Raw genomic sequence first — 143517 nt, forward strand, 5'->3', positions numbered from 1 at the left:
TATCTCCAAAACATGTACAGTACGTCCCTCTGATGTACTCATTCCTGATCCTGTGCATCCTTATTCACTCCCAAGAGAAGCTCAACATTTTCCTCTCTGCTACCTCGACCTCTGCCTTCTGTCTTTTCCTCAGTGACAATGTCTCCAAATCATAAAACACCTCTGATCTCACCACTATCTTGCACACCGTTCCTTTCATTCTTGCTGACACTATTTTATCACATATCACTCCTGGCACTTTTTGTCCACCTACACACATTTTTTCAACTCTTTTTTTGTACTCTCCGCTCTGAACTGTTGAACCTAAGGACTTAAAATCCTCCCCCTTCTTTATCTTACCTTACTGTTCCACTTTTGTCCCTCACATTCACACACATACTCTGTTTTGCTGCAGCAAACCTTCATCCCTCTTTTTTCCAGTGCTTAACTCTCAAAATGTTCCTCCACCTGCTCCCTGCTCTCACTACAGATCACTATGTCATCTGCAAACATCATAGTCCATGGAGATTCCTGTCTGACTTCATCTGTCAGCCTGTCCCTCACCATAGCAAACAGGAAGGGGCTCATGGCTGAGGCTTGGTGCAGTCCCACCTCCACCTTGAACCACTCTGTCACACCTACTACACACCTCACCACCATCTTGCAGCTCTCATACATGTCCTGCAACACTCTAATACACTTATCTACCAATCCAGACTTCTCCATATACCCCAATTAATTTCACGAGTAATTTCATTACCTATTTTCTTTATTGTTTAAATATGGGGGTGGTGTAGATATATCAGAAAGACATGTGTGAAATATCATACACCATGCCTTAGGGGGTCAAAATATACAAATTAAAATTAAAACTAGGACAGCAAGGCCAGATTAAAATGGCTGCAAAGAAAAACTTGACGTACTAGAAATCAGCGTTTTTCATGAAACCGTTTTGAAATGCTTTTTCCACACATGCTGTGCACATTGATTTAATGTATATTCAAGCAGCATTTGGTTTGAAAGTTCCTATTCTCATTAATTAAGATAAGATAAGATGAATCTTTATTGTCTCCCTTAGGAGAAATTTGTCTTGGACACGAGAGGCTTTTATTTTTCTTCGTCCACATTAATTAGCATGTGCAGGTGAATGTCCTCTAGGAGCCTCTAGCTTCTTTGACAAAGTGGTGTTCAGGTTATGACCCCTTGGTGATCCCCACAACTGTCCTGGTAGCAACACAGTGATTACCACAAAATTGGTTTGTGATGAATTAAATAATTCAAAATGACAGTTTGTGTTCCAAATTTATATAAGGAGCAAAAATTAAATTGATACTATACACTCCAATCACAATGGGGCACTGAAGCTTCACAAAGTGAGTTGGTCTACTCTCACATAAAAAAGCTATAGGGTCAATCCAATGCCAAATGGATCGAAAATCAAAACCCCAAATCTGAGACAAAGAATCTGTAACCAAGAAAGCAAACTTTCTAATTGAGACTGCAAATCTTCTTCTCAGTTACTCTTTTCTTTGCAATTTACTGTGGATTGGTGGGACATAGTTGAGATCAATACATTTAGCATGGAATTAACGCCATAATAACTTGACTTCTTCCACCATCAAAAATGTTTAGCAAAACAAAAATCAGTAGTGGTTAAATTGCCAGTCTCAAAGAAAAGTTCTGCATGTAACTTAGGGCCAAATCCACAAAAGGATTGCGCGGCTTTTGCGGCCGCTAAACTGGTGCAAATGACACAAAAAGAGAGCGTCTAATTCCCAAAGCACCCGCAAAGGGGGAATTGCATCACAAACTGCGCTGCCAAGCAAATAGTGGCATTGTGCGCCTGTGCCATTTGCATGCATGTAAATTAGGTAATATTCATACATTCGGCGCAAAATTGCCCCCTCTCTATGCAAATAAGCCTCATTGCAAAAACCGTCTAATTCACAAAGGCCAGGGCTATTTGCCACACGCAAAAATAGTGGAGCAAATACCGTCTATTGGAAGCGTGTATTAACTGCATGCAAACTCACTCCTCACTCCCCATCTCTCTGTTTCTCTCTCTCTTCAATATCATTCAAGCCTGTGTGATACTGAATGATATTAAGGGTGAAATCTACAGTCAGACATGACTGTACATACTCAGATCAAGTGGGGTTGTGGACTTATCTCGGATTTAAAAATAAAAATAACAGGACGGAGCTCAGGATTCATCCATACAGTAGGGGCTGCTTTATTACAAACAATTCCACCATATAAACATATAAATCTAGAATGTGTGTGTTTAACAGCTGACCTGTAGGTGTGTGTAGCAAAACACAGAACATGAATTACCGTCAGATCCTTATCTGGGACCTCATCTATAAAGCTTTGCTTGCGCACAAAAAGGGCCTGAAAGATGCGGCGACGCGCACTGTAAGGTGCCCGTCGCCGCGTAGCCTTAGCCGTATGCTCTGAGTCGATTTAACGCGGAACCATAAATCAGCCTTGAACAGCACTGAGGGAGGAGGGAGGAGGGGGAGCGGGGCTCTTCGCACAGTGTCTTGAGGATTTGTAATACAGGCTGAGCGTACGTTAGTTCTTAAACTGTAAAAAAAAAAACGGGGGGAGAGAGACAAAAGCATGAGTTTGAAAAGTGAGGGGGGACATGTCCCCCCTGTTCCCAGTAGAAATTGCGCCCTTGCGCCTCACAGCGTTTTATTTTCACTCGCTTTATTTTTTATTTCTGCAGTTTTCATTATGGACCAATGTGTGTGCTGAAATATGGAGAACACTGGAAACAGCTCCGCTCGACTCAGACAAGTGCAAATTGCACTCAGCTCCAAAACGTTATGGGCGTGTTTGCGCCGGTATATCATTAGAGCAAAATCTTTTGTGAATAGGACCTTAAAGCAGGGCAAATTGCGGGCGCAAATGCGGGGCAATTCACAGCGCTATTTGCGGGCGCAAACTATTCTTTGTGGATTTGGCCCTTAATTTCTTTGCTGTCCCTGAGCTGCCTCTAACGGGGAAAAGCACTGGCAGTATCTCCTCTGGTTTTAACTGTTTTCATCTGCTCTGTTTTTTGCTTATGAATGAGGCTTTTTCCTGGTTGTGGTGGTGGTAAAGTTCTCTTTCGAGAGCTTAGGCCATGTTTCTGTTCACCTATCCTAAAATGGTACTGTACCTTGGGGGCGGTACCTACATGACTGACAACAAGTTCAAGTCAAGTGCAACTTCAACATGTCTTCATGTTGTACTTTGGCCTCTATTTTGCTCACTACTGTCACACATGGCAGAAACTACAGTAGTATAACGAGTCTGGACGGACCTAAGGTAGTTGTTTAGTGCGCTTACTCAGTAAATACTTCAGGAGACAAATACACAGTCATATTTTTTATGACATGAATGCACTTCTCATTCTGTTGCTGTTTCTACGTTATTTTGTGATATTTCAACATACAAACTTACACGTTGCTTTTTTAAAGCCAATATAAACTTAAAATCACAGTATAAACTTGAGTTATTTGTTTGTATTTTGCCAAATAAAAGACTATATCATTAAAAGTAGGTTCTTTGACACACATATGAACTATTGCCTTTTACAGCACTTGGGGGACGACCTTTTTGTTGTAAACCTGATAACAGGAGAACAACGTTCACTTTTGTTTGAGCCTTGACAGAAAAACAGACGAACCACGGCTTACATCAACCTTATGTTACTAACCCTAACATAATAATTTTATCTCCTGCAGGTGAGTCTCATAACATCATAATCCTGCATACACACAACCTACGACATGTCTGTATAAAACTGTAGTCATTTTATCGATCTGGACCTTTATCAATCTTTAAGGGAGGTTTCCGACATTTCAGAGACGGTTGCTTTCACTTTCTGTACGCGTCTAGTGCATTATTATCATCTTTCACATTTATATTGGGTCATATTTTTTCTTTTAACAATCAAATGCGGTAGAGTGTTTGCTGTAGTTTCATGTTTAGGTTGAATAATGATGATAAATCTGTGTTGTGCCCGCCCATGTGCCCATGTGAACTCTGACCTTATAAATGATTATGAATTCATGATTGGGTGAACATTTTCAGACCAGTAAAGGCCGAAAGACATGGTGTCTTTTTATGACCCCCGGTTTATGACCCCCTGCCGCATGCCGCATGGCCTCAACAAAGGGAGCAGTGGAGGGGCGGACCGGACTTACAGTAAAACCTCCTCCAAAACCTTTAAATACCAGGAGCCCCCAAAAGACGCTCTCTTCCGATCAACCTCTCTTCCTGAGCAGCTGGATCATCTGGCTCCGGGCCAAGATCCCATCTCCTTTCTCCCCCCCGGCTGGGGGGGAGGCGAAAGGCCCGCAACGGACCGGGCCTGCGGGGCCCGCCCGTTGAAGCCGCGGTCCGCGGAGCCGCTCCCATTAAACTCTTGGTCTCAACTTTTCATCCGGAGCTCCGACTCCCACTTTACGTGTCCCCGGTCCCTGGGAGCTGAAAAGGGGGGAAGAGCCGCTTCGAAGCTCGGGCCCTGGTCCAGGGTGAGACCCGTTCCTCTTTCCTAACCTCTCTCTCTGCTCTTGAGTTTCACCTGAAAGGACCTGTGGCCAGCCTGCCCAGCGCAGAACCGAGACGCATACCGCCGCCCCGTCCGGGGCCACGCGCTCATCAGCCCGACGGTAACCCGCACGTCCCAGAAGTGGACCGGCCCCGCGCGCACCCGAGACGACGTGAGAGCCTCCGGACCGGGGGGGGGGGGGGCGCCGGCTGCTTCACGCTGCACCACCGTCCTCTTTTGATTCCAGAGTCAGGAGGAGAAGCGGGAGAGGCACGAGACCTCTTAGATTGGGGACTCTGACCAAAGACCCGGCAGGAACCCCTGATCGGCACCCGGAGACCCGAGTAGGCGTGAGGTTTTGAGACCTGGGTGTATTAGTTTAACTGGGAGTGTTTCAGAGCTAAATCTGTGTTCCGAACTGAGATTACTGCATACATCATCGTCATTGTTATCATTATCGTGTTGATTATTTGGTAGTCGTTGTTTTCTGCCGTAGTTACGTTTGAAACGCCCGCGTTTGCCATCCGGTCCGACTGCACGTGGCGAGGGCGCGTCCATCGTTAAATACCACAGAGTCCTGCCGTCTTTAAACACCGCAGCCATCTTTGTGCAGCCACAATGTTTTAAACCGTAGATGTTCGTTGATATCATGTTTATTATTGCATTTGATTTCTTTTACATCCCATGCATTTAACTTTCATTTCATTTTTATTGATTGTTGTTTTTCTTAATTAATGGTTTTATAATGATGTAGTGTGCCATCAGGATTTATTTGGGTATTTAATTACATCTGCTTTGATACCCGTATGTAAATAAATTCTGATTGATTTTTAATGAGTGGTTTCTGTTGTTTCATGCAAGTTTCGGTCACAAACTGATTGTTTGAGCAGAGCCAGTGCTCAAATCTCACTCCTTCAATTATATTATACTATACTTAAACCTTAATCATCTGAGACCGATTTTCTGCTGTTAAGTTATCATTTCCCTGCTTAAGGAACAGGGTGGTGCCCCGAGGATCTTTTTATCATTTTTGATCATTCAATTTGATAAATAGTCGACTTTATTCATTATTAATAATTATTAATACAATTATTAATAACCCTTCGATAACTAGACAGCCAAGCTAACCCGCTGTGGCACAACATCTGTGATAAAAAAAATGTATATTACGGAGAAAGATATTGTGTCCTGAAATTCTGCCATAACCCGTCCATCTGCAGGTGAGTTTGGAACGTCTACTCTCCATCATGTCAGTGGTCAAATCCAGTTTGGCCAAGTATCAGGAGGACAAGCTGCTGCCTCTCCTCGGTCAGGTCAGACTCCACCTGCTCTACAAAGCCAGCGTCCACGGCTTCACTGCTGCTGCCTTTCACGGCCGTTGCGACAAACAGGGTCCCACCGTCATCGCAGCTTACAACGCTGCTGGGTTTGTCTTTGGGGCTTACACCTCCAGAGACTACACCCAGGGCGGAGAGGAAGTGAATGACAACATGGCTTTCCTCTACAGCATCAAAGCTGGAGCAGAAACACTGATAGTGAAAGGTATTTCTGGACAAAATAATTTCATAGACGGAGCCACTGGTCCAAATTTTGGTGGTTTGTTGTTCTTGCATGGAGATAAACCTGCCTTGCAGTCCAATCCAGGCACAGGTTTTAACTTTCAGGGTGCAGAGATGTATGGAGATGACCTGAACCTGACTGAGCTGGAGGTGTATCGTGCTGAAGGTGAGTGACATTGAGCACTTTCTTTCAGAAAACTAACAGGCCTATTGTATTTCATGATGTTATATGTTCAAAAGTAACATCCACTTTTCAGAAGTATGTTTTTAAAGATTATATATTTCTCTTTCAGCCTTGGAAACGCTCCTGGTCAACCCCTGGAGGAAAATGCAGTGGACGGCCGAGTATGTAGAAATACCCATTTTGTACTTTTAGTTAAAGGCAGGGTAAATAATTTGTTGCTGTGTAAAGAATGTCTAATGCAGAACATTTTTAGTGGCATGTGGTGAATTTTTCACCATCTGCTAGCTGTCCATCTCGTGAATACACCTAAAAAAATAAACATCAATGTCTTCCTACACAAATGGCCTTAAAAACCCTCACCTACCATGATTTGAAATGGTTATTTATGTTCCAAACTATAATTCATTAATAAATAAAATACTGCTGTTTAATTGAATATATGCTTAGTAGAGCTGATAACATTGATAGACATTGTGACATTAGTAACAAATCAAATTCATTCTGCGTAGATTTAAATGTAAAAGACCTGAAAATGTGGTGATTTGTGTGTTTTCTAGGAGACGGCAGGAACTGAAGCAATCTATAATAGACTATATGCCTGACATCAAAACAGTGCATCAAGCCCGTGTGTTGATGGTGGGTCCTGTCGGAGCTGGCAAGTCAAGCTTCTTTAACTCCATCAACTCAGCGTTTCGGGGAAACATGACTTCCCAGGCTATCGCTGGCACCGGAGGGACGAGTGTGACCACTCAGGTACCAGCAAAGCATCTAACTGTCTGCGGTCATCTATTAGATTATGATAAATACATTTTATTCATTTAAAACTTGGAAGTTCAATTAAGTGGAGCATGATTTCCTCCAGACCCAAACAATAAACAAGAGAGTTATAGAGCCAGTTATCCTGTGAAAACATAACACTGGTAGGTGTGTGTGCATCTCGAAAACGTACTAGTGTCACGATCCATAGTGATAAATGATGACCTATCTGACAGTTGTTTGGAGTAGAGCAGCTTCCATGTGACATCCTGGTAACTGGTGTATGTGAATAATGAAATAAGCCCTGTCCATTAGCATGACCTTTGTAACATCTAAACCCAACCACATATACTCATTCTTTAGGATGGTTGTCAGCGGAAAACTTCTGCAATGTCGTCTCCTGAAATTGTTCAAAAGTGAACAACTTGATGCAATAAGAGGCTGCAAATGACTCCTATGATGTTGTGAGAGCATCACAGGACACTGTACTCGTATAGACATCACATAACAACATTTGTAACAGCAAAAACGTATTAAAGGGACATAGGGTGTTCAGCACCTCCCCTATTGAACTATGAATTGTAAGCTTTTTTTTCGTTGAAGCAACTGGTTTTGTGGGGTGCCATGAGGAATTTCAAGACTCAGCCCTCTCTACTATGCAAATGTGCATAACTGAGATCTGTCCTAAAGGTTCGTGGCACCATCCAGACATAAATCTGGAGACAAATTACACTCAATTCAATTCAATTCAACTTTATTTATATAGCATCTATTACAACAGAAGTTGTCTCTAGGCGCTTTCCAGAGACATAGAACATGAACCCCCCAATTATTACAATTATTAGCAATTATTACATAAATATAACATAAACAACAGCAGGTAAAAACTCCCCTAGTGGGAAAAAAACCTTAAGCCAAACAGTGAGAAGGAAAAACTCCCCTTTAGGAGCGGAGAAACCTTGAGCAGGAGGACCTGGATCATAAGGGGGGACCCTCCTGCTGGAGGCCTGCTGGGCAGAGCAGGAAAAGAAAGAAGAGACAGAGAGAATGAAGAACAGAGAAAGGAGAGACACAGACACAATGGCTAACTGGTGCAGTACAGAGATGACTATACAAGCAGATGTAGACAGCAGACACTGAGGTGGTGGAAAAATTTGATATTTCATGGTTTGCATTAATGGGCGTGGCCTAGTGGCTCAACAGCACCTCCTAGAAAACTTTGCGCCTCAAGCCCCACGATACGGTTTGACGTACATGCACGAAAATCGGTACACACCTGTATCATGTCGCAACTTAAAGAAAGGTCTCTTGGCGCCAAACCGAACAGGAAGTCGACCATTTTGAATTAATCGTGTCATTTTGGCGGAATTTATGCCATTCCTTCAGCCGTTTCAGAGCCTGAACCGTAACGTGCACCCAGGTGTGTTATACATCAAAATGTCCGTCTCCATCCTGTGACGACGCCTATTACTTTTCTCTTTCAAAAGCGTTACCGTGGCTACGCTAGACACCAAAAAGCGCGCCCCCCCCTTCATCTGATTGGTCCGTTTTTGATAGTTCCTACTTTCTTCCATAACTTTTGAATGGTTTGATATAAAGACTCGTGGGTGGTGTCATCTGACTCGGTATTGAGTACTTCACCTTCATTGGCATTAATTAGCCCACCCCTTCTTCTGATTGGTCGATATCTGATAGTTCCTACTTTCTGCTATAACTTTTGAATGGTTTGATATAGAGAGTCATAGCTGGTGTCATCCGCTAAATGTCCAGGCCTGAAGAATCTACATGCAAGTCATACAAGCGCTTCCACTGCAGCACGCCTGAACGTGCACAAGGGTGCGAGGGCCTGTTCATTGCTGCTTGCACCTTTAATGTTCTGTTTGTAATCATAATGAATCACTTGTTTGAACAAATAAAAAAAAAAACTAGACACAAAATTCCCTGGAAATTTTGAAGTGCCACGGGACTACTGCCGGATGATTGCGATTTTGATGACATTTCCTATATCAAACTATTCAAAAGTTATTGCAGAAAATAGGAACTATGACATATCGACCAATCAGAAGAAGGGGCGGGGCTTATTTGCACCAATGAAGGTCAAGGACTCAATACTGAGTCCAATGACACCACCCATGAATCTCTATGTCAAACCATTCAAAAGTTATTTGAATATCACATATCGGCCAATCAGAAGAAGGGGCGGGGCTAATTTGTATATATAATATACAAATGTATAAATTTATATATATAATAATGTATAATGTATATATATATATATATATATATATATATATATATATATATATATATATATAGATATATAGATATATAGATATATATCCCATGAACCGGTTCCCAGCAGGACTGGTGATCATCTAAGGTCAAAAGGTCAGGGTTCAGATTTCTCCATTTTCCAGGTTAAAGTATATGAAGTCTGTACTGACTCAGTCATGTGACCAGTTCTGGCTCAGGCAATGACTCAGCAGCTGAGCTCTGGTTGCTAGGGGCAACAAGAACCTCGACATGAGGAAGGTTCCGGGTTGGCTGTGAGAAAACCCCAGATTTTGCCTTGTGACAAGTTCTCAAATAACTCCAGAATTTTTCGAGCAACGGTGTGCGAGTGGTGAGGCCCCAAAGTCCCAATGCGTTCCGGATGGCGCCAAAAGCGCACGTTTTTGCACGTTGCGCAAAAACGTGCACGCCAATCGCTAATAAAAGTCATACCACTCAATTCCCGCTTAAAGGAGCTTGGGGCCGGATTGTGGCAAGATTTATGAAAAAAATCCGTATACATTTTAAGTTTTCTAGTAATAATGTCAGATGAAGCGTTCCAAACCCAAAAGAATGAGCCCTCTAATGTATCTCTCCTTTGCCTTGAACAGGCTGTGTGCTGCAAAATGTGCTGCAATTCGGTCCCGAATTTCCCGCGCTGTCCTGCGGATGTGCCCGTTCTCCCGTGCCGGCTTCACTGTTGGCTGCAGTACCCCCGACGGCCGTCGTGGTGAAGGGTGGCGCTAGAGAGTCTCATTTCTTAAAAGGAGCCTCAAGCTCCTTTAAGGCGCACGTTTCTACGTTTTTACTTTTCGCGTTTTCTCAAAGCTGCGGGACTAGTTACGCGCCGAAGTTTATACGGAAGAATATGGAATAAATAAATAATAAGCCTGAGCAATAAGTGCTGCGCACGAGGCACTCCTCCTCCATTGCGAAGCTATGGAGGAGGAGTGCCACGTGGCGCAGCGGTGGCACTAATAAACTGCATTTTCTAAGCTCTGGCAAGAGACAAAAATGTAATTCCAATTAAATAATAGTGTGGATAGGGTTCCTACAGACAAACCAAAGTAATTTAAACTATACGCTACACAACATTTCTCTTTTTATGCAGGAATCTGTCTGTTTAAGCAAGAGGAGGAGAGTTCATGGCCCCTCCTTTCAGAAAATGGATCAGATAAATATTAGAAGTGGGAATGCAGCTCTCCTCCTTTTCGAGCGCTTCAACAGTAGTATGGAGACATTTCGTAATCGATATGTAACCAGGATATCAGCAAGCATATGGCAGACATCCATACAGACAGGTGGAAGCAGCAGTGGGATGATCAGAGGGGGGGACTGCAGGTCAGCACGAGCTCCCAAAGCTCCGGCCTGGATCATGTCAGTGCCCCCCTGCAGCATAGGCTTATAGCAGCATATCTACCATGAAGACTAACTATTATAGTCTTGTTCTATAGCTGCAGCTATGACTACTGACTCTAACACACTCAAACACTTTATTATTTTAAGAGTCTGCACCCAGTGATTTGTCTATGAGGCAACGCCAGAAATCATCCAACTGACAAAAATAACACTTTTCTAATGCAGTACGCATGCACACACACAGAAAGGAAAAAGGTTTTTTTTATAATTTGTCTTGCTTTAATACTATATACACCTTTTTCCTACTCATTCATATTTAATGTCCTGTTTGCAGTTCCGTACCTACACCATCAAGGCAGGGAAAGGAGGTGAAACCATCCCTCTGGTCCTCTGTGACACAATGGGGCTGGAGGAAAATGCAGGTTTGGACACTGATGACTTGGTCACCATCTTAAATGGTCACATCATGGATCGCTACCAGGTATCCTCCTTACACACCTAAATACCTACAGATCAACTTCATTAAACTGAACTATCTCTGTCGGCTGCTGAGTGATTCATGAACATTTAAACTGTCTTTCAGTTCAGTACAAATGCGCCTCTTGTGGAAGGCGCTCCCGGCTATAAAAAGCAGGCGACACTGAACGACGTGATCCACTGTGTGGCTTATGTGATTGATACCGACAAGGTGTCTATTCTGAGCGAAAAAATGATGGACAAGCTGGTTCTCATCCGGAAGAAGGCCAATCAGCTGGGTTAGCAGTACACACACACACATATATGTATATATATATATATATATAGAGAGAGAGAGAGAGAGAGAGAGAGAGAGAGAGAGAGAGAGAGAGAGAGAGAGAGAGAGAGAGAGAGAGAGAGAGAGAGAGAGAGAAAGAGAGAGCTACATTAAGTGACTCCATTTAAAGCCAAACAAATCTTTTTAATCCTCTTTATTTGACAATTCTGTTTACACCCCTGACAGGAATCCCTCAGATTGTGTTGCTGACTAAAGTGGATGAAGCCTGTTCACATGTGGCAGGAGACTTGAAGAATCTGTATCGCAGCGTTTATGTGCAGCAGAAAGTAATGTTTTTGTTATTTTATTTAATCCATTTACTGTATTGTGTTAGAGCTTGTTTGGCCTCAAATCTAAAGCTATTTATTCGTCTCACTTCCCCTAAGGCCCGCCAGCTGAGCGGGTCCCTGGGCATCCCTTTGAACAACATGGTTCCGGTGAAAAATTACTGCGAGGACCTGGAGCTGGAGCTGGAAACCGACATACTGCTGTTCATGGCTGTGGAGAAAATGCTCAACTACGCAGACAACTTTTTTGAGAACCAAGTTTCTCATGATAAAGGCAGGAAGGATGTGCCAGACCTCTACAGAGGACAAAGCTTTGATTAGCTTTGTCCAGTTTTGTCAGAACCCCGTAAAACTAAAGTTATTCAAAACTAAGAACATTCATACTTTACAAACCATGTATGAATCTTCTCTTCAGATACACAGTTGTGCAAAAGTTCAGGCTCTTTCTGCAGTTTCATTTATGACTAACCCTTTCATGCAGGAATGATTCAAATCTGTTAAAAACAACTTAGTTCAAAGAGCAGAGTTCATACTGTCATAATCATACTTCTGAGCAAGTTCTTTAAGTCTAAGTTAATTGGATATTAAATGTACTCCGCCTCGGGAAAGGTTTACAGAAATTTGGCCAATCAGAAAACATTTATGACTAAGTCTCATTCTCAAGGAAGTCCTATCCCTGTGGGTTTTTAAGAATTACTCTACAGTATGGCAAACTAAAATATTTTTGATTTTTACACAATTGAAATTACTCATGATTCTGACAAAAATAAAAGTATTGCGATCTTCGAGTATTTACATCAACATACCAGCTGATAGTTTTTACTAACAGAATCATGATTCTGTTAATAAAACAAATAATCAAAGATTAAAAATGACTCGTAAGAACCCCAATAAAGTCCCAAATTGGTAAAAATTACTTTAAAAGTAACTTTTAGGTGCCAAATGCCACCCTAAATAGATACCTCTTCAGTTTTAACTTGAATTAAGGCAGGCTGCTGAGAGTACGATTCAGGAGCCAAATACGCCGTCATCATTTTTATGACATGACAGCACTTCTCATTCTCTTGCTGTGTCTAGGATATTTTGTGATATTTTGTGACACGTACACATTTGCTCCTTTAAGCCCAATAAACTATAAATTGATTTACAGTCCTGTGCAAAGGTCAGTTCTTCCTCTTAATCCTATGTTGTTATTTTTTAATGGAAATGAATAAATAAGCCAAGCTTTACGTGTCAAACATACTGCCACTTGTTTGTAAGCAGAGGAGTTGACTTGATTGTGAATAATCTTTGCCAGAGTGAAAAAGCTAATATACAGACTGTTAGTCGTATCGCTTTTTGATTGATTGATTTTTGATTGAATTGTTTATTTCGAACACATAAGGAAAAAAAATAGAAGATTTTAAAACAAATTCAAAACATACAGAAAAAAAACAGCAACAACAACAAAAACGTAATACAAACAGGGGGAAAAAAAACCAGTGTCCGAAAATGAGCAGGTAGAAGTAAAACTTATTTAACCCTGCCCCTTTGTTACCTCTATCATAAATTAAACATAAATATTAATAATAAATAGCTGCAATTACCTAATAGGCTACTGATTTTCCCATTGGTTGTGCCTTTGCATCTAACCAGCTAACAAACACCATATTGCCTTAACATAACTCCTCCTCAACCAAATAACTTCCCAGAACTTCCTTTTTGTACCGTTTTTTAAATTGATTTATATTTGTACATTGCTTCAACCCATCACCCAACCCATTCCATAAATCCACTCCAACAACTGAGATACACATGCTTTTCCTTTTAGAATCAACACATTGTTTTTTGAAATTATATATTATAATTATATTTTTCAAGACTAATGTACAGCAACGGTGAGTTGTATCTTCCGTTACTGGTGTTGTGGTACACACAACACAACAAACTATCCAAACATCTTTTTTTCTAGAGGTCAGTACAGCTGCTGATAATCTATCAAGGTCTGATAATTAGCAACACCTTGCTGCAACTTATTCTTGTAAATCAAGTGCAGGCAGTAAGGGGGTACTTTTGCTCAGAACACAGTTTATGAGTGTTGTTTGCATTTTGCCAAATAAAAAACGAGATCATTTTCAGTATGATCTTTCACACACATATGAACTATTGTCTTTTACAGCACCTAAGGGGAGGAGCTTTTTGTTGTAAACTAGAGGAGAACAACTTTCACTTTTGTTTTAGTCTCGAAAGAGAAACCCGCGTGGAAAGTTTATATCAGCCCATATCAGCTGAGTTTAATAATCTTCTCTCCTGCAGGTGAGTCCCATGACGTCATAATCCTGAATAGACACACGTGTTTGTAGTATAAAACTGTAATAATTGTATCGAACTGTATCTGTATCTATCTTTGAAGCGATGATTCCGGACATTTCAGAGACGGTTGCTTTCACTTTCTGGAATGCATTAATATCATCTTTCACATTTATATATAGGCTCATATTTTTCTTTTAACAATCAAATACAGAATGGTGTTTGCTGTAGTTTCATGTTTAGAGTAACAACTCTGTTGAGCCGTGCATTCCTGAATTTCTCAGTTGTGAAGATTTTATGAGCTTCTTTAACAGTAAAATCATCCAAATTAGAGAATAAATCAATCAAGCTTCGGTCAGTCTGCAGCAGCTGCGGCTACAAAGCGTAGCTACCGGGGAGAATGTGTATGAATGAATAATGGTCTCTGTAAAGCGCTCTGGGTGCCTTAAAGGGCGCTATATAAATCCAAGCCATTATTATTATTATAAGATAAGATTGATCCCCAGAGGGGAAATTCGGGTGCTACAGCAGCTCAAAGTCGGACAACATGAACTCAGACTAAATAAACAATAAAGATAAATTATAAGTATGAAAAATAAAAAATAAAAAAATACAGTAAAAAAGAAACTGAAACTGAACACGTGTACTGTAAACTGAATAAATGTACTATAAACATACAGTAGTAAGTACAGTATAATAAAAAAGTGTTATACTAATAGTATACAGCAGTGGTCCTCCCAAATTTTAAACTGAACCTTTTTTCAGTTATGTACCCCGTGAAATATTTTTTCAGCCAAGTACCACCTAACCAGCGCAAAGCAATTTTGGTTTAAAAAAAAAGACCTAACACAGAGCACTGTGCCATCAGTAACTGATTTATTAATCATAAAAATATTGCTGCTACGCTTCAACCACGACTCCATCGTTGGTCCAAGTGATTGACAGGTGAAGCCAGGTGGCATTTGACAGGTTAGGTGGAAACATCCTGGTGTGGGGGATACTCTGCGGTTTTAGGATAATAAGTTGAATAGCCTACTCCTGAAGATAGAATTAATTTTATGAATTTAGACTTATATTTTCCTCAATTATTTATGAAATATGTATTTTTAAAGGATTTTTGCATGGATGCTACTTTTTAAATATATGTATATTTTAAAATCTCACGTACCCCTGTAGTGTCTTCACGTACCCCCAGGGGTACGCGTACCCCCATTTGAGAACCACTGGTATACAGGAATAGTGTGCAGTTGCAGTCTTATTATAAATAGAATCGAGTCCAAGTCCAGCAGAGACAATGAAAAACGGTGGGGTGGGGGAGAGTAATGTGTCAGGGGGGCGTCAGGGGGGGACAGTCTGTGGTCCCCCCTGCTGTCGTGCAGTCTGATGGCAGCAGGTACAAACGAGCGCCTGAAACACTCCGTTTTGCACCTGGGTGGGACGATCCGGTGACTGAACGAGCCGCCCGTCTGCCACAGCTCATCATCATGGAGAGGGTGAGAGGGGTTGTCCAGGATGGCTTTGATTTTGTCCCCGCCGGCCCTGATGCCACCACCCCATCTTCAGTTGCACACGCTGAAGGGTCTGAGACGCCTCAGAAAGAACAGTCTGCTTTGTCCCTTCCTCAAGAGGGCGGCAGTGTTATGTGTCCAGTCCAGTTTTTTGTTGATGTGGACCCCAAGGTACTTGTATGAGTCCACCCTCTCCACTTCCTCTACCTGGATGGTAACAGGGACAGGAGGACTCCTCTTCCTCTGGTAGTCCACCGCCTGCCATCCGCTTCATCCCGTTCCACACCTCCTTTGGACTGTTCTGGCCCATCTTGGCCTCCATCTTCTCCCTGTAGTTGACCTTGGCCTCTCTCAGTTTCTTTTTCAACTCTTTCTGGACAGCCCAAAGTTCCTCCCGGTCCTTTGCCATGAAAGCCCTCTCCTTTCTGTTAAGAGGGCTTTTGATTTCTTTATTGATCCAAGGTTTATTGTTGCTGAAGCAACAGATCCTTTTGGTTGGGACCATGGTTTCCTCACAGAAGCAGATGAAGTCTGTGATGCAATGAGAGAGCCCCTCGATGTCAGAACAGTTCCCAGTCTGTAGCCAGGTGTGTTAGTTTTCTGGGATTACATAATATAATCATTTAAACTGCAAATAGTATGTGGGGATTTATTAATCATTTTGGTATTAAGGATTAGAGCATTCTGGGATTTTTTTTTTTGTCTTTAAAGGTATTGTGACATCATTTTTAACATGCTTTTAACACTATTAAAAGTCTTGGCCAACATCCCTCAAATGTGTCTAAAAGAGTGTAACAAGAAAAACTTCACTCCAGTACTCCATTCCTGGCTTTTTATGACAGTGTTTTTTTGCGCCGTGAAAAACGCTTCCTTTTCCCCCTTTCCTGTCAATCATTGCCCCGCTCCTCCTCCAAACCTCCTCCAACCCAACTGCTAGACGCTTCTGCCGTCTCCACACACATGCGCGCACACCGAACCACAAACACCCACACACACAGCCCAGACAGGGCGACTACAGCCCGGGGATGAAGTCCGTGACCAGAGGACCGTAGCTCCCTGCAAGCCATACGCTCACAGCGGCGTCGGAGAGTTAAGCCAGGAGCGACAGGCAAAGCATGCACGGAAAAGCAGCAGGGCGAAGCAGTCCACAGCAAACAATCATAAAAATAAAGGCATGCAAGCAGCAGTGTCCCCTACTCCCCTTATCTTAAGTCCAGTCAGTGGCCGCGGGTCTTTTTAGCAGTTTTCCTCCGGTGATTAGAACAAAAGAGGCTCTAAACAGCTCCGTGTTAAGCCTGATTTATGGTTCCGCGTTAAATCGACGCAGAGCCTACGCCGTAGGGTTCAGCGTATGGTGCGCGTCGCCGCGTAACACTACGCCGTAGGCTCTGCGTCGGTGTAACGCGGAACCATAAATCAGCCTTTATGGTGCGCTGGAGAGGAGAGGAGGCCGGGAGCTGGGTGGAGGGGGCGGTGATTTAGCGGGTCTATACGTAACGGCCCGCCACCAAACCACATGCGCCGTTTTTGCATAGTTATGCGGAAAATCCCAGAAAGCACACAATACACTGAATGTTAAAAGTTCGTTGCTTTTTGGGTGTAATTGATGTCAAGACACCCAACAAAACACAAAAAATCAAGAAAAATTTGTTTTTCATGTCACAATACCTTTAATGTTTTGCTTACCCTAAATTAAACATGGCTGTAAAAGATAAATCAACGCTCTTACTTTGTATTATTAGTTTAACATAAAGTTAAACGATGTATTAATAATGGTATACAGGACTGTCTCAGAAAATTAGAATATTGTGATAAAGTTCTTTATTTTCTGTAATGCAATTAAAAAAAAAAAATGTTATATATTCTGGATTCATTACAAATCAACTGAAATATTGCAAGCCTTTTATTATTTTAATATTGCTGATTATGGCTTACAGTTTAAGATTAAGATTCCCAGAATATTAAAATGTTTTGATATAGGATATTTGAGTTTTCTTAAACTGTAAGCCATGATCAGCAATATTAAAATAATAAATGTTTGCAATATTTCAGTTGATTTGTAATGAATCCAGAATGTATGACATTTTTGCATTACAGAAAATAAAGGACTTTATAACAATATTCTAATTTTCTGAGACAGTCCTGTACACTCTTCACTTTTTATTTTGATACCCTCTCTAGAAACAGGGCTATAAATCTGAGACAAAACATGTGATATTACGGAAAACAATTTTTTTTTCTGTGTCCTGAAATTCTGCCATAACCCGTCCATCTGCAGGTGAGTTTGGAACGTCTACCCTCCATCATGTCAGTGGTCAAATCCAGTTTGTCCAAGTATCAGGAGGACAAGCTGCTGCCTCTCCTCGGTCACGTCAGACTCCACCTGCTCTACAAAGCCAGCGTCCACGGCTTCACTGCTGCTGCCTTTCATGGCCGCTGCGACAGACAGGGTCCCACCGTCATCGTGGCCTACAACGCTGCTGGGTTTGCCTTTGGGGCTTACACCTCCAGAGACTACACCCAGGGCGGAGAGGCCGTGCATGACAACATGGCTTTCCTCTACAGCATCAGAGCTGGAGCAGATAAAACACTGATAGTGAAAGGTATTTCTGGACAAAATAATTTCACAGACGGAGCCACTGGTCCAAATTTTGGTGGTTTGTTGTTCTTGCATGAAGATAAACCTGCCTTGCAGTCCAATCCAGGCACAGGTTTTAACTTTCAGGGTGCAGAGATGCATGGAGGTGACCTGAACCTGACTGAGCTGGAGGTGTATCGTGTTGAAGGTGAGTGACATTGAGCACTTTCTTTCAGAAAACTAACAGGCCTATTGTATTTCATGATGTTATACGTTCAAAAGTAACATCCACTTCTCAGAAGTATGTTTTTAAAGATTATATATTTCTCTTCCAGCCTTGGAAGCGCTCCTGGTCAACCCCTGGAGGAAAATGCAGTGGACGGCCGAGTATGTAGAAATCCCCATTATGTACTTTTAGTTAAAGGTATAGTCCCTGTTGTTGGAGAGCTAGCAAGATTTGAAAGTGGCACCTCCTATAAGCCCCGCCCCCTCCCCCCCCCTCCCGTCAGCGCTCCGTCCAAAGCCACGCCCCCACAAACTTTGGGGAATGCGCATTTGCAGGAGTCGAGTTTTCCAGGATATTTCGGACAGCACATTTTCAACAAAACTACCCCATGTCTCATTCACCTGTAAGCGAGGCCGGTTTTAGGGGGGGGGCAGGGGTGGGCTGTGCCCACCCAAACGTGCGTTCTGCCCACCCAATCAAAGTTATGGGGATCCCTTATTTTTTTATAATTTTATTTTTTTATAAATATAAAAAAATATCACAGAATATCTGTACCATTTCTGATTGGGTGGGCACTGCGCATCATTTTTAGACACAACAATGAACGCATACCGCAAAAGTTGTGTCTCGGCGGAGGGACCCGACGTCCCAGCAAAATGAGCACAACAGAGAAGTGTTCAGAACAGCACACAGAGCACACACTGAAGGCTGATTTATGGTTACACCAACACAGAGCCTACGGGATAGGGTACGCCGTAAGGCTGATTTATGGTTTCGCGTTACACCAACGCAGAATGGTGCGCGTCGCCGCGTACCCTACGCCGTAGGCTACGGTGAACCCTACGGCGTAGCCGTGGCAACAGAGCCTGCGCGGCACTGCAGCGCACCGCCAGCCGCACCAGCGCTCTACGCCCTCGCCGGGATGGAGACGCCTCCATCCCCACATGGCAGACCCCCAGTAGCGGACAACCTGCGCCGCAGAATCGCACTTTGGCTTTCTTTTTTTAGCCTTTTTAGCAGGGCGAGCCGTTACATTCGACGTGACCGCCCGGCCGCGAGCTGGCGGTGAAGCCGGGGCCATCCGATGTCAGGCCGCGGTTGCCATTCGGTCTGGAGGAGCGGGGGGGGGGGTTACACTGGGACACTCTGAGCCGAGGAAGACCCGTGGGAAGTGGACACGGGGCTGGAGGCAGCTGGAAGCAGAGAGACGTGACGAGTGTGCGCATGGGACGGAGGGGGGCGTGGGAGGGACTTAAAATAATTTTAAATTTTAAAATAATTTCTGAACACATTATTCACTGGCCAAGAATTCACTCACTATACCTTTAAAGGCAGGGTAAATAAATTGTTGCTGTGTAAATAATTTCTTATGTAGAACATTTTTAGTGACATGTGGTGAATATTTCTTCACCATCTGCTAGCTGTCCATCTCGTGAATACACCTAAAAACATAAACCTCAATGTCTTCCTACACAAATGGCCTTAAAAACCCTCACCTACCATGATTTGAAATGGTTATTTATGTTCCAAACTATAATTCATTAATAATAAATTAAATTCATTCATAAATAAAATAGGCTACTGCTGTTTAATTGAATGTATGCTGAGTAGAGCTGATAATATTGATAGACATTGTGACATTAGTAACAAATCAAATTAATACTGCGTAAATTTAAATGTAAAAGACCTGAAAATGTGGTGATTTGTGTTTTCTAGGAGACGGCAGGAACTGAAGCAATCTATAATAGACTATAAGCCTGACATCAAAACAGTGCATCAAGCCCGTGTGTTGATGGTGGGTCCTGTCGGAGCTGGCAAGTCAAGCTTCTTTAACTCCATCAACTCAGCGTTTCGGGGAAACATGACTTCCCAGGCTATCGCTGGCACCGGAGGGACGAGTGTGACCACTCAGGTACCAGCAAAGCATCTAACTGTCTGCGGTCATCTATTAGATTATGATAGATACATTTTATTCATTTAAAACTTGGAAGTTCAATTAAGTGGAGCATTATTTCCTCCAGACCCAAACAATAAACAAGAGAGTTAGAGAGCCAGTTATCCTGTGAAAACATAACACTGGTAGGTGTGTGTGCATCTCGAAAACGTACTAGTGTCACGATCCATAGTGATAAATGATGACCTATCTGACAGTTGGAGGAGAGCAGCTTCCATGTGACATCCTGGTAACTGGTGTATGTGAATAATGAAATAAGCCCTGTCTATTAGCATGACTTTTGTAACATCTAAACCCAACCACATATACTCATTCTTTAGGATGGTTGTCAGCGGAAAACCTCTGCAATGTCCTCTACTGAAATAATGTACAAATCAAAAGTGAACAACGTGATGCAATAAGAGGTTGCAAATGACTCCTATGATGTTGTGAGAGCATCACAGGACACTGTACTTGTATAAACATCACATAACAACATTTGTAACAGCACAAACTTAAAGGGACATAGTGTCCTCTTTGTCCTAGTAGATTCATTCTATGGTCTTAATGAAATATCTGTGACATGTTTGGGTCAAAATCCGACAGAAATTGTGTTCAGCACCCCCCAGAATTGAACTGTAAATTTTAAGCTTTTTTTTCGTTGAAGCAACTGGTTTTGCTGGGTGCCATGAGGCATTTCAAGACTCAGCCCTCTCTATCATGCAAGTGTGCATGACTGAGATCTGTCCTAAAGGTTCGTGACACCATGCAGACATAAATTTGGAGACAAATTACCCTCAAACACCTTATTTTAAAAGTCAGCATCCAGTGATTAATCTGTGAGGCACCGCCAGAAATCAAACTGACAAAAATAACGCTTTTCTAGTGCAGTACACATGCACACACAGAAAGGAAAAAAGTCTTTATTAATTTGTTTTGCTTTAACACTATATACACTTTTGCCCTACTCATTCATATTTAATGTCCTTTTTGCAGTTCCGTACCTACACCATCAAGGCAGGGAAAGGAGGTGAAACCATCCCTCTGGTCCTCTGTGACACAATGGGGCTGGAAGAAAATGCAGGTTTGAACACTGATGACTTGGTCAACATCTTCAAAGGTCACGTCATAGATCGCTACCAGGTATCCTCCTTAAACACTTAAACTACAGATCTACTTCATTAAACTGAACTCTGTCGGCTGCTGAGGGATTCATGAACATTTAAACTGTCTTTCAGTTCAGTACAAATGCGCCTCTTGCGGAAGACGCTCCCGGCTATAAAAAGCAGGCGACACTGAACGACGTGATCCACTGTGTGGCTTATGTGATTGACACCGACAAGGTGTCTATTCTGAGCGAAAAAATTATGGACAAGCTGGTTCTCATCCGGAAGAAGGCCAATCAGCTGGGTTAGCAGTACACACACACACACACACACACACACACACACACACACACACACACACACACACACACACACACACACACACACACACACACACACACACACACACACACACACACACACACACACGTATAGAATAAACTTTATTGATCCCCCAGTGGGGAAATTCACTTGTGCAGCAGCAAACATACACACGCTCAACAATTTTTACTAAATATACATGAAAGTATGAAAAAGGTATAAAAAAGTATATCCTAAAAAAAAGCTAAGTAATTAAAAAGAGCAGTGCACAAAAGAAATCCAAAACCCGAAAAACGAACATGTGCAAAGAGACAAAAATACCAGTGATGTATTTAAAGGAAGAAGGTTTGTTAGGCTCGAGGGAAGGAGGGCGGACCCAAATGCAGGACGACACGAGCAAGGTTCAGAATAAACAAAGTTTATTAACAGAAAGCACTCCACGGGAGGGAAGGAAGACCAACACAAAATCACAGACTGAAAAAACGCGGCTGGAGAAAACTACGGGAAACAAGGGCGCAGTCCGGAAAACCCACGGCTGGAAAAATCAACAAAAGGCGCAGACCGGAGGGAAACTCACGGCTGGAAAAAGTCATCCAAACTGTCCCGGCAGAGCGGGGTAAAATCCAAAAGGACCAGGGAAGGGAAGGTCCACGAACTGGAAGCTGGGTAACGGCAAGACAAGTCCAGGAAACCGGGCAGAGTGCGGGGCTCTGAGCAGGAGAATAATCCGACACTGCAGCTTGTGGGAGGCAGGTTTAAGAGCAGGCTGGGTCATGAGGTTGAATGGTTGTCAGGTGTGGAGAAGGTGATCAGGATTATCTGGCCAAGCCTGACCAGGCCTTGGCGCCCTCTGGAGGAGGAAGGGTGTGCCAAACCCTAATAAGGTTAATGTACTTTTAAACTGTACTTGTGGAGTGACGTGAGCCATTACTTGAAGGGAAAGCGATTTACAAAACAAAGCAAATATACAGGTGGTGCTTTCAGAAAAACAGGTTATTGCACAATGACTAGAGTTGGTTGTTGTAGAGTTTGATGGCAGTCGGGATGAAGGACCTGCAGTACCGTTCCTCCTTGCTGCGCGGGTGGAGCAGTCTTTGGCTGAAGGAGGTGCTGAGGCTCCCACGGTGTCATGTAGGGGGTGAGAGGGGTTGTTCATGATGGAGTTCAGCTTGACCAGCATCCTCCTCTCAACCACCTCCTCGGCAGAGTCCAGAGCACAACCAAGAACCAAGCCAGTCCTCCTGACCAATCGGTTCATACATATACATGTGTATATATATATATATATATATATATATATATATATATAGCTGCATTAAGTGACTCCATTTAATGCCAAACAATCTTTTTAATCCTCTTTATTTTACAATTCTGTTTACACCCCTGACAGGAATCCCTCAGATTGTGTTACTGACTAAAGTGGATGAAGCCTGTTCACATGTGGCAGGAGACTTGAAGAATCTGTATCGCAGCGTTTATGTGCAGCAGAAAGTAATGTTTTTGTTATTTTATTTAATCCATTTACTCTATTGTGTTAGAGCTTGTTTGGCCTCAAATCTAAAGCTATTTATTCGTCTTGCTTCCCCTCAGGCCCGCCAGCTGAGCGGGTCCCTGGGCATCCCTTTGAACAACATGGTTCCGGTGAAAAATTACTGCGAGGACCTGGAGCTGGAGCTGGAAACCGACATACTGCTGTTCATGGCTGTGGAGAAAATGCTCAACTACGCAGACAACTTTTTTGAGAACCAAGTTTCTCATGATCAAGGCAGGAATGATGTGCCGGACATCTACAGATCCAATGATTAGCTTTGTCCAGTTTTGTCAGAACCCCGTAAAACTAAAGTTATTCAAAACTAAGAACATTCATACTTTACAAACCATGTATGGATCTTCTCTTCAGATACACAATTGTGCAAAAGTTCAGGCTCTTTCTGCAGTTTCATTTATGACTAACCCTTTCATGCAGGAATGATTCAAATCTGTTACAACAACTTAGTTCAAAGAGCAGAGTTCATACTGTCATATTCATACTTCTCAGCAATTTCTTTAAGGGTGCTTTCAGACCTGTGGCCCGTTTGTTTTGTTCCGATTCAGGGGCTAAATCGATACTATTGTCTCGTTTCTCGTTTGTGGGGTTTGTGTTCACAAGGCAAGCGTCTGTACCGGTTCAAAGCTGATAAAAAAAAGAATCCCACGAGGAAAATTATTTCTCACGCCTCGGAGCCTCTTCTGCATAATATAGCGGTCAATAAAAAGAAAAGAAAAAAGTAAGAGTAATACAAAACATGTACTGTATGTTGTACTATTATACAAATTTATTGAAACACATGGCGAGTCAAACATTTACCAAAGCAGCTGCCAAACACTCCTAAACAAGGTAGCCTAAGACGTGGGTTGTGCAGAACTGTGGCAGTAAATCCCTACTAAAGAGTGGAGCTCCGACGACGAGCTCCACTCTTTAGTAAGGATTTCATATGGATCCAAACCGTTAATAATCACTATTTTCTCCATATACCGGTTCTTGGCTTCCTTGTTTTAGGTATCCCGGTAAATTCCAGTTCCTTTCCGGCATTTTAACATCTTTTTTTTGCGTTCCGTCTGTTCACTTGGTGCTACTACACTGCGGTTTGTTTACACTCACGAGGCTGCCAACACGGCCACCGCGTCCCAGAATGCACCTTGGTGACCAAGCCCTATTGAACATTTATTAATTTCACCGTGCCACACTGTGACAACATCTTGGCACGTCCAATAAGAGAGAAGGTGGAGGAGGCTCTGCGCCGACTCTGCGCCAACTCTTCTCCTTGCGCCGGGGTCGCACATACACAATGAATGGAGTTGTATTGGTTCTATTGTAATGTTTTTGCTGAGTCTGGCTTCTGACTGTATTTGTGTTCTGTTTGTAATCATAATGAATCACTTGTTTGAACAAATAAAAAAAAGAATAAACTGCATTTTCTAACCTCTGGCAAGAGACATGTAATTCCAATTAAATAATAGTGTGGATAGGGTTCCTACAGACAAACCAAAGTCATTTAAACTATACGCTACACAACATTTCTCAGAAGAGCTTTTTATGCAGGAATCTGTCTGTTTAAGCAAGAGGAGGAGAGTCCATGGCCCCTCCTTTCAGAAAATGGATCAGATACATATTAGAAGTGGGAATGCAGCTCTTCTCCTTTTCGAGCACTTCAACAGTAGTATGGAGACATTTCGTAATCGATATGTTACAGATTTGTCATGACAGAAGGGGCGGAGATATGTATGCAGACCATCATTTGCTATACCCTTTTTGAACACAGCCACTGTTAAAAATACCTTGGTTTGTATGTGGAGACTATCCACACTATCACAGTGGCGTATTTCAAACTTGTCAGAGGCTAACATTAACTATCATTTAACTACAAACACACATTCTGTTCTAACTCGTAATTTCTCCATGTTGTGTGATTTTTGGTCCCTATGGAAGGTTTGCCCTTCTTATAATAATAAACCAAGGGTTCGTTTTAATTCCAGTGTTTTCATCAAGATTCTTGCAGCAGATTCTTTGCAGAGCACTTGCATGCTCCTGTAAGTCACGACTTCAGTTAGGCTCTGTGCAGGTTTCACTTGATCAATGCTATCATTGTCACTTTTAAGCCCTACAAATGAAAAACTATCAGACATTTCCATACTTTTGTTTTTTTTTTCAGGAGAACTGACTTCAGACAGTCAGACGTGACCTCTGTTTTCAGTCTAATCAACTTTACATTGTTACATTTATTGTTATTGTTTTATAGGCAGAGGTGTCAAAAGTATTCACATTCATTACTCAGGTAGAAGTATAGATACTAGAGTTTAAAAATACTCCTGTAGAAGTTGAAGTATCAACTCAAGTTTTTTACTCAAGTAAAAGTATAAAAGTACTGGTTTCAAAACTACTTAAAGTATAAAAGTAAAAGTAATGTAAGGGGGAAAAAAGCCATTACGGACAAAAGCCATTGAAAATGAATGCATCTTAGTATAATGCAAATATATTAAAGAAGCACATATGTGTACTATTGAGCATTAACATGTCTATGGGGGTATTATTGTTCCAATATTATTTGTGTGTGCGTATCTCAATCTGTGTGTGCGTAAAAAGATTTGTGTGTCTGTATTCAGATTTGTGTGTGCGTAAAAAGATTCGTGTGTCTGTATTCAGATTTGTGTGTGCGTAAAAAAGATTTGTGTGTCCGTATTCACATTTGTGTGTGTGTAAAAAGATTTGTGTGTCTGTATTCATATTTATGTGTGCGCAAAAATCAGCAGGAAGCTCTCGATTGGCTGTCTTTGTACACGTGGATTTTGACACACTTCTTCCGCGGCAAATCTGTAAAAAGATCTGTGTGTAAAACGATTTGTGTGTCCGTAAATTTTCCTTTGCCCTGAGCTCGGACTCACAGGCTCTCGCCAAACTACAGTAGCAATGCAGCCTTCACACCACTAGTCGGCGCGTAGCTCTCAGTCAGTACGTTTACCTGCAGCAGTTCCATCGGGTTTCTGATCATATTAGACATTGTTTGGACTTTTAAACTGCATGCAAACACCTGAACCCCATCTACTTCGGACCTATGTCGGACATTTAGTAATCGGGTTGCATATGGAGTAAGATAACTTCCAAAAAGATGTGTCCATGTTATACCAAATATAATATTTTTATTTATTTTTTATTTTTTATTTATTTATTTTCTCAGATGGCAAAAATAAGAACTTTATTGATCCCACATAGGAGTAATTCATGTTATATCAGCTATAGAGAACAAGGTAGTGCTGAAAAAAACAATAGTCTATCCCCCCTCACAAAAATAAGAATAGAGAAACATATTTTCTCATCAACAAAACAAATTTTTCAAATAACAAAATAACACATTTGAACCATTTTTCAGACAATAAAAGAACTGAAAAAATCTGAAGAATTGTTCAAATATGTTATTTTGTTACTTGAAAATTTTTAAATATGTTTATGTAAAATATGCTTTGTTGATGAGAAAATATATTTTTCTTATTTTTGTGAGGGGGGATAGGCTATATATTGTTTTTCGGCACTACCTTGTTCTGTAATATGACATGAATTACTCCTATGTGGGATCAATAAAGTTCTTATTTTTGCCATCTGAGAAAATAAATATATTATATTTGGTGCCTAACTGTTTCCCAAGTGCGTGTGTGAATGAATAAATGAGACGTAAAAGGTCAATTTCTTACCTAATTTCTTACTCATATAAAAACCATCCTAACCCTAATAATTTATCAGACTCATGTGCGTGACAGCAGAATTTTGGGTACAACTTTTTTATTTACATACAAATGTTTATCATTACGAATACGAATAGTTATAACACGGACACATCTTTTTGGAAGTTATCTTACTCCATATGCAACCTGATTACTAAATGTCCGACATAGGTCCGAAGTAGATGGGGTTCAGGTGTTTGCATGCAGTTTAAAAGTCCAAACAATGTCTAATATGATCAGAAACCCGATGGAACTGCTGCAGGTAAACGTACTGACTGAGAGCTACGCGCCGACTAGTGGTGTGAAGGCTGCATTGCTACTGTAGTTTGGCGAGAGCCTGTGAGTCCGAGCTCAGGGCAAAGGAAAATTTACGGACACACAAATCGTTTTACACACAGATCTTTTTACAGATTTGCCGCGGCAGAAGTGTGTCAAAATCCACGTGTACAAAGACAGCCAATCGAGAGCTCCCGGCTGATTTTTGCGCACACATAAATATGAATACAGACACACAAATCTTTTTACACACACACAGATGTGAATACGGACACACAAATCTTTTTTACGCACACACAAATCTGAATACAGACACACGAATCTTTTTACGCACACACACATCTGAATACAGACACACGAATCTTTTTACGCACACACAAATCTGAATACAGACACACAAATCTTTTTACGCACACACAGATTGAGATACGCACACACAAATAATATTGGAACAATAATACCCCCATACATGTGTTTCAGAGAGCAGGAGATATGATGACTAGTTGCCTATAAGTATTGTAATGGTGTAAAAAGTCAAACTTCAGAGTTATCATTTATCTTAACCTTTATTGGAATGTACATCCAAGTTTAGTTGCAGGAATCTGAGGGAGCGGATGTAAGAACAAAACTGGACAAGAACGTCTGAAACAACCACAACCAAATTCACTCTATCCGGATGGAGCAATTTAACTGGATAGTTTTTATTTAAAGGCTGAAATGAAATAGAGTAACGAGGCTGTTTTTAAAATGTAAGGAGTAAAAAGTACCGATAATTGCGTGAAAATGTAAGGAGTAAAAGTAAAATATATATTATATATTATAGGTAGAAATGCTTCAAGGTCTGATTAAGGATTAAACCCCATTTTTAAAGCCTTGCACAGGCTCTCGCGTTCCACAATCAGCCACCAGATGTCACTCATAATTTGCCAAAAGTGCCAACAGAACTGAAAGGTGTGAAAAAGATGAAGAACTTAAGTTTGACATTTTTTTTATCATTTACAGATGTGGTTTTCTTTGCAATCAAATGTTTCTGTACAACCATGCACTTGCAGGATTGAGAAGGCGGATTGAATTTCACGTTTTGCAAAGTCATCAGTCAGCTCAACAACAAAAATAACCTGGAGCAGCCAGCAGGCCTCCTGACAGCGCGGAGACGCGGCTCTGCGGGGCCAATGGCAGCGCGCGGCTGGTGTAGGTGCCGCCTCCTCCCAGCCCGGTTTTAAACGTGTTTCGCAACCTCGCCAACAACAAAAGCTGCACAACGCTGCTGCAGAAGACGCTCCGCGATCATATTTGGGAATATTCACGCAGAAAAAAGGGATTGTTGTCAAGTTTGCACACACCGGAATTCATTTCTGAAATTGCAAACATGATTCCCGAGGAAAGCTTTGGCTCCGTGGAGAACAGGTGAGATTTAAGCCTAAATTATGGTTCCGCGTTACATCGACGCAGAGGGTACCCGTAGGTTACGCGGCGATGCGCACCGTACGTTGTGCGTCGCCGTGTACCCTACGGCGTAGGCTCTGCGTTGGTGTAACGCGGAATCATAAATCAGCCTTTACGGCCATCTGATCCGAGTGCTTGGACGTCATGTCCCAGACGAGAGAGAGCGTCTTGTCCTTTGACCCTGCATTACCTGAACCGTTGAGGCTGATGTGATTAAACCACCCTTTGTCCCCGGAGAGCGTTCAGATTTCTTTCGCATTACTAATACATTATAATGCTTGCAATGTCACTTTTTAAAGCAATTAAAGTGAGATGCTCTGTGAGTAAATTTGCAGCACAGATTGTTCAAGTCCTGCAGTGTTATGGGGCTGGGTGAGCTTTACAAGTCTTTTAATAAGAGCATGCATGTTGCATGTACGGTATGATCATAACATATAGTATGCTCTTATTTCATATTATCACAATTATCTTCATGCAAAAAATAACTTCTGGAGTAGAGTAATGATGCCTGATGGGAGCTCTCATGTGACTTTTATGAGTTTTTATGGGGCCGTTTGATTAAATTTACAAAGTTATTGCTCCAATTTTAGTATAGAACAGCTGTGTGAGTTGAGATGGGCAGATTCGGAGTACAAAAATGCAATTCTTTTCTGTCTTAACCCCCAGGATGCAGTCTGCTGGCTTGGCTCTGGAGGAGCTGCTGGTTACGGCTCAGGAACAAGATTGTTTGACTGTTGGCATCTATGAATCCGCCAAAGTTCTCAATGTGTGAGTTGACGAGTGTGCAGCCTTGAGTTTGGCTTAAACCGTTTGCCTCAAAATGTTAACAGGCCTTATCCAGACATGTCATTTCTCTTTTTCTTTCTTTCCTCTGCTCAGAGATCCAGATAATGTGGTCCTGTGTGTCCTGGCCGCTGATGATGAGGATGATGTTGCACTGCAGATCCACTTCACATTGCTTCAGTCCTTCTGCTGCGACAGCGGCATCACCATCCTGCGCGTCTCCGGGGTGCAGCGCGTCCGGCAGCTTCTGGGTGCCGAAGATGCCAACAGAAACCAGGAGGAGTGGGGAGACCTTCACTGCATGCTGGTTACGGTGAGTTGATTCAGCAAACTAGGCATTTCTTATCTGATTAAAAGGCTAAATTGGATTTGTTTGGTGATTTATAAAAGATTATTTTCATGTAACAACCCAAAAGGTTATGCTGCTTGACATATGTAACGTTTGTATTGGTAATTTCCTGCTGATGAAGTTAGGCAGAAAGTCTGAGCATCAGTTTGTTCATGGGTCTTTTTATTGTTTTTTTCTGTCCGTTCAGAACCCTCAAGTGGACCACTGCAGATTACAAGAAGTGGGGACGTACTGCTTGGAGAGTCGACGTCTTAATCAGTGGGTGCCCAAACTGGTCCTGCAGGAACGCTGAAGCGTCTGCATCTCCAAAATACCCACATCCCTCTGGGTGCACATACCAATGAAATGAAGGATAATAATGCCCAAGCAGCGATGGTCCAGAGTGAACTCTGCCCAGTCGACTGTCCAGACTGATGACAAGCAGGAGACAGAGTCTCTCTCACAGTTGGACTGCAAACTGGTTTCTAAAATGTTGAGTTGTGTGTGTGAAAGGTAATGACTGAGAAGCAGATTGATGTTACATCACTTTTAGAAAAACACAGTCTTAAGCTTCCTGGGTTTCTGTTTGGGTACTTTAAATGTCTAAGGGCTTTGACGTTGAATAGTAGAGGAGCAAAAGCTTTTGTAGTAACTTCTCCACACCTTGTTTGATACGTAGAGGTGTCTTTACTGTCTGGGCAGAAACGTTTTAATAAGAAACTACCGCACACTCCACATTCCAGCAATTTTTTTCTGATTCGGGAGAGTCTCTGAAGAGGTGGTGTGTGTGAATGCGTGGCATGCATGTACAATACTCGTGTCATTCTTTAGAAATAAACGGGTGTGCAGGGCGTGCATTCCTGAAATTAGCAGCTGAACCTGCTGCAGAGGAGTTGTCACCATGGAAACTGAAATAGAAATGATAAAGGCACACAGGACTTGCTGGCATTAGGAGACCACAAAAAAAAAAAACGGGCTCAGAACAGAACCTGATGAATTTTCTTTTCCGATGCAACAGGGTACAGGATGAACTGTGTTGTGTGACCACAACAAGTTAGCTTTAAATTACTTTTATCAGGAATAAGAGAAAGGAGGAAAAACAGTCTGGATATTTGTGCCTTTTTTTGATACAGATATAAAGTAGTTTTAACATTAATTTATTAAATGCATCTGTTGTATTTGCATCCTTTTTTTTTTTTTTGCTCATGTTTTGTACTCTGTTACGGTAATTCAATAAATTATTACATTTAATGAAAGGCGTTTCTGCTGTAATTCCAAACAGAAGCCACTTGTGCATCATGGGACCGGGTTGAGTTATGCAACGACGGCTTTACGTTTTCTCTGAAGTAGCAGAGAATATCTGCACAGGTGGGGCAAAGTCAACCTTTGCTGTTGTAGTAAACAGGCGTCAGAGTGAAACCAGGGTGGAGACGGAAACCAATTGTACTGGAAGAAACACACAAAGCAAGCTAATGCCGACCAACTGTTCCAACAGGAAACTTTAAAGAAAACAACATGCCTGTCTTCACGTCCATCATTCCTTTCCAAATCCCAGGTGTGTAGATTTCATGCACGCTCTGCTAATGCACGGCATTTGTGGCAGCACCCGTGTTACTATAACAACACTAAATCAATACAAATGCCCTCTTGTCACGCATTGCACTCCACCCTCCATCCGCACATGTCAGTCCTGCAGAACAGCTGAGTGGAGGAACACTCAGGCACATGGGCCACTCATTTGTTTACAAGCGGCTGCTCGGGGGCGTAACCGTTGTGGGGACTGCACCTCTGATAGGCTGTGCTTCATCCGCCCTAAATCGGAGAAAACATGGTTTGAAAGCTGGAGGAGGCCCGTGACTGTTGAAGAAGGGCTTCACAGAGCCGAGGCACAGGAGCTGCAGCAGTGACAGCCCTGCTACATGACTCACACGGGAGGCTCTTAACTAGCTGCAGTCTTTTTGTGTCTTCCGTGCGTGGTGCAGCATGTTTCCATCTTTGCACAGTACACCATGTGCCCACTATGCCTTTAAGCATGCGCGTGCAAGAATAAGACAGAAAGTCCTGATGAGGCTGCACACACAGATTATAAGACCTGATGTGTGGATGTAGGTTTGTACAAAGTGAATACAGCGTCTTACTAGTAAAATAAAACGTTCTGTCTAAATTTTCAAAACATTGCATCCACAAGCCAACTGACTAAGTTTAAAATGTCAGGAAGAAAAGGAAAAAAAGACAAGCTTGTGTTATCGTATCATCTTTTTATTAATGTTATCTACTTCTCAATATCATTTTTTTTTAAACAGCAATATCCACAAAATATTAACAGTGTGCAAGAAAACATGAGTTATGGCACATCATAGAACAGTTACAAAAAATAGATAAATTTTCTTCATAATCAATCAAGGCAAAAAGATACATATAGCCTACTGTATGCATACACAGGAGATCAGAAAACAAACGATGACAGGGCTCAGAGCCAAATGACTGATGTTTGATATGAGAGTCCAACGGCGGGGAGCTGCAACGCTCCTCCCCGGGCCACAAATGAATGGAGTCAGGCTCACTTCAGCAGTGGACGTCCGCCGTGAGCCACGCGTACCACTTTTAAGACTGTTCATTCTGCTGATCTGATAACTTCAAAACCCAGCATTAACACAATATACGCCACTATAAGGCAAAGTAACAACCAATCAGTCGGACAAAGAGCCGGCGGGGGCCGGCCCTCTTCGATTGCAGCCGAAGAAGGGATGGAATGACTGAAGAAATAAAGACAATGTTTCTTTGTTTTTTTTTAGTTTTTTTTTTAAGAAAAGCATGTCAGGCATTTTCAGGACAACATCAGTCTGTGTGAGTGTGTGTGTTAGGCGATATGTTGTGATTGTATGTTTGATGTGTAGCTGCGCCGGTAACCCTTCCTGACCTCAAGGAATGGCTCAAGCATCTCTTCAATACAAGCAAAGATGAGGGAAAATTATTTAAAAAGGAATAGTTTGACTTTTCAATAGGAATGTTTGCTATTTTGCCAAACATCAGGTGACAAAAACCCATTTAGACACAGCAGCTGGAGACTTCAGCGTGGCGTTGAGACTAGAAACAGGAAGTCGGATGACCCAGCAACAGCAAAATCTGCCAACCAGCTCACTTTTTAATGTAGTTGGAGAAACGATAAGGAGATCAAGTGTGTTAACTAATGAACCACAGAAAACAATGCCCATATTTCCAATATTTAAGATAAATTAGCCCAGACGCTAGATTAAAGTTCTCACCGGATAGAAAAATACTTGATAAAGTTGATATGAACTAGTGTCTTTCTCTTTTTGGGATGCAAAAAAACCCCAAAACATTTCTCTAGGCATCAAACTTTTCTTTGAGCTACATTAGCATCCAGTGTCTGGTAAAAATAAACCGTTGATAATAAAATCCAACTCAGATTAGCGCAGAGATAAAAACAGAAGAAGAAGTACGTCTACCACCAACGTGAACATCTGTTTCATCAGATCAAAAAGTAGCTTTTCAACATTTTGCCGGAAAAGCTTCAGCATTTTTCCCCAAAGTGGGTACGGGATCCTCTGACCTGATAAAACAAACAAGCGGACGCCGTTCGCGCTATTCTGACTTTGTAGTGTAACATCACCTCTGTTGTGGTCAGGGTGACCCTGACCTGCATATGCACTAACGTGGTACTGTAACATTACTGTGACGCTTTGCAGCACTCGACACACTGTGTGTTCTTATACGCCACATCTCTCCAAGGAAACTTGTTTGTCTGCTGCTCTGCGAAGTCATACTGTACTTGTCAGGGAGCAAAGACCAGCACCACACACACACACACACACACACACACACACACACACACACACACACACACACACACACACACACACACACACACACACACACACACACACACACACACACACACACACACACACACACACACACTCGTACATCCCCCCGAGCCTTTTCTCCCGTGGCCTTTTTCCAGCTCCGGCTTTGCATACTTTGGAAACGTCTCTTTGTTTGGAATAAGTCATAGATGAAATGAGGCTTTGAACAAATGACTGTTTTCGACTTGCATCTCAAAACCTGTATTTTCTTAAAGGACCAATTTCTCTTTATCTTTCATCGTGTGAGCTTAGCAGAAAGACTGGAAACAGGAAACGTAAAGCCCGCTTCTTTCCCCACTCTTTGCTTTTAAAACCTGTGCACCAGCTGTCTCAAGACGCAATCACAACTCTGTCTGCAAACAAATTTAAGTATTCCCCAAAGACTACGAGAAAAACCTCTGCGAGGTGCACAAGTCTAAATATGATTGTTTAAAATAAGATCTCAGTGGCAGGCCTTAAGGCCCTTTTTAACCGCTGCACTCACACTATCTTCCCTCAAGCGTGGAAATCACCTGCGAAGGAGGTTTTGGGTGCATGCTGCGCGTCTGCTGTCCTACTTGATATAAAAGTCAACGCAAAAAGGGGCAGGAGAAAACTTAAAAAATAAATGAATGGAGCTGGTGTTAAAGGACAGACCAGGAGGTTGTTTTTTTTTTGTTTTTTTTGCCACTGGAGTGAGGTCCGATGTTGATTCATCTAAACTTTGCCTAGGCATCTTTTGCTGTTTCAGGGTCGCATCCTCATCACTGTGCTTGCGTCTGCGGTTAAAACCAACCTCCGTTATCAGGAGCCCCCAAACCCTAAATGACTATGAAAACATGAAGAAGACGGACGCGATCCTGACCGACAGAACAGGAAAAAAAGACAAAAAAAAAAAACAGGCGGTACTAAAAAGTCCAACATCCACAGACGGGATTCTTTGTTTAGAGTTTTGTATCTTACAAACACTGTACAGGGTAATAATACTCAACTGACCAGGTTCCATGGACTCCATAGAAAAAAAAAGAATAAAATAAACCCAAAACAGCTACTCTTCAAACTTATCACTTCTGCACATGTCTGAAAGAAAGTTTATACACTTAGTTTGTTTCTCTTAATGCCATTTTTTTCTTCTTCGTTTTAAGTTTTTACAATCAAGTTTGGTTTTTTGGGTAAGAAGGAGCGTTGAGGAGGAGAGGAGGAAACCGAGGGGGCGCTGCAGGCTCCTGTTGATCCAGTCCCTTACTAGGGCAAACTAACCCCATATCGAGCTTTTAAACAAGAGAGAAAGGAACTTTTAAAGGCTGTAAAAACCAGGTAATCTGGTTTTTAGCCAGATTTATCACGCACGAAAGTAACACGTGAACCCTTCTCTCAATATGTTTGTCTTGACACTATCCTCTGAATTTTTCAGACTCACGGTGAAGAGAATCAAATGTGAGCTGAAATGATTTTTTTCCAAATATGGAGTATTATCCCATCCAGCCTTGCAGTCTCTGCAGACTGATTTCCAGCTGTGGTCAGACAGTGGCCTTGCCCTCTGTCGGGGGAAATTTTTGTAGTACAGTAAAAACTTGAGTGCTTAGGTGTGACCCCTGACCTGCAACGAGATCTCTTTTTATTTCATTAACATAAGCAAGAGAAGACATCTGATCAGCCAGGGGTGACACCTACGCCAAAGCAAAAACAGTTAAGAAAAAAGGAAAAAAGTACAATATTATCCTATCTGTTAAGTACTGTAAAGCATCAACAAAATATCTAAACGTACAGTGAGTTCACAAACAAGAATTGTCTTAATAAAAATGCAGTAAACGTCCACGGTTAATAGCTTGAGTTCTGTGTAGAGCCGTTCACTGAGCTCCTCTCGTAGGTGCGGATCTGAGGTCGGCTCAGACATCGATTGGAAACATCGTCAGCCACCGTGAAAGCACGGTGGGGTCCGCTACGCCAGATCAGCATCTAGAGACGACTTTTTGTACAGGTTGGCACAGCTGGAGGCTCGGCCAAAGGCTGCAGGCAGCCATAGTGAGGCCACAGGCAGAGAAGGTCTGTTGATACAGGTTCAGGTGGGAACATGCTGTAGTCTGATAAAAGGCAAAGGCTGAGCCGCTTGCTCGTCATGATCCAAGGACAAAGCTCTCAGACTGTTTTTTTTTTTTTTTTTTTCATTTTTAAATATTCCCACAAAAAAAGAAGCATTTATTGAGCTATTAATGTGACACTAGGTCTGGTTTGGCACAGTTGGCCTGGTACCTACCTCCCATTTCAGTTGCCCACACGCGTCCTCCCAATGCCTGCCACAGCCCTTACCCAACACCTTGTTTCATGACAAAAAAGAAGGGGAAACAAAACAAGTTTCCTACTGATTAATAATGTCCAAATCCCTTTTCAAGTCAAGCGGTAGCAAATTGACCAGCATATATGAACGTTACCAAAGCACCGTGGACCATCTCAGCCACTGTGAGCAAGGAGAAGCCTGCCCCCTAGCGGCGGTCTGGGGTATGGCGCTGTTCCAGAGCGGCTATTTTGGGTGAGTGTGTGTTTTTCTTTGTATGTGTGTAGCCCAGTGAGACCAGATAAGGCTGCTTCTTGAGGCTGTGTGCCTGGGAGAATGTTAGGATAGATTTTTATAGCAAATGCAAACCTTTATGTGTCAGTCTGCATCTATATGTACATTAGTGTGAGTGTGTGTTAATGTGTGTGTGTGTTTGTGTGTGTGAGAGAGCGGGAAAAGCAGAGAGCGGCTATAGGATGATGCAAGGTTTCTTGTCCTTGAAAGGGTTTTCAGAGGTGGGCACCCCGACCAGCAGAGGGTCGCTACGAGCGTGCTGCTCACAGTAACTCATCAGGTCCGCTGCTGCTTTCGACACCTGGGGGGGGAGAAAGGGAGAAAATGAAGGGAAGCATACAAGTGTAGGGAAAGAGGGGGAGAGAATTTAATGGGGGATGCATGGAGATAAGACAAAAGGAGAAAAAAGACAAAAAATTATGAGAAGTATTAGGGCTGGACGATATATCGAGATTTTAATATATATCGATATATTTTCAAACGCGATATGGTACAAGACAATATTGTTTATATCAAATTTTTTTATTTATTTATTTATTTTTATGATTTTGATATAGCTTATTTTGTGACAAATTGACTAGAATGTTTTATTTGAGATTTGCACGAATGTTTTGTTATTTGCACAACTGTCAACCTCAGTGGAAAAGTCTGTCTGTTACTGTCTACATTGTATTAATTGCACAGTGTATTTTAATTTAATTGTTATGCAGGAAAGGGATATTTGTTTTATTTTATTCAAGAAGCATTTTTATTCTAAATATGCAGGCAGTTTATTTTTATTTCATTTGTTTTATACATTTTGATATTGTGCAGACCTCTGTTAATAAAGGTACCTGTGTGACATTTGGCACGAGGCATTGTATTAAAACTGACTGTTTTTTTAAGGGTTTGCCTCAGAGAAAATAAAGCTAACCGAAATGCTATGCTATAATGCTTTTGGGGGAAACCCCAATTATGGCACAGAAAAAATATCGATATATATCAGGTATCACCATTCAGCTAGAAAATATCGAGATATGACTTTTGGTCCATATCGCCCAGCCCTAAGAAGCATTTAGGAACAAAACACTGACATTTGGATGAAAAATTCACTTTTCATGTGCAAAAGTAGGAAACGATTGTTTTACCTTTATGCGTTCAATCCCTGCCTCAATCCTCAGCTGTTCCACCAGTTTCCTGGCCTGGGCGATATTATTAGTGGTAGACATACTGATCCATCAGAATACAGCAACACCGGAGAAAACTGAAGGAGAAGCAACGAGAGAACAGAAATCAGCCACTATGAACCTGCTATAGTAGTTAGATGTTTTTAAAACCTTTTCATTTTTAAACATTTAATCTTAATAATTAAATGAGTTCAGAGATGATATACTGAAATGGAGAAATGGCATTGCTAAGAACATTGCTTATTTTGAATATTATGACAGAGGACATCCTAAATACTTTTTCACCGGTTTTAATGATTATCAGAATTTATCAGAACAAGTCAGAACTGCAGGTATCTGGACTGTTTTATTACTGAGGCATGTGGTTCCACACTGCGCTGCTGACAAGATTTAATCCTGATGTAATTTTACCCCAAAGCCTTTTCATATCATTCAGATTTCGTGTTGTCGTTCCATGTGTGCGAGATCATTCTGTCAGTGTGGTAACAGACATCTATACCTTTAGGGATTTGTTACATTTTATGTCATTTAAAGGCTCTCTCCTCTTAAACCCAGTGAATGCAAAATATCTTATCTATAAAAATCTATAAAAGACAAGTTTAATAAAAAAAACCTTGCTTTAATCAGGAAAATTACCCAGAAATTAAAATGTTGTTTTGTGAACAAATCAACAAACAAATCCAGACGTGACTTTGATCACATCCATAAAATTAAAGACAAAAAAAATCACAATGGTAAGAAGCTGTTTTTTTTTTTTTTTTTCTTTTTTAACATTACACAACTTAAGGATGAAAAAATACTCCTCATTAAATATACAATTTCAACAATTTCTGGTTCATTTATTTTTATTTTGTTAACATTTCACCCAGGTTATTCAGTTTATTACATTTATTTATTTGAGTCCACGCATAAAGAACAGCTAGTAAAATTTAGCCCTTTCATGAACCAGATTAATTTTTTAGGAAATTGCGCCCCCCCCACCCGAAACGTTCTTCCTCAGCACTTCCCTAGTTTTATATATTATAAAGAAATAAAAAACACAATGGTGCTACATGAAAGCATCAAAAGCAAACAACAAAAGCACTTCTGAAAAGTCCAGAAAAGTTTGAACTTCTCTAACTGGAACCTTGGGCCGAAAATAAATGTTTTAATTTGTGAAACTGCTCTCATTTTTTATATTTGATCTTTTTTAAAATGAGAGTGAACTTTAGTAGTCTGGATAAATGTGGTTACATGAGGAGGACGCCAAAAAGACGGTGAGAGACAAAAGCTTGTGATGGGATAGCAGTGCTGGTCACGATATTTGTTCCCTATTAGCTTGGTTTACTGGGCTACACTATTAGATCCATTTCTATAAAGTGAAAACTTCCTTACAACACAAAGATTGTTCAAATAAACAGCATGAGACCTCACAAGTTAATAAGAATATACAATTAAGTTATTACAGGACCTATTTACGTAAGTTTTAGGGAAGAGAACGTTATGATCCAAACTCCATAACCTCCAGGTCATCTGAACTCAGTTAAATGATGGATAGTCTGCATACAACACGTTAAACCCTTTCCAGAGTATTACCTGACGGTTGGTGCGCAGACAAGGACTGGTTCTGAACACTGATTTGAACGGATGGGGGGACGACAGCTGAGCTCACATTGAATTGTCTCTGCGAGAAAGGAGAGAAGGGAGGAAGAGCAGTTAAGGTGACTGCACACAAAATCAGGTCACACACAGGCATCTCCACTTCAAAATGTTTGCTAGCGTGACAAGTAAGCGGGAGTTCACATGCAGAAACAGTCATTACAACACGATTACATCTGGACCAGAAATAACACTCAAACTATTCCAGCTGCTCTCAGCGCCACCCGGTAGGAAATCATCGGATTATGACAGACCTTTGACAAACTCATCCTACATCATCTATCAACAGAACTTAATTTCCCTCCACGAGGCACCCGTGAACTTTACTGATCAGACGGTAAAGATGGGCCGTGATTCACTCTGGGGCCTTTCCATCTGCTGTTCTCACACCGTTTCTTCCACAACTCCTTTAGAACCCGTTGTGAAGTCTGGCTTTCTTGCATTTATGCACCTCTCTGCATGGACAAAACTTTTCCTGATTGTATGAATGATCAAAACACACCTTGTGCCTCACGTTTGTCAGTATTAAGTGTGTTACCCATGTGTGTCTCACTCTAGCTCTGTCACCCCCCTCTCAGGAGGAGAGTCCTGCTTTAATTACTTCTACTGTGGAGTAGCTCGGAGATTTGTGTCTTTAATTAGGGCTTGTGTGTGTGTGTGTGTGTGTGTGTGTGTGTGTGTGTGTGTGTGTGTGTGTGTGTGTGTATGTGTATATGTGTGTGTGTGTGTGTGTGTGTGTGTGTGTGTGTGTGTGTGTGCGTGTGTGTGTGTGTGTGTTAGAGGGATACAGAGAAAGAAATGCAAGATGAAGACTGTGGTTTCCCCCTTTTTTTGTGTGTCACACACATTTTATGCAAATTTTATCTGGGATATTATAGGATATTTAATTGACTTTAATTAACTTTTCAAGGATCCAGGGTGGGGATGCTGCTTGTTTGTCTACTAGCAGGGCTAGTGAACACCACCTGGCTGAAGATGACAGTGATACGTGGACCCCTGCACATTTTAGTATAATTTCAGCTCACTCTCTTCAAAACTGTGAAATATCCGAGGAAATCTGCTTTTATGGAGGTTTATGCTTTTAAAACATGTTTGTTTAGAAAAATGTTAATGGGGCTTTTTTTCAGTGAAAAACAGAATGACCAAAGCTTGACATATTGTCTGTCCTGGCATAAACAGAACTACCAACAGCAGTAATGATATCTGCTGTTTCCAGGGTATAAATTGGAATTTAATCCAAAACAAATCCCCCACAGGGGCTAAACTCAACCCCAATCTTAACAAAACAACAAATGTCAACCCTATAATGTAATCACTTACATGAGAGCAGGGTGGCCTTGCTGTCATTCTGCTACTAGATATCAAGTGCAAACACGAAGAGAGACACACCTGCTCCATGAAAACACGCTCTTTTCTCCTCCCCATCAGTCAACATCACTAATAGAAAACAGAAATATGAAACTTGAAACCCTGTAAACTCCTGGCTGGTTGAACCACTGTTCTTGTCTGACAGCAAAAGCTTGAAAAAGACGTGGCAAAACTCACAGACTCTTCGTTTACAGGTTGCTGTTGTACCTTTGACACAAGCAGAGGATTTACCTCCCTTCATTTAATGCGTTTAAGAATCCAGAGGTTAAAATATCTCATGTTACAGATGACATACATCGCCAAAATATGCTGTGATTTCTAAAGCCTGTTGATTTGTCAAACTTTCTATGGCGCATGTTGAAGACAGCAGAGGGATAAAAAAGAAAAGAAAAGGAAGAAGGAAAAAAAAAACAGCAGTCATAAATTCAGCCTCAATATCTGTCCTGTCCTGCGCCAGAAACGCGGAAGATTTCTCCACAGAAGAGGATACACAAACAAACACAATGTACACTAATCTGGCTTTTCGTTTTAGCCTGTTGCAAAAAAACACACAACATCACCAGATCTGGACAGGCCAGCCAGCCTGTGCGCCCACAGAAGATCTCAAGACGCGCAAAAAATGCATCAATCCTTATTGATCTGAGCAGCTCTCAAGCGCTGATCGGGCCTACAGTAGGAAGCCATGTCCTCTGCTACAGGCAATGCCTGGGAAAACACAATGCGGGTAAATTTGATGGATAGAACAGCATGTCCTCTCTCCCATGGCTATCCACGCACCAAACACACACACACACACACATAAGCGCCAACACACACATAGGCGCAGGCAGACCTTGCGCACATTTCAAAGCCAGAGACATTTTCCCATGTGAAGCTTCATATCTGCAAAGAGGCCCTGAAGGCAAGCTTGTTGGAGGAGGGTGGTGACATGTTTAGACGGAGTCTGGCCCCAGCAGCCAATATAAACCCTTCCTTCCAGGGACACCGCGCACAGGACCGGAGCGCATGCCGTTATGTGCCGCTATTATGCAAATTGTACGGGCATATGCGGCCTACTTTCAGTAAGATCCAGTCACACAGTTGCCTGGCCAAGCCGAACCCGTGGCAAAAATCTCCCACTGACCCTGTCCCCAGTCTTCCCCACCCTCTCAGCCCGGCGGAGGGCTGGGGAAATCCGGATTCGTGACCCAGCTGAAGCCCCTTATCCTGCTGCAGCTGCCCTCGGGCTTGGAGGCGCACGAAGGGCGTCACAGTTATGATACACGGGGAAGGAAGAAGGGGGGAAAAAAGCTAAATCTTTCCAAACTCACCTCCGAATGTGCTGTATTGGTGATTTAAAGGGCCAGATCCGCTGGTTTCTCCCCCTCTCTGCTCGCTCGCTCCCCGTCTCCGCCGAGCCAAACGCCTCCCCCTCCGCTCCGGAGTCTGTGCGCCCTCAATTATGGTTCCGCGTTAAATCGACGCAGAGTCTTACGCCGTACGGTACGCGGCGACGCGTTTCCTACGCCGTAGGCTCTGCGTTGGTGCGACGCGGAACCATAAATCAGCCTTCAGTCGTATCATTGATGAGGACCCCTGGCGTCCTGAGACTCCTGTAACCGCTGTGTGAACGAGAGCTGCGTTCACTGGAAATCCTCTCCACACCCTCATCCCCAGTGGGTAAACATTTTCTCATTTTTGTATTTCTTTTTTTATTCTTCTTCTGTTTTTTTTCTTACATCCAGCAGATCTTAAATCTGTTCTGTTATTTACAGGTTTGTTTGATTAGTATTTCCAATGCAGTGGTTACAAAATATAATAGATTTTATATTGTTGATGACAATTTCTTTTTCTTCTTTTCCTGTTTTCCTTTTCTTTTCCTTTCTATTTTTATTTCAAATATCTCCAACATACAGGACTGTCTCAGAAAATTAGAATATTGTGATAAAGTTCTTTATTTTCTGTAATGCAATTAAAAAAACAAAAATGTCATACATTCTGGATTCATTACAAATCAACTGAAATATTGCAAGCCTTTTATTATTTTAATATTGCTGATTATGGCTTACAGTTTAAGATTAAGATTCCCAGAATATTCAAATTTTTTGAGATAGGATATTTGAGTTTTCTTAAGCTGTAAGCCATGATCAGCATTATTAAAATAATAAAAGGCTTGCAATATGTCAGTTGATTTGTAATGAATCCAGAATGTATGACATTTTTGTTTTTGTAATTGCATTATATTCAAATTTTCTGAGACAGTCCTGTAGTATCATTAAGACATTACTATTAGGAGACTGTAGACGGTTGCTGCACAACGTTCACGCTTTCCCTCAAAATGCTCAGCCTACTTTATCATCATCTTTAGGTGACTTTATAATTGTGTGTACTGTATAACAAAGAGAACACATTTTCACTAATTAACATAAGACCGTAATAGTAATCCATCTATCCCGGAGCTTTATCCACTTTAATCCTATTCAGGGTCACTGGGGGCCTGCTGGAGCCTGCAGACATCAAGTGAAAGGTGAGGTACACCATAGACAGGTCGCCGGTCCATCACAGGGCCTCATCGATGATAAAAAACCATCAGAATGAAAGAGAAAAAAGAAGAAAGTTATTGTATTGCTGTAATAAGGTCTTACGCAATGATCCATATTTCATTTAGACACTATAGGGAACTTACATTATGTTTTTATTAAAAGTACGGGTCAATTCTGATCCATGACACAGACAAATTGATGGTATAGGACTCATCCTTATAAAATATCAGGTGACACTGGTGCTAAACACGTGCTTACACTGCATCATGAGACTCGGAAAAAATCTTAAAAGCAACAATTTTGGCATGAGATGGTATCTAAACAGATTAACTGATCTCATTATGTATGTAGACATAATGTTATATACCAAAAATTATACTTAAAAACCACAACGATGTAGCTGTTTAAAAGGATGATGCAGTTTTTATAAAAAAGAAAAGAAAAGAAAAAAGTTGGTACAATTTCCCAAGTTCTTACATTTTTGTGGAAACATTTGGTTGATTCCCGAGTCTTTTTTGCTCGTACTTGCACTTTTCACATCAACGTTCCCAGATCTGGGGACTATAGGGTTTTGAGGGTTGAATTACTTGGGAAGACAACATGAAAGCACATGTTTCAACCCATATTTTCAGCTTTGTTCTAAGCAGCCGGTTTTAGGGGGTGGAATCAGATGCTATGACCACACCCCCTTGTCCACAGAGTGAGTTTAGTGAGTTAAGAGTGAGCTTAACGCCTAATTTCCATCTCAGATATGAATGGTGCATCCTGGGGTTCAACTCAAGGAAGTATTTATCAAGTGTAGTGTACGACACTAATGTTATCCATGCTAAGGTTCCTAAACTGCTGTGGGAGGTTTGTTTTTCAAAAGTCTTCCTCTATTTACACACATCATTCGTTGTCTTTGAAAGCCGCTCTGTGAGTCGGATTTTTTTTAATGCGAGTCAAATTGTGCTCCAAATAAACAGTAGAAAAAGGACTTTCACAAAAATGTCAGACTATGGAGGTTCTTTCAGAAATTAATGGACCAACAGCTGCATCACATGAGAGCACGTGGAAGGGAAGAGTGAAACTAACCACTTCCCAGGTACAGAAAATTAACTAACAAGAAGAAAGAAATACGGAACCTAGATAATTACTTTATGTTTTTGGCTCTGTGATTTCACAGTATCCCGCAAATCTGAATAGCTCACTGAATCAAATATTTCCCAAACTATGTGACTAAGCAATGTGGTTGTCCGATGAAGGAATTGTTTTATTTGTAGTCACTTTATATACCAAAATATATACTCAACTGCAGTTTAATTTTATTCTTGTTTTTGTTCAGACTTTAGATATCAAAAGAAAAACTGTATATTAATCCAGTAATATATGGATGCTTGTATAAATCCAAATAATTTCTTGTTGAATATATTTTACTGAGGTTGAGTTCTCGTCGCCTCTATCTCAAAAGGCACATTTTCAAGTATCTTCACTCGAGTTGAATCAGAGGAAGCTGGCCCACTACTCAAAGTACAGCTGGGCATCATTTGATGTTGAAGCTTGAATATTTCTAATTCTCTTCTTTGTGCAGAAACATAAACACCACTCCTTTATTTGAATCGCTTCAGATACGTTTAATGAACACAACAGTGCGTGGACCAAAGACATAAGAGTCAATACCACATTAAATGCAGAGGTATCAAGTAACGAAGTACAAATACTTCGTTACCTTACTTAAGTAGAAATTTTGGTTATCTATACTTCACTGGAGTAATTATTTTTCAGACAACTTTTTACTTTTACTCCTTAAATTTTCACGCAATTATCTGTACTTTTTACTCCTTACATTTTAAAAACAGCCTCGTTACTCTATTTCATTTCGGCCTTTAAAAAAAAACTATCCAGTTAAATTGCTCCATCCGGATAGAGTGAATTTGGTTGTGGTTGTTTCAGATGTTCTTGTCCAGTTTTGTTCTTACATCCGTTCCCTCAGATTCCTGCAACTAAACTTGGATGTACATTCCAATAAAGGTTAGGATAAATGATAACATGCCTCTGAAGTTTGACTTTTGGCACCATTACAATACTTATAGGAAACTAGTCATCATATCTCCTGCTCTCTGAAACACATGTTAATGCTCAATAGTACACATATATGGTTCTTTAATATATTTGCATTATACTAAGATGCATTCATTTTCAATGGCTTTTTTCCCCCTTACATTACTTACTTTTACTTTTATACTTTAAGTGGTTTTGAAACCAGTACTTTTATACTTTTACTTGAGTAAAAAACTTGAGTTGATACTTCAACTTCTACAGGAGTATTTTTAAACTCTAGTATCTATACTTCTACCTGAGTAATGAATGTGAATACTTTTGACACCTCTGATTAAATGGCATGCACAGCTGGATTTTTGTACGGTGGAAATTGTCTGCACTCGCCATGACTTCATTGCAACAATCTACCACACGATGGCGCCATTGGTCCATCTGTAATCCCCCCATCTCCAGGGAGGCGTGGGCCTCTCCCTATAGCAGATCCCCTCTCACACACACACACGCGCATCTTCTGTTTCCACTGAGCTGTAGCGTCTTCCTCCACGCCAGAAGGGCCGCATCTGCTGCACGATTACTGGCTGAGGTGAACTGTGCCAAAATAACAAAGTATTGATTCGTATGGTGTCATTTTTATCCAAAGATGCCTGTTTTAACAGCTAGAGTTAGAGGATGCTGACATAGTCGGACCTGTATCAAACTACAGAAAATGCAGCTGTGATGCCTCGTCTCTTCTGGCTGCTGATTATAACCACCAGGGAGCTATTTATAACTCACACCCAGTACCGCATTGGCCTCATTTAAACTGATGTATGAAATCATGCCTTTAGATTTCCCTCTCATTTCATTACCTCTTAGCTCCACTTCCTCCTTCCTCCTCCCTCCTTCATTCTCCTCTCTTTCCTCCTCCGTTTCACCAATGGTATTTCCCCACTCACCCTCCCTCTTTTGTGGGGCATGGAGGGTTTGCTGTGACTTGGAGAAGAGAGCTTAATTTCCTCAGAAATGAGCAGTAGAAGCCCATGAGTCACCGCTCACAGATGTGGCACCCGCCAGCTCAGCTCCGTTTATCCATTGATCTAATGGGGTAAAGTGTGTGGATGCTGACAGACAGTACGTGTGTGCAGCAGCATGTTTGGACAAGACGACTGTCTAATTAAAAACCCGAGGGGTTGGCACACTGGCCCGAGGAGGGACAGTTTGCGTTGTTGTACATCCCCAGCAGCAAGCCTGGGAGACCTCAGCCTGTCGTAGCGCATCTCCGTCTCCTCCGGAATCATACCACACTGATGCGACATTAGTAAACAACGTCACTGCGTCTCCATGGCAACCGCGGTGGACACAGCATCCCCAAGCAGATGTTAAAAGGCTGAGAAAAAAATGTGAAGGCGCCGCAAAGCTCTCGTCTCTGTGTGATTTCCTCAGAGTTTATGAATTAGAGGCTGGTTAAACTGTACCGTCAGGATGTAGAGGTGCTTTGTGACCTCTGCTCGTAATAAAACTACCCTGATGTCTGTGTTTGTTGACTAAGCATATCTGCAACCTTGACCAAATACATTCCAGTGCTGTAGATAGAAGTCTTTACATTTAATGTTACTTTGAAATAAGCTGCAAAACCTGCTTATTCTTTAGGCCTACACCACAGTTCGTAAAAGATAAGCTCATGACATAGGGAGCTTTGTGGGGAAACATCACCACAACAGTAATATTACTCCTTATAGATTAATGCATTACCCAGTAGCCTAATAGCCTTTATGGACTTAGTTTGGGCTTGGAGATCTGGATCAAGATGAAGAAGAGAGAAAAAAGCTACACCCTTTGCCATGACATAATTTCAATAAGTTTATGCAGTGTTATAATATATATTTTCATCTGCAGTTACATAAATTTCATATTAAACTTGTATTGATGATAGAAGTGTCAGACTGCTGTGTGAAGTCTCCTCCGGCACATTGCTGTGACTCTCAGTGGGGCTCAGGTCTGGACTCTTTCGTTCCATCGTTGAATACATCTGTGCCATTGTAAAAGGAAAAATCTCCTGGTTGGAACCGCGGTCATTTAATATATTCAGGTTGTTGGCTGACATTTTCCTCCGGTCACATGATGTTGCTGAACTTGGATTTGACCATCTGAAGCAAACCGAGATCATGATACTACTCCCACGATCCTCCACTTTGAGGTCGAGGCATGATGGGTTCATCACCTCATCCACCACTCTTCTTCCCCTGCTGCAAAGTTTAACTGGACTCATCAAACCGCATCTCAGTGAAACTCAGTACATTTTGGTTGTGAGAACACTGCTCCAAAGTTTGACGTTGGCTGTTGATGTGGTTGATGAAGGCTGACTCTGGCACGATTATGTTTGTTTTACATGTTCTTTAGTCACATTTTTTAATGTAATTTTGCGTGTTTTGATGTTGAAGATGTTTTAGTTGTATTTAAAAATACCAAAAATTCACATAGGCGAAGGGCGGGGGGCCCGGGTCGTGGGGGGCATTGTCCCGCGTGGCCCGGCACTCCCCGCCTCACGGTTTTAACAGCAAAATAGACACTGCACATTCAACACTTAATAAAGACATTTGACAGGGACACGTAGTTCGGGAGGAGGGGGGTCGGTGTCAAATCGATACTTGGCCCTCCCCCTCCCTGTTTTTATGGCATTAATCACATGCACTCAACACCAGGGGCGGGAGGGGGTCCCACATCACCCGCGTTCCCTCACCGGCCTGGGATAGGTGGGTCGGGATACCCGGGCCCGGCGGGGCTCACCGTGCGGCCTGGGGTGCCTTCTGGCGGTGCTGGACCCCCCCGGGGAGGGGGAAACGGTGCGTGATTGTGTGTCTGTGTCGGTGAGAATGCGGTATGGAAGGGTCCTGCCATGGAGGATTTGGGCCTCAATTGGCAGGACATCAAAACTTAATAATTTATCAATATTATATTATACAAAGATGGTTATTATTATTATTATTATTATTATTATTATTATTATTATTATTATTATTATTATTATTATTATTATTAGTATTATTAGTATTATTATTATGTATAGTATATCATATTATTATTAGTATAGATATCGGATAGTTGAATGGATGAATGAATGGGATGCCTGGGTCTGGGGCCCTCCGTTGTCGGGCCTGCACGGGTGTCGCCCTGTTGGGGGGTTCCCTCTCTCCGGGCCCGTCTCCGGTCCCCCCCGCTGCCTCTGCGGCGGGGTGCCCCTCTGGTCTTGGAGGGCCACTTTCGTGGGGGGCGGGTGCGCCTGCCCGCGTCGGCGGCCGGGGCTGCTCTGTCTCTCCGGGCAGGCTGGCCCCCTGCCGGGTGGGGGTCGTTGGCCTGAAGGGTGAGGGCCTCCTGGCCGCGTGTCCGGCCCGGACCGGGTGGCCGGGGATTGCCTGGGTCGCGGACCCCCTCGGCTGCCGCCGGGGGGGGTCTCGCAGGCGGTGGGTTGCCTCCCTCGTGCTTCTCCCCTCTGTGGGGTTGCCGGTGGCCTGGGTTCACACAGCCACACAAACATATACATACACACACACACACACACACACACACACACACACACACACACACACACACACACACACACACACACACACACACACACACACACACACACACACACACACACACACACACACACACACACGCATGATCATATACATACACACACACACACACATAGACATACACACTGGCTTGTTCACCTGCATGCTGGCTCTCTAGTTTTTGGGGTTAGGTAGCGGTAGCGGTAGCTTAGCTCAGACTGCGATCAGATCTCAAGATTTAGGTCGATTGCTGTTGTTGTTTTGGTTGGCTCCGTGCCGGTTTCGTGTTTTGTTTGTGGTTTTTTGTTGCAGATTTCCAGTGCTTGACGTGTGTTTCCGTGTGTTCCTGCTTCCTGGATCGGCAGTGGATGTCGTCACCCCCCCCCCCTCCCCCCCCCCCCTCCTTTCCTTATCCATGTGGGAGAGCTCTTGATTATTAAACATTGCTGCAAGTTTGACTTTCTTCGATTACTTTTCATCAAACATTCAAGTAATCTGCAAACTCTTCCACTGTTAGCTCAATCAGGTTAGAGCCACTCTATGGTGCAATACCACTTATGGCCACACGGGGGAGCACATCACTAGAAAGTTCATTGTAAGGCAAAATTGCAGTGCACCCCTGGTGGGACAAAACGGTATTACAAGATGCACAAACTCGTTCCTGGGTGTTAGCACGGAAGTGGCTTTTATTGTCAACACAGCAGATCTTTATGCCCCAAACGATCAAAGGTACGATTATCTATTTCAAACAGAACACATTTATTTCTCGATGACGATGATGATCTCTTACATCTTTTCTACATCTACTGGATGCAAGTTCAAACTCTAGGCATCACCTTATTGCTTAGTTAAATTCAAATGGTGACTTTAAAAAAAAGTTGTCTTTTGACCAGACAGTGTAAATTTCAAATTTTATTAAATTATTGCTTTTGAAGGTGTGTCTTGAATTTCACGGCTATTTGTCTGATGGTCGAGGGGGGACGGGGACATTTCACCAAAAGCCACAACTTCCCAGGGATGCTGGAGGAACATTCAGGGAAATGTCAACTCCTCTGGGAACCATCTGTCTATAGAGACCAACATCCACTAAGCAGTTGCTGACATACTTCAGACTGAATCAAAGTGGCCCTCAGTGACAACTATTGATATCCTCAAGTCCTCTTCATGCATAAGTTGCAAAACATGAAATAATCAAAACAAACAATTAAAAAAAGAAACCTCTTCAGTTTTCATTTTTTATTAGGAAAATTATTTTGCAGATTATTATCATCATCATCTTTATATTTATATATATTTATATATTTATATATGCTAGTTTCCATTATTCAGAAGATGCATCAGCACAGTATATCTTAATAGGAAGACTATTGCTAGAATAAATATCTGTACATTATACTTAGTTAAATAAAATTATAACAAAGAAAGTCCCAAAAGAGAAAAAAACGAAATAAACCAAGAGAAACATTTACAAAAACAATAAACACTACAAAGAAATAAACCATTTGCCAAATCAAAGTCATATATGCTGCTGAAGAATTTCTTTAAAAAATACAAAGATGATTCACAGTTTGTGTCCTTGATCTCATGCTGGCCGGAACACCGAGAGGGACCATGCAGGAATGAGGGGGCCAGGGCAACAAGATAGTACCAAACTACATTACTCACAAAGTCCACATGTTACCGCTTTACATGTCCTGTCTGCAAAGAAAAAGAAAAGAAAACTGCCTGTGAGGATCTGAGGCGATCGGACACGACGATGGTCGGGGCCGAGCGAGAGAGGTCAGCAGGGTCAGTGGGAGTGTTTCTCTATTTCGGTCCTCCAGCACTGATTTTCTTCAGACCCCGTGACAAGAAAAGCGACTCGACAGGACTGAAACCTGTCAATGGAAATGAGCCTCGGCTCAGAAACTTTATTATTGTATTACTGTTCTGGTGACTCCTTTTTCTGTCAGTTTTACACCATTTCAAAACCCACGTGAGCAGCATTCCCTCTGCAGAACAAGACCCTTTAGCAAACGTTACGAGTAGGTACCCTGTTACCTGACAGGTGGATGAAAACATCTTCAGCTGCTCCTATGAAAACCTGTGTGCTGCCAAGGAGACGGTCTATGAAGGCCCAAACTGTTACACACACGTGCTCATTCGGTTCAGTGGATATAATGACATAATCCCTTCAAGTATTTAAGACTGAAATTTGAAGCAGTTATATAATTAAAATATAAATATATTGATAAATAAAGACTGTTTTAGGGAAAAGCACGATTTTAATATTTAATGACTCACCTACAGTAAAAACCTATTTGTGTAAAGAAGTGTGACAGGATTTTAAATAATTTTCTCTTAATGTTGACTATTAACTGAATTACAGTCTCGTGAAGAATTTTATTTGCTCATCAAGTGCTAACATTTTAGGTCTCCATAGATTTCATTGCCTGAAGTTCTTTTTCTGGCTTGGAAAACCACAGCAAACCCCAAAAGCAAAAGCAGTTTTCAAAAGAAGATCGTCTTTTACTGGTGCCATCTTCTGATCGGATGGATTGACTAAAAGAGAAGACTGCAGAATCCCTCACGCTACACGCTCTCCTCTCGCATCTATGAAATATTAAACCCTTTGGACAATATTTACAACTATCTACAATCAGATGTGAACAGGGACGGATTTCAGTCTGTTCAACGACAAACAAATGCACAAAAAAAACCCCAACATGAGATGAAATGTGAAAGGAGCTCAAGAGTTTAAAGGCTATGAAGTAGATTTTTATGAAGTATTGCTGACATGAAGTGAAAAAATAGCTAGTGAGCAAACAAGACTTCAGTGAACATATCTGTGTGAGAAGTGTTTGTCCAAATGTTTGTTTTAACTCCCCACCTGCTTTACAATCCTGGTTAGAATTATGATCTGTAAGCCTTATCTTGAAGCAGTCATGCAAATAAAACCCTTGTGCATCATCGTAACGATGCAATTATCGATCGTCAGCCTCAAAGGTTTCCTTTTAGTATAATAATGAATGTAAACAAAAGATGAAAGGCTCACATTAATTGAAACTGTAATGTTTGGTCACAGAACCTTTATTAAAAGCAATTTCTCTTCTCCTCTTGTTGTTTTTTTTAAGTTTCTGTCTCTGATCCACCACTATGTCATCAAGCTGTTGAAAGGAGTCTGTGTTGCAGGGGTTGATTTAAGATCTCTGGTGTTCAGTGGGATTTTGGTCAGAACTCCTGACCCATTACTGTTTCATGCTACTCAGCACTCATTTGATACATTCACTTTCTGCACTGCACAGAAGCAGAAAAACATTCACGCAGCATGATACAACCACTACCGTGTCTTACCGGGGCTAATGTCTTCATCAACCTAGTAGCAGGCACATGAATACGAATCATTTCATAGACAGTTGCTTATCACTGACTTCTTTTTTTCAGAGTGCTACTTTTTTGTGCCTCTCTTTAAGACAAAGTAAGAGATTTGGGGATTTGTGTGTGTGTGTGGTGTGTGTGTGTGTGTGTGCGTGTGCGTGTGTGTGTGGGAGGGGGGGCAGTTTTAGTTTTCAGATCCAGGGCTGTGTTAAGGCCAGTGAAAAAAAGAGACAGAGAGAGATTAACAAGATTGATAGCTGGGGAATAGTTAGGTGATATTCACTGAAGGTGCTGAAAAAAACCACTGGGTTAAAAGTCATGCAGAATTGCTTACCCTACCTTTAATTGTTCAATTCAAGTTAATTCAAAGGGTGCCAAAAATCTGTGCTCAAACATGAGCTACATGTTTTGGCTGAGTTTTATATTTCCCCACATAGCTCATTTAATTAGTGCAAATATCGTTAGAACACATTTTTAAGGTATTTCCGAAGATATTTGTGTTCTATGCGACTTTTCAAGAGCGGAACTAATTCTAACCAGGAATGTGCGGATGGTACTTGTAAGCTTGTGTGTGTGTCATAATAGTGTGTGTGTTGTGCAAGGTGAGCGATCCTGAACGTGTATTCTCCACAGGAAAACGTCAAACATCTGACATACATTTCGTTAGATGGTACAGCAAGAAACAACAACTACACACACACACACACACACACACACACACACACACACACACACACACACACACACACACACACACACACACACACACACACAGTTAATGTAGGCCAGAGTGAAATAATGCAAAAGAGTGGCTTAATGTGCACATACAAGCTTCACCGGCAAATGAGATGAGACAAGCCATGGGCGGAGGGGGCAGAGGTGACTGTCCTGATTCCTGCCAGCATTTAACGCACAGTCCACAAACTCAACAGATGCTCAGACGCCCTGCATGCACGTCATCTTTTTTACAAAGAGTCCTCCACGCCATCTCAGTTGGCTCTTATCGAGGCCACGGCCGGCGCAACTTCATGTTTTCATACCACGTCCATTAATAGCCCAGCTCTGTTGTCGTCCACACCACTCTCACATGCCGTCTCCTTGTTTTTCCTCATGGTCCATGCGGGGACATGAGCAACGACGGCCTCCCCATTAACGTCAGCAGAGCAGCAGATTGCACGCAATCTGGGATTTACGTGACGCGAGCAGAAGCGCAGCCGAGATGATATTTATGCAGTATGTGCACTACTGTCGGTAGTACATCAGATCAGAGCTGAGCCGGGCCAGAAAAATCATTACAGATCATCTTTTTTTTTTCTTTTTTTATGTTTAATGCTTCTGACGGCCACTTCATGCAGTGTAAGCTGTATTTACTCTATCTGGCATCATAATATATATATATATAATATAAAAACTTAAACAAATGTTGAAATGTGATTTAAATCATATCCGTTTCAAACGCACACTCACACACACGCAAGAAGAGAATAAAAGAGTGTGAGAGATCATCCCTGGCATCTAACAGGTAAAGGGCATGTTTACAATGTAGATTTTGGAGTTCAACAGGACCTCACATTTTGTGCAAAGTACAACACATCATATAACAATGGATTCATTCAGAAACAAAAGAATTAACAGCAATGAAGTGGACCCTTTAGTTACATATTCACATTTTGCTAGTATTCTGTCACTAATAGATCTGAAGAGTGAACGTGTAAAATACGAGATATCATGAGGATTATTATTAAGCTGTATATTACAGTACATAGCAACAGTGAACCTTAACTGTAGCAACATTTCCTGGTTACAAAGGACTTCTTCCCAGAAAGACAGTGTTTACAGTATCTCCTTACATGGGTAACATCTTACTTGAAGCTCTTTAAGATATCAATATGCTCATTTACAATAGCTACACACCTGGAATAGTTTATTGATGATCTGAAAACATGAATTATGTAAGCAGGACATTTTACACGGGGCTTACAAATGAAGAACTGCTAATTAATAAGCAAGTCTTCAAGTAAAATGTCACCCTAAAGTGCCCAGTTGATGATCCTGCTGCACACGTGAAGACACAGAGGGACACAGACAAGAACATTTGCTGTGCTTTTGCTGTTTTCTTTTTCTTTTTTGTTGTTGTTGTTGTCAGAAAGACAGACACAGTTAAAAGGGGGTTAGTCGTCTGCGTCTTTGCATTTAACAGTACAGAAGCTGATTATCCTCCACACAAATTGTTGTTAAAACCTCCTGAGAAATGGAGAAAAGTGGACAAATAATCGGAAACTCCTCGGCACCCTGCCGCCCTGCCGGGATTACATCACATTTTGCGAACACAGCCAACCGGTCACGTCACGATACCCTGTTGTTCAGCAGAACCACAACCTTGTTGTGCCATGTACCAGACCAAACTAATGATAATAATAATAATAATAAAAAAAAACTGAGACCTTCCTTTGACCATGACGTAATTGCTCTCCCAGGTTCACGTCTGGTGAATAGATGTTAAAGACTGAAATTGCACAAAAAAAGGCAAAATATATATATAAAAAATAAGACAAAAATGCACAGATAAACATGTTGGTAAAAAAGTATTGTGCTTTTAGCCGTCCTGTATAACTTTAAGAGCTCCAGCATGAATAATAGTGTGTTTATATGCACTTCTGACACACAGAAGAGCATATCAGCTATTCAGTAATGCAGTTAAAAACAATGCAAATTAAAAGTTGTGAATGTATTTATGGTATAAAGTGCAATGTGAGGGCATTTAGGCTGAGTAAGTCCTGTTTGTCTTCACGTAGTTAGTCAACGTTAACAACGAGAGCTATATATGTGTTTTCTCTTTTTTTTTTACTCTTAGTTGAGTGTATCTGTGAACATGCGTTGCCTTTCTGTGTCCATTCTGTTTCCAATGACGCCTGATTAAATGTAAACGTGTGAGAGGTAATGCAACCAAACCAGCCACAGAGAAAACAGAACAGCAATTCACTGAATAATATGCATGCGTTACTTTAACCCCTTCTTCTTTCTGTGTGCTTCTTGTTGAATGTACAGAAATCGATTGAGCATTAGAAAGCAAACAAACAAGAAACAAAAGGCATTTATAGACTTTGACATGAAAAGTGCCGAGCAAAGCTGAGATTCTCCACGTCGGGACCAAAAGTCCCCTGTTTTCACCAGTTTGGCAACAATAATCCAAGTGCACCATCTTTGCTGACAAGGCAGATGAGAGCTCAGATGCCTTCTGTTCAGTTTTTCTACGCTTGATGAGAGTCTTAAAAGGATTGTTGCGTTGTATCGTTGTGGGCAGACCCCGCCACTGGATGCCTCCTTGAACCAGACATTTAGAAGGGTGAGTTTTTTGTTTTTACATAAAGACAGTGGAATAAGTGTAAAGGTGGGTCTTTTTTATTTTTTGTAATCAATAAGGTGGAACAATACGATGAGAAAATGGATGAGTTTTTCCTCCAACCAGCCTCAAATTTAAATTTTGATGCTGGAGATTCAGACTCTATTTCTCTGACCGATATGCCAGTTGGGGTGGTGTATTAGGAGGTTTGAATGATATACATTTACATACTCCGTGTTTATTTACAGCAGAATCCTCCGTTATGGCTCTGGGATGATTGCTTTGCTGAGTTGCTGCTCATGCTCCAACGTTTGAGTCCCTAATTCAGTGGAATGACAGACGTGCCAGTCTGTGAAAATTGTGTTTTTTACCAGATAAGGGAGCTCAGCCAAGCCTGTGGACTTCGATATATCTACATGATTTTAGTTATAGTAGTAGCTATGAGGACGGGGGGGGGGCGGGATGTTGAAGGAGAGTTTGGGTTGTGAGCAGAGCAGGGAGGGAAGGCATGAACAGAAAGAGAAAACATGTGAAATGTTTTGTTTTTCCACCCTCTCAACTCCGTCCCATGCAGCTGTCGCTCCATTAAGTCAAACGTAAAGGAAAGTATGCTCCAGCCTGAATATACGCTGTGTTAATGATTGCACCACCCAAACAGAGAAGGATATGGATGCTGAAACTCCCGTTGCCATCCAAACATTTTTGCTTTGAGTGACACCTGCCTCCACACACGCGCACACACCTTTCATCCCCTCCCCTCCCTTCCTCTCCGGGATTTACATCACACTGCACTTGCCCTTCAGTCTCTCTGCGCGGGACTGCTTCCCAGAGCGCTTGCCGTCAATGTTGAGGCTCATGTTCCTCTTCTTGTCCAGGTTGAGGAGCTCCTGGAAGAGCTCCGTGACATTGTGGTTGGTCTTGGCTGACGTCTCCATGAAGGCGCACTTCCACTGGTTGGCTTGGGCCTCGCCGTCTTTGGTCTCCACTTCTCGCTGGGTCTCGTCACTCTTGTTACCCACAAGCATGATGGGGATCGCCTCAACATTGCCCTTTATGGCCAAGACCTGCAGAAAAAAGGAAAAGTAGGTGGTGGGATTGTTATGATTTGGACAGCAAGTGCTCTTTATGATTGTAGGCATGAACGTTGAACTCCAAAACAGCATGGATACGGAAATTTACAATTTTAAGACACACGTTTTAAAAGGTGCTTTTAATTAAAATAGTTTTGGAAAGACTATTTGAAGCTTCTTTTTTTTCTCTTATACTAAATATTGTACTTTTTTGCTGTACGTTTCATATAAACCAATTATTTCTAAATATCAACTCTACAAAAGACTGGATAACATGAAGAACAGCATATATGTTTCAAGTGGCTAGAATTAAAAAAAAATCCAACCTACATAACCTTCTCCGTGAGAAGACCGGCCAAAATCTTGAAGTCGTTCTTTGAAAATAAAATTCATTACACTGCAAAAATTCATTTTTTTAAGAAAGTAAAAAATAAACTATTTTGTTAATTTTAAGAATTCTAGTTAAGTGTATTATTCGTACCCCGCTGGCGAGTATATTTTTGAATAAAATACGGCAATTTTGACCAGATTTATGGAATGTTTAATTTATTTCAACAGGGACGGTTTTTGCAGTGTAGAAATAAACTGGTGATTTTTCTGGGGGTAAATTTACATTTGTTTTACACAAAAATTGTAGGTCACAGACTTCACATGATAGACAATTAGAAACTGATTCTAATTTGGTTTTAATGTTCTGAGGAACATATTAAACGCATTTTTTTGGTCTGACTAGATCAGGGGTCGGCAACCTGCGGCTCTAGAGCCTCATACCTCTTTAGCACCGCCCTAGTGGCTCCCTAGAGGTTTTTCAAAAAACGTTCTTTTTTTCCTTTTTTTCTTCTTTTTTTCTTTTTCCTTTCCTTTTTAATCTAGACATTTCGACTTTTTTCTCAACATTTCGACTTTTTTCTCAACATTTCGACTTTTTTCTCGAAGTGCATAATGAATAAATAAATCTCCCCCCAGTTATAACTAATGCTAACTAACTAATAACTAACTAATATAGATACATGCAGCATGTGTTGCCTTCATTCTAAGGCTTATATAAGACTTTTCATTTTTTGCGGCTCCAGATATATTTGTTTTTTGTGTTTTTGGTCCAATATGGCTCTTTCAACATTTTGGGTTGCCGACCCCTGGACTAGATAGTGTCTTACATGCAGTTCTCACAGTACTCTGCAGCCTGGATAATCAGGGAGAAGTCTGGCTAGCAGAAATAACTCAACGCTCATAAACCCCACAGTACTTCCAGCGAATGCTTCATCAGATACAGTTTCACTGCATCACTTTTGCACTACACAGTTATTTACTTTGTCATTACATCTTTTCTTCATTTTGCAACATGGCCAACAGTCCTTGTCAAGTGTTGCAAAATCGTGTCACTGTGTGAAATTTCAGGTTTGAGTGGGTTGAGATTGAGAAAAGCCACTCACTCTGAGCAGCTGTTAGTTCAGATATTACCACGTTAGCTCCCATTCAGAGTTCCTCCCTGATTCTCCCAACTGAGAGCACTGCGACCAGAGGTGTCAAAAGTATTCACATTCATTACTCAGGTAGAAGTATAGATACTAGAGTTTAAAAATACTCCTGTAGAAGTTGAAGTATCAACTCAAGTTTTTTACTCAAGTAAAAGTATAAAAGTACTGGTTTCAAAACTACTTAAAGTATAAAAGTAAAAGTAATGTAAGGGGGAAAAAGCCATTAAGGACAAAAGCCATTGAAAATGAATGCATCTTAGTATAATGCAAATATATTAAAGAACCATATATGTGTACTATTGAGCATTAACATGTGTTTCAGAGAGCAGGAGATATGATGACTAGTTACCTATAAGTATTTGTAATGGTGTAAAAAGTCAAACTTCAGAGGCATGTTATCATTTATCCTAACCTTTATTGGAGCTAAACTGGACAAGAACATCTGAAACAACCACAACCAAATTCACTCTATCCGGATGGAGAAATTTAACTGGATAGTTTTTTTTAAAGGCCGAAATGAAATAGAGTAACGTGGCTGTTTTTAAAATGTAAGGAGTAAAAAGTACAGATAATTGCGTGAAAATGTAAGCAGAGCCGGATTAACGCAAAGGCAGACTAGGCACGTGCCTAGGGCCCGACAGGGGGGGGGGCCCAGACAGAGGGACAAAAAAAAAAAAAAAAAAAAAAAAAGTCTGCACACATATTAATGGTTGATAACATGCCGGTAAAAACCTAAGGCATATATATATGTGCATTATTACTATATTTAGTATACATACATATATATATACGCATACATACGCACAGGGCCGCCGCAAGGGATGTGCGAACCGTGCGACCGCACGGGGCCTGGCGCCCCAAGGGGCCTGGCGCTATGGACCGTTTTTTTTTTCCCCCAATTTTTTATTTTTTTTTCCTTATAAATATCAACAGTCACGTTCCATTACAGACCTAAATGTGTACTAGTCTGTGCATATCAATAAATATATGTGCAATGATGACGCGTGTCTGTTGTTCAATACAACTGATCAGACCAAGCGCGGACACAAGCTGCTCTGATCCAGACGGGTGGAGTTGGAACAAACTGTCACACAATGTCGAGAGAACGAGACAGATTCAGGAAATTTCCATTAGGGGATGAAAAAAGAAAAAAACAAAAGAAAATGGAAGAGTTTAATGCCTCTCTGAAAGGCACGTTTGATAAATTTGTTACAAAAATCACCGATCCGACCGGGTCTCAAGCAGCCGTGAGGCCCCGCGTCGAGGAAAGCCCAGATGATGATGAGGCAGGGGAAGGTATCCAGTATTTTGCTAATTGGAGAGTTAAAATTGCGCATATAGACACCCGATCCGACCCGAAAAACCCAAAAATGGGCCCCCCTGGCTATTTCACACAGGGCCTCGCAAATCTCTCAAACGGCTCTGCATACGCATACACATACATACATATACACATACAGACATACATACTACAGCACACTTTGTCTTACTGCAAATTTTATTGGTCTTTGTAGATTTGACTTCTTATTTAACTATTCAATTTAATCAACACATTTAATTAAGATTTTCTGCAAAATGCTCACAATCGATAAGATAAGAATCATTTAATAGCATTTAATAGAGCATTGTAATAACGTATAAATAATAAAAATCTAAAAATAGTCTGATAGACTGTTTAATATACAACACATGACTTATTTTGGAATACAAAGAACCAACTTGACTATGACTTTGCTATGTAAAATGTGAATTAAGTTTTATTAGTAACTTTGGTAAGTTTAAGATTTCATAAATAACATCGATGGAGGGGGGCCCAAAAATCACAGTCTGCCTAGTGTAGTCCATTTATTTAATCCGGCTCTGAATGTAAGGAGTAAAAGTAAAAAGTCGTCTGAAAAAGAATTACTCCAGTGAAGTATAGATAACCAAAATTACTACTTAAGTAAGGTAACGAAGTATTTGTACTTTGTTACTTGACACCTCTGACTGCGACTACTCATAAGTACTTTGCACAATAAACTCTTCTCTAATCCGCCCAGCCATCCACAAATACTCCTCACCTGTTGATAGATGGGTTTGAGCTCCTCCAGGGACTGTTTGCTTGTGATGGAGTAGACCAAGATGAAGGCGTGCCCCTTGGAGATGGAGAGACGCTGCATGGCCGGGAACTGGTGGCTCCCAGTCGTGTCTGTGATCTGGAGGGTGCAGACGCTCTTATCGCAGCTGATCACCTGGCGGTAGGTGTCCTCTACGGTGGGGATGTAGGTGTCCCTAAAAGTGCCCTTCACAAAGCGCAGAACCAGGGAGCTCTTCCCGACTCCTCCTGCCCCGAACACCACCACACGGTAGTCGTTGCTCTGCTCCGGCATTCTGCCCCGCTGAGGCTTAAGACAGTGTTACACCTGCGATGTTGAAGTGTGATAAGGGGGGGGGGGGGGGGGGGGCAACAGAAGCAGAAGAGGGTTGGGATTTGTTTAACAATAGGTGGACAGAACAAAAGCATTTGAGATGAACCACTTGCTTGGATTTCATTTTATAACTTTTCCTGGTCTGAATATGAGCCAGAGAACGAATTAGAAAGGATGAGTTTGGTGAGGCTCCAAGGGTTTTACCTGACGCAGATATTTCCCTAATCAATACCCCTTACACAGTTGCAGTTTCTTAGATCTAAAGCCAAGGCCCCACTGCATTTCAACAGTTATCAACATATGGAAGCTGTAGCAAATTTTGGAGACTAGAGAAAGTATGATCAATAATACATGAACACAAAAAAATGCAATTCATCCAACCATCAAACAACTACGAAGCTAAACCCAAACATTCATAATACAAAGATCTGCTTTACTAAAAGATTGCATTATGTAATTTACCATTACACAGACCCCGTGACCCTGCAAAGGATAAAGCGGGTATAGAAAATGGATGGATGGACAGTAACGTGGAATTCAATTCAATTGATCTGGTACTGATCCAAACAACAGCAGAATTCAGGTAAATAACACAAAATAAATGCCTACATGATAAATCCTTCTCGTACAGAGGTGAAGAGGGAACACAAAACCTTATTTTGGAAAGAGGTCTGTGAATATTGGTGTTGGATCTATTAGTCAGCAGAAAACAGACATATGATTTTCTAAATGTCTGATTTGTTTTTGCAGCTTCTTGCCAAGTAGTCAAAATGTATTTAACAAAAGCTCAAGTTACCAAACTAATAAATAAAGCTCTATTGTTTGTTCTACAGGAAAGCCTTTAAGAAATGCAGAACTTAACAGAAGCATGGACAGTATCTTGGTACTAATCAATTAAACAAGCTACTCAATAAACACCTCATTTGCATTAATTATTGCACTAATAATAACAATAGCAGGTCTGATTGGTACTCATTTACAGCAGTAAACACCGTAAACTTTAGCTTCTGCACCTCATGTTTACGCATGCGGACGTCGTCCAAATTCAACATCTGTGTTTATCTTTGCAAGTAGTTCTTCTGCCGTCATGTTTCTCTGCCTCACTGTGCATTATCTATCTGTCATGGTTCAGCACTTGCTTTAAGGGCTCATAATACGACACCCTTTCAGATGTGATTGTAATTACTGCGTTATGATCTTCTAATTTCCCTTGGATAATTAATAAAGTATTATTTAATAGAGGTGAATTGAATTTTGCTCTCAGTGAGCGTCAGCTGCGGTGGAACAGTAAATTGTCATCGATACGACATGGAATGAATGGTTTTCTGTCACGGCGGGAACCAAATATTGATGGTGAGACGCCTGTAATTGCGTTGCCAGATTCTAGATATTATCAGTCAAGGATGTCAAAATAAATGAAGAGTCGTGGAGATCTTTTAGAGCTGCACAGAGACTCTTGCAGCAGGTGTGGGTGACATTTAGAGCCGCACTGGATACGCAACTGCAGTTTAATCTTCACCCTAAACTCTCAAGGCTTCCAGCTGATCAAATTATCCCTCCCTTAGATCACAGCAGTTTGTTTGTAAGTCTGTGCCAGTCAGAAGCATGTTAAGTACAACTGTATTGCCAGAAACAACATCTGGCTTTTGAAGAAGCTTAGCTGCTCGGTGTTTTCTGCTCAGGTCTGCTTTACATCAGACACGAGCACGGAGATGCACAAAGACAAACTTGAGGACAAATGAGGCCTTAATGTGCTTTTAGGAGTCAAAGTTGATGTTTCTGAGAGGACAGGGTTTCTACCAGAGGTGTCAAGTAACGAAGTACAAATACTTTGTTACCTTACTTAAGTAGAAATTTTGGTTATCTATACTTCACTGGAGTAATTATTTTTCAGACGACTTTTTTCTTTTACTCCTTACATTTTCACGCAATTATCTGTACTTTTTACTCCTTACATTTTAAAAACAGCCTTGTTACTCTATTTCATTTCGGCCTTTAAAAAAAACTATCCAGTTAAATTGCTCCATCCGGATAGAGTGAATTTGGTTGTGGTTGTTTCAGATGTTCTTGTCCAGTTTTGTTCTTACATCCGTTCCCTCAGATTCCTGCAACTAAACTTGGATGTACATTCCAATAAAGGTTAGGATAAATGATAACATGCCTCTGAAGTTGACTTTTTGCACCATTACAATACTTATAGGCAACTAGTCATCATATCTCCTGCTCTCTGAAACACATGTTAATGCTCAATAGTACACATACCGGTATATGGTTCTTTAATATATTTGCATTATACTAAGATGCATTCATTTTCAATGGCTTTTGTCATTAATGGCTTTTTTTCCCCTTACATTTACTTTTATACTTTAAGTAGTTTTGAAACCAGTACTTTTATACTTTTACTTGAGTAAAAAACTTGAGTTGATACTTCAACTTCTACAGGAGTATTTTTAAACTCTAGTATCTATACTTCTACCTGAGTAATGAATGTGAATACTTTTGACACCTCTGGTTTCTACAGAAAAAGTACAGCTGTTGTTGTGTTAATTATGGGACACTCAGGTATTTTTACCGGATTTACTCCATGAATTTTGTATTGAAAATGGATCAAATAAGTGAAAACACAGCTTACCAGCGACTTTATAAAGAACTACCTCACTGCTGCTTGATGATTTAATTTTCCCAGAGCTATGTTGTTGCATGGCCTGCTGAGCAGCCCTCTGGAGGTTAAAACTCAAGGTTTCGAGCCATTTCTTTAAAACAACAATGTCCAGGTTAAAATGGGGAGCAACAGTGGGGACATCTGCATCAACAGAGCTCTGCTTTGCCCTCGTGAGCAGGCTGAAACCTAAAGGACAGCGCATGCTTGACTCCAGATACGAGCCTCCAGAAACATGATACCAACACAGCCTCGAGACTGGGCAGTGATGGAAAGCACATCAGCACATTTCTAGTGTTTATCGGCGTGTTTACAGCTCCTTGTGTTGCATCCAAGTGGTGAAAAAAACACATTAGACTGTAGCCAGGCCTGTCGATGTGCAGCCGACAACTTGGACTGCAACTTAACAGTTTGTCTTTAGTTTGCCTTCAAACTGTATTTGGCTGTACTCGTTTTTAGGATGTGTACAGTAGCTGCTGCCACATCTACGTCACGGGATTCATGTTATTCAACAGAGACTGCAGAACATGACCCAGGAAACTAGACACAAACATGTTTGCAGGGTGAGACTATAACGACAGGAGCTTCACAGTTGGATGTCCTCTTGATGCTCACACATACGTATCTATCTGCATCTGCTATTCTGCTGTCTGTGACATGCTCCCTCCAGCTCCCTCTTGCTGTTTCCCCCCCATCTCTGTCTCCTCTATTCTCTCTTCTTAGGTCTCCATGCTGGTTGATCGATAAACTAAGGCTGGTGTGGTTTTAATCGATGGAGCTTGTCTCTCTAGGCCGTGACAGTCTGTCATGCTGCCTCACTCTCTGCCTGCTTTTTGTTTTTGTTTTTTTGGGGGCTTTCAGCTCCTGCTCATCAAAACCTTCCTCCACTCTCCTCCCCCTCTTTCACCTGAGCTAAAATTAGCCGTCTCCCTCACTCCGTCTGTCAGCAGATATAACTGCACACACAGGTGCAACCTCAGAGTGATACACATGCACAACTTCATTTGTCCTTGACACCAGGCCTTTGACATTAATGACACTCCTCTCTCCAATGAGAGCTGCGTCTGCCCCCCCCTCCTTTCATTCCATCCTCTTTCTCTGTTTCATCTGAAGCGAGGGCCACAGTTTTCTGGAGGATTTAACGGTTCACTGTAAAAGCATCTCTGGCAGCGCAGCCACAGTCCATTAGCAGATGGCACAAACCAAACGGGCCCGATTCTCCCCCTCAGTCAGAAAATAGCTGCAACGCAGCCGTCTCCACTCATTCATCTCCCTGAGAGCGCGAAGAAATGTCACCTTTAACAAAAAAAATAAAAAATATGCACATAATTTTCCTCAAGAGAGCCACTTACCCGGCAGCATAAAGGAAGCGCATTAACCAACATCAAACATAATGCCATTCAACAGATCAAGAGCCTGATTAAATAGACACCCACAAAGCGGTCCCGCGGTATCTTGTAGTGAAAGGTTTTAATCAGGCTGCTCATACTGGAATCCTGTGGATGCTCGGCTATTTGGTGATGGGGATTTTACAGGATCAACAGATTTTCAGCTTTTTTTTTTTCTGTTATAGTCTGTGCTCTTGTGGCCGGATGAGAGCAGGGAGACACACTTGTCGCATTGTCTCAAACCTGCACGAAGTTCCTCCAGCCTGTCAGGTGTATGCTTTTGTGTGTGAGTGTGTGTGTGTGAGCGTGTGTGTGTGTGTGTGGATGTGTGTGTGTGTGTGTGCGTGTGTGTGTGTGTATGTGCAGTCAAGCAGAAAACTCCCTGTTCTGTCTTCACAAATCAGCTCGGTTCTTTCCAGACGTGTGTGTGTGTGTGTGTGTGTGTGTGTGTGTGTGTGTGTGTGTGTGTGTGTGTGTGTGTGTGTGTGTGTGTGTGTGTGTGTGTGTGTGTGTGTGTGTGTGTGTGTGTATGTGTGTGTGTGTGTGTGTGTGTGTGTGTGTGTGTGTGTGTGTGTGTGTGTGTGTGTGTGTGTGTGTGTGTGTGTGTGTGTGTGTGTGTTCCGCCACAGGATTTAATCAGCGTCTCCAGAAAGGCAGTTTTAAGACTCAGGCATTTCGGGTTCAAACAGACCGGAGTTTTGGCTCAGACATTTTGATTTAGTCTTACTGCCGCATCGTTGCACTTACACCTGCTAACATACAGAAGATACACATAATGTGCCTTCCTTAAGCTCTTATTGACGTCTAATTTGTGGCTCATGAATGAAAATAGTTTGCAATAATTTTCCTGAGGGAGAGGAAAGACAATAAAGCTTTCTGTAATGTGTGTGTGTGTGTGTGTGGAAAGAAAATAAATGTTCCCTTTATATTCATAGAGTGAAAATGGACAAATTATTCAGGATGTTTTTATGAAAATCGGCACTCTCTCTGGAATAAGGAGCACTAACATGCCATACTCGCCAATAAATCTAAAGTCTCCCTTTAATGTTGGGTTAAAAACGGCAAAGAAATATAGGAGCAGTGTCACTTTTGGTTAGATGAAGATTTTTTTTTTGATTTAGCATCAAGCTCCAACGATAACAAAAATTTTAAACAAGTATAACACAGGGCGTTGCTGCACTCAACTAAAAGGTATTTGTGCACAATAGCGCCACAAATGCCTCATTTCAGACGGCTTTAATTCAGCGTAAGCCAACTCTGCACCTTCATCCAGGGTCATGTTAGCTGTTTCCTCCCGTCGCCAGTGGCAACAGTATCAATCTTCTTAATTGATTACCGACAATAGTTACAAATATATCAAACAATCGTCGTACCAAGCAGGATTTGAGCTCTTTATACAATTCACACCCCTTTATAAACTTCAAAATGCAAATAAACCCTTGGAGCTTTAATAATAATAATAAATTAAAGAGTCAACCCTTCTTTTCAAAGCCTCTGCAATTCAACCTGGCATACTGGATATCTGGTATATTGGACGGTATCTGGCATGATGGGTATCTGTTCTTGCTGTATTAGCTCCCTGCGTTGATCGGAACTCCAAATGTTTTGCTTATCCGAAAGTCTCTATCTGGTTTTTCATTATTGATCAAAAGTTTGACGGATGGATCACAAGTTTTTGGTGGAATTAAAATCTGCAGAGGTCCTGGATACAGATCCAAAATTTCAATCCTGTTATTGCTGATCTCTTTTAATGCTTAATATGGCTTCCATCAGGCTAAAAAAAGAAAAAAAAATGTACAGATCATCACAAAATTGCTCCTGGATTTATGGGAGACATTGCTCTTGGAGGATATTTTGATATCAAGCCAATGTTTGAGGATAGAACAGTAGATGAAGCCCTCCCCTTGGATGAAAAGAAACTCCGAACATTGATGGTGTCGGGATTTGTTTGGTGGCCTGATATTAAACTCCTGGAAGGGTTCATCATTAACAATAGATTGTATGGCCTTTCTAAACTTTGCATCAGTCTTTTGCTGTCCCTTTTTTAAAGTGAGATATGTATAAAGGTGGGTATAAAGGTGAAAACACCTGAAGCCAAAAGGTTTTAATCCCAACTCTAAACTATGACTGAGAGAGTACACCAGCATGTGAGCTACACTGTCCAAGAGACTGAAGCACTGGTCTTGGCCTACTAGCTAATCATCGAGCTTAACCTCCTATCTGCATGTGGGCCACTCTGCGTTGACCCAATTCCCAAGGACTTAAGTTACCAACAGTCTTTGCGTACGACCTTTTAAACCCCAAAGCCCTCTGATGCACCTTGCCTATATCTTTGACTCTGCATGAGCCTGGGTGAGCCACATATGGCTACATTTATCTGTCTGGCACTAATAACTAAGCAGAAGACTTTTTCCCAGAAGCCGATTCTGCACATGGGCAGCATCCAAGCATCATTTTTATGTTTCTAGCTTCAGATTTCTAATTATTAAAGCTCTTTGTAGATGTCCAATGAAACATGTCTGAGCAAAAACATGTTTCTGTGTCTGCAGCAACAGTTGGTGTTTAAGCGTGTATTAGTACAGCGTATTAGTGTGACCTCAGGATTCTTGTCTTGCTCTTTTTTCTGCTTCTGACATTACTAATCCAAGACAGAAAAAACAAAGCAGTAATGATTTTTAGTTGGCAGCACTGCCAACTGAGCAGTTTTGTTTGTTTTATTCACATTCATCTATCTATGTCATTACTTTTTTTTCCACCGAAGATACTGTCGATGCTCTTGAGGCCGTGACCTGACCAAACTCTTCATTACACACTGATGGAGTGTTGTGGAAGAATCCTGCAGTGACAGATGGTAAAGGTAGTCTGGGATTTAATCTATTGATCTGCTAAGGAAACAACAGATAAATAACATCAGGTGACCTAGGTCAGACAACATCGAGGTTTAAACCAGAAACAAGAAGGGAAATAACAAGGAGAGCCCCTGAGACATTAGGAAAATTATTACAACTAATTTTTTTTTCATCCAAAACTATAGTATAGAGCAAACAACTGATGATGATAGCTGACATTATGTCCTAATAAATGATTGGTTACTGAGTAGAATATCAAATATGACTTCTCAGAGGTCATTGTGTGCATATCTGTCCCGACCAGTCATCTTTTCCTGTGATTATTTATGCATAAGACCAAGAAGGTCCTTCTTAATACCATGAATAATGAAATCTAAATGAACCTTTTGAATGGGCTGCTGCCATCAGAAGGGCTAAAACACTTTAGCATTGATCCGCTCCAGTATTAGAGCAGACACTATGCAGTACATAATAATAAATGTGCACAGCAGTAATGGCAGACTTGACTGAGATTAACATGTACGAGCAAAAGATGCTTTTATGGAGCACAATGAGCAGCTGCACAAAACTTCTGATGTCATTTGTTAAGATTGAGCCTTACAGATAGTGAATGCTGTCTATAAGGGAAATCCTAGGGGGGCTCTAACTTGAAAATGATTGTTATAAGTTGTTTTTTGTTGTTATATATATACAGGATTGTCTCAGAAAATTAGAATATTGTGATAAAGTTCTTTATTTTCTGTAATGCAATTAAAAAAACAAAAATGTCATACATTCTGGATTCATTACAAATCAACTGAAATATTGCAAGCCTTTTATTATTTTAATATTGCTGATTATGGTTTACAGTTTAATATATATATATATATATATATATATACATATATATATATATATATATATATATATATATATATATATATATATATATATATGTATATATATATATATATATATATATATATATATATATATACATACAGGATATACATATATATATATATATGTATATGTGTGTGTGTGTGTGTGTGTGTGTGTGTGTGTGTGTGTGTGTGTGTGTGTTACTGTGACAGATAGTTCAGATTTAAGAAGGATGCCTTTGCTTCTTCCATGGCATCAAAATCATCATCATCTCATATCCCAACTCATCCCTTTCTTATCCCAAAAGCATTTCTGGCACCATTGGAATCACCGCTTCACTCTGCTGCTGCTTGTTACCATGTATTGAGTCATTTCTTCATCCTGCCTCGGTGGAGACAAGTGTTCTTATGCAACTGTACTGTGGCCATTCAGACAGACATGCAGACAGACAGACAGACAGACAGACAGACAGACAGACAGACAGACAGACAGACAGACAGACAGACAGACAGACAGACAGACAGACAGACAGACAGACAGACAGACAGACAGGACGTCAACACTCCCCCATCCACCCCCTATATCCTGCAACACATGTTAATATAGTGTGGATCTCTGCGCTACTGTCAACCCCAGCGTTTAAAGCGCTGACATAACTCCTCTCTGCCAACCCCCAAAACACGCACAAAGACACACAAACACACGCACTCACACTACCGACAGCGCCTACAGGAAGTCCAGCCACATACATATGAACACATGCAGAGACCTAAATGATTCACATTTCCTCTCCCACATCACGATGGCTCTTCTCTCCAAAAAAACACAAGCAGCGCATCATCAGACGTGGAGGAGGAAGAGGAGGAGAGGACGCACTGCAAAACAACACGCATCCAGATGGAGGATTAACCGTGCACATTTGCCGGAGAAAGTCGGGCTTTATGCGTCACAGATGGCGTCATTATTAGTGTATAGTAGCCTAATGTTGACGTGCGTCTCCTCCGCGTCGGTCGGGCTGTGTTGGGGAGGAGGAGGAGGACGAGGCCGTGGGGCCGCACATTGGTGCGCAGCGCCATTACAGACCAACCTACTCCTGCTCGGTTCATTCATAAATACCAGAGGATCGCCATCTCGCAGCAGTGCATCATTTCGCCGTCGCAGAGAACCCCCCCACCCCCTCTAAACCCCCTCGCATCACCTCCTCCTCCACCTCCCTTTACTCCTCCAAAGCAATATGATAATCCCGACACCTTCTCCTCCTCTCATCCGCCCTCCCCATTCAGATCTGACTACCAATATGGCTGTGCTGGGGCGCAGGCGACGGTGTACAATTATTATAATTATTATTATATAAAATCAGGCTTAACACGACTGCGATTTGTCCCTGGGAATGTGCGAGAGGGCTGTGGTGTGAATGTGAAGCGGCACCGACGCGTCCTGCGTCGGCCGCGGGCGCACGGCGGCTCCGCCACCGAGCACCAGCATCTCACGCCCGGGAACGGACGCCGAGAGGCGGGCGAAAGGAGGAGCGGGTCGGTCCCTTACCTGGTCGTGAAGAAGCAGCTCCGCTTCAGGCTCGTCCTCGCTCGGTTCCCAAGTCTGCGACACAAACGCCGACAGCGTCTTTTACAGCATTTTACGCGGTTCATGTAGAGCTCATGCCGTCCGACTTCCAGCAGCAGCACCGATCTCTCTCCCTCTCACACACACACACACACACACACACACACACACACACACACACACACACACACACACACACACACACACACACACACACACACACACACACACACACACACACACAGTCTCTCTCTCTCCCTCTCTCTTTCTCGCAGGACGTGGGAGGTGCTTTTCCCTCTCTCCCTTTTTCTGCCCACACCGGATTTTCTTTCGCACTTCGTAGCAGTTGGATGACAAAATGAATAAATAAAAATAAATAAATAAATAAATAAATAAAAAATAAATAGAGTATTTAATAAGGGATTCAACTTTGGTCATCTGACTGTAGGGGTTTAAAACAAAGGCAAAAAATAATAAAAAAGAATTAGAAAAATAAAGACATACATAAACTGAATATGAAATACTCATTATCTCTGCGGAATAAATCACATTAAGCCTCCTTATGTGATGAAAAAAAGGACTTAACTTATTTGTGTGTAGTCATCAAAGTGTAGTAATCCTTTTTGTTTGTTATTAAATACAATGAATTGAACAGATTATCTCATGCCTGATCCAGCGATTTGGACAATATGAAGACGGATATCAAATATTCATATCTGGAGGAGTGCGTCCCTGCAGTGCATTGCATTCATTCAGTATTTCACACATAAGTACACTGCAGCACTCAGACATCTCCATGCAGAATCGTGCTATAGCTCCCTTTGGACTATATGGATCAGCTGATATTGAAACACAAGCAAGCCAAGAGAATAAAACATATTTGCATTCCCATGGGGAAGTTGGGCAGTTTTAGTAACACATGATGCAGACTCTGTTTTCGACATAAGTTATAGAAATAGTTTGTGTCAGATCAAGGTACAGTAAGCAGATGTTACAAGATAATGGTATTGGTTCAGATCATCACGACTCAAATTAAAACTAAACGGGGGGGGGGGGGGGTTATAAAACACATCTGCACATAACCCAGGTTCGCTTGACTGATCAGCACCACGGACAGCGGCTCCATCATGTTCCAGCGCTGCCGAGACGGACGCGACTACCTGACTGCTGCGGTGTAATCTAATGAGAAACGGTTACATCACACACGTTGACATGACAAAACAACACGTAGTGGATGGAAAAAAAAGAGGTGATGACAGATGAAGGCTGATGGACCAGGAATAAAACTGCTCAAGGACAGCCAAATGAATCCCCTAGGCGTAGCTCATTACCATGTCCCACCATTGCATTTTGTGTCGTTGAATATCACCTTTAAACGCGAACACTCCTACCTCTGGTGTTAAAATAGACTCATGGCCAAGTCTGACTAGGCCTCTTTCTGAGCTCTGCCGTCTGTACGTGACGGTCTCACTGTATGACTCACAGCCTTCACCCACACCGCCTTGCGTCTGTCTCCCTCTGCTGGGGAACAGTGGGACTGCAGGCAGCAGATCAGCTGGAAAAGTACATATGTACACTAGTGGTGGGGAAAAAATTGATATTGCAATATATTGTTGCGCTCTCTGTCGCAATAAATAATGGATAAACTGATGGCAAATATCGATATTTTATTACAACACACATAATGGATTTACGGGGTTGTCACCGCACTATTGTTCATGCACTTCAATTTGTCCAGTTGTACAGTGTTTACATTTACAAGACTAGGAGGCAGTGAGGTATTATGCAAAATTAAGTTGCTTACTGACTTTTCAGTATTAGAAACAAAGCAGTGCACTGTCCTGGTTTATATAAAACATGTTATTAATGTTCATGCACTTTAATTTGTCCAGCTGTACAGTGTTTACATTTAGCCCAGGAGCCAGTGAGGCTCTATATAAATGTACTTTCTTTGTACATTGTATGAACTTTTGGCATTGAATAAATGCATAACTACAGATGTTTTCCTATTTATGGGCATTTTTTCTTTTTCAGTCACATGTATCGTGATATATCGTTGATGAAATATCTTACAATATATCGAATATCGTAGATATCGTGTATTGTGATATTATCGTTATTGTGGACCACATATCGCCACAGTATTGAATCGTGAGTTACCCGTCCCACCCCTAATGTACACCACACTGTACAGTGCATGATATAATGTTGCATGTTAAAGTGACGCATATAATAGTGAGTATTTTTATTATAAATAATACATCTATGCATTATAAATCAATTTCTTACACAGTCTACCATTTTTCTGTTCTCATTCTCATTATTTTTTCAAACAATGGTTGTTTTAGCTGAAGACAAAAATAACAAAAAAAGTCAATAAAATGAATTACATTATATCGATTATATAAATATTTAAAAATCAGGCGACAGCATGTCAATGTGAAAGGTCATAGCTGTAAGCAGGATTAATGTCCTATCAGTCCTTATTGTGGCATACTGGAATACCCTGAAGACACATTCTTAATTTACTGTGTCGTGTAGAGGATGTGCAGTGTTGTTTTATTATTTTCAGTCATTTGTGTAACATTCCCGATGGTTCAAACCTTCTGAGGTGCTGGGACTCTCCCCAGTCTTCATATATTTGTTTAGTTTCTTAAAGTCACTTAAATTTGCACTCTTCGCCAAAGACATGTAGAGGAATCAGTATTTTCTCTCCCTTACAGTAGACAGCCTCAGTGTTGTATTTCTATCTATTATCCGTCTTCGTCAAAATAAGATGAGCCTGTAAGTGGCTCATGAATATGAACGTTTGTCAGCATACTCCATCAATTACTAGCCTAAGAAAAATAACAGCTTACTGCTCAGAAGACAGGCATTCAAAGTCAAACATAACTATTTTCAGTTGTGTTTAAAGAATTGTTGAGGGACCTAAACACACATCTCTTAAACTGCATAGAACCACAGGTACTAAATGTAACGTGTTAATGGCACGGGTGTGTCAGTACTATGGTAGTATCATTAGTATAAGTGACCAGAAAATGGTGCAAAAGAAGTTTGAGTGAATACCTGAGAGGGAATGTGGATGTAATGATCTTGTCATCTTTACAAATGAAGTGATGACGACAACCCCCCAAGCAATGTTGAAATTTATCACAGAGGAATTCTGCAGACTTTGTACCAAAAAAAATGGGTCTTTTAAAAAAAAAGCCTTCAAAAAGAAAATTGAGAAGCATGTTTAGTTTCTTTATTGTCTGTTCTTATTCCAATGGCCTAGTCATTACCAAGCTGACACCCGACCCAAGGCTGTGGCTCAAACCACACGGCATCACAACTCCATAATTGGTTTCTGGGTTTCATTTTAAATTATTCAATGATTCCTTGGCTGTCGGTGGCTGAGAACTTACACAAGTGTACTGCAGACATCTCCAGGGCACATTTCCAGACGGGTGCCCTCCTCTCCCTCCGGCGCTGTGTGACCAATACAGCGGCTCCACCATTTCTCATGCATTACGTCCAGCGCACAAACACAAAGGCCTCTCATTTAAAACCTCTCAAGCATGAATTCAGTTCTAAACCATCACTGAGTGGGTGGGTAGGTTGACTGAATGATGGTAAACGTAGCCGAGCGAGACAGATCAAAAGATCAAGGGGATATGCAGGAATGGTGAGAGAAAGCTTGATGTTGGCCTTTCCACACTCCACATTAAAAAAAAAAATGTATTGATTATCTACAAATCCATCAGAAAAGGGAGTTACTTTAAATATCTTTTTTGTTTTTAAAACATATGTCAATTTCCTATTAAAATGGTTAATTAAATATTCACAATTTATAACAGGTACCATTAAAACAGATATAAACATGAATTATCTTCTGAAAATTGAGCCAGAACCAATCACAGCGGACGTGGACTGAGAAATAATTCCCCTCGGTCACAAACAATCAGAGAAATCACTGGTGTGTGAATTTTCAACGTGGACCGAATAAGACCGTATTTTTTTCCAGGACTGTGAAGTTCAGATACAAAAGAAAAATAATTCAAAATAAATAAAATACAGACACAGTATTTCCAGTTCATCAGGGTTCAAGTTTTATTCCCCCCTACTCAAATTATAAATTAAGAAAATCAAACAGAAAAGTTATCCAGTTACTGTTAAGTAACTTTCTAGGTAGCACAAATGGACAGAGAATTCTGCATGGCACTGGTGAAAATAAGGCTTTTCAGAGGAAGAAGATGCTGGTGACTCGGAAATATTCCAGTCCTGAGTGTCAATGGAAGAAAAAGCTGCTGAGAATCACACGTAAGAGCAAAAAAAAATAAATCTGTTTATGGTCATACCTCAGGGTAATCTGGTTTGATAATGAAGATTGTGATCTTCAATGATCCTGAGATGACCGAGATGTACCGCCATTTTATTTTCAATTCACGTGTTGTAAACAGCCCAGTAAAGGCTCAACTAGACCCACTGATCGCACCGCCAGTGGGTCTAAAGGCTGCAAGTAGACAATAAACATATTCTATCCACAAAACAACGAAGAAAATAGAATTACCGGAAGGTCACAATTTCATTGATTGTCTATATCGCAGCACCAGCGGCAGTAAACTGATGTAGATGCAAACTCGTGCTTATTTTTAGGAAAGTGAAGCTTCAGTTGTGTCAGTAATCATCCATCACAGAGGGGGCCAGGTGAAAGAGGAGGTGAAACAGCAGAAACACGCATACACTCAGTTTCTCTTACACAGACACGCAAGTCTTTGCAAGCTCCTCACTGGTCCTTGTCGTGGTTGAGCACCTGGTTAACAGCTGAAAGAACAGACACAGAAGGATAGAAAACAGTTGTAATGAAACGGTTCGTAAAAACAAAATGCATCACAATCTACTGCAGTCCCGTCCTGCAGCACTCGCACGTACACGGCGGGTCACTCACCTCCCTTTGTGACAGTTTCAGTTATGTCCTTTGCCCTGGAGGTCAGATCACTGACCACCGTGTCCATGGCGGCTTGATGTTTGAGGAAAAATGGCCGGATCACACGCTTGTACAACATGTCTGAACCGTTCCACGTCACAGGAGCCATGCACCATATCAAGAACACACACTGAGGAGAGACGGGCACAGATCTTTGATGAAATGTTTGTTTTAAAACGACTCTAAAACATTAGATTAAATCTTAAGATAAAACAATAGAGTGCACAATTAAACAATGTCAAAGTCTGGACGGAGACGTTGTCGGGTCTGCAGCATCTAAGACTGCAACTTGATGATGTTGTAGATTTAAAACAACATGTACCGCATGCTTTTAAGAAAAATAGTGAAAGTGGCGAAAGGGCCTTTCTGTGTGGAGTTTGCATGTTCTCCCCATGTTCCCTTGGGTAGCTAATGTGAGCTACCCTCACAAAAACATGCAACAGTCCTGGGCTACACATGCCCCCTCTGGCCAGCCGGGGACAGACGGGGTGGGGAGGATCTGGCCGGAATAACGTGATCCTTCCACGCGCTACATCCGGCCAGAGAAGCCCCACACTGTCTGGTGAAAAGAAGCGGCCTGCTCACTCCTCAGGTTAAGGAGGAGACCTGAGCTCAGTGCAGGGCCCTCCCGGGGTTGGTAGAGGAAGGCAATGCCCAGGACTGACACTTAGGTAGGAGCACTGGGTGGTAAAAATGGGGAGGAAAAAATAAAATAAATCGGGATAAAAAAATATATTATTTTTATATATATATATATATATATATATATATATATATAAAAGAAAAATAGTGAAAGTGAAACTGGTGTGTTTCAAACCAAATAATACAAATCACATTATTTTCAACCATATTTACCGAATTTAATAAATATACAAATAAAGAAAATTAGGGCCGTCAATCTGTCCAGATCATTTTTTAAATGTTCTCTTTACTTTTAAAAAGATATTTTCAAATGGCAATAATAGAGAGCCGATCATTATCCTTGGTTGTCGTTTTATTATTATTATCATTAGTCGAAAACATGTCCTGAAAGTCTGGAGAGGTCAGTCTTTGGTCCAGCAAGCAACGACTGATGTTAGTCTGAGTAATTTTGTCACAGAAAAATGTAAAATTAAACATCCTCTCTTTTTAAGCAGTTTTAAACAAACATTTTTACAGTCTGTTTAAAAAAATGTAAATTAAATTAATTTCAAATCCATGACAACTCTAAGGGAGTTCTTTTTTTTTTTTTTTTTTTAAACACATCAGGTGAATTTATATAAAGAAATACATTGTTACATGAAGCGTAGCTTTTTGATTGACAGTTGGCCAGGCCAATGGCTAGCCATCACCGCTTCCTAACCGGCAGTTTATACAAACCCAGGATCGGCTAAATCCACCAGTAATTTCTGAGTTTGATACTGACACCATATGAAGCGGGATATTCTGCTGTAAACGTCTGGTTTGCATTATGACAAAAAAGAGGCTTCAGAAAACCAGTACGTCACGTATCCGGTGCTTTGTCCATTGTTGTTTTACAGTCTATCAGAGCTGGATTTTTTTTCTTGTTCCTCCAAACTACAGGTTGGTCCAAGGGTCATATTTCCTAAAATGTACTTGCGAAAATCGTGCATTGAGGAAAACATAAATAAATAAATAGTTGCAATAAAGATTATGTGTGTTGATGCATTAGCACGTTAACTTTTCCTTAAAAAGAACATTGAAAAAAAAACACAAAAAAACCCAATCCATTAATTTTGTTTTTTTTGGGGCAGAAAAATTATCCCCATGATTATTGCATCTTTTATCATTTCATGTATTAGAATTTGGAGAAATATCCAACTAAATCTCTGCAGGCTAGTGGCAAGGTTGAGAAGCAGATGATGGTGATTTTCAAGCCTCCAGGCATCTCAGCAGTTCAACAGATGTGATCATCTTGCAGATGTTACTGAATGGACTCTGGAGCACTTCTGAAAGTTTGTCTCTGCATCCAAAATTTGAATTAAAACCCTACTGGCTAATTGGCAAACCATATATTCACAGGATCTGAAAATGGCAATGGTTTCTATGGCTACAAGTTTATGTACAGTGGAGTGAAGCCAAATGGAATGAATGAATTAATGAATGAATGAATGAAGTCAAATTTTAGGCTTTTCAAATCAGAATTGAATCTTCCAAACAGACCTTTCATATTAAAATTACAAGTGATCGCATCCGATCTGTGCATCCCTGCCGATGTTCCTGTGTGGTCGCTATGGTGACCCACATACACAGAACTGATATAAAACCAAAAAGGAGGGTAGTGAACTAACGTCACTGTCACAAATGTCAATGCGGAGCTATGGTGAAAAATTCTAATTTAATGCCAAATATCAGAAAGACACTACAATGTAAAAGAGCGCCCTACCTTGGCAGCATAGTAAAAAGGAAACCAGAAGAGGAAGATGTCAGAGAAAGCCTCAACGATGCTGAAGACTCCGTAAACAACCCAGTAGGTCAGCCACTGCGTGTCATCCTCCTTGTTACTGCTCTCAATGGCCTTGATGCTGAGCAAACAAATGGTTTTGATTCAGGTGAGTGAAGATCTTTCATTTGTGTAATAGCAGAGAAAACTGTATTTGAAAGGATGCATGATTCTCAAACTGTACGAGCATGCTCTGTCCACATGAAAACCCAACAACGTTTGCACAGTGATTCTAATTAAATGACAAACCCCTGAAAAAAAAGAGCATTCTGGATTATTTGGTGGTAAGGAGCGTAAACTTTTGTTAGTGCCCAAAATTATATGCGAATAAAAGCAGTATTGAGTGAGAATGTGTTTGCAGCAAAATGGAAATTAATGTTGGCACTGGAGGAAAAATCCATCTTTGTCAAAATACATTTTAAGCCACTAAATAAAGACTCAAATGTCAGTCCAACAAAGTGATGATGTGCATAGGTTCCCTACAGACAAACCCGTCATTGTCTCAGTGAGCAGAAAGTGTATAATAAGGTGTGCTACAGGCATCTCCTCCTGTGTCACTACCTCATCCTAAGAAGGAGAGTTCATGGCTTCTGCTTCCAACATTTGACTATTTGTCATAAATATCTAAAATACTGATAGTGCTCTCTGATGCAGAGGCCATCAACCCTCCTCATTTTATATTTAATGACATTAGTTTGCATGACCTGCAGCAGTAAACTTGCATGAACATACACCGTTGGCCATGAAGCTGGAATAATCTTATTTGCTGAGACATTCATGTTTCCATTTACAATCACTTCACGGGAAGAGTTGAAACAATGTACTACCCAACTTTATAGTCAATGGTGTATAACAAGGTGGTAGCCACCAGAAGGAGATAACTGTACAAAACAGTTGTTCTTATACACTTTTTGTAAACCTATGGAGGTAAAAATGAGTTTGGTTTGTGAGTAGGGACCCTATTCATAATATAATTTAAGTAGAATTACATTTTTGAGTCTTCTCAGAGGCTTAAAATAGCTATTTAACACATTTCTACTGCCCCAAATTCCATTCATTCTCCAGAGTATTGTGAAACAGTGATGCAATCATATGCTGACAAATAATGACTGAGTGAGAACGTACAGCTGAAAAATATCAAATCCATTTAAAAAGGTTCTACAGTGTAAAAATCAAAGTAAAACTGACTTTTCCAATAAATAAATTTCTCACATTGTAACAGAGGTTGCAGCTCTTATCAATAATACTTAACAATTAACATTGGCTGCACTTCTTTTGGTTTATCATGCGCTGTGGTTATCAGGTAGCTGACAAGAAACATTAAATTATAACTATTTTGCTTTAAATACTGGATGCAACTATGCAAAGAGTCTAACTGTGAACAATGAATTTAAAAGAAATGAGAGATTTCAAAAATGTAGAAGAATGAGGAAGCTTGTGGTATCGCGTTTTGACGGAGACTGAAACCAATCTGGCATCATACATACGAGAAATATGCTGGATAGATAAAACCGATCAGGTTGCAGAGCAGTGAGGCTCCATATCCAAACAGAAGGTAGAGTCCGATAAAACCAAGAACACCTGCAGAGGAAAGAAAAAAAGATGGCAGAGGCAGCAGTGAGATAAGAGCTGAGGGTAGGGCAAGAGCTATCACATTACTCTACAAACATCAATATTAGGACATGTCCCTGATACAAGGAGGATCAAGTAGCAAGCCTGGGAGGAGCGCTGAATTTAAAAATCAAACACTGAACTTAAATTCACTCCCAAGATGAACTACCATGAGTTTATCAAAATGAGAGGGTGTTTCAATGCAATTTCACTTCATTATTCTGCATTCAAGTCTACTCGCTAGTTATTGTAGTTACCAAACAAATGTATGTTTTTTAGCTGTAATAATAAAAGCAAGGGTGCCAAACAGCTCACATGGAGCCGGCAGCCCATATCGGCTACAGTCCCAGGCTCAAGTCCGAGCCTGCAACCCTTTGCAGTCAGATAACAACACGGGCACTAAAGGTCTTTGATACTATCATAAGCAGTGGCTGCTATTTACATCTCATTTGATTGGCACAGCTGAGACACACATGTCCTGTAAACTGCCAGTGTACACCACATACAGGAAGGGAAGAAGAAAAAAAAAAGACTAAACTGGAAGAACTGGTTGAAAGTGAGATGCTCAGCTCTTGTTGACCACATTGACTTCTGTTTGTGTAAGCATTTTATATAATATGAAAGGGGAAGGATCCTAAAGATGAGTTAACGGATGATGCACCGTTAACTTGTATGCATATATATATATATATATATAAAAAAACATGTGATTTGGCTCTAAACGTATAAACCTCTAAGCTTTACTAAGAGACCGAGTCATAAACGCATACATGTTAGAAAGTATTTATATGGAAAACCTAGAGATAAGAACAGAAGGCCTTAGTTGTGGACTATCGAATTACAGCAGAAAGCCTTTGTTCTTGGTGGTGGGGGTTAGGTGCTTGAAATAGCTTTTAAAACACGAAACTAACGTCTCCACCCCAGTCAGCATGTCTTCACCCTTCAGGATGTCACAGGAGGCATGAACTCAAGACACCGACTGGATTGTAACCTGGTCCTGTTTAGACCTGGTATTAACATCCGTCTTGAGTGATCTGATCCAAGCACGCCTGTTCACAGCCAACAAGAACTTGCAATCAACTCTCGCTCTGCTTGCACTAAATGCAAATATGTACATGGTTACTTCTTTTGAAGAGCAACTGCTTTGGGTTTTATTATTATATATGGTTTTGAAACTTGTGGGTGGCAGCAATAAATGAGCAACAGCTCTACATTTCATCCCTCTTTACCAGGATGACCACACTGGAAGTACCAGTGGAAAGCTGGAAACATAATTCTATTAATCCTTAAAAGCTGCTGGATTAGGTTTTGATCAAAATATTAGCAAAGGAAAAAAAAATCCAAGTTTGTGATTCTGTTTACTTGCTTAATAAGAGAAAGGTATTAAAAGGTGAAATCTGCAGCTTCAATCAGTCCCCTGAAAGCATGTAAACAGGAAACGGAGGGACCGGGACTATACATTTGTTGCAATTATTATTAGGAGGTCCAAAATGGTAATTATAGATGTGTGGATATGACTCTGACCACTTGGTGGCATTGCTTGTTCACTTTGTCAGAGGCCGACTAAGAGGCCATATCCCTACGCAATAAATTCACATTTTTGTATAGAACAGTTGTGATTGTGGGGAAGCAACAACATTATTTATTGACATGAAAGGACCTGATTTGGGCACCAAAAAGCAACAAATCAACTCTGTATTCTTATTTTACAAACTTTATATGAGAAAAACACCTTAAAGTCTGTACTGATGCAATCCACAAAGTCAAAGCATCAGGATGTTTTGTTCTCATCTACGTACTAAACTGCACCTAGCTGTCTGGAGAAAGAAAAAAAAAACCCTGCCGTCTGCAGTAGATAGAAAGAACTTAGTTGATGATGTCCTAGTGACAGTTGTTTTGAACTTTGATGCGATTATGTCACGACAATGAGGACATTCTTCCCACACCGAGGACATCAGTTATGCAGGCAGACCTACAATTTGCCCCACGACACATTGCATTTACACTGCTGAAAGAATGTGGCCAGCTGTGACTCAGACTACATCTGAATGTGGTTTGATTAATCAAATCTCCTCAAATGCATCACTTAAGGCTGCCCACTTGCGATATTATCAGGTCTAATCAGGGCCTTTGTCTCTCTGACAAGCCTAGATTGAGGCAAAGTACAAGAAAAAAAAATACAGCGGCAATAGGGAAGAGTATGATAATTGCTGCTCTTTATCAGTGTTGATTTTTGTAACAGTTCTGAAATGTGGACCAAGTATCAGATGAAAGGTTGTCGTGTTCCCAAGTTAACAAGACACTGACAAAGCATTTCCTCAAGCAACACTGGTCATGGTTTGATTTGGCTACCTCATCCGGCTCTAACTTCAGCTAAAGCTGGAGATAAATCAAGTGGCATGAATGCTTACAATCCAGAGAAGTTGTTTTGCAAGAATATTTTTGTGGCGAGTGTGGAACAAGACTGTCTTCAAATATAACTATAGACCTAATTCAACTACTGCATCTGCTTAAGCGCCACTTTCTGATCATGTGGTTGATTTATCTATCATAAGCTAGAAATAGTCTCCCAGCAATCACTCAACAATACTTGCTAACTGGCTGAGTTTAGGCCGAGTAGATCCAGACCAACTGGCTTAGATACCTGCCGAAGCTACTCTTAAACACCAGTAACATGGCAAATATCAAGAGCCAAGAAAGTACAGTAGAGATGCGTAAACAATAACTTAACTTTTTTTCTTAAAGATTAAGCAGATAAAGTGTTGTTGGATATATAGTTAGAAAGAAAAACTATCCAATGCAGCATCTGGGTCAAAGACGTATAAGGCCTTTGAGTAGCCCATTTTTAAAATACTTAAAATAAAGATATTTTTGGCCATTTTCCAAACATTTGAAATGTAGTGTACACATACATGTATGTGAAAACTTCAAACAAAGGTATTTTAGTGTTTTTAAACCTTTAAACCGTCATTTGGGGCGACCATTTATCTCAAAATTAATAGATTTCCATAACAAAATTTATATTTTAATAAGTATCAGTAATTAAATGAACTGTTCAAGAAAGATAGACACATTTTTCCTTTCATTTTTTGAAAACCATTTTTAAATACATTCTATCCATAATGGCAGTGTCACCCTCTTACTTACTCTAAAATTCATAAAACTGATTTAAAATGTGTACAAGGTGTATCCACTTATGCATGCTATACCAATAATTTATATTTGAACCAAAACTGATAGACATTCAATTTTGAATTTGATACAGAATTGCCATTTGTTGGTTACCCCACATGACAGGTGGTCACCCCACATGATGCTTTCAAGTTTAATCAAATATAACAGGCTAACAGTTAGCTATATGATCTAAGCTAGCTACTTCTCACCACATATCACTAACAAATTTAGCTTCAAAATATAGATTTGCAAATAAAACGAATTTTTTACAGTTTTAGGGTGGTCACCCCACATGATATCAAAATGTGACGTATACACTGCAGCAGTTAGAAAGAGGATTTATTTGTAAAGGAGAGAGAGACTACTGACCTGCAGGTTGTCTCTCTGGGACCCTCATGGAGTAACTGGCTGATGCAACATCCTCTTTGAGATGATTGTCAATATAAAAGTCCCTCAATTGTATTTTTTTCATGGTCACCCCAGATGATAATTCAGACAATGAACATATTCGGACAAGATTAGTTTGTGTATTATGATTGAAATGTGTGTACAAATGTTCCATAACTTTGTCAATAAATCTAAAACAAGTTTGAAAGTATGCCCAATAGGGCAAGCATTATTTTTAAATTGTTTTTATGTGATTTAAAACCAGTTGTCCAAACAGAAGTCAAGGCCGGACGGTCACCCCACATGATGTTTTCACACTTCAGATGGCAGAAAATGACCAATAACCAACATGTTTAAATAAAATAAGAGTGGGCACATGTAGAAGGAACGTATTAGACATACATGTTATATTTTTTATTCATTTTTATGTTTATTATTAGGTAAAAAGTTCCATCGGACAGAAAAAGTAAGCGTCACGTCTTTGACCCATCTAAGAATCTCTGACCATGCCCAAAGACCCAACTGCACTGAGGTGGTGGTGGGCGTTATGTGATGACTCCTACATGAGCATCATGTAGCAAAGACAGCTGTAGAATTGCCTGATTGGTTGCAGGTCTATCTAGTTGAATCCAGAGGAGGTTTCCTCCGTGTTTGCTGGTACTGCCCCCTGGAGATCAAAGTCGTAACCAGGGGTATCACTCATTGTTATATCAAGGGGTTTAAACAACCAAAATAGCTGGCCGAGGCGAGTGCTAATCAAAACTGGTCATTAAAACCCAGACTTATTCAGATAATCTGAATAAGGGGATCCTTACAAATAAACATAAACATAATCTGCTTTTAACAGATGCGTTGTTTGGAATCTGAGGACACCGAAGTTGTCCGGAGCAAGCCTCCCGATTTTACTCAAGGTTGTGATGTGCTGCCATTTCACAGACAATCACCCCATCGCACACCTACTATTCCAGTGAAATGTTGATTCAGAACTCCTCCCATCACTTTCTTCTTGGTCATTATGTCACAAGTGACCAATCATTTAGCGGCTGCCTTAGTCAGCCAGTTCTGCTCCCGCGGCCTGCTGCATGAACCAATGTGTTTTTGTTGCAGCACCACACAGCTATCCTGTTCTGAACATGATTTGATTACACACACACACACTTGTCCTTTCAGCTTTTCACAATAAAAAAGGTACTGATGGCATGCAAAGCAGTTTAGGGAGCATTAGTTAATATCTGCCTGGAGCCTTTGTGTGGGGCAATTAAGAGTACATTTGCAAACTACCTGCTGAGAGTTGGCTGGTTGCACTCTGCACAAATGGAGACTGTTCTAGTTCATGCAAAAACCCTTTGGGATATTTGCAAACATGCTTATAATCCGTGTTTTCCAAAAGGGTAACACATTTTTTTTTTAAGCCATCAAAAGTGGTTATTTGAGTGCATTTGTTGTGAACACTCATCTGATTAAAGTTGAGATCATGTGATGGCTTTGAATGTAGGTCAACGTGGTTAACGTGCTTCCTGGAGACAAAAACTTGCCTGAAGTCTCTGACATTTATTGACTTATACTGTGTAAATTGACTCAACTGTCCCGTCTTTAAACACAAGTCCCCAAAAGCTAAAGGGTGGAACAGCCTGTAGATGAAAGACTAGTCATCCAAGGATCACCTTCCCTGTCAGCCATGCAATTGATATTTAAAGGAAGGATAAAAATACCACTCTGGCCAGCTGCTGGAGGATCTGGGATATTAGATGCAGTTCGTTTAACAGCAGTATTTCGAAGTAGGCGTGTTGAAGTATAATCTTGCTATGTAGGATAAGGCTCTGAGCTGGATGAACTTTACTCGAGTCTAAGAAAGGCAGTAAAATTAGTCAGCATTGACAAGTAAAGGCCGATTTATGGTTCCGCGTTACACCAACGCAGCCCTACGCCGTAGCCTACGACGTAGGGTCTGCGTCGATTTAACGCGGAACCATAAATCAGGCTTAACCACATTGTGACAATGTGACCACTAGTTTTCCTGCTGCAGTCACGGTGGCAAATTATCGCAAATGCGTGTTCTTAAAGCACAAGTGTGAAACTAAATCCTTTTGTTCGGATGTTAACATACCCAAAGCGATGTACTCTCTCTTGACTCCCGTCTTTTGCTCCAGCGCCGCCAGCTGATCCGTCACGAAGTTCTTCTCGTGCAGCACAGCCACGAAGCGCTCCTTCAGCTGACTCATCTTCAGCCCGTCTGCAGCCTGCAAGCCGCACACCACACAAAGATACAAGAAATGTTATAGTTCTAACTCCGAGCGGGTTAGAACTATAACAAAGGGGTTATTTAACCAACCTTGGCTTGAAGAGCACTATAGAAACGTCGCGTAGGTCGGCCGGCCGCCGTCTGCCACCTCGGACCTGCTGCGATAACAGTGAGTGCGTGGGGGGGCGGGGCCAGGGCCAGCCGCGGACCAATCAGCGAGCAGGGGAGGCAGTCGCGGACCAATCAGCGAGCAGCGGACAAAGCCGTGGACCAATCAGCGAGCTCCGCCGAGTAACGTTCACTGCAGCCGTTAATGAAAACCAACGGTACTTTTCTTCCTCAGAAAAGAACCCAAAACAAAGCAAAAACATGTCGTTTGTCGTTTTAAAAACCGGTTTTTACACCCCCCCCAGTCACTCACATAATTCAAGGGTAACCGTCCCTTGAAAAACGGAATCGTCCCGTATTTATAAAGTAAAGTATGCGTCCCGTATTGAGGTGAAAAGGGACGCACTTTGTCCTGTATTACTTTTTTTTTTAATAAACTTTAACATTTCAAAAGTACAAAATTCCTTTGAGGAAACATTTGTTTGCATCTGAAACATAAGTTCACAACACACAAGCGAATATGTACACCTATACATTTGTTTTCTAAGATAATCTTCTAAGATTAAATAAAAAAATAAATAATAATAATCACAAAATAAATTAATCACAGGGGTTGACATTTCAACAAAAGTCTTTAAGCGTAGCAAGATTGTAACTTAAAGAGCAAGAGACTTTGACATGGTTTCACATAAATCATTCATATTTGTCCTGTATTACTGTGAGAGTTAAAAAATAGTCATAAAATGCTAATGGGAAATGGCATTGAGCTGTTGAGTTCATACTTTTTTTTTCTGTTTTACTACAACTGTAACCTACAGTCATGGCCTTTGAGGCACAAATATGTTTACAAGTACCAGTGGTACTTGTAAACATATCTGTGGTACTGTATCACAAATATGTTTACAAGTACCAACCATATATATTCATATATTATTTTACAATTCTTCTAGACAGTTTTCATACACATAGCTGTATAGTATACAAAGTTTTAACAGTAGGCCTATGTAAAGAGAAGTCTATTGATTTAATTTATTCATACATTTTTAAGATAGTTTTTTGAGAGCTTGACTTCACTGAGTCTATATTAAGGAAAAAATATACCTCCACAAATACACAATCCAGTTGTGTGAAGCATTTTTACATAGCATTTTTAGGTAAATCTTAAGTTTTACATTTCTGAGTTGCAAATTGTCCCTGTAACGCAGTCCAAACGAAGCTGCTATAGTTGCAGTTGGTTAGAAAATGAGCAAAGATGTGCAGTGGATGTCCAGAAATATGTAAAGGAAAACTCTGAAACAATTTAGAAGCAACATTGAAAATTTTAGAACCAATATTCCTCAGGGACAGGTGGCAGGACACTGACATTTCTCCCTCTACAATGCATATATGATATATCACTGAGCAAGTCGAGATATCTGGAAGAAATTCAGTGCCTACAGAGGACAAGTGTGGAATCTTAAGCTGAACACCTGTGATCGGATCCTTCAGATGACACTCCCTCATGAACCACCATTCATTAATGTGGGGAACCCCTTTCAAAGAATACAATTGAGAGCTATGTTCACACATGACACTTGAAATATTGTTGTCAAAAAAGATTTTAACCTTGTCTCGAGGAGGCATCAGTGTTTTCAGGCCGGAGACATCCAGGATGGATTATCAAACGGTAAAAACATTATGCTCAGAATAATTAATTTTTGTGGAAGAAATGGACATGACATGTGAAGAAAAGGACCATTCAGACTTGATATGGGTAGAAAGTCAGGCTCTGTGACCGTATGAGGTTGTATGACCATATCACTATGAGGCAAAGCAACACATCGAGCTACAGGATCAGTGCAGGTCTTGACCCCTGCAGTCCTGCCTCTTCCATCTGTCTCTGGGACGACTTCAGTGGCATGCCCCATGGTCAGCCACCATGTGCATGGCAGCTGAGCATCCACTATCATAAATAGTACCAGGTAACAACTGAGCACAGCCCTTGTGACACTTAGAAGAAGTTTAAAGTTCTGTGAGTTAGTGCTGTACAAAGTATGTCCGAAATTGTTCAGATAAGACCACAGTGTGTATCCACAGTGGGCGATTCAATAACTCTTATCCTGCATTAGGAGTTAGTAGTTTAGTCGATCCGTCCCATGATGGGCAAGATGACGGGTCATTTGGTCTGCATCAACTTACAAGTGCTGTCGCTGGAAATCGCTCCTGATTCTGTGATGGTGATATTAATTCAGAAAAGTACAATGAGAATTTAGAGTAACATGTTTTTTTTCCAGGGACGTCCATTCCCTCTTCAGCAGGTCAGTGCAAAACCACATTCTGCACACATTGAAAGGCAAAGCTGAAGAAAACCTGAATAACAAACGCAACACAACAAACACAGCTGAACCCTTTAATCTTTAACTAATGCATGCTGACACAAGGAGATACATGTGGCTTAATGGTAAACCTGAAGGGCCAGCAGAGGGCAGCCTACATCTGTGCAGGCATTTCAGGAGCTGCATCCATTGAAACTCAGAAACACCAAGTACAAGGTTTCTGAATATGTTTGAAAAGTCCACATTGAAATTAATCAGTATTCCATTTCCTCTTACACAAAGTGTTATAGGAACAGGTGTTACTAATGTGTAAAGTTGCGTGAGGTTATGTGTGTCCCAGAGAATCTGAAGTGTTTTCATGCCCTCACACTGAACACATCATTAGGATGATGTGTCTAAACTAAGGCTGGATTTTCTGAGTCAATGGGAGAGGATTCCAACATTTGTTGGACTTTGATGCCGTAACAATCATTCTTGTGTCATGAAAAAGTCTGTCTCTGTTCTTGTGATTGTACTGAATGTCTTCTTCCACCAGTTTCTGGAGCCCATCCTCCTGCAGGACTTAGGACATCCCTGAAGGTCTGCTGCTCCCTCCCATCTTCGAGCTTAGCCTCTCAGACCCTTTCTGGCCAAACAAACCAATGTTTGGCCAATAATTGGCTCCTGCTCTCACACATACATAGAGCGACGTTCTGGTGTTTAAACTGACGGAACTGAAACACTTATGTGAACACAGTTCTGACTTTCACTTCCTTTAAATGACATGAATAGTAACTGAACCATGAAGCTCAATCTGACCTGAACTTAATGAAACTAGTAGAACTTATCTTTTATAACAGGAATTCACATCACTTTTTAAATATGAAGATAGACGACAGTAAACATATATGAAAATTACAAACAGAAACATAAAATAAATGTTAAATCCACAAACACAAATGTATACTGTTCAATGCAGATTATTCAGTTCCTCTAAAGTCCGCTTTCACATGAGTTTTTGTTCCTCAGCACTAAGTCCAATACAAGGATACAAAGAAATTGGGCACAAGCATCTAAAAACATGATCAATTTACTAATAACACACCAAAATGAATCCAAATGATTTTCCAATGAAAAGGAAGATAATAGCCTTTTTCTAAGTGTGAATTTGTGCGTATGCTTTTTTCTTGCAGAAAATCTGTGATTTTATGATATAATTACATTTAATTGACATGAATTTTGAAAGTAGTGCTCAAAAAATGAGTGTACCAAGAAATAAATTCAACAAACCAGTTTCATACAATCATATCATCTGTGACAAATAATTTCTGCAGCTCTGTAAAATCATCCAGGAGTCAAATCAAGCAGACTGGTGTGTAAAATTAAAGAAACATATACTTTATTTGTGATGAAATACATTCAATACTTATAAAAAAGGAACACCTACAGATCTTTCTTTTTCTTTAAGTGATTCCTTTCTTTCCTATCATACATCAATACTATACGAATACATCTATTTCAGACCTTTAAGTTTACTTCAACCACTGGAAGTGTTATTATTAACCGTTATAGCACTAATGAATTAAAGGACACAAAGTTCCGAACAGAGGAGAAGTCCTTGTTTCCTTTTTGCCATTCATTGATCTTTTTGCATGTGCGGTGTCCACGCCGACGGATTAGCTGTTATTGGATTTCTCTCAGGTGACGTAGGCAGACACGGGGCAGATCTGAAGGACTCATGCACGGAACTGCCGTTCGGGTCGACGCCGGCTCACTGACGTCAGCAGACGTAAGATCAGGGAGTTCCTAAGTCATGAAAACAGTTCGCAAGAATAGAAAACACCCAGGGCGTCTGGTTGCAATGGCACAATGATTTCTGTTCACAGTTATAAAAAGAAAATGCAGTCAATTTTTTTTAAAAGAAACATTTTTATTCCTTTAAATGAATAATAATATATCATTAGAAATTAGCTCAAGGTTTCTCGTGCACATCCTGACCTCTGAGCACAAGACGCAGTCTAGTATGGTGGTAGGCTATTTTAAAGGACAGAAAAAGGTCAAGAACATCTGGAGGACCTTCATTTAATTCAGCGATAGATAAAGATTATTTTGAAAACAGTCTGCTTTTATCTGGATAAGATTATTTAGAACACAGATAGTGTTAATAACATACATGTTGAAAGATCTGTGCGTTCGTTTGTCTGGTGCACCATAAGGAAACCAGTGAACAGAATCAAATGTTAATACAAGCTTTGATTTTATCATGCACAATGTTTTCCAGCTGGAGGTACACATCTCTCAAACCACATATGCAGGAGAGAAATGCACACAGTGGTCATCGATCCAGTTGTATTTATACTAAAAAGGGAGGTGTTCTTTGTACGTGAACCCCATCGGTGGAGCCAGCTGGCAAACATGTCAGACCTTCATCCGTATATCCCTGTTTATTGCTTCCTACTTGAGATGTCAACCCAGATAACGGATGAGACCCATCAGTGTTAAAACATCTGTTTCTCTTCATTGTCTTCACCTAACGAAGAGTAAATATCTGAACTATTTTAACACCCTAGTCATAAAACAGGAGTTGACCCTGCAAATAGAGAAAAAGCCCCAGTGTAGAATCTTATAAAAAAAACCCTTCAAACTTTTAAACAATTTCATAAAATCCTAACAATGTGATGTCAGTAAACGCTGGTGTTGTCCTGAGGAGAAATAACACCAAGGAAGTAAAGGGCACCTGTTTTGTTATTGTATTGTATTGTTGTGTTGGAGAGATGTGCAGGCGGGTCCTAATAACTCAAGGTGAGCAGTAATCAGCGCTGACGCCTCTGCTTGAACTTCTCTAACGAGGTTTGGTGGCTGGGAGGGAGACTCTGTCAACAGGGGTTAGGGATAATCCTTCAAGGTGATCCTTTATCGGGAATCAGGAAGTCAACACTTCCTCCCTCCCAGCCGATGAGCCCCTCAGTGTTCAACAGGACGCACAGCTGACCGGGATCACAGGCCATCCATCCTCCACCTCAGACTGTTGCGGGACGCACACGCAGCTGTCGCACCCACCGGGAGAGTCGGATACCTGTGGTCGAGCAATCTGGGTGGGGGGGGATCCTTGCTGGGACACGGACTGAAGCCTGAAGCCTAAAAGCCTGCATCAGGATGGAGATGATAAAGAAGTTTTTTAAATGTTTGGTGTCCGTGAAAGTCCGGGAGTACGTGAAGGACTACTGCAAGAGGAACGGGCTGCTGACCCTGTCGGTGTTTGCCGTCATTACGGGCTGTGTGCTCGGATTTTCGCTCCGCACCTTTAACCTCTCTACACAGGTATGGATGGAGGAAGAGATGGACATTCACGCATGGGGGGGAGGATCTGGTCTGGAATTTTACAAACTGCATTCATATTAAGGGGAAAATACTGGAATGGATGCAACATCCAAGGCGACAGTCAAACTTTCCTCATGTCATGCATGGATATAACTAATTTACCAGTGTATGACGTGAACCGGTAAATTAGTTATAATTAAAAGAGTTTTTGGCCAAAAGTCAGAACATGTAAAGACACATTCAAAACATCTAGGATACATGTTGTACTTTGGTTGGCATATTAATATGAGCCCATGGAGGATTATAAGCAACATGTAACATTTAAAGCCATTTTTTATTTTTTTTATTTTCTCTACAAGCACACAGGATTTGGATCACGGTTGCCACTTTGTATTAAATGCAAATATTTGTTTTGATTTACAACAAAGCATTTTAAAAATGGCGTTCAGTTGGATTCCAATAATGGCCATACATTTGTTAAAAGTTTGAAGAGTAGGCTACATGTCATTTGTATGGTGATACTTTTAAGTTTTTAAGTGCTTCATGTCAGGGTTTTTCACTTGAATTTCCAGGTTACTCATCACAGTAGGTCACTGAGAGCTGAGATGTAAGCAGCTTTTGGTAACGACTGAATTATTTGGAAATACCTAAGTTGATTGTAATTTAATTTAAGGCAGCAGTATAACATCCTCATGTACTGGGTCAACCGTCTGCCAAACACAGACCGCAAAGAGAGTATTCATTGTGAAAAGTCAACATATGAATATCAGTTAGATCCAGAAACATGTAAACAATCAAAATAATCTGACTTGAATCGTCTTTATTTAATCTTTTATAAACTGTTGTACAGTGATGCAAACATTCAATATTAGCAGTTATATTATATTCATTTTTGATTTTTAATGTTAACTAAGGAATCATTTGTGATCTATGCTTTTAGTGTATTGGTTAAAATAATATAGATAATAAAGAACGACCAAAGAGTAGAAGTTATTTGTTCTTTAATGAACCATAAAAAATGTGTATTCACATCCGTTTGCAAAACAAATCCACATTTTCTTGTCTTATTTGACTGTAAGATACTTTTTTCTAAGGGTTAAGAGCCACAACTATCACACTGACATTTGGGGTTTTGATAGTGTTGGTATAGTGTAAAGAGTTGAATATGAAAAAAATAAAAATGACAGCCGTATTTATCCAAACCTGCTATTCCTCCTCATAGGCCAAGATCTACTTTGCATTCCCAGGAGAATTACTGATGAGGATGCTGAAGATGTTGATTCTGCCTCTCATCACATCCAGGTAAGAATCAGAGTCTTTGACTGAAGCCAGTTGATATTTGCAGATATATTTTGTCCTCGGACAAGACTTTAAAATCCATATTGCCTTGCTACTCATCAGTGTGTGATTGTATAGAAACAAAGCACTGCGTATATGGAGTGCAAATTTAACTACAAAAGCACTATGAGGGTTTGCATTAAAGGGTTGATGATAGACACATTGTTTAGCCCTTGAGGACCTATTTGGCTGGAAGGATTAAGGGCAGAACGTTGGTTGCATGGCCTTCCCCTCATTGTTGTTTCTTTTAATCAATTTGCAGATTAACAATCTCAAGAACAACAAAACAAAATAAAACTTTAAAGTCACTGCAGAGTTTAAACTCCCGATATTTCATATTTTCTGTTGTCAAGATGTATTTCTTTTGCTAATATGTATCCCTTCCTGAATTTCAAGCCTGCAGCACATCCAAAGAAAAGTTGGAATGGGGACAGTCTAGGACTAATAATAATATTAAGATGATAGACAGATAAACAACAATGATGGTATTTTATACTCAAGATTCAACAGCTGACTATAATTAAGATTTGGTACAAAAGCCACAAAAGGAAAACAAAGGAGGGCAGGGGATCTCCAGTTAGTAAACAAATGACAGGATAACTCATTAGACTGTTGAAAAATAATGTTTCTCCAGTTAAAAAATAGAAGGGATTCACACATTTCTCCACAGTTAATAATATTATTACAATTAAGTCAAAGTTTCTGAAAGAATTTCAGCCCGTAAGGGGTAATGGTGCAAGTCTAGGCTGGATCTCTGATCCCTCAGACACCACTGTATCCAGACATGTCATTCATCAATAGCTAATTTAACCACATGAGTGAAGGACTACCCCTGGAAACCCGTGTCAAGCACTTCTGTAAAGAGTCAGATCAAGGTCTCTGCTCTGGGGCGTCTAGGGTAGATGTTCAAACTGTTGAAACTTGTATTGCCGTAAGAAGAATCAGTATTCAGCATATTTTTTTAGAAGAAATGGGTGCAGAAAAGTACATTGAGATATCTATGCATTTGTCAACAAGACAATGCAAAAGTGATATCTGCACACGTCACAAAGGCATAGCTGAGGAAGAAGAAGCAACTGGTTCTGGGCTGGCCTGCCAGCAGTCCTGACCCACACCCGACAGAGAGGAATCTAAATTAAAAATGCAACAGTGATAATGTGACAATGAGCACCAAATTAAATTCATTTGAAAGGGAAATATCTTTGCTCCATGCAAGGATTTATAGTAAATGCAAGAATCACAACAGTTTTTGTGTCTTTTTTGGTTAATTCAAAAAAAGGAAAATAATAGAAGAAGGAAGGGGAAGGGAAAAAAAGGGAGAAAAGACTTGATCCATTTGAATGTTATGTCTCCTGCTTTCCTATTCAGTCTCATGTCCGGCCTGGCAGCCATGGAAACAAAGGCAAGCGGGCGCCTGGGAGTCCTGACCATCACCTACTACCTGTGGACCACCTTCATCGCAGTTATTGTTGGCATTGTTCTGGTGCTCATCATCCATCCGGGGACGGGCTCGGAGAAAGATGGTCACCATGCGAGTACGGGGCCCGTCATGACCTCCGCTGATGCTCTGCTGGACCTCATCAGGTTGAAACTCCAAATGATTCTCACAAATATTCAGCCGACCGTATAACACCTACATATATATACCTCTCCCTGGCTAGATTTTATCTTTAAAAGTAACAAAACAGCTGCAACAGACGATTCCTAATATAAAATCATCATATTTCCAAACAGATTTGGAGATATGTTGGGGTTTATTATTTTATTTTTTGTAAATCTAGTCACTGGAGATGCAGATTCTCCCCTTGTTCTTCCTCCACGTCAATTGAAAAATGCTCTCCTGTCATGTGGGCTGTTCAGGAACTAGATTTTCCATTCTGCTGCATGAGTGTTGTTTTCCGGTTTAAGGATTTGCCATGTGACTCCTCTTCAAAAGCTGAGCACACTTATCGAGTACGCTTTAGACCTTTTTGACCTTTTGATCTCTGTGCACCTCAGAATAATAGGCTCAGAAACCCCAAATTTGCACGTTTTGATTCCTGAGAACAAGCAAACAGTTTTTACAAAAAAAAAAAGTGTAGGTCAGAAACTGTTAAATTGTCTTATCTCCAAAAAAGTAATATGGTCCCACATTTAACATATAATAAGGGAAGACCAACCAAAGTCTAGATTGATAATCTCTTGTGGAAACCACAACAAGATTAAAAAGGTAAAGGTCAGAACCCTTGAAGGAGACCTGCAGCGTCATTCCTACGCAGCAGTTTGGCTAAAAACAGAAAGACAATTATTTGTAATCTGCTAAGCCTAGACTTTCCTAGAAGACTGATCGCGCTGTCTGGCACGCACCCAGGCTTTAACTGCAGGACCATTCAAGTCAGAGATCCACTAATACCTTCTTCTTAAGACAGAGATGGATGAAGTGCTCATGTCAGTCCTGTTACGTGTTTGAAGGCGTTACTGCCCCCATCACTGACGTCTGCTTTAAAAATAAATCCAGACTGCAAACCTATAGCGACCGACAAAGTCCAACCCCCCCATGTGCACTGTGTGAAAAAAAGAAACCCTCGTATGTTGTGAGCCTGTGAAATATTTGGTGACACCGTTAAACTGATATAAACGATCTGGGCTGAGATTCTGGGCTTATTAAAGGTTGTTTAAGATCAGTCCCATCCTCATCTGGTACAACATATAGTCAGTTGTTTTCACCATCCATAAACTTATGCAACCAGGCTATTAATATAAAATTGATATTTTGGTAGTTGCAATTACTCATTGTGTGTATCATGCAGTGCCTCGTGGGGATGTATGATATATAATGAAGTTGCATGGGTTATTTGCTTGGTAACCACCCCCGTGTCTTTGTTTGTGTAGGCAGGGGTAGGCATAGTGCGCGGGGGTACTGCTGACTCAGACACTGGTTCATGTTTTGTGCTATACCTTCACTATGCTAACACTGACATCTTTCTTTGGAAAGATGACACTGAATATGGACCAGAAACAGGCGAAAATAAATCATGGACTTTAAACCATGTACAAAACATCTTGGGATAGGACTGAGTTGATGATAACAGACGACAGACAAAGTCTCTCTGCTCAGATTCAGTCAAATGTTTCATACCAGTCACTTGTTTTTAGACAAAAGTAGAAGAAGAACTATTTCTAAAGGACAGTGCTACTAAAACTCACATGAAGCACCGCTAAGATGAAAAGCTGCTCTCTGGTGATGTTCTTGAGCTCCAGATTGAAGCCCAAGCTACTCACATAGGATGTTCTTTTGTTATTTTTGTTCATGTTAATTTGACCATTTAAATGTGAGATCTAAGAAATGTGAGATCTAAGAAATGTAATTCTTAAACCTTACTTGTAATTTGATTGTTAAAATACAGCTTCAAGTTGAAGCTGAGTCTCATTGGGTTTCATGAAACTAATTATTCTCATACTAATTGTCTATTACTGTATCATTTAGGAGGATTTCCAGATTAAATTTCAAACCAAAAATGTCCTTTTACTCACTATTCAATGCATTGTTTTTCTTTCAAAATGCATAGAAAGAAATTTGTTCTTAATTTGCTTGCCTGGTTAAATAAAGGAAATAAATAAAAATAAATAGAGCAAGCATAAACGAGATGTGTGTTGTGCAGCAGGAGCAGTAGTCAATGATGCTCAGGTCCAAACAGGGGTCAAAGAGTTTACGAACACCTCTGAGATTTGACTTATGTGGACTGAAACAGGAAACAATTCACACAGGTTGCAGAATATTGATAATATTACTGGTTAAAAACATGAAGAGGACCATGACACAAAAACGGGGACCTGAGTAAAAGCAACAATTCAGTTTATCGGGCACGCTCAAGGTTATATGTTTGGAAGTCTTTTAACTATCTAAATACAATCTAAAAACGCTGAATATAGCCCCTTTGAGTCTTCTACTTAGAATGCTGTAGCAGATGCTTTACCATGACAGTACGGTAAAGTGTTTTCCATGTAAACATCTCCCAGAAGATGTGCACACACATCATAAAAAAACTGTTACAAACAATCGCTGTAAGCCAAACCCAAACCCTATAATCTCAACAGAAAGTAACATTTGATGAGGTAGTTTGCTGTGTTTTACTGTGTATTTTGTTACATTACATCTGATTTTACTGTTTCTTTGTTGTCTTTTATAGGAACATGATTCCATCTAATCTAATTGAAGCTACTTTTCAGCAGGTGAGTTACCAAAACAACAGTGCTGACATTTTAACGCCTCCCAGTTCAGTTCCTGATGTGTGCATTAACACGTGTCCATGCTTCTTTTTCATTCCAGTACCGCACAGATTTGGTACCGATTGTGCAGAGCGCCGCCGCAAAAGAGTCTCAGGTCAACTACGTGTACGTCATGCCCGACTACCACAATCCTCAACTGGGACATCCGGTGTTTCTGGAGATCACTCCGGCACCCGACATCAAGTACAAAATCGTCCCCAGTTCAAGCAAGGGCATGAACGTGCTGGGGATCGTCATCTTCTCAGCTACTATGGGTAAGATAACGTCCTGCTTCAACATGACACTCATTGACCTTTGGTCACAAACAAATAGTTTTCTGCTACAACGACAGACGGATACACACTTCTGCTTGAGTATAACAGTAGAAAACTGTCAAAATACTTGATAAGAGCCGACCAGAGCACAGCCAGAATTTTGGTAATGTTGTATTTTATGTCTCACCAAGACACAACAGATCTATAGACAAGTCTCTGTTCAAAGGAAGTTCAAGTTCAAAGGAAGGCCTATTCACCAAGCTATTACGCGTTGAGTTTCTGATTAGGTCGTTTACTGAGAGAATGCACCTGATATGCAGAAACTGCATATAATATCGTCATCTTAGATGTAACTAAGCCTAGGAATCTAGACTTGTAGCTGGCATATTTCAATTAGCTTTGCAGGTACGTCTAGCCACCATCCATTGGAGCTCATTAACTATTCGCTAAAGTATTGGGGAGCCAATCAAATCACAGTCTGTGGGTGGGGTTAACCAAATGAGGACGTCGCAACTAATTACTGTAATCTGGATGTCAACAGTGTAGATGGCTGCAGCTTTGAATTAACCAAGCGCTACATATTTTTTCCGAGTTGAGGCTTATGCAGAACTAAGATTCGTTGCAGGTCCTCGGCTGGACGCTAAAGCAAAAGCCACTTCCTTTGAGCATGTTAAACTACACATCCTCCTGTAAATGTCTGCCAACACCTCTGGAGATATTTTAGCGGGGATCAACTCTGATTGACATACGGTGGGTGTGTTCTCGTTGGCTTCCAAGGCAACATGGTTGCGCCCTGTACAAAGAAAATTAGGCTTCAAAACCAACCTAATGACCATCCTAATGCTTCGTCCATTGTTTTATACAGTCCATGGGTGTAATACGATGATGACTGCAAAGTAATCTGCATGTCAACAATGTGGACACGTACAGCTGAGAATTAACCAAACGCCAACCTTTGGGGTTGAGGGTCATGTCGAGCTAAGATTTATTGCAGTTCCTCGACTGGCCGCTGGAGGCTGGCTGCAAAAGAGAGTCAGTACAAAGAAAAACAAACTAGACTCAATGCTTCGTCAACTGTTCTTTACAGTCTATACTATAGCCTTCATGGCCATTTGAATCGGCGTAGGCATCATCAGTTAAAGATTTTGACTTTATCTTAGAAAAATGGAAATAGAAGATGGCAATTAAATCCTTCCTTTGCAAGTTAGATGGACTTGATGTCTTCCCGACAGACTACGACAAAAAATGTATTTAACCTCCGACACGACTCACTCTCCCTTTGACTTGTTTTTATCACTCTAAATGTGTCAACTTGTTCGTTGCTCTGATTGGTCATGGTGCTAACAAAGTGCGTGCAAAGGTGCAAAGGTGATCAGTGCCCCCTTGGATCTGTCGGCCCTGTGGATCGTTCTGCCTAGATGATGGTCTGATCTATCCGGCCACAAAACTCCAAGCTTTATTTTGATTTATTTTTTCTGCAACAGCACAAATTCACTAATGAAACTATTAAATTTGATTCAGTTTGATTCGTTCCAGTCTGGTCTGATTCTATTATATTCTATAGATAAGATTTTTTTGTACATTAAAGTTTTAGTAACTAAATTAAACAGAGATTAAACTACTTTTATAGACTCCCCAGAGAAGCAATAAATAATCATAAAATCCTTCTATCTAATTGTTGCGAGTCAGTCCCAGTCAAAAAACTTGACATACCCTTTTAAATTTACTGTAAAGCATTGTGACATTAATATAACGTTAAGGCCGTATCTACAAAGAAATAGCTGTAAATGTAGTTGAACCTGTCCTGCCTTTTGTCCGAAGAGAGCTGGGATGGGGCAGGTTCTAGTGGATCCCTGTGACCCTGAATAGGAGAAAAATAAGATTTTAATTATTTCTATTTAGTAACAATTCAACTTCTTTCAGGGGGTGAAACAGTTGTACCCGGACAGTTTGTCCAGACAATCACATTGCATGTTTGTGCTGTCTGTCGTCAGGTCTGCTGCTGGGGAAGATGGGAGAACGTGGATTACCTCTAGTCAACGTGTGTCAGTGCATCAACGAGTGCGTGATGAAAATCATTAATGCTGCCATGTGGTAAGTTGGTGTTCTTACAAGCAGATCAGCGCTCAAAGACACACACCACCACGACATGTGCACATCCAGTGAAAGAAGAAAAAAAAGCCCTACAGATCACATTGCAGAGCCAGATTAAACCTAAGAATAAACCTCCTGACGCAGTTCAGGGAGAGAAGGCGTCTGAAGTGTCCTTGTCTCATAAGAGAAGCTGAGTCCATTAACATCTCTGTGAATAGAGCACAGAAAACACCTTTATAAGATTAGCGCTGAAAAATTATACAACTGATCAGCATCAGTTGGTTGAAAGTGGACAGCATCGAGTTTCCTCGTGTCCACCTGTACATCAAACCCACGAGTGATTTTGACCATCTAATTCCAAAGTCATGGGCATTGATCTGCTATAAAAGCTTCTGCTCCTTTGGAGGCTGACGAAAAGGATTTGATGCAGTTCAGAACATTAGTGAGGTCGGCCACCGATCACGGACAATGAGCTTTAGCCACTAAAGTCGGATGGGACCAAGGTTGGAACAGTGGGAAACAAAAACAACCAATGTGATTATGTAATAGAGGTCCTTGGTAATGACAGATTTTCAAATTATCATCAAACTCAGCAGCTCCTCTTAATTCTCTGCTCATTGATCACAGATTTTTAGCCACCAGGTCTGAAAACTGAGGTGACATGGAAGTTTTCTGTGCAGAATGTTTATAGTCCGTCCTGCTTTGCAAATTGTGATTAAAAAATTCATTATGAAAAGAAGAATAGATTAATCTTACTTAGGGCTGGGCGATATCGACCAAAAGTCATATCTCGATATTTTCTAGCTGAATGGCGATACTCGATATATATCGATTATTTTTTCTGTGCCATAATTGGGGTTTCCCCCAAAGCATTATAGCATAGCATCTCTGTTAGCTTCATTTTTACATCAGTTTTAATACAAAGCCTGGTGCCAAATGTCACACAGGTTCCTTTATTAACAGAGGTCTGCACAATATCAAAATGTATAAAACAAATGAAACTAAAATAAATTGCCTGCATATATAGAATAAAAATGCTTCTTGAATAAAATAAAACAAATATCCCTGTCCTGCATAACAATTAAATTAAAATACACTGTGCAATTAATACAATGTAGACAGTAACAGGTAGACTTTTCCACTGAGGTTGACAGTTGTGCAAATAAAACATTTGTGCAAATCTCAAATAAAACATTCAAGTCAATTTGTCACAAAATAAACTATATCAAAGTCATTTAAAAAAATTTTTTTTTTTTAATCGATATAAACGATATTGTCTCATACCATATTGCGTTTGAAAATATTTCGATATATATTAAAATCTCGATATATTGCTCAGCCCTAATCTTACTCAATCTCCCCTCCTTCTTCTCTCCAGGTACTTCCCTTTTGGCATTGTGTTCCTGGTGGCAGGAAAGATCCTGGACATGCATGACCCGGCCCATCTGGGGGAGAAACTGGGCATGTACTTCATAACTGTCCTGTCTGGTCTGTTTGTGCACGGCCTCATCCTGCTGCCACTTTTCTACTTCTTCTTCACCGGCAAAAACCCCTTTGTGTACATCAGAGGACTCCTGCAGGCTCTTGTCATTGCACTGGCCACTTCATCCAGGTAAGAGGAGACTGAAGTTTTGATCCAGTGCAGCCCAGCTGGACCCGGACTTCCAAACGGGCTTTCTGCATCATTTGCCCTGCTTCTTCTCTGCAGCTCGGCCACGCTGCCAATCACCATGAAGTGTCTCCTCGAGAACTGTGGGGTGAATCGGCAAATAGCTCGCTTTGTGCTTCCGGTGGGAGCGACAATCAACATGGATGGCACAGCCTTGTATGAGGCGGTAGCTGCCATTTTTATCGCCCAGGTCAATGATCACGAATTGGACTTTGGCCAGCTGGTTACCGTCAGGTGAGAATGAACAACAGGTTATCTTTGTATTAAAAACTCTTTCTGTTGAGACTCAGTTAAATAAACACATCCTTTATCTTTTCTTGTCAGTATAACAGCAACAGCAGCCAGTATTGGAGCAGCTGGGATACCTCAGGCAGGTCTGGTTACCATGGTGATTGTCCTGACCTCTGTGGGGTTACCTCCTGCTGACATCTCCCTGATCGTGGCCATCGATTGGGTTCTGTGAGTCTCACGGCAGACAATTACAACGATAATGTGAGATAAACTGGGGTTCTTAAGGCAGTGAAAGAATACTTTTCCCTTCTGGTTTTTCAGTGATCGGTTCCGGACCATGATCAATGTGCTCGGTGATGCCTTAGCAGCAGGAATCATGGCTCATCTATGCAAGAAGGACTTTGAGAAAACAGCCGCATCCACCGCTACAACTCCAGTTCCTGCACCTTCTCCTGCAAATACTGGACGGGTAGGAAGGAGTTTGTTATTTTTCCATGTCTGCTTGAATCTTTATACTTTTAAAAAAGCCTATAGTTTTTTGTTTTTTAAAGAATAGGCATGCCAGCAATAACAATCCCACTTGGTTATGCCTTTACACCAAGCAATATCTATTCTACATGTACCTTTATTTCTCTTTACATAAACTGTATTACTATTTAAGTTTAAAAAAAGCTTCCAACCCATCCTCAAGCTAACAGCATACCTCTCAAGTCTCCCGTTTTGGCCGGGAAACTACCGTATTTTACCCCTCTTTCCGGCTGTCGTCCCGTATTAGTATTTTCCCGTAAATTTCCTGTTTTATAATATAATAGTTTTTAAAAAGCAATCCTGTGCCTCTCCAAACTGAATTGTCACTAACCTCGCGAGAACTGCCACTTGCTGTAGCCTGGGTGGCAGTTCTCGTGAGGTTAGTGGCGACAACGGGAACAAACTCAGAACAACAAATCAATTTTATTGAAAATGTATCATTTACATACAATAAGGCATAGAAACCATGACAATGAACTTAATTACGCAAGGCACATAGAAGATAACAAAAAAAATATTGAAAATTAACATAAAACAAACATAAAATAAATAAATGATAAGCAATAATATCACATTAAGGGTCCTCAAATATTTTCAGTTCTTCATATGCTCTGAGGATGGACAATCCAGTTTTTTACCTCATTATTTTCAAAGCATTGACAAATCAGAGAGATGGATGGATGTAACGAGAGTGCAAAAAAAGGGAAGACTTTGTGTAAATATCTCTAAAAATGGGAAACCAAATTTACTTTCCTAAAGATGAGCAGGATGGGGCTCAGTTACCCGTTCTGAAAGTTATTTCAGCTAGAGGCACAGAAACATGCGTCTGTGTCATCACTCAGTGAATGTCAGAGAGCCACAAAGTGAAAATGTAAATGTTTCACTTGTAGACAATCAACATGTATATATAAACTGAAAATATTTAAAATAAATAAATGTGCTTTAATTCCCTTTTGTGTTTTCATTGAGGCTCTATTATAGGAATTAAATAGGAATGTCCACAGTATTTCAGGGTCAACAAAGGTCGGCCTATCAGGCTATGAGCACATAACTGTAGTTTGTAAGTGATAGAAAGTTATTTTAGACTTTTGAAATGTCTTAAAATGTAATACTGGACCCCAGTTGGGCTGGTGGGACAGCGGCGGAAAATGTCCCTTATTTTTAAATCCAAAACCTGACCATACCTGTCACGTATATACTATATTTATGTATTTATATACTATATTTATTGAACGTCTCTGTTCAAAACAAATGCTGCTTCGAGCAACTTTTCACTCACCTTCTTTTAAATCTCGCTATCCCCGTACTTTCTACTGTCTACAAATTGCCAAAATGTTCATATCCTTCATTACATTTATAAAATAATTTATCTCCTCCTCACTCTGAAAGTGTGGATGGTCTTGCGTTTCTCCCTGTTTATAAGTACGTCCTGGACTCAAAAGACCAGGATTCCTTGTGAACAGAGCATGCGCAGAAAACAAATTCCTGTTCCTTTTGATGGGGATCTCCCGTTTGGCGTTTACATGACCAAATATTCGGTTTTAAAAGGAGTAACCCAGGGCTCATATTCGGTTTTTAGAAACCCGAATATGAGCAAATTCGGGTTATTCAAAGGGGTTATTGAGTGCATGTAAACGCAGTTATTTATTTATATTTTTATTATATTATATATATTTTTTTAAATATTTTATTTGTATTTATATGTATTATTATTGTGTTCCCCCGCAGAGGGACACGGTGATCTCGTTCGGGAACCAGAGCGTGGCTATGTCGGACACGCCGCTGATCGCGCACCGCTGCGACTGCATGTACGACGTGGACGGAGACAGCGTGATGGAGAGGCCGGTGCCCTGCTACAACCTCTGCCAGGTCTGAGGGGCTCCCGCCGGAGGGACACAACAAGATCCCCAACGTCGCTTCACCTCACGAGGCCAAAGGCACAATTTGAGCCCCCGGGGATACTGAAGCCTGAATTAAGGTTCCGCGTTAAAGCAGCACAATGTAACTTTCAGCTTTTGTTGAGTTTGGCAGCTCCTTTGGACAAAAGCGGTAGTGCTTTACCAGTAGTGTGGAAGGGTTCCTACCATGCTCCTCAAAGTTACATAGTGCCAGTGAAGGCGATACAGACCCCCCAGACCATGACAGAGGTGTCATTAAAGCTGTTGTAAGTTGATGTACCATCACAATGACTCTGGAAATATGATATTAAGGTGGAAAAGTTACATTGTGCTGCTTTAAATCGACGCAGGGTTACGGTGTAGGGTACGCGGCGACGCGCACCGTACCTGCTCTGGCTCTGCGTTGGTGTAACGCGGAACCATAAATCAGCCTTGAGTGGTTGAGTGGCTTTATGTCCTTTGCCTATGCCGTGCCAAAAACGGAAACCTTCTTTACTTGATAAAGCTCTGTGTCCTTTCAGTTTGACCTGGGTGACCAGTCGTGAGGAAACGTGTTTCAAGTGTAACTTGAGTGTTAAACTGTGACTGTTGTCCGAGTGCAAATTACATGACGTTTTGCAGTGACGTCCCCGCCGGCCTGTCCCGGCGAGGGGATTTCAGGTTTGATGTGAAAGTTTGTAAAATGCCTTAACTAGATTCGACAAGTGATAAAATTGAAAGTTATCCGAAAATTAATGGCAAATTTACAGATGATTTATTCACTGTGTGTTAGGCAAACTATGTGTAGACAGCTATCAAAATAACAAAAACTCTGTAATAACCCTGACGCAGAATAATAATTTCTGTTTTTATACCTTTTGAAGTTTGTGGTTTTCTAATAAAAAAAAATCTACATTCCAGATGTTCAAGCAAGTCTTTCATTTTATTACATAATTATTAACACCCGGGTTAAACTCCAGCAGATCTGCACTGAATCGTGGCTCTTCTGTGGAGGATTAACCCTTTATAGGGCACTCATTGAAATACTTGGAAATGTACAATTTCAACCCTAGAGTGTTATTGGGGGCTACTACCAGACTATTTTTCATTATTTCTTTTTTTTTATTATTCTTGATGCAAATTAAGGTCAAAGAAGTTACCATATGGTTCCTTGCCCATCGCGAGTAACATTGTATCTAACACTGAAGTTACCATATATGGTTACTTGCCCATTGAGGGTGAAATTGTACCCATAAATTGGATATGTATAAAAATACAAAAAACACATACAACATAATATTTATGATACTCTCTTCATAGAGATATTAGAACTTTTCTCCATAAATGGTACAACTTGACTTATAGGGCTTCTCTTTTTCTCCATCCATATATTTCATCCAATCAGTCCAATCAGCTCCTGACCCTCTCTCTCCACCAGCAGCAGGCAGGTCGACCATGCCATTGACCATGCCACAGAACAATAAGTGAAGAATAGCATTAGAATTAATGGTGGTACTGATATTATGCTATACACATCTGTGGCAACATCCAATACAACATCCTATATTATCTTACCTTATAATGCGCTATTTGTAAAACGAAAACACCCAAAGTATGACTTACTAGATGCACCGGGCATATGTCTACAAAAGGACACTGTCACTTGAACTAGTTTGACCATAAGGGGGTGTATTTGTAAAAAAATACACAAAGTATGGCTTACTAGAGTATCTGGCATATGTCTATAAAAGGTTCCTCAGTCACTAATGGGATCACCATTATTCATGCTAACCATTTCACTGATTTCACTAATTCTGCACAAACAACACTTATCTCATCAGTTAGCACCATTATTCAAACACATACTGTGAGTTTCATCAACTTAGCATGGTTAGTTTCAGCTTTCTGAACTTTTGTGTGGAAGAAGGTAGGAGCAAAAATGTGAATTTTCCCCTTCTTGAAAATCAGTTCCCGCTTCTCCAGGGCTCTACTGATTGGTCAGATGCCATGATGACAGTCTGTGACAAAACATGATCTGTGCTGATTGGCAGGATTAACTCACATGACTTCCAGACCTCACTGAGAAGTGTGGGGAAAGTAGTTTTTCATGTCCACGGAAATTACCGTATATGGTTACCCGCCCTATAAAAGGGTTAGGCAAAAAAATTCCTTACAACTAAAACTGTCCTCTCACTGCAATACCTTTGTACGATGGGAAATGTATGTTTCTGGAGAGAATGATCCTTAGTTCAAAAGTTGTATTTAGAGGTTCTATTTGAGGGAAATGTGATGTTTTTACTGAAAGAGCGACGGTGAAATGAAACGTACCTTCAAAAGGCTGTAAAACTGTGCAAGATGCAAATACCTCCCTCTCCTGGAGCCAGAAGGTAAAACCTTTTCCATGACAAAAACCACCACCTGCACAGCCCGAGAGCATGCTAGGTGTCAATTTCATTAACCTGTGAACCATGCATTTAAAAATGTTGTAAAATCATAGAACAAATCCATAAAAAGCTTCAGAGGACACTTTTTTTTCAGCTCTGAAGATTCACCACGTTTTATTGAACTGACTCAGTGTTAGAAGACATTTATTAGACTTGAACTTAGTGTTAAACGCTGTTAAAAAGAAATCAATTAAAAACACTAAGGATCAAGTATGACGGCTTACACTGTTAAATAAATAAATGCCAACTGCTGTAAATGTACACTATTAAGGCAGACTGCAGCTCACTGCCCACAAAAAACTTTTACCTTTCATGCACTTTGAAACAAGACTGTCAAGAAAAAACAAGCAGTAAGTAACATGAATGACAGCGAATGACAGTCAATGACAAGAACAAATTCTTATCACCTGCTTTTCAGCAGGGTGAGTAATATTGCACAGGATTGTGAGACATGTAAACTAACTCAAAACGCACTTTTAAGATCAAAATCTGAAACTCAAGTAAAATCGGCTAGAGATTAAAAGGGCATTTTACAAAGATGTGCCAGCATAATTACTGCAGGGGGGAAAAAAGGTTTTAATAGCGAATTAGTCATTCCACTGTTCTGTTTATGAATACTAATGCCCAATTTCAGAGAACGAAGCAGTTACATTTTATCACAAATAAGATGAAATGTGTATAAATGTCCTCCGAATGGATGAACTGAACAGATGTTAAAAGTAAACTTAGTTCAAAGTAGGCGATTTGGGTACAGTGTATACTAATTTGTGATTAAAATATCAAACATTACTCATGTACAATACTCCTCTTAAGTTGGTTACACTGAGAAGCTAATAATTTAATCAATGTGCATTGCCCCTGAAGGTAGATATTAAAAGCATGTTTATGGAGCCGGATAGCTTGACTTCAGAAAACTAACAACTGTAACTCCAACACACATGTTCAGTTTGATAAAATCGTTCTCTCTGGTTTTAAAATGTGACGCCATCCTCAGTGTTACTTGTAAAACTGCCAGCCGGCGACTCGCTTTCTGCCTTAACAGTCTGTCTGCAGTTAAGAAAACCTAGACCTGCTTTGGTCCAATTAATGCTGACAACCTTTATATGTGTATATATATTTAAAAAAAGCAACAAAAAGAAACCAGTTAGATAAGTCTGTTAACGGTACTTTTTAGATCAGCCTCTATTTGCATCCTCTTGCCGGTACTATTTTAGAAAGTAACAGAATAAAAGTAAAATTAAACTGTTAAGGAAAAAAGGAAAGAAAAGAAAAAAAAGAAACCAAACAAAACTTTGCAGCAAAATGAAACAAAATTTAATGGTTTAAGTGTAAAGAGAAACAACAAAAGAAAAAAGAAAATGCAAATCTAAACTGAAATCAATAGCAAAAAAAACAGTAATCTGCAAACTTGATAAACACTTGTTTAAACAAGCCTGAAACTTGTACTGAAAACAAAACAAAAGTCACTACAAAGTAAATTAATCAAAAGAAATTAAACTCAAATCGGGGGTGGGGTGCTCTCTCAGTACCTATTCAAGAAAAAAAAAAAGTTTACGCTCAGTAAATCTGATCAGAGAAAATCTTCTGGGTTCACGAGATTAAATATCTCCCTGCCTTTGGTCCATCCAAGTGACTTACTCATTGGCTGTTTCTTCTTTTTTTGTTCTAATTATTATTTTTGTTTTTAATTGTCAACAAGACTGTCCTTTTGTACAATTTTTTATATAAAAAAAAAGACACTTTACACATTGCAATACCAAAACAAAAACATTTCCTGCCAAACCTCATGTTTTTAACTGCCGGTCTGAGCGGGAAAAAAAGTTCTATGTTAACATCAAAAAGTCTGATATTCAGATCAACCGCAAACAGATTAACGGGTTAAAAGTGCTCTTTTACACTTGAAACTCCAGATGGTAGTGAAAGATCTGTCCCAAAACTTAAGGCATCTATTTCTACATGCGACAGGATCCAAGACCAAGCACTGCCCTTCCAAAGAGAAATTACCACTGGCTTTTAAATTGTTTCCCCCATTTTTACACTATTTTATTCTGTAAAATGTTTAAACTTTGAAAACAATCCAAAAGGGTCTTCCCCTCTTATTTTTTTCTGTATTTACGGTGCCCTGATATTTTTTTTTTTCTTTTAAATTATTCTTTGTCTAGTCCTAACAGCTATACATGCAACACAGACAGTATTTTCACTTTTGATACAACTTTCAAAAGTTTGTGGATAACACCTTCATCCACTCCCAAAAAATTGAGCGTCCCTCAAGCCCCCTGGCAAGAGTACAAGGATGGGGAAGAAGAGAGAAAAAAAAAAAAAAAAAAAAGACGAGACACTCTTTCATACAAGTACAAAGGTGCAGAAGATTCAACTTCCCATTCATCTTAGAATTTGGTAAAACCAAAATGATTTACCAGACTGCAAAACTGCATTCAGCTTTCACCAACAAAAGCCTGACAACACCCTTTGCACTCCTCTGATTGTCCACCTTGTTCTACTTGTGGCCCTTGCTGGTCTTGAAGGACACTTGCAGAATCTTATCTCCGAGCCGGTAGCCGTTCAAGCTGGCGATGGCCATGGCGGCCTCCTCGTAGTTTGTCATCGTAACGAAGCCGAAGCCCTTGCACTTGTTGGTGTTGAAATCTCGGATCACTTTCACGTTGGTCACGGCCCCGAAGGGGCCAAACATCTGCCACAGGATGCTCTCGTCTGCATCCTGGCCCAGGTTGTAGATGAAAATGCACCACCCATTGGAGTTACCAGGGACATTCACACCTCCCATGCCACTCATGTGATCAACACTCATTGGGGAAAACCTGGAATTCACAAAGTTTAAGATCAACAACCTACGTAGCACTCAGACGAGTAATGTTAGGTCAAGAAGTCATGCCCAGAAACTTTCAGATGTTTCTAAATATCCACAACTCCTCTCACCTAAACCTCTGTGCCTGGTGGTGAAGGGGCCCTCCGAAGCGCCGGGACTGGTTATGGTAGAGCTGAGAGATGAGCTGCGTGTTCTTGACCTGGTTAGGGTTGGCAGCAAACTTCACCGTGATGGGCTCAGCGGCTCCAGGTGGTTTTTGGCCATTCAAGCTCTTCACCGCCTCCTCAGCCTCCGCACGCTTGTCAAACCGGATGAACGCCACACCGCGAGACGAGCCTGAATATGAGAAAGGGGCAGGTGAATACCAGTTCTGATGCCATTTGTTGTGGAGTTACATTTTAGAGCGAAAAACTACAACGCTCTTGTAATGTGGTGGTTTCATTTTTAAAAAGCAAGGAAGTCATTTACCTGTCGTACCCGTCGACTGATCGACTAGTACGCGAGAATTAATGATGCGTCCAAAACGTGAGAACATGTCTTCCACTTCCTTCTGTGCCATATTCTTGGGCAGGCCACTGATGTAAAGGTTGGCATCCTTTATTGTATCTGAGCTGGGCCGTGCAAATGAAACCTGGCAACAGGGAGAAATGACTGACTTGTAACTCTTCTGATAGACATATACAAAAGGTAAGTCCAGTGATTATTAATTCAGGTGCTTTATATTTTAAAATTACATTTACCCAAGATTTTTTCGCTCTTAAAAATAAAACATTTTTGACTGAAAGAAAAACAATCAAGAAATGATTGTTATCCTATTTTTTTTCTTCTTCTTCTTTTCAAAACATCTGACCTATTACATTTTTGGCCCAGACTGTACATTACAGCACCAAAACAATGAAATTAAACTGATAAAAGAAAACAATATAACCTTAAATTATCTAATAAATAAGTAAAAATGAAATAAAACTGACATGTCAAATAGAGCACCAAGTGAGCTGTAAAGGCAATTTCACTTCCTGGGGCTGACATGTACCAACTAGTTAGCGGACAGCACAGAAGCCACAGGAGAGTTAATACGACATGACATCTTTGCTTTGAGAATTGTAGAACACCTTATTGCACGTTACCTTGATAGTTTTGGACTGTAGCCTTAGTCCATTCAGAGTACTGATAGCTCTGTCTGCATCACTAGGGTTAAGATAGTTAACAAATCCGTACCCTAAACTGTGGCCTAGAGAAAAAAAAAAAAAAAAGGAAAACAATAAAACAAAAAAAAACGTAGTATAGTTAAAAAAAAAGTCTGCAAACAAATATTAAAAACAAAATCAAATCTTAACATTTCACAAAAGACAAAGCAAACAGAATTAAGAGTGCTTTTAATAAAACAAATTTAGAGTTGTCGAAAACTGAGAAAATTACTACCAAGTAGGTACTTAATTTGGAAGAAATTTAAATAAAATTACAAATATAGAATCACTGAGGAAGACCCAGAAAACAGGCCATGAATTCAGGCCCAGTCAGTAATTATGAAAGGTCATGAATTTAAAAACAAATTTCCTCTCCAAGTCATGGACAATGAATGACTTTATTATATGAACTCCTGTTAAGTTATTTACCGTACGTATAAAAGGGAGCAAAGCCAGGATAATATGTCCCCAAGTTCTGCATTGTTTATGAACTTTGAAAATGAATTGGTGACAAAATATATATTTGAGGTTTGACATTCATTTAACAAAGAAAAAAAATGTCAGCTTGTGTTCTTATAATGACTTAAAGGGGACCTATTATGGCATCTAATCCCTATTTTAAACAGGCCTTGAATGTCTTAAAAACAAGCTTTTGATTGTTTTTGCTAAATAAATGAGAAATTCAGCCTCTGAGCCATGTCTTTATCTTCCCATTCTCTAACCTCATTATCTATGCAGGATTCTGAGTGGGCGGGGCTATGATAATGAGGCTCTGTGCTGATTGGCTGCCTGAATGATGCGATACACCGCTACGAAAAAATGGCGGAAGTTCCAGCCGGCGGAGTTACCGTGTCATAACTGCATGCGATGCGAGTGAGCGTCAGCGACAAAATCAATTCCCTTGCTTTATTTTCTATTGGACTGTCCTAACTGGCCGCAGCGCTGCGGAGCATTTGTCGGACGCCCTGCTTCTATTTTCTTCCTGCCGCTCGCGTTGAAAGCCGGTTGAAAGCGCTGTAGGAAACAGTCATGGATGAGGAACGGCTGATCCAGTTAGTTGAAATGAGAAGTTATCTCTATGATTCCTCCTCATTTCACTACAAAAACCTCAATAAAGTGGCGGCTGCTGGAGGGAGATGGACAGAGAGCGTCCGATGTCACGCAGTGCTACGATAGTCGGACGCTCGCATGCAGTTACACAGTTTTATAGTTGTGGGCGTGGTTTGTATTTTGGTTACGTAACGAAAATGCGCAGAATCTGAACGGCTCGTAGATCCACATCACACTGGATGGCTCATCCGGGCGGCTGTACAGACCCTGCAGAATTTGGTTGCTTTCCTTCTTCTCTGAGTTGGCAGGCTGAGGGGAGACCTCTTTATATATGATAAAGCAAGAAAAAAAACGTGTTTTTCATAATAGGTCCCTTTAAGTTGTGAGAAATTTGCACTGAATGGAATGAGAGCCTTTTAGAGCCCAGGCTTATCCACTGTTCGTGGCATCACACTTTTAAAAGGTACTCCTATTGGCTTTACGGTTCGGTGGATATATTTATCTTTTATATACAACCCATGGTCTAAGTGTCAACTGGGATCTGTTGTACAAATAACTGATTCACAACTCAGCATACCTGCGACTTTGTCTCGAATCAGCTTGGCAGACTCCACCTCTCCAATACTGCTGAAAAGGCTTCGTAGCTCATCCTGCGTCATGTTTTGAGGCAGGTAGTTCACTATGAGGTTGGTCTTGGCATCCTTCGCCTCATCCCCTCCCATGTGGTCTTCATAACCGTTAGACATCTCATACACCTCCTGCAAATCGGCCTGTTGAGCCAAATAACAAGGAAAGATTAGAGTTCGACTATTCGTAGACACGGGAATGACTTGGATTAAAAATCTCCTGTCCTTCAAAAAATAAATGATTTTCTAACTTCCGCCGAAACAAGAGAAACAGAATGAGAAATGGAAATAAAGGGGAAAAAATACATCAAGAAAATGAAAATAATGCCCAGTAGAAGACATGCACCAACTGCAATTTTCTTGTCTAATTTTGATTATTTTAAAAGTGTGGCCTTATTCCAGTAGATTCAACATTTCTTCCCAAAATCCTTATACAACAATACAATGGTCACACTTTTCTTTTCTTGCCACCAGTTGTAAACCAACCAATCAAATCAATATAGCAGGGCTGCAGGATATAGCTGAGCTAGTTGCTCATTGGCTACTGATGGACTGTGGATCAGGTCAATACAAGAGCACCAAAAATGTGTTTGCTGCGGTTTTGGAGAACAAGCAAGCAGAGGTAAGGCATTAATAATGATAATATTTAATGTCATTTACGCCATTAATGACATCTGTCCGAATTAGGTACTGAGTCATTCAGTTGACGCCATATTTAGCTCTTCATTTGCTTTGTTGCACAGGCCAGGCTCCGTCAGCACAATCTGCCAAACTTGAATGCTGAATCAAGTTTGTTTTCCCAAACAGCTTTGATTTCCCCCATCGTCTTTCAGATATTATTATATGTCAGTTTAGTGAATAACGTCCACTGTATAATATGCTGTTTTTGCACCATAATGAGCTTTGATAGATTTACTGACCCAACTGTCATACTGGATACAAAAGATCAATTCACAAATCAATTGACGCATTTCCGTCTTCAAATGCAGCTCAGAAACGGGTGGGGTGGGGGTCCATCCCATTATAATTTTGGATAAAATTTGGAAACTACGGGCGGAAAAAATGTAGTAAGAAGTCTAAGATTATTCAAAAACAGTAACAAGGCAACAAAACAGACGTCAACCCTTTTTCTCTCTTTTTTGTAAGTGCTTTTGCTGCGTGTGCCCAGTTTAACCGATATGCCATGTGCCGAAAGGGGCCTACTCTGTAAACCAATTCAAGGGACAACATGATAGAGGCCCATTCATGGCAGAGAGGGATTGTGATTGTGTATTCTGGTGAGTAAGTTGCACTGTCTATCAGGGTGAAAGAGAGTCCTGTACTAAGCCAGTAAACTTGAGCACAGCTGCATTAAATGTAGGCTTTTAAAATGATCTGAATGCATGCGCCACTTTTTTGTCTTCCATTTATCAGGTAAAAATTAGATTAGAGGAATTTCCTGGCAATTACCTCAAATGAAAACAATAGAACATTTCCAAGATTTCAAAATTGTAGAAAACGTGCAAAACATTCAATTCCTAAACTCAAAGTAGTACAAAACATTTAGCTGATTCAATAACAACAAATCTGATTGATGCCGCTTCAGATGTCTGGACATACTTGACACATTGTCACATCTCATGTGACTTTCTCACACCAGTGTCTAATTCCAACATAATGGTTTTGTTCACACCTCTTTATCCATCATCATCATATTTTACTGGGATGCTAAAATGCTCCCATAAATATGAATTAAACTCTGCAGGAGGCTTTGAGCTCTTTTGCTCCTCCACTTACTTTGACTTTTGTGGTCAGCATTGGACAGGAAAGGTTTAATTTTTGCATAAAAAAAGCTGTCCAGTGAAATCCTGAAATACATCACTTATATCACTTAGGATTGTTTTGTTGTGTTTTTTTTGTGAAGGAGGGAAAGAAATAAAAGAAGTACAATACTATGCTTGTCAACTTGTTATTCTGCTTTAAATTATTATGGCAATACAATTTTGAAGAAAAACAGACCCTGTGAAATAGTTAACTTTGTCTGCTGTCCAACCTAGACTATATAGCAAATGTCACGCAAGATTGCTCCATGACTTTCAGACACGCCCCGATTAACCATAAACATCAATAAGGCGAAAGTGACCAATAGCTGACTATTGCTTTAACAGATCAATAAAGCCCCTGATAATATGTCTGAAAATGTTTGTATTGTGCTAGTAGTAGGACACATCCTACTGTTCTGCTTGATATGCAAGCTGCAGTTTAATACTCACTTTTAAGTACTTATTGTGTCCTCGACGAACTGCCATGAAGACACGTCACTGCTCCTGAGGCTGAGTAGACATAAGACAAAAGTCAGATAGCGCGACTATATCACTGCCCCAAGAAAACGGCAGTAGGATTAAAATCTGACTTCAATGTCCAGCGTTTCAATTTGGTGGTTATGTTTAATGGGTAGCCAATTCACATAGTGGTAACTGATTTTTATTTGATAGGCAATGTACTTTTCTGAAAATTTTGACATCGAGTGGCCTCTTAAATAAACAATCATCAGCGTTTTCCAACATTTCCTATTAGACCCAAACTAATAAACTACTACAGTAACCATTTAACACACTAAAAATAATAGAGTTGGAGCATAAATTGTAAAACTACATTAAATTGGATGGTTACATTTTTTAAACAGACTAACATCCTGACAGAGTTGACTCCAGCACAACATCTAAACTGCCAATGAATTTACAAAACAATAATCATGACCAATAGTCTTCTGCAGTCTATTCCCTTCTCTTATTTAGGTACAAGTCAACTGATGGCATAATCACACACACACGCCAGTGAGAGTAACACTTTTCTTGGCAGATCAGTATTTGCTCAAAATCTTAATCTTAAATCTGCTCAGTAAGCTCAATTCTTTTCCTTTTTGACTCGCTTTAATTTCCAGGGGACAGTACCAGTAAATGCAGAAGAAACTGCCACTGGATGTAAATGGATAGGCGTACAACCAGTCAAAGGCAGAAATAATGTGACACAAGCAGATGGAAAACCAGACTATTATCAACAAAATACACCTAAAAGGTTGTGCAGTGGACCAGTACGCTAATGTCAGTTTTGCAGTACAAACTTGCCAATCCAAGTTTTTAGCAGAACCACAGCCACCTTGCTTGTTTCAATGGCCCTACCCTGTTGAAATTAGTTTGGCATATTCTGTACTAGTAGGTGTAAATGGGAGGGGCACCAGGCCCGCTTCACACGTGAGAAAATTATTCAAAGAGTGAAAGGGTATGGCTGGTCAGGCTAAAATTATTAGAAAAGTGACTGAATATTAGGCTCCTGAAAATATACTATACACCAAATTTCCCCTCAGATACAACTGAACCACTGCAAAAGAAGGCAGTACAAATGGATACGATAATGCACTCGATCTACTTAATGTCAATTATATTCACATTTCCATTACTATAAAAGCTTAGCATAATTTGATTGTTCTATTGTCTAATATGTTTTAAATGGTTCAAGTGTTGCAGCAATCCCTTGCAGAACTAATACTGTGATTACAGTTGTTCAAATATACAGGACTGTCTCAGAAAATTAGAATATTGTGATTTTCTGTAATGCAATTACAAAAACGTCACACATTCTTGATTCATTACAAATCAACTGAAATATTGCAAGCCTTTTATTATTTTAATATTGCTGATCATGGCTTACAGCTTAAGAAAACTCAAATATCCTATCTCAAAAAATTAGAATATTCTGGGAATCTTAATCGTAAACTGTAAACCATAATCAGCGATATTAAAATAATAAAAGGCTTGCAATATTTCAGTTGATTTGTAATGAATCCAGAATGTATGACATTTTTGTTTTGTTTTTTAAATTGCATTACAGAAAATAAAGAACTTTATCACAATATTCTAATTTTCTGAGACAGTCCTGTATGTGAGAAAATAATATGATCCTCTGGCATGATGGCTCATCTCAAAGTTTATGTAGCAAACATGCAAACATAATTTCTGCCAAAAACATCTACTGGAGCATTTCTACGTATCCAAAGACATGTAAGCAGGTTATCATACAGATTCCTACAAACATTTACATTTCAACACTTCAGATTTCTGAAGACAACCACAATGCAATCTTGAACTCGGATATCTAATTTCCTTTCATTTCATTTTTATTTATTCCGATCATGGAAATATGCAAACAAAAGAAACAAACAAGTAAAATGACAACACAATCAAAAGAATATTCCATAACCAGAAAGGAGCAGGAAGAAGAAAATCTTATTCTACCTGCCCCTCCCTCAAATCAAAATTGAACAATAATAACAGATGGTCTGCACAATTACTTAGTTAATATCACAAGGTATTTAGTCATCTTTGTTTGGTCAAGAAAATTGTAAATGTTGTCACTTTACTAAACTCAAGGAGGATTTACAGTATCTTTCAATTGCACTTCATTCCCAATAGGGTAATTTGTTTGCTATTTTTCTTTAAAAATAAAGATAAAATATTTGAAACAATTTATTCCATTGTCTTTTGTAGTTTTACCAAAAAAATCGAAATCGAAAATCGGGTTTTCAGAAAAAAAAAAATCGGGATTTTATTTTTGTCCAAAATCCAAAATCACAAGGTAAGAAAAACAAAAAAATCAAAGATAAATTGTCTGTCTCCATACGCATATATTATACATTTTGACCATTTCATCCATACATTGCTATTTTTTTTCCTATTTAAATTTCTTTTCAAACTGAAATATGTTCATACAGCCCTTTAAATCATAATGTAATGAATTCCATAACGTTAAATAAGAGCAAAGTTTGCACTTAAAGCCCAATGGGGCAAATGTTCAATAAAAAAAACAGCATATTTGAAATCATTTCTTTGCCTTTTGTCAATTCACAAAATAATCGTAATCGAAAATCGGATTTTGAGAAAAAAAAAATCGAGATTTTATTTTTGGGCAAAATCGAACAGCCCTAATTGTAAATAACTCGAATATCAGGATATTCACAAGGAAACATGTTAGGTTTGAAGAAGGCGCATGTATTGAATGAACCCAGCAGGTTTGATGGTAAAGAAAGGGGAGTGAGTAGAGCCGTGCAGACAGACATGCATGAGTTTGAATGAATGTTCCCAACAAAACAGGGAGGGGGGCCCAGAACTGCCGTCCTTATCTGGCTGATGCACAAAAAATCATGTAGACACAACTTCCTTCTGTAAATGGTGCAGGTTTTTGATATTGCAGGTGAAAGGCGTCTCTGAAACGTGGCCTGCAGAGCATGAGTGTGACCTACTAGCCCCAGCGTGCTGCCGACCACTAACCCACGCTGGTTTCTGGTTAGAGCAGAAAAAACTAAAGTAGACAGCAAAACCATGGTGCAATAAGGTGATCAAGTGCACGCCATAACTTAGACGTAACCACCCCCTGTGTGCTGGAAAAGGGGGCTACGTGGCTGCTTCCCGGCGGCTAACCCGCTCAAAGCCCCGCCACCGTATTTCTGAGAGCGTGTTGTGGACGCTCGTCCGCCGCGGAGCTCAAACTCCAGCGGCCGGCTGCGAGGCCGCGGCCCGCGGGGCTAGCGGGGCTAGCCGGCCTCTACAGCGGCATGGCAGCGCTGCATAACCTTCACGAGTAAACCCCCGAAAGATCCACATATTATGCGGTGCCTCTTCGCGGAAAAACGTTATATGTAAGGTTTCCTACCAGCCTTTAAGAGCAGTTTCTGCTTTCTTCTTTTATTTCTTTCCCTCCTTCGCGACGACGTCTTCCCTCCAAGTCGGCCTTGCGTAGGAGAGAAACCCGAGCAGGACGGAGTGACGTAGCGGGGTCGACCACGCCCACCTGAACGCAGCCACGCCCACATGAACTCAGCCACGCCCATCTCAACTCAGTCACGCCCACTGTAACTCAGCCACGCCCCCGCCGGACGTGGACGACACATGGATGTATTATAAACTATAATCCACGGGATGGATGGATGGATGCAGGGGTGGACTGGCCATCGGGCATACCGGGCATTTGCCCGGTGGGCCGATGGTGATTTTGGGCCGGGCCGGCCGAAAAAAAAAAAAAAAAAAAAAAAAATTTTTTTTTTTTTTTTTTTTTTTTTTTTTTTTGGGCCGGTCCGGCCCAAAATCACCATCGGCCGGCCCGATTTTGGGCCGGCCGATTTTTTTTTTTTTTTAGCCCGGCAGGCCCATTGGCCCATTTGATTTTGTTTTTTACCTGACAACAACTGGTACCACTGGCCGATTGGTTATGATGAGTTAGATTGGTTATGGGCTGGAGTGTGCGAACCGTACGGGGCCTCGCGCCCTACGGGGCCTCGCGCCCCACGGGGCCTCGCGCCCCAAGGGGCCTTGCGCTATGGGCCGTTTTTTTTTTTTTTTTTCAAATTTTTTTTCGTTTTTTCTCTTATAAATATCAACAGTCACGTTCCATTACAGACCTAAATGTGTACTAGTCTGTGCATATCAATAATTATATGTGCAATGATGCGCGTGTCTGTTGTTCAGTACAACTGCGTCAGACCAAGCGCAGACACAAGGTGCGCTGATCCAGACGGGTGGAGTGTGGAACAAACTGTCACACAATGTCGAGAGAACGAGACAGAATCAGGAAATTTCCATCAGGGGATGAAAAAAGAAAAAAAACTAAAGAAAATGGAAGAGTTTAATGCCTCTCTGAAAGGCTCGTTTGATAAATTTGTTACAAAAATCACCGATCCAACCGGGTCTCAAGCAGCCGTGGGGCCCCGCGTCGAGGCAAGCCAAATGATGATGAGGCAGGGGAAGTTATCCAGTATTTTGCTAATTGGAGAGTTAAAATTGCGCATAAAGACACCCGATCCGACCCAAAAAACCCAAAAAATTTTGCGAGGGCCCCCCCCGGCCATTCCGCACAGGGCCTCGCAAGTCTCCCAGGTAGCTCTGGCTGGAGTAGTCACAACATTAGAGCGCGTGGCTTATTATTGATATTATTATTTATACTATTTGAAGAATGATGAGTTCATATTCAATATCTTATATATTCTATAAAACTAAATAAGCAACTCCAAATTTAAGTTGCTTTTTTGACAGGGACAGTGGTGTTTGGATTCCTGATTGTCACTAAATTTTAATAATGCTGTGATTAATAGTGGGTGGGTGAAATAATACATCAATCTTTTTGGAGAAATGTTTACCTACAGTGATGCCATCGCAGCAAAGACTTTCTATACATATATTGGAAGAACCCACTGTTTAGGCAATTCATGGTCATTAGTTAGTAAAAACAGAGGCAGCGCTGCATTCCCCCTGTTTAAAATGGTCAAATATGATATCATCAGCCTGAAAATCACAGGACTTATCTGTGGTGGTGAAAGAAGTCAGCAGTATGAATTTGAAAGATGTGTGAGCATCCCTTCATGATAAACAGAGGGGGAACGCATTCTGACAGCAGTATTTCACGCTGTCAGAATGCGTTCCCCCTGTTTAAAATGGGTTAATATATCATTGTAGATACCTGAAATGTTCTTTTTGACTAGGAAGAATTGAATTACAGATATCTGCAACACATATCCAGTCTAGGTATTAAATGTTAAAACGGCTTGCCATACAAGTTTGCTGGTCTACTCAGAAACAGTACTAAGTACATCTATAACGGGACTGGGGGGGATGGTGTAGGTTTAGGTTTATTAGACAAGAACATACACACCAACAACACAGTGTACAAGCGGTGTCACAAGAACGTTTGTTTTCATTCATAGGCTTCATTTTCTTTCCATCAATACCTGGTGGGCCGGTCTAGGCTCAAAATGCCCGGGCCGATTTTTTGTCCCAGTCCAGCCCTGGATGGATGGATGGATGGATGGATGGATGGATGGATGGAATACTCCTCCCCTGCATTTCGTGGACGTTTCAGACGAACCAAAGCCACGACGGGCAAAATACTAAAAGATGGAATCACAAATCAGACGTGTTGAAATGATGAAATCTGTAAATAGTTGTCTGTTTTTCAAACTTGAAATGTTTTGATTTTCTGTTTTTGTGTTTTTTTCCATGGCTGGAATATAGTCTCTGTTAAATAAAATTGTCCTTCCGTAATGCCAAACATATTTTTCTGTAATGTAAGAGCCTTCATACATTGTCTTTTAATTATTTTACTTATTATCCCAGACAGACACTTGCTCTTATTGTCACATTCATCATTTAAATACACACGATTGTATTTGTGTCTGATGCTGCCTACCCAGCAGACTGCAGCATAAAACAACACACTTGACACAACAGACTAATAAAACATCTGCAGCATCGTACTAGAGATGTCAATAGATCTGGATCATAAAATATTTAACTGAAAACCATAATTTATCATTGTCCAATGTAAGGGAGTATTAATGAATCGCTTACATTCATCTCATGTAGCTACACAAGAGATGCATTGCACCAGATTACAGTTTAGTTGCTAATTTATCTGCAATCCATGAAGCGAAGTTTTCCCTCCCCTAAAAAAAAACACAGAAAAGCTTGTCTAATTACACTTATAAGTATTGTAATGGTGCAAAATGTCAAACAAGTATTTGTACTTCGGTACTTGACACCTATTCTGTCCTCGCAGTACGTTTCAGCTTGTACAACTACACAGATAGCTAACATTTTGAAGAAAAGGAGAGGCTGAAGAAATTATTTTGTTTGAGGATTTCTTCTCTTTTGGTCCTCAGTTTTATTTCTTGTATTTCTCTCCTGTTCAATCAGTTATTTTTGTAAGACTGCAAACAAATAAACAAAGATAAACATTACTACAAATAATGTCTGTTATATCTGGATGCTTTTCACACAAACATATTTACATAGTAAAATGGAAACAAACATAAGCAGTAATAACATTAATGTCACTTTTTCTAACGCTATTACTTAACTATTAAACTATTATTATTAAACAGATAAATAAAGCCAGCTAAATCAGCTGTGACAGACTAACTGGCGTCCTCTGGTGGACAAATAAAAACAGTGCGCTGCTACGATAAAACGATAAAGGTGACAAACTACGTTAAGAAATAACAACCAAACTTGAACTGTAAGTAAGTGTGTACACTACAAATCATAGTATACTTAACAATATAACATGTCATTACTTACAGACAAAGATTTACCAAGCTCCATTTGAGAGACAACTTGTAACTGTTTTCATGCTGCGTTTTCCAGCCCCGTTGGCATGGTAACTGTTAACGTCGCCGGAGCTGCACGCGTCTGTCTCAGAAAACGATCAGACTAGGAACGTTACTAGTTCACCGCAGGGCGGAACAACACCTCTGGGAGTTTCTCGACTTGCGGCCACTGGAATCAACGGGATCAACGCCACTTGTGGAACTACGGGACTGCTTTTACTGCAGGTGTTTCAGTCATATGCGTGTGGTTTGGGGGCGTGGTTTGGGAGCGTGGTTTGGGGGCGGGTTTTGAGGCGTGGTTTGACTGCACGCAGCAGTGCACGCTTCAGCAAGCGACCAAACCGGGCAACCAAACCGGATCCCCTCCGGCCCCTGGCTACGCCTAGAAATCCTGTCCATAAAAATTATGAACAGGACCGGTGACAAAGGGCAGCCCTGCCGGAGTCCAACATGCATCGGGAACAAGTCTGATCTACTGCCGGCAATGTGAACCAAACTCCTGCTCCGATCATACAGAGACCGGACAGCCCTTAATAGAGGGCCCAGGACTCCATACTCACTGAGCACCCCCCACAGAATGGCACGAGGGACACGGTCAAATGCCTTCTCCAGATCCACAAAGCACATGTAGACTGGTTGGGCAAATTTCCACGAACCCTCAAGCACCCTGCGGAGGGTGTAGAGCTGGTCCAGTGTTCCACGACCAGGACAAAAACCGCATTGTTCCTCCTGAATCCGAGGTTCAACTATCGGCCGTAATCTCCTCTCCAGTACCCTGGCGTAGACTTTCCCGGGGAGGCTGAGAAGTGTGATCCCCTGTAGTTGGAGCACACCCTCCGGCCCCCCTTTTTAAACAGAGGGACCACCACCCCGGTTTGCCACCCCAGCGGTACTCTCCCCTTCCTCCATGCGATGTCGCAGAGGCGTGTCAACCAAGACAGCCCTACGACATCCAGAGACTTGAGGTACTCAGGGCGAATCTCATCCACCCCCGGTGCCACTGAGGAGCTTATGAACCACCTCAGTGACCTCGGCTTGGGTGATGGATGAGCACGCCCCAGAGTCCTCACCCTCTGCTTCCTCAGTGGAAGGCATGTCAGTCGGGTTGAGGAGATCCTCGAAGTATTCCTTCCACCGTCCGACAATGTCCCCAGTCGAACAGCTCCCCACCCACACCGTAAACGGTGCCGGCAGAGTACTGCTTCCCCCTTGTGAGGCGCCGAACGGTCCTCCAGAATTTCCTCGAGGCCGCCCGAAAGTCCATGGCCTCCCCGAACTCCTCCCGGACCCGAGTTTTTGCCTCCAGGACTGCCCGAGCCGCTGCCCGCTTGGCCTGCCGGTACCTATCTACTGCGTCAGGAGTCCCACCAGCCAACATAGCCCGGTAGGACTCCTTCTTTAGTCTGACAGCATCCTGTACTTCCGGTGTCCACCACCGGGTTCTAGGATTGCCGCCACGACAGGCACCGGAGACCTTGCGTCCACAACTTCGAACTGCCGCATCGACAATGGAGGCAGAGAACATGGTCCACTCGGACTCGATGTCCCCCGCCTCCCCCGGGATCTGAGAGAAGTTCTCCCGGAGGTGGGAGTTGAAGACGTCCCTGACAGAGGGCTCAGCCAGACGTTCCCAACAGACCCTCACAATCCGTTTGGGTCTGCCCGGTCTGTCCAACCTCCTCCTCCGCCAGCGCATCCAACTCACCACCAGGTGGTGATCAGTTGACAGCTCAGCCCCTCTCTTCACCCGAGTGTCCAAAACATGCGGCCGAAGGTCAGATGAAACGACAACAAGGTCAATCATTGACCTCCGGCCAAGGGTGTCCTGGTGCCACGTGCACTGATGGACACCCTTATGCCTGAACATGGTGTTCGTTATGGACAAACTGTGACTAGCACAGAAGTCCAACAACAAAACACCACTCGGGTTCAGATCGGGGAGGCCGTTCCTCCCAATCACGCCTCTCCAGGTATCACTGTCATTACCCACGTGAGCGTTGAAATCCCCCAGTAGAACAATGGAGTCCCCAGTTGGAGCACTATCAAGTACTCCTCCCAGGGACTCCAAGAAGGTCGGGTACTCCCCACTGCTGTTCGGCCCGTAGGCACAAACAACAGTGAGGGACCTTTTCCCGACCCGAAGGCGCAGGGAAGCGACCCTCTCGTTCACCGGGGTAAACTCCAACACATGGCGACTGAGCTGAGGGGCTATAACCAAGCCCACACCAGCCTCTCACCTTGGGCAACTCCAGAGTAGTGGAGGGTCCAGTCCCTTTCAAGGAGCTGGGTTCCAGAACCCAAGCTATGTGTGGAGGTGAGCCCGACTATCTCTAGCCGGTATCTCTCAACCTCACGCACAAGCTCCGGCTCCTTCCCCCCCAGCGAGGTGACATTCCATGTCCCCACTGTGAGGGTTTTAGTCCAGGGATTGGGTCGTCGAGGCCCCGCCTCGACTGCTACCCAGCCCACATTGCACCAGCCTCTCATGGTCCTTCCTGCGGGTGGTGGGCCTACTGGAAGGCGGGCCCACATCGCCGTTTCGGGCTGAGCCCGGCCGGGTCCCACGGGCAAAGACCCGGCCACCAGGCGCTCGCCATCGAGCCCCAACCCCAGGCCTGGCTCCAGGGCGGGGCCCCGGTGACGCTGATCCGGGCGACGTAACTGTCCTTGATGTCTTCTTCTTCATGAAAAGCTTGTGAACCGCTCTTAGTCTGGCCCGTCACCTAGGACCTGTTTGCCATGGGAGACCCTACCAGGGGCGTAAGTGCCCCCGACAACATAGCTCCTAGGATCACTCGGGCACACAAACCCCTCCACCACAGTAAGGTGGCGGTTCATTATAATAAGACTATGTAAGTCGAGGGGATGGGGGGCCTACAAAACCTCTTAGCCCCAGGGCCTAACATTAGGTTATGTATGTGTACATTAGACTAAAAATAATTAAAAAAAACAAAACAAAAAAATAATAAATAAAGAAAGGTTAATAACCAATCTTTTGCTAAAAGTAATCTTAAATTCCTCCCATAAAGGTCCAAATTTACGTCCAACAATTCTTGCCAATCGGGAATTTTTCTTGCTATAGCTCTTTAGGTGTACCATAATACATTTAGCAACAATTTCACTTACAGCTGATTCTCTTTTATACAGGGCATTCATGACAAACTCTTTTCTATAGGTAAGTGAGATGCAAATATATCTTAAAATGTTCTGTGGTAGGTTTTGCCATACATCTTCGGGAATGTCAAAATATTCTCTGTGTATTTTACCCCAGACTTTCACAAAGAACCGATCAGAAATGTCAAGGTTGCCGTATGATGGATCTGCCTCTGAATGGATCAGTGCAATCAGGTTCTCAACAACTTGTTTGACCGATGTTTTGAATTTTTCCTGGACCTGGACCTGTTGAGGTTCTTCCGCACAAACCTCTCCTCGGGTACAGGATGTGACCATTGAGGGACTTTTTTCTTGTTCTAAATCTTCTTCAATTTTTACTCTTTTTAAATATTCTTCAAATGTGATCTTTGAGGGACTATGTTCTACAAATGAGGGAGATTTTTCTGGTTCCAAGTATGGTTTAATAGGGTCCAGTGACAAGTTGTGAATACTGGCGTCTGTGCCCCTTAAAGTCTGTGCACAAGATGAGGGCTTTATCTCAGGTCTGATGCTATTGGCTCCCTGAAGCTCATTATGTGCGATATCTGTCACAAATGAAGAAGATTTTGAGGATGGTATCACAACCGTGTCACTAAATATCCTTTCATTGAGCAAGGTGGGACATGGGGCTTGACGTATCGACAAAGAGACCGTTTTCAAGAGGGAATTTTTCTTGCAAGACTTCTTCAAGTGCTGCTCAACACAGACTGCAATTTTTTTGATGAAAGTCGACCTTTTTAGAACCATAAAAAGAAAAATATCGTCTTTTTTGTAGGAAAATTCAGTGCAAAGACTCTTGAAAATGTTCCTGTGTAGTTTGTTGAACGCTGTTTCAGGAATGTCAAAAAGTTGGTCCTTTACTTGAGCCCAGACATTCTCAAAGAGCAGATCCGAAATTGATCTGAATTCTTCTTCGCTGCAAGGTATATATGAATTTCTAATGGCTAGCACAATCAGTTTCTCCATAATACGTTTAACAGACATCTTGAATTTTTCTTCTTTTTCCATGACATCCTCTTTTCGTTCTTCCACACAATGGAGGTCATCAACTGGCCCATTCGGTTGAGACACAACTGCTTCATCAACTATGTCCTTTGATGACTCCTGTTGAGCTACAAAGTCTGTCACGAGGGTTTCCTCTGGATGCACCTTGTTGCTTTGACATAAGTGTTTCTTAAAAAACCTCCACATCTTCCCGATGACTCCTCTTTTGTTAGATTTTTGTCTCTTGCAAGACTTCTTCAATTGCTTCTCAACACAGGCTGCAACTTTTTTGATGAAAGGCGATATTTCTTCAAGCGTAAAATGAATAATTTCGCTTGCACTGTATTTAGTGGAAAGACTCCTAAAAATTTTCATGGGTAGTTCGGCAAACTCTGTTTCAGGAATGTCAAAATGTTGGTCCTTTACTTGAGCCCAGACATTTTCAAAGAGCAGATCCGATATTGATCGCAACTTATCATTGTTGTAAGAAAAAGATGAAGCCATATGCGCTATTACAGTCAGTACCCACATAATACGTTTAACAGTGCTCTTGAATTTTTCTTTTTCCATGACAACCATGATTTCCTTTATAAGTCAAAGTCAAAGTAGCTTTATTGTCAATTCTTCACATGTCAAGACATACAAGGAATCGAGAGGACGTTTCCCACTTCCCTCGATGAAACATATAAAGTGCGCAGGCACAGACAAGACAGTTCCTAAAAAGTTCACATACATACAACATTTACTAATACTAAGATCACGCCCGCCGATAGGGGGGGACAAACGGGTCTGTTGTATATGTAGTATTTGAGTTACATAAAAGCTTGTTATTTGTTTTCTTCCTAATTGTCCTTGTGGTCAAGAACCCCCAACACAAAAATGGTTTGGCCGCTGATCAAAATTTGATGTTATCATTTAATTCAACCATTAGAATGGTCAAAATGTCCGGTCAGCACAAGTCCGGTGCTCAGAAAAGAAGAGAAAAGAGAAGAAGAGAGTAAGAAAATAGAGGCCTCAGAGATTCTCTACACAAATATTTTAAAAATGGTGGTGACGGTGAAGCTGGAATTAATAAAGTCAGCGTAGAGCAAGGTAAGAAACAGTTACAACGTTTACCAACCTTGTAACTTAACCTAACTGGCTAGCTCTAATGTTAACGTCCATTAGCTTGTATAAAAACCTGAAGAGCAGAGGGAGAGGAGAGGAAGAGGAGAAGGAGAGATCCGGGCGCAGGGGGGCCCATCTTAGATTATTCTGTCCGGGGCCCAGGCAAGACGGTCAGCTGGCCTGACTAAGATGGTAGTGCAAGTTCAGTTCCCTGTCAGTCTGGAGGATCTGGTTGGGGGGAGTGAGGGGAGAGAATTTAGCTTCCTGACCGCTTGGCAGAGGTGTCAAAAGTATTCACATTCATTACTCAGGTAGAAGTATAGATACTAGAGTTTAAAAATACTCCTGTAGAAGTTGAAGTATCAACTCAAGTTTTTTACTCAAGTAAAAGTATAAAAGTACTGGTTTCAAAACTACTTAAAGTATAAAAGTAAAAGTAATGTAAGGGGGAAAAAAGCCATTAATGACAAAAGACATTGAAAATGAATGCATCTTAGTATAATGCAAATATATTAAAGAACCATATATGTGTACTATTGAGCATTAACATGTGTTTCAGAGAGCAGGAGATATGATGACTACCGGTAGTTGCCTATAAGTATTGTAATGGTGCAAAAAGTCAAACTTCAGAGGCCTGTTATCATTTATCCTAACCTTTATTGGAATGTACATCCAAGTTTAGTTGCAGGAATCTGAGGGAACGGATGTAAGAACAAAACAAGAACATCTGAAACAACCACAACCAAATTCACTCTATCCGAATGGAGCAATTTAACTGGATAGTTTTTTTTTAAAGGCCGAAATGAAATAGAGTAACAAGGCTGTTTTTAAAATGTAAGGAGTAAAAAGTACATATAATTGCGTGAAAACGTAAGGAGTAAAATTAAAAAGTCGTCTGAAAAATAATTACTCCAGTGAATAGATAACCAAAATTTCTACTTAAAGCAGCACAACGGAACTTTCAGCTTTGTTGAGTTTGGCGCCTCCTTTGGACAAAAATCGGTAGTGCTTTACCAGAAAGAACACTCCATTTCCCATGAGCACCAGCGCGTACTGCCGGAAAAACCCCGTCCCCGCCGCTGCATTTGTTTTGATGAGAGAAGACGGGACGGACTTTCAAAATGACTTTCCTGTTTTCAGCGGTCGTTTGCAGGATGGATAATGAAGAGGTAATGTATCTATTTTTGGCTAAACAATATAATATGACGATGTTGAAAAACACTCATTTCAAATTGGTTTTATTAAGTTGTTTCAGCGAGATAATGCGCCCTACAAACTCATACGCTCTGCACCTTTTTCCTGTCACGTTTTTTAGAGGGACTTCGTCATAAATTAGTAGTCCAACATACTTACAATACTGACAAAATAAAAAAATACTTTATAACCTGTGAATAACTGAATGCCCATTCCTTATATTTTGCAGATCAGCCCTGCACAATTTTACAGTTCTCAGGAAAAATACTAGAAATGTTCTATACATTTTCTTCGCATTGCATTATTTCCTCTAGTGCTGTAATTCTATTCAATTGTATTATTATTTTATAAAGCTTCCTCATTGCGAATTACACATTTTTATGATCACTATTATTTCTCTGTCTGTTGTTGATATTGTCAGTAATTTTAGAATTACCAAAACCCAAGACGAATCCCCAGTATGTGAAAACATTCTAATTTTGATTCTTATTGATCATAGAATTCTACATTTACATTTGTATCATAACAATTCTGTCTCTTGTTTTATCAGGAATCTGCTGTTCGTGAGAACACCTCTACCTCTGCATCATCAGAGTTTGAACCCCCACAAAGACAGAACCGACACGCAGCATATATATCATATATATATGCATATATATACATATCGCCAGTTTGTGCTCTGGCAGCATGATGTTTGGAAAATAAGAGACATCTTTCCAGACCCAATGGGACAGTACACTGGTTTCAGGGCTCCCCGTCTTCTCTAGAATGGAACCTTTATGAGGATTACTGCAAATATTTTGATATTGTTTTTTTTTTGTTCCATTTTTTCCTGTACAGTTGTCTTTATGTGTTTAAAATAAAGACATTTGTGCAAAACAAGACAGACTTTTATTTACACACCTTTCAGAAAATAGAACATTCTTGAACTTTGTCATTTGCATAGTGACAGCAGTTATCCCATACATTATTATAAACAATAAGTAATCTGTACCACAGTAGCAGTAATGAACAACTGTATGACAGGATAAATTACTGTGAATAAAGTAAACAAGTGTAAATAGAGTAGTAGAAAAATAAACTAAAAATAATGAACTGATAATAAAAACTGATATATGAAACAGTGTAAGAAGTTACTGTAAATAAATACAATGACTATAGTAGCAGTAGCATCTTGTGTCCATCCTTGTTTCCTGCTGGGAGAGTCCGCGTGCGATTCACTGCTGGAGTGTAGGAGAACCTTCCCTGCATGAGGATGTGATTCTGGAAGTTTTCCAGATCTGATGTAGTCCTGCAGAGTGTGAGAATAAAGATACAAAAACATTATGTCTTTCTGATAATTACTGACCTATAAATCATTCAACATATTTTGTTGATCACAAGTTTGAATTTTTTTCTTTGTTGAAGTCACTGTAATTATGCAGAAAGTAAAAGCAAGTAATGTATAGCTATAGAAAAATTAGAGAAATGTATATATTTATACACTCACAAGATAAAACGACACATTATAAACACCATAAGGTTTCTTTTACTACTCTTGTTATTATTTTAATATAATTCCAACAAAGTAGATTTATTTTATATGGTTATATGGTGTTTATATTGTATTTTTTTCATCTGGAAGTGTATACTTTGCCTATATATTTCATTTTTCTGGCTATATTTTACTATATCTACAAATGTGTTGCTTTTACCATCAGTGTATAAGTATCTGTATATACAGACCTGAAGAGTCAAAAGGTTTACATAGATATTGACATTTGATACAGTAGCAACACTTACACCAGCTGTAGTAGTTTCAGGATAATTGTTTTTGTAAAACACACTGACATAGGTGTTGACAAAAGTGCATACCTGAAGGTGATGAACGTCTTTACATCCTCCTTCAACCATCTCGTCCAAGACGACGGCGCTGCAAGGGCTTGTAGCGAGAGAACGCCGGGCCAATGTTTATTCTCCGCATTTAGCTTGTTACTCTCCCGCTTTCTTTTTTTCGCCTCCTCCGCTCCGTTAAAACTTTTATTTTCTTCGTTTTTTTCGCTGCTTCGGCCATGATACCAGCTCCTCGTTTAGCTCCATACCAGCTTCTGCTGAGCTCAGCCTCTGCGCTCCAAGCCCCGCCCATTTTTGTCTCGGCTACGAATCGGGAAGGAGGGGGAAGTGACGTATGTGCCGTAAAGCAGTCAAAGTCGTAAAATTTGTAGTTTTTTAGTGTGGCAGGGTTCCTACCATGCTCCTCAAAGTTACATAGTGCCAGTGAAAGCGATACAGACCCCCTCAGATCATGACAGAGGTGTCATTAAACCTGTTGGAAGTTGATGTACCATCACAATGACTCTGGAAATATGATATTAAGGTGGAAAAGTTACGTAGTGTCGCTTTAAGTAAGGTAACGAAGCTAATTTTAATCCATTTACCCTAATCTGTTAAGGCAAGGCAAGTTTATTTATATAGCACAATTCAACACAAGGTAATTCAAAGTGCTTTACTTCAACATTAAAAGCAGCAAGACACAATTAAACAGTAAATAACAATTACAATGATAAGAAAGAGGTAGAATAATAAAAAGCACAAGTTGTTAAAAAGTAAGGGCATTAGAGTGCAGCAGGTAAGTATTTAATTTAAGAGTACGCTTCAGTAAACAGTAATGTTTTTATCCCTGATTTAAGGCAAGGCAAGGCAAGGCAAGGCAAGTTTATTTGTATGGCACAATTCAACACAAGGTAATTCAAAGTGCTTTACATCAACACTAAAAGTAGCAAGACACAATTAAACAGTAAATAACAAATAAAATGGAAATAAAATTATAAGAAAAGAGGTAAAATAATAAAAAGCACAAGTTGTTAAAAAGTAAGAGCAGTAGAGTACAGCAGGTAAGTATTTAATTTAAGAGTACACTTCAGTAAACAGTAATGTTTTTATCCTGATTTAAAGGAGCTAACAGTTGGAGCAGACCTCAGGTCTACAGGAAGTTTGTTCCACCGGTGAGGAGCAGAATAACTGAACGCTGCCTCACCTTGCTTGGTTCTGGTTCTTGGGAACCACAACAAACCAGATCCAGATGAACCTCAGGGGTCTGGGAGCTTCATAGGAACTAACAGATCCAGCATGTATTTTGGTCCAAGACCATTCAGTGCTTTGTAGACCAGCAGTAAGATTTTAAACTCCATCCTTTGACTCACTGGAAGCCAGTGTTGCGATTTCATGACCGTTGTGATATGTTAAATTAGCAAGTAAGTGAAGAACAATAAGCTGTCCCTGGTCTGCAATATAGGTGATTGCTACTTTTTACCTCCTTGTATGTATGTATGTGTATGTATGTATGCGGGGAAAAGTCAGTATTATCTTTCAATTATGAAAATTGGAGAGCATACATTTCAGATAACATATATAAATCATGTAGACAACAGGGTTCATCACAGCCTGTCCTGAATATTTCCAGACAAGAATAGTCAACATGAGGGACAAGCATTCAGGTCACAAAGTAGACAAGGACACACTGCAGAAGAAAGAAAGTTTACCCTTTGTTTAGTTTATTGCACACTGATGAAAAGTAAAATTTGTATCTGACAGTTCCACACAAATTAAAAAACACATTACATAAAAACTGGAAAAATGCATTCAACAAATAATCAACAGGGAGCTAAAAAACAGTGCAACCTCACAGCCAAACACAAACCATTTTATACCGACTGAGATGTCTGTGGAACCCCACTTGGACTTTTTTGTTTTGTTTTCTTTTTAGGCTTACATCCTCATCCCACAGACATAATTTTAATCTAACAATCTAACAAATTATGTCTTTATAACACCAGTCAGTAGCCAGACTAGACTGAAGAGCTTCTAAACACATACATATAGTTCTTCTACAGTACACTTAAAAGGACAAATGAGCATCTCCTCGGGGTAAAATGATCTCATAGACTCCTTAAACCTGGCGTACACATATGTGGACCTCATGTTATGTTGTCAACGTCATAATGTTTAATTTCTTATTAGGGGCCTTAAAAACAATAAAAAAACAAAACAATTGCACTAGGTCTTAGGAGGTTAATAATGTAATTTCCCTGATATCTTTCAACCATTGTTATGTTACATCTTTCATGTTGCAGAAGAACTTTATTAATCCGCAGCTGTGTGAATTGCAGGGTACAATATGACCTGCTTTTAAGTGTAGTATTTACGCTCTTTCATTTTTCAAAGTGTCTTCATTTATAGTCCATGATGTGGTACTCCAGAAAGTCTTTGTCTCTCATCAGTTTTGCCACCATCAGAAGCAAAACAACCTATGATGAGGAAAAACGATTGTGGTTAACCGCTCAATAATAAAAGTGTGTGTGTGTGTGTGTGTGTGTGTGTGTGTGTGTGTGTTGTGTGTTCTAAACATCTAAATACCAATGTATGACAGTGTAGGAATTAAATGACGGTGATTTAGAAATGGTCTCCAGAAGCAATAGCTCCTGGTATTTTACAATAAACATCTCTGAATGTGTTCTAAGCAATCAGATCTTAGTTCAGGGCCTCCTGGGTGCGTTGAAATCCATTTTTAGAGATGACCATATGTGATCTTTATCCTCAAGAAGCATTTTACTATCCAAGGTAAGTAAATGTTTGGCTTATTCTAACAGAATGGTTAAAAAAAAATTACAAATCGTAGCTAACTTATCTGCTGCAGCAACCATAATGATGTTTCAAGTGTACAGATAGATATTTTTGAGTCAGTGTTGAATTTATCAAGTGTGCCATATACCTCCATCAGAAAAAACCCCAAGGAGCTCCAGATTATAAAACTCAAGATGAATTTTAAGGTCCTTTCCAGCTTCATGTGACAGCCCTAAAAGAGACATTCAAGTAGGCAATCATAACAAGGAAGGGGTTTGATTAACTGACGGTATAACTTTATAGTGTAGCCTACCTCCGGGTAGAACTGCCACGGCTGGTCCACAGTGCCGTTGCATGAAGGGAAAGACGTAGTGTTGCAGCAGCTGCGAGGAACCAAGAGTTCTCCTGTTCGATTGAACCAGGAGGTTTCCATCCAGTCTGTGTAGTTACGTACACCACAACACTGGAACTAAAAGAGATTAAACATAACATTTCAAACTCTTACAGACCACTGAAATATTAACTTTAAGGTTACAGGTCCTCCAGAGCTTTCTTATTAGCCTATTATGTTATACTCGAGTTGAGGGGGGATGGCATCCCCCCCTGAAATAAAAACGGTCAAAATCATCCCCCCTGAAATAAAAACGGTCAAAATCCCCCCCCCCCCCCCCCCTGAAATAAAAACGGTCAAAATCATAAAACTGCGCTGTAAAACTGCCATCCCCCCTTTCCATCCCTTATGTCATTTCATCAATGAATGTGGTTTTACTGCTATTTCAACATTTAGAGTCATCACCAGAAAAATAACATCAGAAAAATAACTTATTTGACAATTTTCACCTGTTTCAAGTAAATTTTCACTTGAAATAAGTAGAAAAATCTTCCAGTGGGACAAGATTTATCTTCTTATTCCAAGCAAAAAAATCTTGTTCCACTGGCAGATTTGTCTGCTAATTTTAAGTGAAAATCTACTTGAAACAGGTGAAAATTGTTGTTTTTTCCATTGATGAGTCTTGTTTTAAGTGTAATGAGATTTTTTTATTACTAAAATGAGACATTTTAACTATAAATAAAACAAATATTCTTGTTAAGATTTTGAGTTTTTGCAGTGATCCATTTTACTTATCCTGTAAAGGACAGAGTCATATTGATAAGTTCAGAAAACTGTTTTTTATTGTTGTGTTTTGATGTATTTGATGTAAGCCCAGTGGATATTTAAAGCTTACAGAAGGCTGCATTTAACTGCTGCTATGTCATTCCTGCAGTATTTCTGCAGGTGTTTTGGTCAGTGCTATTATTTGTAATATATTATATTATTTGTAATCAGCACAAATTATCTGTCCCCATATGATAAAATCCACCATCCCCCCTGATATTTTTTACAACTCGAGTACTGATTAACACTATTAGTACATGACAGATTAACATTTTTACAACAGTGAGGAGTTGAAAGTTCATGACTGATGAGTTGAGGCAAAACTATACAATCTAGCTAAGATATAGCTGTCAACACATTTTGGACGCTAAATTCAAAACAGGTTTTAAAACGCGTAAAGGACCCGTTTTATATGTGCGATGAGTCTCCATGCACCTCCTCTTGTGTGACATCAACAGCTCGCGAGCTGGCGTCCTGACTGCTCCCTGTATACTCCTGAAAAACGTCACTGAGCGGAGCGATGTCAGAATCCAACTAAAAGGAAAATCCACAAACAAAAAGAGCAAAAACATTTTTTTAAGCACCAATCCGTTTGTCAACACAGTGCAACTATCAAGTCAACAGTGATTTTAATAAAGTTCAGATACCTTTTTAGAGTGGTAAAAGGCCAACGCCGAGGCCGTACTTTCCAGACAAAAGGCCACAACCAGCATGTAAACAAACTAGAAAAGAAAACAGTTGAATATGTGAAGCCATAATGCTGGAATCCAGTACACGACGTCACGCTGTTGTCTCACCAGTCCTTGCAGACAGCGGGACTCCCCAAGACTTATCCGGAAACCAAGGAATCCAGTTGCCAAGAGGAATGCGGCGCTGCAAAGCGCAAAAAACGCTGGCAGGGCGAAGTAAGTCTGAGCGAAAAACAGACTGTTCTGTCTGTACTTCATCAGCAGGTAGACAGCACTCAGACCCACCACTGTCCCAACCACCTGGTGCATTCAAAGAAAAATAAACAAATTACAATTTAATACATCCCCAATGAATATTCCTACTCGAATTCAAACTTTACAACATTTTCAGTTATCTATAAGACCAAATCATGAATGATTTCTCATCTATATAGTAGACTTGTAGTTCTGGAGACCGGTCTTGGTCTCGAGACCACTTTTTTGTGGTTTTGGTCTCATCATGGTCTCGACAGTCTTTGGTCTTGTCTCGGTCTCGGCATGTCTCGGACTCGGATAATTGAAATACCATTGCACACACCAAGGTGACAAAATCTTGTGAATCTTCTTCCTCTTGTTAATGTACAGTTTTGTAAACTATTTGGATTTTGCATTTGATTTAATGCATATTTTGGTGCACCCGCATGTGTGTCTGTATTTAATGACAGTATTGTGTTTATAATGGCCTTGTTTGAAAAAATATATGGCATTATTGGTCTTTGAATAATATTTGCATATTGTTGTGATGGATTAAGCATTAGGTCAATACCATTTCAGTGATGCTGATATACAGTGTAATTTGGCTACTATAATGGTAAATAATGCCATTTCAAGTTGATAATTGTGTGTATCTTTAATATTTAAATTAATGTACAATTTAAATCAGTAACATTTACTATTCATTAGACTTTTCTGAGGTGGAGGGTGGTGTTGGAGGCTTATTATTTTGTTAGATGACTTTGGGACTAGTTAATAGTCGTGTCAATCCTCAAATAGTGTAGAAATAGCAGTAGTGCAGTCGCCACACATATTTGATTTGAGCTAATGATTAAAACATTTATTAGTGAGTTCATACATAAGACATCCACTGTCTCTGTTTTATTGTGAAGTTGAATACAACCTCATATGTAAACTAAGCAGCTGAACCAGGATGGTGCTGATGTTCTACAACTCACGCAAGATGACAAAAATAACTAGTTTTTTTAGGGTCTCGGTCTTGAGCTGAACTAGTCTTGGTCTTGTCTTGAATACTATAGCAATAAAGAAAAAAGATGTTAAAATACAGACTAAACTTTTTTTACTTCTGCAGTTTAGAATACAATTTAAATTCATTTTTGAAAGTTTGTTAGCTGTTTTTAATCACATTATTAAATTAGCTTACTGGGCTTAATCCATCCCTTCATTTCCATTAAACAGAGATTTTGACCTGCATTTTATCGATTTACCTGTAGCGCGATACCGAATTTCGCCCACTAGATGGCAAGTAGCGACTTAGTTGTGTGTGTAACCACTGTGTAGAACAGGTACAGGAGGAGCAGCATGTCAGCAGCTCAAAACGACAGTTTGTGCTCATTTAGGCTTTTGTAAGCTATCTTTTGCAGTTTCAACCTCCAATAAATTCAGTTGCAGCCTGAAAGAAGTCTTCTCATTCAGCATGTGCCACACATGCACAGATCTGCGTGTGACCAAATCTGCCACACTTGTTCCAACTGGGATAAAAATTAAGACTTGACATAACCATAGAGATGTCATCTTGCAGATATCCGGCATTAGTTTATAGATGTATTTGAGTATTTTGTATCTAATTTTAGTCATCATGTGTTTCAGTTGTTTGTTTGCGTGTGAGTAATGTAATTTTGTGTCTCCCAGTTGGGACCTTTATCAGTGCTCTGCACTTCATGTCAGTTCTTCTTTTATTCTTTTTAATCTTTATATAACTGGGTCAGTATGAAGTTACAGCTCTTCGAGTCACATGGGTTGATAATTATGAAGTTTAGCTCTTCTGGAAAGTGAACCAGCAACCTTTTAGTCATGACCGGTCACGCCAGTCAAATCTAGGAACAGCGATGTCTAAAGCTAAATATTTTGTGCAGAATTTTGCAAAAACAAAGTAAAGTTGGTTGACTGATGGTTCCAGGGGGTGCCTCTCACTCTGTTATCATTCTGCAAAAGAGATTATCTTGCAAAAAGTATTTAATAAAAATCGTGTAACAATGTTGCTTGTTTGGTGCTGATGGTGCTGTAGAGTGATAATAATGTTTTCGAAAGTTCAGCAGCTGTTCAAAATATCATTTAATGTCAAACTTGCTTCCGATTACTGCCAGACCTGTAAAATCATGAAATCCCTTGAAAAGAATCTCTCTGGAAACACGGAGAGGGCGAAAAGATCTCAAAAAGCTACACCTCATGCCCCAATCTAAAACAATTCAATGAGAAACAAAATCATAGACATCTATCAGTCTGGAAAGGGTTGCAAAGCCAATCTGAGACTCCAGCGAACCAGGGTTGTCCACGGATGGAAGCATGGGACAGTTGGTGAATCCTCTCAGGAGTTACTTCCATACTGAAATGACTCCAAGGGCACACTGACAATTCATCCAGGAGCTTACAAAAGAACCTAAAACATCTAAACCACTGCACTTGCCTCACTTAAGAACAGTGTTCATGATTCAACAATAAGAAGGGAAACAGGGCAAAAATGGGAGAGATCCCGGGTAAAAAGCACTGCTGACCTAAAAGAAGACAAATCCCGGTCTCATGTTTTGCTAAAAAAAAAAACTCTTGATAATCCTCAATACTTTTGTTTCTGTGGTTTAATGGAAGCGGAAGTCTTTTTGGAAGGTGTGCATCCCATCACATCTGGTAGAAAACTAGCACAACATTTAAGGAAAAAGAAGGTCTTAGCAAGGGTATGATACCAAACATGTTGCAGTGATCGTCTGGGGCTGCTTTGCTGCTTCAGGACCTGGACAACTTCCTGTAGTTGATGTAACCATGAATTCGGATTTGTACCAAAAAATCGTGATGGACAATGTCCGGTTATCGTTTCCTGACCTTAAGCAGCAGGACAATGTTTTGAAGCACGGCAAGAAACCTATCTCTGAATGGCTTAATAAAACAAAACAACTTAAAGTGAAGGTTTCGGAGTGGCCCAGTCAGGATCCTAACTTACATCTGATTGAGATACTGTTCATGTCATTGTCTGGGGTTTCGTTTCTTGTGTTTTTTGGTTTGGTCTTGTGTTTATGACTTGTGTACTCTTTTATTTTGAAAGTCTGGTTACGAGTGTGTTTCCTGTTCCAATATTCCCTGATTGTTCACATCTGCCTCTTGTCAGCCCTCTATATACTGTCTTGTCTTTCCCTTCCTCACTGCTGGCCTGCGTGTTTAACACTTCCCATCATTTACCACGCCATCTTTTTTTTTTTTGTAAGTGGCTTTATTCTTCACTCATATTTAAAGGACCTTTGACACTCCTGACACCTCTCCGTTTTATGCATTTGTGTGCTTCAAAACTCATGACAAAACCATTCTACAAAGAAGAGTGGGCCTAAGTTCCTGCACAACAAAGTGAAACACTCACTGCCAGTCATCACAAATTCTTGGTTGCAGCAGTTGCAGCCAAAGGCGGCACAACCAGTTATTGGGATTAGGGGTCATCTGGGTCTGCATGGGTTTGCTCTTTTAATAAATAAAATCATCGTTTCCAAACTCCATTTTATTCAGGTTAATTTTGATATTAAACATGTATATATATTTGATCAGCTGAGAGAGATTCAAACAATACATAATTTATATAAAAACGATTGAATTGAACATAGAGGTTGTATTTAAAATTCTGTTTTTCTTTCATTTTAATAGATATAAAAGTGGCAGAGCTCTAAGCATTTTGAATCCTTTGTTCATTTTTCTTTAATAGTTCCTCTCTCTCACGTGCTATCCTGTGTCATATGACTTGTGACACAGACATCAGGCCAATTACACATTCATAAATAATAAAAGCAGGTGATTTATTCAGTGGATTTATACCTGAGAGCTGAAGCATGTAAGTGGGAAAAAGTGTTGCCACATTAATTAAATGCCATTATATATTATATTTAGAGGCAGAATGTAGGGAATGCCAAATATCATTAGAAAACTGATAAAAGCGACATACCCACAGAAGTTGACTCGTCAGCCGAAGTGCTGTTTTATACGCGTTTCTTCTCTGACCACACATTTCGGGTTAGATGTAGAAACAATGATAGTTCTTGTAAAGTTGGCCCCAGAATGGCTATACCCTGGCTGTCGTCTGCCGGGAAAACATAATCTGACTCATAAAGCGGGGAAAGGCAGGACCTGGCGCTTTATTATTAACACACAAACGCAACACCCCCTTCCGCAAAAAAATACAGATTAACTTTCAGGAAGAACGCGGAAACTGGTGCAGAGCACAGCTGGGAGGAGGAACTGGAGGATCAATACTACCGACAGAAGACGGTTTAAAAAGCTACAGGACATCACACTTTATGAACATGATTCATATCCCCCTGATTTTTCAAATATAATGTTTACCTGGCTCTGCATATTTAGATCTGCATTGAAACAACAGCGCCCTCTTGTGTCAACAATTGAAACGAGGCACCTCTCTAGACTTCTTTTCTTATCAAAGTCTTGACTTTTCACCAGAGGTGGGTAGAGTAGAGTAGCCAAAAATTGGCTCAAGTAAAAGTACAGTTTCTTCAGAATAATATGACTCAAGTAGAAGTAAAAAGTAATCATCCAAATAATTACTTGAGTAAAAGTAAAAAAGTACTTGGTGAAAAAACTACTCAAGTACTGAGTAACTGTTGAGTAACGTCCGATTTATTTAACACAACCATTCAAACAGACAAAAGTACAAAATAATCATCTTCAGGAAAATTAAATCAATAAAATAAATTAAAAGTAATAAAAAATAAAAAAATAGCTTAAATTAAAATAATCTTAAAGTATATTCAAGTACTTTTGATAAATAATAAAATAAATAAAATAACAGAATAAAAAATAAATTAAGTACAAGTAGCACAAAATTTCAAGCCTTTGTACTTTTCTTTTTTAACCAGGCAGAACTAGAACAAGCCCATGAACTCATATAAACTCTGTGTGTGTTTGAGTCTGTGTAAATGTGACAAAACATGCAAAAACAAACATTTTTCCCAAAGAATCACTCAGTGATGTCATGAGATTGACGCGTGCGCGGATAAAAGGGATAAAAGAAAAGTAACAGCTCAACGTAGCCTAATGTAGCGGAGTAAGAGGAACAGTTTCTCCTTCACAAACCTACTCAAGTAAAAGTAAAAAGTATAGTGATTCAAAACTACTCCTAAAAGTACAAGATTCACGTCAGCAGCACACAGCAGACATCCACGTCCGCAGGTGGAAGCAGTTGACCTTGTGACCTTTAAAAACAGACAATAAAAGGACCAATGAGCTTCTTTTCCAAAGAAGATATACAGTATATTAAATTCTGATAAACCCAAAGAAGAACCAAGACAGACTTTGAATACCGTTAAACTGCATTTCTAAATGGTGTTGTAAAATAAAGAACTGGGCAGACTTATATGAAGAAATCCTAATAGTTTGAGGGCATTTAGGAGGGCACAACTCTGCCAGAGTGAGGCCTCGGTTTGTACCTCAGTCATTCCCAGTTTGAGCTAATAAACTGCTGCATCCTCAGGCTGAACCCTTACAGTCATAGAGATGTCAGAACAAAACGATCTGCTCTGGGGTCTGAGCAGGTTTCTGTAGATAGAAGCAGCAGCATCTGTCCCGGTTGTATACTCATAGTAACAGCAGCAGAATGTGGAGGAGACTACTGTCATTAAGTACTGGACAGTAGAGACACTTTTATCCAAAGCGACTTACATCTGAGAAACACCATGGAGCAATTATAGTTAAGGACCTTGCTCAGGGGCCCAAGGTGGTTCATCTTGGTGGCCCCATTCCGGGTCTATGAACGTGGGTCGTCCAGACCCAAGCCGACCTCTGTAGCCACTAGATTACCACGCCCCACCACACTTCACAAGAGCAGGTGAAGATGCTGATGAGATTCATTCTGGTTGTGGTTTCTTCTGAGTCTTGCAGGGTTGAGATTATAAGCAGTACTTGAGTTGAGGGGGGATAAGGGGGGATGGCATCCCCCCTGAAATAAAAACGGTCCAAATCATCCCCCCTGTAAAACTGCCATCCCCCCTTTCCATCCCTTATGTCATTTCATCAATCAATGTGGTATTACTGCTATTTCAACATTTAGAGTCATCACCAGAAAAATAACACCAGAAAAATAACTTATTTGACCATTTTCACCTGTTTCAAGTAAATTTTCACTTGAAATAAGTAGAAAAAAAAAAAATTTACTTTACTTTTAAAGATTTTGAGTTTTTGCAGTGATCAATTTTATTTATCCTGTGAAGGACAGAGGTATATTGATAAGTTCAGAAAACTGTTTTTTATTTTTGTGTTTTGATGTATTTGATGTAAGCCCAGTGGATATTTAAAGCTTACAGAAGCCTGCAGAATTTCTACAGGTGTTTTGGTCAGTGCTATTATTTGTAATATATTATATTATTTTTTAATATATTATTTGTAATCAGCATAAATTATCTGTCCCTAGATAATTTGTATCTGTCCCATATGATAAAATCCACCATCCCCCCTATTTTTTTTTTACAACTCGAGTACTGATTATAAGACTATGCAAACCCTCTCACCTCAGGGAAGCATGAGCTAATGACGACAAGCCTTCAGGAATGGAAAGGATTGAACTAACTGGAGATAAAGTGGGGCATAAAATTAACACCATGTCACTTCGCTTGTTTAAGATTTGTAATCATCTTAATGGATATTCATGATAGTTGTGGAGGAGTTGTCTGAGGAGTTCAGAGTAAATTGAGTCCAGTCCTCTTTGAAATTTTTTTCATCTTCACTTTATGTTTAGAAAAATGTATCTTTCTGTTTAAAATGAGATCTGAATTCCTGTGATAAATGATTAAGTTTCGCCAGTAAGTACAGATCAGCTGTGTGTTCGCAGTCTAGTCATTATTCATGTCGTTTAAAGGAACATAAGTGTTTCGCCACATTTAGTTTACACATCAGAAAGTCACTGGTTTACTGGGATGAATTATACACTCTCACACACATGAAACTAATTTGAGAATGTTAGCAGTAGTAATCTATGGTAGTAATACCTTTCTTTGTGGATTTTTCCTGCCTTCGTGCTCATCCTTTCATATACTGTATCAGTGATTCTCAGCTGGTGGGTTGGGACCCAAAAGTGGCTCACTGCCCTTTTTTCAGTGGGTCGTGCCTTTTCCTCAGGTAGATTTAAAGTGCTCAGGTAAAGTTACACAGTTTTTAGTTTTTTATTTGAGTTGAGCATGGCAGCAGCTGAAATGGTCTTGATTGCTACAGTAGGTCAGCTTTGTTTGGAGCTTTGATGAACGGACTAAATAGTTTTACTAGTACACTGCTCGCTCTATGTTCAATGAGGCTAATATGGCTATTGAGCAAAAGCTATACATATTTTTGAATCTTTTTGGAGCTGCTTCTCAGATGTTACACTTTTTTATTCCACAATTGCACATGGAAGCCCTATTAAAGTGAACCGTCTCTTTTCATTTAATAGATTTGACGTCAGCAGGTTTTGGTAGCGGTTGCCCAGGTTGTATCCCTTTCTTTTCGGCCAAAGAGTGCAGGTATAGGCTCTATCAGACCGTAACCCTGAGTTGGAATAAGCAGGTATAACTCCACCCTACAACTAGCTGCTAAATGCCTTTAGTGTTTCCCCTGTTACTGCTGTGCAGTAACCACAGGTTTCTGACTCCAAGGGGCCGCTTACTTTTTCCAACAGCACTGTGAATGTTTAACGGGTGCTCAATTGTTTTTGTGTGCTATCATGTAATGCACATTGTGATTGTCTAAAATTGAGACTCAGATGAAAGACAGATTAAATTTGATTATAAATTATTGAAGAAAACCAGTTCATTCCAAACTTTTGACATATTTTGACATAATTCTATTTAACTGTGTGTTAGGCACCATCACCTTGCATATTGAGAGTAGAGCACTTTTATTGTGACTCCAACATTACCTGTGAACAAATTAATTTCAGAGTTATCTTCCTTTTTTCCTTGGAGTGGGATTTGTTTTTTATGACTATACATGGTGGAGTTTTTTTTAAATACTGCTTGATATAATGTATGTGAATTGGTGTTCCTGCACTAGAAAAACAATGCAAGGTAGCTTTAAGATTCATATAATACATATAGAACAATATGGTCATTCACACCATCATTCTTACTTTTTATTTTTTTGCAGACATTTCTTTATTTTCTTGTCTGTCTCTTATTCACTGAAGCCACTCAGTGCTTCTCTTAAACACACTTAAGCATCTGTGTGTTAGAATAAAATAGAATAGAATACTTTATTGCCATTATACATGGCTACAGTGAGATTAAAAGCAGCAACACCTTTCCAATGCAAGACAGCGCAAACAGATACAAGAAATATAAATAATATAAAAAGGCTAAGGTGCATTTTTAAATAGTCAAATCAAGACCTGAGATCCTATCTACAGATAATAACATATTACTACACATGTGGTGGAATATTGCACAGATAGGCCGGGAAAAAGTATTAGATTTTTTTAAAATTTGATTTGATTTATTTTGTACATGTAAAAAATAACAATTCAAGATATGATAAGAAAACAAAACAACAAAACAAAGAATTTAATACAGTACGTCAGCAGGCTCTCCATGGATGAGCGGTATTCAATTCAATTAAATTCAATTAAATTCAATTAAATTAAATTAAATTAAATTCAATTCAATTCAATTCAATTCAATTCAATTCAATTCAATTCAATTCCATTCCATTCCATTCCATTCCATTCCATTCCATTCCATTCCATTCCATTCAATTCAATTCAATTCAATTCAATTTTTATCTGTATAGCGTCTAATACAACAAAAGTTGTCTCTAGGATCTTTCCAGAGACAAGAACATGAACATAAACCCCCGAGCAATTATTACATTAACAATGGCAGGTAAAAACTCCCATAGTGGGAGAAAAACCTTAAGCCAAACAGTGGCAAGGAAAAACTCCCCTTTAGGAGGGAAGAAACCTTGAGCAGGACCAGGCTCATAAGGGGGACCCTCCTGCCGAAGGCCAGACTGGGGGAGTCGGGGACGCCAGCAGCACACAGCAGTCATGTGGAAGCAGCAACGGGATGAACCAGAGGGGGGAGGGGGGGGGGGGGCGCATGCAGGTGGAAGCAGCAGCGGGATGACCAGAGGGGGGGACCGCAGGCCAGCACGCAGCTCCTGAAGCTCCGGCCTGCAAACATGCACAAAAGAGAAAAAAGGTGGCCAGCACAAGAAACTACACGAACGATGGACAAAAATGATAGCTATGAGGTAATTATAATGCATAAAAATGGAAATGGAGAAGAGAAGAAGGGTGAGGGCCACCGCCCAGTGGATCAGGTTGTTGTTATGGGTCGGACTGCAGTCATTGGCTGTACAGGAGGGGGCTCAGCCCACAGCCCTGTGGTGAGCCGGTGCTCAGTATGCGGGTGGAGGACCGGTGGGGGCCGAGTCTCACAGTCTGGGGTCGGTTGGTGAGAAAGTTTTTAATCCAGGCACATGTGAGAGGGGGCAGGCCGAAGGTGGTCAGTTTTGTGATGAGGATGTCTGGGATTATTGTGTTAAATGCAGAACTGTAGTCCACGAAGAGCATCCGGACATAGCTCTGCTGTTGCTCTTTGCACTTGTTAGGGCCCGAGCACGTACAGTGCGAAGGCCCTATTGTATCTGTAGGAATTTTTTCTTTCTTTCTTTCTTTCTTTCTTTCTTTCTTTCTTTCTTTCTTTCTTTCTTTCTTTCTTTCTTTCTTTCTTTCTTTCTTTCTTTATTTCTTTCTTTCTTTCTTTTTCTTTATTCTTCTGACGAAAGGAGGGCCTTTTTGCCCCCCTAAACGTGCCCAAAAAGTCACCAAATTTTGCACGCAAAAATTTGATATTTAATGGTTTGCATTAATGGGCGTGGCAAAATGGCTCAACAGCGTCCCCTAGAAAACTTTGTGCCTCAAGCCCCACGATACGGTTTGACGTACATGCACGGAAATCGGTACACATCTGTATCATGTCGCAACTTAAAGAAAAGTCTCTTGGCACCATGGCCGAAACCGAACAGGAAGTCGGCCATTTTGAACATTTTGAATTAATCGTGTAATTTTGGCGCAATTTATGCCATTCCTTCAGCAGTTAATACGGCACCCAGGTGTGTTATACATCAAAATATGCATCTCCATCCCGCGACGACGCGCATTACTGGAAATGAGAGGATGAAGCCGGGAAGAGAAGAGATGTTGGAGAGAAGAGTTAGGAGAGGAGGAGGAGAGGAGGTGAAGTCGCTGAGCTACTGGTTTCCAGCAGCCTTCTCTCTGCTGGACTTTTTGAAAATCCGGCTGAACCAACTTTTCTTCTTCACCATCTTTTCCTTCTTTTTGTTCTCTCCCCTTTCCATTTCTTTAGGATGCTCTTCGTCTTTTTCTTTGATGTCATTCCATTTTTTCTGTACTTTTTCATCTCTTCTTTCTTCATCTCCCCTTTGTTTCTTGAAGATCTTTAAGAAACATCTCTTCTTTTTCTCCTTTTTAACAATCTTCTCCTCCTCCTCCTCCTCCAGGATTCTCTCTTTCTCTTCTAATTGTGTCTCCAGCTGCAGTTTATCATCCTCCTCTTCCAATTCTTTCTCCTGTGCTGCTTCATCTTCCCTTTCCTCCGCACTTTCCACCTCTCTCTTGAGTTCTGCACAGTCTTTGTCTGTTTTTAGTTCGGTATCAAAGATTTGTGTCTTTTCCTTTTCCAGGTCCTTTTCTTCCTCCTCCTCCTCCTCCTCATCATCATCATCTTCCTCCTCCTCCTCCTCCTCCTCCTCCTCCTCATCATCATCTTCCTCCTCTTCCTCCTCCTCCTCCTCATCATCTTCCTCTTCCTCTTCCTCCTCCTCCTCATCATCATCTTCCTCTTCCTC

The 143517-nt window shown here is 40.6% G+C and overlaps 8 protein-coding genes across 17 annotated transcripts; 3 read left to right on the plus strand and 5 right to left on the minus strand.

The window, feature by feature from the left end:
• Positions 1–3595: 3595 nt before the first annotated feature.
• On the plus strand, positions 3596–25202 carry LOC133462005 (interferon-induced protein 44-like). Of its 6 annotated transcripts, none has more exons than XM_061743080.1 (9): positions 3620–3713; positions 4563–4694; positions 5743–6247; positions 18442–18493; positions 20049–20244; positions 21262–21408; positions 21504–21675; positions 23083–23183; positions 23283–25202. In XM_061743080.1, the coding sequence occupies exons 3-9, from the start codon at positions 5770–5772 to the stop codon at positions 23496–23498; spliced, it is 1362 nt and encodes a 453-aa protein (XP_061599064.1). In that variant the 5' UTR covers positions 3620–3713; positions 4563–4694; positions 5743–5769; the 3' UTR covers positions 23499–25202. The 6 variants fall into 6 exon arrangements, with proteins under 6 accessions (XP_061599060.1, XP_061599063.1, XP_061599064.1 ...); XM_061743075.1 differs by lacking the exons at positions 18442–18493; positions 20049–20244; positions 21262–21408; ... (1 more) ...; positions 23083–23183; positions 23283–25202 and adding exons at positions 6375–6426; positions 6823–7018; positions 10986–11132; ... (1 more) ...; positions 11631–11731; positions 11831–13051 and having other exon boundaries at positions 3633–3713; XM_061743076.1 differs by lacking the exons at positions 4563–4694; positions 18442–18493; positions 20049–20244; ... (2 more) ...; positions 23083–23183; positions 23283–25202 and adding exons at positions 6375–6426; positions 6823–7018; positions 10986–11132; ... (1 more) ...; positions 11631–11731; positions 11831–13050 and having other exon boundaries at positions 3596–3713.
• A 3276-nt stretch (positions 25203–28478) lies between these two features.
• On the plus strand, positions 28479–31001 carry LOC133462050 (growth arrest and DNA damage-inducible protein GADD45 beta-like). Its single transcript, XM_061743150.1, has 4 exons — positions 28479–28631; positions 29337–29438; positions 29550–29766; positions 29990–31001. Exons 1-4 carry the CDS (start codon positions 28594–28596, stop codon positions 30092–30094), a joined length of 462 nt encoding a protein of 153 aa, XP_061599134.1. The 5' UTR covers positions 28479–28593; the 3' UTR covers positions 30095–31001.
• Positions 31002–32033: 1032 nt separating this feature from the next.
• Positions 32034–41813, minus strand: gng7 (guanine nucleotide binding protein (G protein), gamma 7). Of its 3 annotated transcripts, none has more exons than XM_061743039.1 (4): positions 41699–41813; positions 38958–39045; positions 37344–37459; positions 32034–36517 (listed from the first exon to the last, which is right to left on the minus strand). In XM_061743039.1, the coding sequence occupies exons 3-4, from the start codon at positions 37422–37424 to the stop codon at positions 36392–36394; spliced, it is 207 nt and encodes a 68-aa protein (XP_061599023.1). In that variant the 5' UTR covers positions 37425–37459; positions 38958–39045; positions 41699–41813; the 3' UTR covers positions 32034–36391. The 3 variants fall into 3 exon arrangements, with proteins under 3 accessions (XP_061599023.1, XP_061599024.1, XP_061599025.1); XM_061743040.1 differs by lacking the exon at positions 41699–41813 and adding an exon at positions 41512–41635; XM_061743041.1 differs by lacking the exon at positions 41699–41813 and adding an exon at positions 40941–41065.
• A 7993-nt stretch (positions 41814–49806) lies between these two features.
• Positions 49807–69596, minus strand: diras1b (DIRAS family, GTP-binding RAS-like 1b). The gene is made up of 3 exons (XM_061743254.1): positions 69448–69596; positions 59798–60139; positions 49807–56253 (listed from the first exon to the last, which is right to left on the minus strand). Exons 2-3 carry the CDS (start codon positions 60104–60106, stop codon positions 55966–55968), a joined length of 597 nt encoding a protein of 198 aa, XP_061599238.1. The 5' UTR covers positions 60107–60139; positions 69448–69596; the 3' UTR covers positions 49807–55965.
• A 3933-nt stretch (positions 69597–73529) lies between these two features.
• Positions 73530–84484, minus strand: zgc:101744 (Receptor expression-enhancing protein 6-like). Its single transcript, XM_061743780.1, has 6 exons — positions 84379–84484; positions 84154–84286; positions 78362–78455; positions 76818–76956; positions 74393–74561; positions 73530–74268 (listed from the first exon to the last, which is right to left on the minus strand). Exons 2-6 carry the CDS (start codon positions 84266–84268, stop codon positions 74231–74233), a joined length of 555 nt encoding a protein of 184 aa, XP_061599764.1. The 5' UTR covers positions 84269–84286; positions 84379–84484; the 3' UTR covers positions 73530–74230.
• Positions 84485–89652: 5168 nt separating this feature from the next.
• slc1a8b (solute carrier family 1 member 8b) lies at positions 89653–103188 on the plus strand. Its single transcript, XM_061743986.1, has 11 exons — positions 89653–90011; positions 91234–91313; positions 92718–92933; positions 95519–95561; positions 95659–95872; positions 97867–97966; positions 99345–99578; positions 99675–99869; positions 99960–100094; positions 100188–100335; positions 102123–103188. The coding sequence occupies exons 1-11, from the start codon at positions 89847–89849 to the stop codon at positions 102267–102269; spliced, it is 1677 nt and encodes a 558-aa protein (XP_061599970.1). The 5' UTR covers positions 89653–89846; the 3' UTR covers positions 102270–103188.
• Positions 103189–106006: 2818 nt separating this feature from the next.
• elavl1a (ELAV like RNA binding protein 1a) lies at positions 106007–116214 on the minus strand. 3 transcript variants are annotated; one of them, XM_061743987.1, is made up of 7 exons: positions 116094–116199; positions 112658–112717; positions 110357–110549; positions 108670–108773; positions 108011–108173; positions 107653–107878; positions 106007–107534 (listed from the first exon to the last, which is right to left on the minus strand). In XM_061743987.1, the coding sequence occupies exons 2-7, from the start codon at positions 112691–112693 to the stop codon at positions 107213–107215; spliced, it is 1044 nt and encodes a 347-aa protein (XP_061599971.1). In that variant the 5' UTR covers positions 112694–112717; positions 116094–116199; the 3' UTR covers positions 106007–107212. The 3 variants fall into 3 exon arrangements, with proteins under 3 accessions (XP_061599971.1, XP_061599972.1, XP_061599973.1); XM_061743988.1 differs by lacking the exon at positions 112658–112717 and having other exon boundaries at positions 116094–116214; XM_061743989.1 differs by lacking the exons at positions 108670–108773; positions 112658–112717; positions 116094–116199 and having other exon boundaries at positions 110357–110493.
• A 13273-nt stretch (positions 116215–129487) lies between these two features.
• On the minus strand, positions 129488–136821 carry tspan37 (tetraspanin 37). The gene is made up of 7 exons (XM_061743372.1): positions 136616–136821; positions 132532–132723; positions 132382–132456; positions 132170–132268; positions 130892–131047; positions 130727–130810; positions 129488–130262 (listed from the first exon to the last, which is right to left on the minus strand). Exons 1-7 carry the CDS (start codon positions 136676–136678, stop codon positions 130185–130187), a joined length of 747 nt encoding a protein of 248 aa, XP_061599356.1. The 5' UTR covers positions 136679–136821; the 3' UTR covers positions 129488–130184.
• Positions 136822–143517: the final 6696 nt, after the last annotated feature.

Source organism: Cololabis saira, chromosome 16 (genome assembly GCF_033807715.1).
Source record: "Cololabis saira isolate AMF1-May2022 chromosome 16, fColSai1.1, whole genome shotgun sequence".
NCBI lineage: Eukaryota > Metazoa > Chordata > Actinopteri > Beloniformes > Belonidae > Cololabis > Cololabis saira.

Coding starts and splice junctions, on each gene's coding strand:
- LOC133462050 (XM_061743150.1), top strand. CDS start 28,594: ATGATTCCCGAGGAAAGCTTTGGCTCCGTGGAGAACAG. Junction 29,439..29,549: donor TCCGCCAAAGTTCTCAATGT/GTGAGTTGACGA, acceptor TCCTCTGCTCAG/AGATCCAGATAATGTGGTCC. Junction 29,767..29,989: donor TTCACTGCATGCTGGTTACG/GTGAGTTGATTC, acceptor CTGTCCGTTCAG/AACCCTCAAGTGGACCACTG.
- tspan37 (XM_061743372.1), bottom strand. CDS start 136,678: ATGTGTGGTCAGAGAAGAAACGCGTATAAAACAGCACTTCGGCTGACG. Junction 132,457..132,531: donor CCCGCTGTCTGCAAGGACTG/GTGAGACAACAG, acceptor TTTCTTTTCTAG/TTTGTTTACATGCTGGTTGT. Junction 131,048..132,169: donor TTGATGTCACACAAGAGGAG/GTGCATGGAGAC, acceptor AATCTCTTTTAG/TTCCAGTGTTGTGGTGTACG.
- LOC133462005 (XM_061743076.1), top strand. CDS start 5,770: ATGTCAGTGGTCAAATCCAGTTTGGCCAAGTATCAGGAGGACAAGCTG. Junction 11,133..11,234: donor ACATCATGGATCGCTACCAG/GTATCCTCCTTA, acceptor ACTGTCTTTCAG/TTCAGTACAAATGCGCCTCT. Junction 11,732..11,830: donor GCGTTTATGTGCAGCAGAAA/GTAATGTTTTTG, acceptor ACTTCCCCTAAG/GCCCGCCAGCTGAGCGGGTC.
- elavl1a (XM_061743987.1), bottom strand. CDS start 112,693: ATGGCAGTTCGTCGAGGACACAATAAGTACTTAAAA. Junction 108,774..110,356: donor GATTCGAGACAAAGTCGCAG/GTATGCTGAGTT, acceptor TTTTTTCTCTAG/GCCACAGTTTAGGGTACGGA. Junction 108,174..108,669: donor TACAGTCCAAAACTATCAAG/GTAACGTGCAAT, acceptor CCCTGTTGCCAG/GTTTCATTTGCACGGCCCAG.
- gng7 (XM_061743039.1), bottom strand. CDS start 37,424: ATGTCTACCACTAATAATATCGCCCAGGCCAGGAAACTGGTGGAACAG. Junction 36,518..37,343: donor CAGGGATTGAACGCATAAAG/GTAAAACAATCG, acceptor CTCCCCCCCCAG/GTGTCGAAAGCAGCAGCGGA.
- diras1b (XM_061743254.1), bottom strand. CDS start 60,106: ATGCCGGAGCAGAGCAACGACTACCGTGTGGTGGTGTTCGGGGCAGGA. Junction 56,254..59,797: donor TCAAACCCATCTATCAACAG/GTGAGGAGTATT, acceptor TTTTTTCTGCAG/GTCTTGGCCATAAAGGGCAA.
- zgc:101744 (XM_061743780.1), bottom strand. CDS start 84,268: ATGAGTCAGCTGAAGGAGCGCTTCGTGGCTGTGCTGCACGAGAAGAAC. Junction 76,957..78,361: donor ATCTATCCAGCATATTTCTC/GTATGTATGATG, acceptor TTGTTTGCTCAG/CATCAAGGCCATTGAGAGCA. Junction 74,269..74,392: donor TGAAACTGTCACAAAGGGAG/GTGAGTGACCCG, acceptor CTGTTCTTTCAG/CTGTTAACCAGGTGCTCAAC.
- slc1a8b (XM_061743986.1), top strand. CDS start 89,847: ATGGAGATGATAAAGAAGTTTTTTAAATGTTTGGTGTCCGTGAAAGTC. Junction 91,314..92,717: donor CTGCCTCTCATCACATCCAG/GTAAGAATCAGA, acceptor TTTCCTATTCAG/TCTCATGTCCGGCCTGGCAG. Junction 97,967..99,344: donor ATCATTAATGCTGCCATGTG/GTAAGTTGGTGT, acceptor TCTTCTCTCCAG/GTACTTCCCTTTTGGCATTG.